Here is a 117044-nt window from a genome sequence, read left to right as displayed (position 1 = left end):
ATGATGATGATGATGATGAAATGAGACTGAAAGTACACGTGTTCGTCAGCTGTGATCGTGTGATTCCTGTTTCCACTGTGAACCAATCAATAACTGTCCTCCACCAGCCTCCAGGTCATTCTGGATCGAGTGTGTGTATGTGTGTGTTTGGTCAAAGGTCAAAGGTCAACACCACTTTACAATGAAAGTTATAAATATATTGTGGTTTGAAATATAATTTGCTATCCTCCTACTCAAGTCTGTTTTACCAGTTTACTGCTGTTAGAGGGCGCTGCTGAGCTTTCTGTTGGACAAATCCAGAGCTGCAGTGAAACATGTGGTACCTCCCAAACCAAGTATGGAAACTGTGTGTGCGTTTGGTGTGTGTGTGTGTTTGTGTATGTGTGTGTGTGTGAGAGAGAGAGAGAGAGGGGGAGCGATAGAGAGAGAGAGAGAGAGAGAGAGAGAGAGAGAGACAGGAAAAGCCTCAGGAAGCAGAGGAAGCTTTCATTGTGTCGCTCTGAGCTGAAGGGAAAATGAAGAATGAGAGAAGGAGCTGAAGCTGGACACAGGAAGCGTCTTCATCACTGCTATATATTTGACAGTAGAAGAAGAATGTGTGACATCATAGTGCTGCTCTGCTGCTGTGTGTTCTGCACGACCTGGAGCGAACGAGTCACTGTAACAAGTTTTTAAATAAAATAATTTCACATGGAGCTTGTGTGTGTGTGTGTGTGTGTGTGTTTTATGACAACTGAATGACAAAATGAAAAGTAAGAATACAAATAAAAATGTTTAAAGTGCTATATATCACTAGCGTAAAGGATGACTGGTTTATGACTTGTACTACAAGTAGCCACCAGGGGGCCGCTTGAGACAAAACTAATTTAATAAACGGTAAATTAAAGATGTCGGAGGTGAGATCCCATTGACCTCGTCCACATTTCCAGATTTTAGGAAACGTTATTGGAGGTCAAAGCGAGTAAACACTTCGATTGTGTTCATCTCTAAAGTACATGTTACTGTGTGGTCACTGCAGGGCTGCAGAGTCAAACCAGCCAGTTGATGTGTGTCTGTGTGTGTGTGTATGTGTGTGTGTGTTTGTGTGTGTTTGTCATGTGTTTGTAGAGTAAGCGATGCTGCCTTCATGATCCACTCGTACAGATTGTACAACGTTCAGGACTGTCAGTTATATGTAGACAGTGGGTCAGTAATCTCAGCTCTAGATATTTATCATTTAATGTTTGTGCAAGACTTTACCAGATCTTATTTTCTGCTGAACATAATGTGAAGGTGTTGCTCCGACCTCTGACTCTTGCAGGAAATAAGTTTCCACCAAAAAAAAGCTGACAAAGTTTGTCGTTGTACAAAGTAAAACAATAATAACTCCTGGCTCATTCTGAAATTCTCTGGAAGTTTTAAAATTACAACTTTATTCTTCTTTATTCGAGTTGCCTTTTTCTTCAATATGGCCCTAATACTGTGCCGTAGTCCAACCAGTCGGTCCCGCCCTCCTGTCTATAAAGTTAGGACTGTTTTCAACGTTCATTCTCACCCAGCTCACACAGTCCTCACATGTCCCACTGTCCGTGAACGCAGCACGGTCAGCCCGCAGTCCTATTGACTTTTATAGGAGCGAGCCAGCGAGTCCCGGTGACTAACCCGGGAACTAACACGGGAACTAACCCGGGAACTAACCCGGTAACACACTGGGGAACTAACCCGGGAGCTAACCCGGTAAGTCACCCGGTAACTTACCCGCGTCAACCGTCGTGTTTGAACGGACGCTGAACCGGAGAGAGAGGGATTTACTGCGGGGAACCGACGAGGGCGAGCAGGAGCAGAGGAGGAGAGGAGCCGCTGTCTGGGACCAGGAGGTGAGGACACGTTCGGTTTGTCTCCTGTCCGCTGGTGGTGGTCTACAGAGACACGGTGTCCCGCCAAGAGGACAAGGTCCCCGTTTGTCCGCTGTTTTGAACACACACCGAGAGCGTGTTATGTGTGTTTGACTGTCCCCACTGTCCCTCTCCCTCTATGTCCCCACTGTCCCTCTCTCTCTGTCCCCACTGTCCCTCTCCCTCTATGTCCCCACTGTCCCCCTCTCTCTGTCCCCACTGTCCCTCTCCCTCTATGTCCCCACTGTCCCTCTCTCTCTGTCCCCAATCTCCCCCTCTCTCTGTCCCCAATGTCCCCCTCTCTCTGTCCCCACTGTCCCCACTGTCCCTCTCCCACTGTCCCTCTCTCTCTGTCCCCAATGTCCCCCTCTCTCTGTCCCCACTGTCCCTCAAACTGTCACTTTAATCAAGTGTCTCTCTCACTCCTTTATTGTCTCTCTCTCTTGTACTGTCTCACTCTGTAACTATCTCTCACTGTCTCACTCTCGCTCTGTCTCTCTCTCACTCACTCAATCTGTCCACACTGTCCCACTCTCTCTCTCTGTCACTTTAATCATGTGTCTCCCTCACTCTTTCTCCACTGTCCCTCTCTCTCTTTAACTGTCTCACTCTGAAACTGTCCCACTCACTGTCTCAAATTCTCTCACTGTCCCTCTCTCTCTCTCTCCCAAACTGTCCCTGACTGTCCTGTCTCACTCCCCCCCCTCTCTCTCTTTCTCTCCTTCACTGTCCTGTCTCACTCTCTCTCTCTCTCTCTCTCTCTCTCTCTCTCTCTCTCTCTCTCTCTCTCTCTGTGTCCCCACTGTCCCTCCATCTCTTTTCATTCAACCATCCAGCAGCTTCCATCGCTTCCAAAGCTCTTCTCTTCTCTCAGCGGTTTTCAGTCTAACAAAAGAGCCTCTGCCCTCACCTGGTCCACACACACACAGATGGACACACACACAAACACACAAACACACGCACAAATATTTGAAATATTTTGTCTTTTACAAACAGTGACAAACAGACACAACAGATCAAATCTGCTTAACTGTCCTTTTTCATTTAAAATTTAAATGTTCATTTGTACTAATTCAAAATGTACCGTCTGCAGTAGTTTGTCTCCTTGCCCAGCAGGGGGCGATCACAAGTTTGACCCCTTGATCTATCAGGAGAGTAAGTTACTCATGTTTCTTTAGTTTATTGAAACTTATTGTTTGTCACGTCAAATTTGTTCAAACTTGGAAAACGTGGCACTCACTGAAGAAACAGTTATTTTGAAATTCAGTGAAGAAGTTTAGCAGAGTTCAACATTTCATACGACAACAGTGACGCTAGCCAATAAAGTCGTGATTAAAGAAGCACGGGAGCTAGCATTTATATCACATTCACACGTGATCCAGATGATACGGCTGTCATCTGTCCATCTTCATTAACAGTCCACAGATATTGTAAACATGATTATATGATTTAATTGTAAAAGACAACATTAGAGTTTGAGCATCATGACCGACAGGAGTTACACAACGTGACTGACATTGATGGAAAATGAAATGTAGGTCGAGCTGAAACGAGGGGGGGGGGGGCACAACCGGACCCGGCTGCAGAGCCACTGATCTAACTTCAGAACCAGAATCCTGATCCTGATCCTGATCCTGAACTGAAACCCAGAATTATCTTTGAGGGACAAGCAGCTCGGCAGGATTCATGGGTTTCGTCCTCGCGAGAACATTTGTGAACCAGACGCACTCCCTGGTTTCCTGTTCGTGCTGTCTCTGTGTGTGTGTGTGTGTGTGTGTGTGTGTGTGTGTGTGTGTGTGTGTGCAGTAGTGATGACAGTAACATCAGTGTGTTGGGTTGAGGAGGCGGCGGTCTGCAGGGTGGAGTCACTGCTCCACACAAGATTGTCTATAAATACAAGACCGTTGTTTTGTCGGCAGGATCTCTGGTCTCTTAGTTGTGAGGACTGGAGATCAGATGTTTGTGTGGAAGCAGCCATCATGTCCAGGATTGTGTACTCACTTAAATGCAACTTTTTAGTTTTTGTTTTTAAACAAAACTTGAAGTGAGAAATGTCCTCTTCGCTTGCCGTACCTCAGCTCAAAGCTTCCCACACACATTACTAGATTAGCTCTGACAGAAGCGTAACAAGCATCACATGTCAGACGATGGACATCACAAGGTCCGTCTGACTGGTCACAGACTGGTTCTCACCAACAGGAACATGGGGGGAACATGGGGGGAACGTGTGGGGAACATGGGGGGAACATCCAGGCGAGGATGTCTCTGCAGTTTTCAATCACTTCAACCTTAATGAGTTCACTAGTGTTGTGATCAGAAGCTTCTGACGTGGTGAGAGGATAAACACAGAGAGGCAGCTCCAGCTCCTCACGGTGGTCCTCTCAGGTCCAGCTCCTCACGGTGGTCCTCTCAGGTCCAGCTCCTCACGGTGGTCCTCTCAGGTCCAGCTCCTCACGGTGGTCCTCTCAGGTTCAGCCCCTCACGTTCAGCCCCTTGTTAAATATTAACTCAGTGTTTACTGAATGTTTCAGGTCTGAACAGTGATTGTGAAGCAACTCATGTTTGTTTTAACGGGCAGGTTTGGAGACGTTTTCTATCTACTTCTACCACTTGTTCTTTGACTAGTACTTGTTCCTCGACTACCATCTTTGTCAGCGGGGGAAACCAAGAAAGCTGAACCGAAATGATGCAAAGTCAAGTCACATGCAGCCTCTCAAGGATGCAGCCTCTCAATTGAGACTCAGCTTTCAACTACTTCTACTACTTTCTCTTCAATTACTTTGACTACTTTCTTTGACTATTTCTACTTCTTCTTCGTCCTTTACTACTTCTTGTTGTACTTGGTTTTGCTCCACTACTTCTTCTTCTTCCTTTACTACTTCTTGTTGTACTTGTTTTTGCTCCACTACTACCTCTTCCTTTACTACTTCTTGTTGTACTGGGACCTGCTCCACTACTTCTTCTTCATCAGGACTTGTTGTGGTTTGTAAGTTGGTACGTTCAGAGTCCGACACTGGATTGAATCTCATGATAAAATGCAGCAGCACGAGGTTCAGCCTGAGAAATGAGTAAATTGAATTAAGTGAGTCGATCTTCAGACTCGGAGGATGAGCTGTGACATGATGTGAGAAACGTTAATCAATCACATCTGAGACCAGACTGAAAACACACCGGCTGCTGTATTTATTATGAGGTGTGTAGATACTAGTGAGAGCTTGTGTGTCTGTGTGTAGTAGACTGAACTGTTGTCAGGGTTGAACTGGATGTATGAACTTGAGTCACTTGACTTTGAGCCAAATGTGGGTGTGGTAACGGAATTTAACGTCTTTTCACATGCGATGTGTCACATGTTGAGAGTGTGAGAGTGTGAGAGTGTGAGAGTGTGAGGGTGTGAGGGTGTGAGGGTGTGAGGGTGTGAGGGTGTGAGGGTGTGAGGGTGTGAGGGTGTGAGGGTGTGAGAGTGTGAGAGTGTGAGAGTGTGAGAGTGTGAGAGTGTGAGAGTGTGAGAGTGTGAGAGTGTGAGAGTGTGTGGACCGTCTCTGTTATGTGTGTGTGATTAATACCCGATTCTCTGACTGATCAACAAGAGTCCAGCAGATGGAACTGTGGAGTCAGATCTCCCATCATGCCACAGGGCTGGATGCGGCTCTGTTTTGTCATAAATTAATAGATCATATTTAAAGATATGTTTTTACTAGGGCTGTGAAATGATTAACATTTTTAATCAAATGAATCACAGGTTTCTATGGATTAATCATGATTAATCACATTACCGATTTTCTCGGTAAATTTTTGTTAAAACAAACAATTTATGACAAAAGACAGATATATACATTTAACATGTTTCTTTTTATATTCATAAATAAACAATTTAATTTAAGTTTAATACAGCTTAATATACTCTGATGTTTGGAATTTTCAGTATTTTCTAATCTATTATTGAATCATTAAAACTAGAAATATATTTGAAATACCTCAGTGAAATTAATGAGGCTTCTTATTTAAATCTGAGGAGACTAGAGGAAGTGATGAGGTGGTATTTCTGTTTGTGATGCTGAGTTTGAAGCAGCAGTAAACATGAGGTCGTCACGGCATCACAACAGTTTCACATCTGGATCCTCAGACGTGTTTTACAGCTTCCTGCTCGCAACACATCTGCCTCACATCTGGTGCCCATTGCTCTACACAGGACAGTCTCACAGTTGTTTTTAACTGTAAGGAGGCTAACATTTTCCCTCTGCTTCCAGTCTTTATGCTGAGGGAGGGAGAGAGAGGGGAGGGAGGGAGAGAGGGACGCAGCCTCCTCCTCAGCTGAATTGTTTCCTTCTCCGTCAGCCGTTTTCTTCTCCTCTTTTACTTTCTCTCTTTAGATGACTGAAGTCACGTCACAACCCTACTGCATGTTTGTGTGTGTTTCCACTCGGCCTCTCTCTCTGTAATTTGCTCCTAAAATAGGATCTGAACTGGGCGTGTGCAGTGCATTTTGGGAATCTGTAAACTGCTGAACGAAGACCGTTTCTCTCTCTGTCCTCTGTTTCCATGCAGCTGCAAAAACAAAGACAATGACTGATTAGATTAAAGAAATCAGACTGAATATTAAGACGATCAATATATATATCTCCTCTTTACAAGTAAACCAAAGCAGCTGTTTGTAAAAATCAACCGTTAAGCGATGGTCATTGTTGTCTTTAGAAACCTGGACGCTGAGTTGAGACTCTGAACATTTGTATAAAACCACTTAAATAAAGAGAGGAAGATGTTTTCACTAATCTGCTTTAATCAGGGAGAGTCTGAGCTTCTTAAGCCACTAACACACCTGAGCCCCCACCACACATACACATACACACAGACACACACACACCCCTCAGGCCAAGTGACCTTCACATCACCTCTGTGCTGTTTGTTTGTGCCCTCAATTAAAAGAGATTTAATGTCAGAGTCTCATCTGATCAAACTGTTCACGTTCTCTGGAACACGTTTTAAATCTTTATTAGTTACTGTTTGATGGAGTTGGCAGGTCACCACTCGTATCCATGTTGACAGACTTTCTTCCTGTGATAGAGTTTGAGTCCTTGAATTCGTGTTGTGACATGTGGACAACGAAAAATATAAACGTTTTGTTTTGCATATTTAAATGGATTAAGATAAATCTGTGCTTCTGTTGAATCAAACAGTTTGAGCAGGGGGTGTCGCCACTGAGTCTCTGTTTGTTTAATTCAATCTTTCTGATTGGATATTACACAGATGGAATTTATTCTAGATAAGGCCTTTGATTTCTTTATATGACTTCCTGGTGAATATCAGCTTATTGTAGCTCCGTCACTCTCACAGACAGAGATGGAAACAAACTAGAATGTCACACACAGACCTCAGATCTGCCAAAGCTCAACAATCCCCTCATGAAACCAACATTAAATACACAAAACACACATTCTGGGACAAAAGTGAAAAACTTTTTCACTGTTCAACGAACTGCATCAAAAACTCCCCAACAAGTGTCTCTAAACTTTCGGTTCTTCTGGATCTTTCTAAACGCCACAGAGACGATGTTCAGAGCTGTGACCTCATGTGAGTGTTTGAAGTCTCGGTCATGTGACCACCGAGCTCTGTCCTGTTGGTAGAAATGAGAGTTCCCTGCTGGGACCCGTCCTCCCTCATTAGGACGCTGGACGTGGTCAATGGACTGGACACGTCCTCTATTGTTCCAGAAACAGTCTCTGCTCTGTTTACAGTCGGTTTTCAGGGACGGGTCGCCTCTATATACAGTGAGGTCCTGATCCCACTGCAGCCACTCACGATTCACAGGCTGGGATTCGGACTGTCAGCTCCCAGCATCCCTTGCTCCGTCACATATGAAGGACAAGGTCATCAAGGTTTCCAGGACACTGAGCAACAAGGACAACTGTGAGCAGGAGAACAAGGAACAAGGAGAAACCAACATGTCTTTGAAAATCCTAAAAGGAACTCTAAAAAGCCTTTTTACAGTCTGGACCTCTGGAGACCCTGAGCTGTCATAATGATCAGTTTCAGCTCAAGCTAATCGGCAACATCCTGTTCATCGTCACTCACTGGTGTCGATTGTTGTTCAATCGACACATACCAAATTATGTGTGACTCAACATGTGTTGAGAGTCGTGGTACAGGAGTTCATGTTTCTATATTTAGAAACATTGTGGATCAATATCTTTGACACATTACTATTCAGTATTTTTATAATTTGTCACGGTATATTGACACACATCACCTTTAAGCTTATGTTGTGCAATTTTAGAGATATGAAATGACATCACAGGAAGAAAATATACCTTCATGGACACTAGAGGCAAATGTATACTGCAGAAGATATTAAGATATTAAATATTTACATAATCCATTACACTGAAGGTAAAATGATGTGGTGCAGTATTTTTTAGGGTGTAAAATAATGATCAAACTGAAAATAAATAAATAAAATAGAATTTAGTTATTAATCATGAAGTTAATGAAATAAAATGTTATTGAAGTAAATGTGAGAAGCTTCATGTACAGAGCTGGGGACCTGCTGTTACATCATCATCATCATCATCATCGTGAGGCCGCGGCCGTCTGAGTTTTATCCTGCAGCAACAACAGATGGTCCCGGGACAGGGAGGGAGGGACGGGTGGGAGAGAGAGGTGCACACAGAGGGTTTGCTCTCTCTCTCTCTCTCTCCATCAGTCACTCAGTGTGATGGAGGTGAAGATTTGACCTGTCGCAGCTTTAATCCGCTCCACTGTCACAGGATAACGGAGTCCGACCGTTTTTTACAGCTCGATGCTCGGACTGATCTGGACCTGATGCTCGTCCAATCAGGACTCAGACACAGCTCACGACTCGCTAACGGCTTTCTAACGAACTAACGAACCAAACGGAGTGAGGACAGAACTCTGCAGGATCTCTGTGGTGAAACAAACATGGAGGAGAAGTGAACGGAGGATCTGGATTTTTACTTTTCTTCTAAGTCTGGATAAAAACTTTAAAACGGTGGAACAAAAATGCAGATTTAATTCCTTTTTTTTTATTTGGTCACTTTATCTTTACAGAAACTAATCTCTGGATTCTGACGTTGTTCTGCATCTTTACATTTTCATCACAACTTGTTTGTCTTTGGAAGGCGTGTGAGCAGTTTTACTTGAAGAGAAGATTGTGTTTGAAAGTCAGATCTGTTGGGTCTGGTTGACGTTGATTTTTGATAATCTATTAAATCAGGGGATTGAAAGTTCCTGATGCCGCAGCTTCAGAGTCGAGTAGAAGGAGTTCAGACTCTTTGTGGATTGTGTCGAGTTTCACTGAGACACTGAAGCTGCCTCCTTCAGGTTCAGGTTACCTGAGAGTCACTGAGGACGTGACTGCGGCAGCGGAGAGGAGGGGACAGGGTGCGGAGGACCTTATCAGTTCTCTGGAAGTGTGACGTCCACCGTTAGAGGGCGGGTTCCAGGGTAGAGGTGAAACAGGTGAGACGGAGAGAGTGAGAGGATTATACAAACACAACGGCAGATTAAAACGGAGCTGATGAGCTCTGTTCAGCCGGGAGGACTCGTTTGGACACAGAGTTCTTCAGGAGATGTCTGGAGCTGCTCATCTGGACTTTGTCAGGATGAAGCCAAAAACTCTGAGTCTGAGCTGAGCAGCCGGCGAACTGGACCCGAGGGACAGGGGCATGTACGTCCTGTGCACTCTGGCGGTTCTGACCCTCCACAGCCTCCTCAAGAGCCTTAACAAGGCTGTGGAGCCCGACAGGACCTCAGCGGCTGCTGAGCAGATAGGTTCTATGCAGGATGGGGAAGATGCTGAGCTCTGCCGAGTGCCCAGGACTACGGGTCGAGGAGACGATGCCATGAAGAAGGTGGATAACAGAGGACAGAGGTGCTGCAGAGCTGAAGGGAAGAGGAAGAGAGGAGGAGGCATGTGTAACGTCCCTGTCAACAGGACACAAGTTCAGGTGAGGAGACAAGGTTACAAATGACAGGAGGGAAAGAGAGAAGAGTAAATCACTGAAGTAAGAACTTGTTAGTGGAAACTCCAGTGATCTGGAGTCATGTTCAGATACCAGAGCCTTTTAGAGCACATTGTTTGTTTCAGGGCTTCAGACTCTGCAGTTCAGTCTGAACCGAAACGTCGGGTGTGAAGGGTTCCTCAGACCAGAAGAGGAGATCTGGGTCTGGATCAAACGGAACCTGGTTTTGTTGGAAACACTCAGTTGATTAGTTTGGACTTTTGAACCAATCACAGAAAGATGAGACACACTCAACAATAGAAGAAGATATAATGATTAAACCATGAGGATGTTTATTTGGAGCATTTGAACTATTGTGGAGTACTTTAGCATTGTAGAGAACTGTAGTACTGTGGAATACTGCGGTACTGTATTACTGTGGAGTACTGTAGTACTGTATTACTGTGGAGTACTGTAGTACTGTGGAGTATTGCAGTACTGTATTACTGTAGAGTACTGTATTACTGTAGAGAACTGTAGTACTGTGGAATACTGTGGTACTGTATTACTGTGGAGCACTGTAGCGCTGTGTAGTACTGAGGAGTACTGCAGTACTGTATTACTGTGGAGTACTGTATTACTGTGGAGTACTGTATTACTGTAGAGAATTGTAGTACTGTGGAGTTCTGTAGTACTGTATTACTGTAGAGAACTGTAGTACTGTAGAGTAAGTGTTCATGCTGATAGAAATACCATAATGATATTACAGTGGCCACCAAATGATTAATTCTCTATTCAAACTGAAAGACTGCTACCCCCCCCCCCCCTTACTGACAACACACCGTCTACAAACCAATCAGAGTCAAGTATACGTAGACTCCACCCACGTAGCTGATGACGACAGGAAGCAAGTATGTCCGACAAAGTTCTTTAGAACCTAAATTACAACGTGAAACCAAAACTAACAGATCAAACTCAAAGCTTGGTTCAAACTTTCAGATTTGAAAAGGTTCTTGATGAAGCTGATGAAGCTGATGAGTGTGATGAGGCTCTGTGGTCGATGGCGTGGGCGGGTCTGAGCATTCTGGACGGTGTCGCGGTTCCTCCCAACATGAAGCAGGAGGTCAGAGTCAGACTGTGAAGCTGACTTCCCGAAATCAGGATCCTGAAGAGCTGAGACAAACTCCTCAGCTCTTCACTTCAGGCTCTAACATCAGTTCATTGCAGACACAGACGTGTGAAGAGTTTATCGACCAGTTTTCTTCTGAAGGTCCGAGCTCCCTCAGCAGCTCCTGGTGATGCTACGTGATGTTTCCTGACATCAGCCTCAGATCACAGGATGTAAAGTCATTACTGTCTGAATCCTGCGGGCCTCTGACTGGCTACGCGTGGACGCTGTCCTGGGTCGGTTATGTAACCACAGATTCATCTTCTGATGATGACGATAATCTGCCTGCTGAGCTGTGGTCGCTCTGACAGGACGAAGTTCACTGTCATGTTCTGCGTCCTCATAATCTCATTAAACTGTAATCGAGACCCTTTCATTGAAATCTACAAATTGGGTCATAATAAATTATATCAAAGATGATAATAATATTATAAATGTTGTGTTATATGTAGACCTTCATGTTGTCCTGGAAACAACGTCTCAGTTGTGCGGTGATGAACTTCTTCACAGATGTGGCGTCAAAGTTCAAAACACAAAGTCACTGTGACCTCACCAAACAGGTTTTGGGCCATAACTGAAAACTTCAGGCACTTATTATGAAAAATGACATGTGACACCATTTGATAAAATTCCTCCAAAGCATTTCCGACACTTGTTTTTGAATCTGTACAGATGTGGATGTAAACTGTCATGATTGGATGGTGGAGACGTAACAACACTGTAGTTCTGTCTCGTGTTTTATTGTTTAAACAAAAGAAACTAAAGACGTCATCATCGTGGACTAGTTCATTCTCTAGATGGAAATTGAGGGTAGTGTAATATAAATTTTTTTTTTTAAATATCTGATTTAGTTTTTAGTATTATTTAGTAATTGGAATTTAATATGACAGCATTAAAATTATTTTACTTTAATGATTAAACACAGAACGCTACAAGACAGCGTGAACACGGGTGATTAGAAAGTCTCAAAGTATTAGATTGTGTAGATTCAATTGGATTTGTCTCTGTCTGTTTGGGACGACACCACAAAACTTGACCTGACTGAAGATTTATTAATCTGTGAATCATCTGCACGTCTTAAAGTCATAAATTCAACTGAAGCCTCTGTAGCTGCCCTGATGACTGACACACAAAAGCAAGAGATTACATTTACAACCCAAAATTAAAACGGGATCATAACAAATCATTAAAACATTTAACTGAGCTGATTTTATATCATCACTGTTACAGCCCCGTTGTAGTCTACACACAGACACACACACACACACACACACATACTGACACACACAAACACACGGTGGGCTGTTGAATATTTCAGGCGGGGGGAGGAGCAGCTCATCGCGCTTCAGTTGAGGCTGAAATATTTAGGAGGGAGGGAGGAGGAGGAGGAGGCGGGGCCTGAGGAGGTGTGATGCTGCTGTGTTGTTGCTAGGGAAACAGAGGGAGGAAGCTGTGTGTGTCTGTGTCTCTGTGTGTGTGTGTGTGTGTGTGTGTGTGTGTGTGTGTGTGTTGAGGGGGTCGGCGGGTGGCGCTGACACTGATCCTGCTGTTGTGTGTCGGTCGGTGTGAAGCTGCAGTGGCGAGGAGGAGGAGGAGGAGGAGGAGGAAGATGCAGCGATGATGTGGAGGCCAAAGGGAGGGAGGTAAGAGCCGGGCGGTCGGAGAGAAAGATGGAGGACGGAGGACAGGGAGGATGAGAGGACATGTTGAGTAGAGACGGAGCGGTGGGGGGGTGAGACAGACGTCTGGTTGTAACCTGATGCACAGTGTTGTGTGTCTGTGGTCGGACGGCCGCGGCTCACAGCTGCGTTTTCCCTCACTTGGATTTTCCTGCGTTTGAACGTCTCCTGTGGGTTTTTATTTCTGCTCAGTGAATTTCAACACATGTCTCGATCTCAGACGCTGAAACGATTTCCTCCAGACGCAGAGGCTCTCCTCTCAGTGAAGTTATCCCAGTGCTCAGGTCATCTCCCACCAGAAGAATCCCTGGATCGTGTTTAGAGCTGAAATTATCTGCAGATATTTTACAGCTAATTCATCGTTTCAGTCGTATTTCAGACAGAATCAGTGACTCGACAATAAATCTTCAGATTTTCTTCTTCTTTGTCACAATTGTGTATATTTTGTGTTTTTTGACCTTCAGCTCCGTGAAGCTGCTTTATTGTTTATTTATTTTCATAGAATAATGAAGAAAACTTGAGTGTTCACGTCTGAGCCGGTACATTGACATGTGCAGCTGCAGGACAAAGGAAAGGTTGTGATTGGACGGCAGAGACGGGGGGGTCTCCTTCTGTCCTCTCACTGCAGGTGTGAAGTGGGCGGAGCTACACTCAGGTATTTTTAGCTGCATCAGTGTGTGTGCGTATCTGTGTGTTCTACTTTAAATCCTAACTGACTGAAACTAGTGATTATTGTTCTACGAATCACTGTCCAGTCTGATGTGTTCAAATGTCCGATATCCAGGTCGTGTGTGAGGAGGGGAAGCAGCAGACTCACAGACATGAAGGCAGAGGTTCAGTCATAGTAAAAACACTGTATGAGTGTGTCTGTGTGTGTGTGTGGGTTTGTGTGTGTGTGTGCGCAGACATGTTTGGCCTGTGAGCACATGGTGAAGAACAGGAGCTGATTTGACCTAGATTAAAGGAGGAGGAGGAGGAGGAGGGTGGATGTGTGTGTGTGATTGTAGATTGGATATTATCTTCAGTGCTTTATCAGCTTGTAGTTTAATAATAATGATTTTTATTTCACCACCATGATACAATTCATCATAGATAAAGACTTGAGTAGATAAAGTAAAACACAAATGCCTATCAGCACCATGCTGTGGCTCAGCAGGAGGAGCAGGTCGATCCCAGTGTCCCTTGGGTGGAATCTCACAACCCAATTCTATAGTTCGATTATCGATGCATCAAAGAATTCTATTTCTATACATTAATTGTATTTTCATGACTGTGTCATCTAGAGGTGTTCATCTTTTCCAGCCTCATGATCTGCTTCTCAATTCAGAAATCAACTGCAACAGTCGGCCTCTAACAGCGCTCAGTGCTCTACTCACTGATCTGAGATCTGTTCAGTTGAGACTCACGCTGGCTCCGCCCGGCAGAACTGAGGAGCATCACTGCGCTGGTCATCAAGAGATTCTGCTCTTTTTGAGTCACTGACAATTAGAGCTGATCCAGAGTCAGTGTTTTCAGATCTGTGAAGGTGTCAGACGGTAGCGTGTGGCTCTGCTGCTTTCACTGCCAGGAAACGAGAGTCGGAAAAACAGGTGTTAAAGATTCACAGCTGGAGAAAAACCAACTGAGCTGAACCTCAAAGTACACAACTGCTGACTACCACACACACACACATCATGCTGAAAGTCGTCTCAGTGTGTGTGTGTGTGTGTGTGTGTGTGTGTGTGTGTGTGTGTGTGTGTGTGTGTGTGTGTGTGTGTGTGTGTGTGTGTGTGTGTGTGTGTGTGTGTGTGTGTGTGTGTGTGTGTGTGTGTGTGTGTGTGTGTGTGTGTGTGTGTGTGTGTGTCAACAGTAGCTGTCAACATTAATAAGACTTTCATCTTTTGTGCCAGTATAGTGTGCACGTGCACTAGCATCTTAGTCCATCCTTGAAAATCTAATCCGCACTTTGCGTGTGTGCGTGCATGTGTGTGCGCGTGTTACCCTCTTATCCTGAAGTGCTGATGTGAGACTAAATCATTGTAGAGTCTCATCATCACTAAAGATTAAACACATAAAAGTCACTAGATGTTGCTAAAAAAAAACACAAGTCACGGGTTATGACCTATCCTGCAGCCAGCCACCAGGGGGCGACTGAGACACCTTGGCTTCCCTCTTGGGACCCGTCATGTCGTCCATCTTTATTTACAGTCTATGGTCCAATCAAGTTGGGGCCTGAGCTCATCAGTGAGTGATGAACGTGATCTCTGTCCTTCATGAACGTCTCAGTGTCCCCTGATCATCACCGGGAGGACACCTGTGTTGTCCGGTCAGTCGAGGGTTAAAGAGGCCATCTGCCCCGAGGATTAACAGATTACAGCCTCGCTCATCAGCAGGTCCGAGGTCAGATGGTTGTAATCCTGGTTCTGATCCACGGAGGAGACTGTAGGTAGGTTAACTGACTCCTGGTCAGTGTGTGGGCGGAGCAGGAAGCTCTGCTCAGCAGTTCCACCTGAACCCGGGCAGTCGGACTGTGTGTGAACGGGACCGGTTGAGACGTGAGGATGTGAGCGGGGGGGCGGCAGCATGCTCGGCTGGGTGGGAACTCTGATCAACAAGAGCTGGCTGGACAGGGAGCGCCACGTCCATCCCTGCGAGAGGAGACCTCGCTGTGGACGAGGACGGGTAAGAACGAAGCAGCGTAGAGGGGACGTTCGTTTAGAGGCTGGCCTCTGATTGGTCAGTTGGGACGGGTGTCGCTGTCTTACCTGTCTTTCATGCGGGGCAGGAGCAGCAGGACTGAGTGGGGGTGTAGTCGGGGTTGTGAAGGTGCCTGGAGGTGGTTTTGTATTTGATCTGCAGCAGCGGCTGTGACATCACTCGCATCAGATCAGGAGATTAAGCTTCTTCAAAACAAACGCCTCAAACATTGTCATCCTTATGATGTCATCATCTCTGATGTCATCTACAACAAACCTCCATTAATCCTCAGAGAAATCAGAGAGCAGAACCTCGTGTAGAATCTTGTAGGAAGTTTCCTTCAGCGTCCCAGTGATCCGGTGACTGTTTTCTGTTCATCACTGAGTTCACTGCAACCAGGAGCTGATCAGTCAATTCAACTGCTTTTATTTTGAAAGAACAGGAGCTGACACAGTCAAGTCAGCTGCTTTTATTTTGAAAGAACAGGAGCTGATCAGTCAATTCAGCTGCTTTTATTTTGAAAGACCAGGAGCTGATCAGTCAATTCATCTGCTTTTATTTTGAAAGACCAGGAACTGATCACAGTCAATTCAGCTGCTTTGATGTTGACAGCTTCACTGAACCTGTGTGTGTGTGTGTTTGTTTGTGTGTGTTTGTGTGTGTGTGTGTGTGTGTGTGTGTGTTTGCAGCCGGTCCAGCGGTCCAGTGCTCTGCTCTGTCCGTCGGTCATGTTCGGAACAAGAAAGACCTGGGACCTCGGCCACGCCCCCTGCCTGCAGGAGCTCTGGAAGAAAGACATCTCATTGGACGGTGAGTCTGACGTCTGCTGTAGAGGAGGAGAAAAGAAACACCAGCATGGCTGCATTTTTGTCATGACAGGAGTGTGTGTGTTTGTGTGTGAGAGATAGATAGGGGGTGTGTGTGCGTTTGTGTGTGTGTGCATGTGTGTCTCATACCTGATTGTAATGAATGGAGCTGGTCAGGCAGACAGAGCGGGGGAGCAGAGTTTGTGTGACAGTGCAGACTGTCAGAGGTGAGCTCAAACGCCACATTTCATTTATTCATGTGTTCATGTGTTCATGTGTTCATGTGTTCATGTGCCGTCTGTGTCTCTCAGCCGATCGGTTTACGTCCCGGGAGAGGACGGGTCAGCTCAACACTGCAGCTATTGTCAGAGAGAGAGTGTGTGTTTGTGTGTGTGCGTTTTTTGTTTCTGTGTTAAATAAAGTTTGTAACAATCTAAAAACTAAAGCAGTATAGAACTGAGGAAAATTAGATCTGCCATTTTTATTGATAATTTATTTAATTGGTTGAAATCGTTTGTTAAGGAAACATGTGAAACACATTTCGTGTCTTTGGTTTTGGACGCTCAGTCAAACAGGACGTAGCCTGGAAACGTACAAGCAACAACACAACACAATGTCAGTCAGCAGTAACCCTGTGCGTGTGTGTGTGTTGTGTGTAAAAAGTAAACACGCAGCATTTTCTGTGTTTGTGTCTAATCCTGTTTTCTAATCTGTCAGAGACCTGGTTTGTAACAGAGCAGGTTTCTCCTCAGTCCACGTGTGTTTGTGTTAAGTCTGTTTAATGCTCAAGATTGTTCTCACAGAGTGCAGATTGTTCTCAAGATAAGATTTGAGGCCCCGTACACTTAGGAAAATGTGTGAACACACACACACGCAAACACACACACAGTGTGTGAGCAGGTTAATGTGTCAGTGGACGTTATCAGCTGTTATCAGGTCTGACTGGTTTCTGTGGTCTTCAGGAGAAACGGAGGGACGACCTCTGATGTAAGAAAAATCTGTTAAAATCTGTTTTTTCGTCTGTAGAAAAACGTCATTAATCAGATTATAGATTAACTTCACAATGATTGGACTGTGTTAACACATGTTGAACTGGTTTCACCAACAAATACACAATCAACGTTTCTGTGCAGATTTCCTTGGGGTTCACTTGAGGCCCCTCGTGGAGTCTCAGTTTTCAGCAGCAGCTCCAGCACCTGAAAGAAACTGTTGTGACCGTTCTTCTTGTCATCACAATTGTCAAAAGCATGTTCTGTTTGTCCCTCCTGTGTTTCCGTAGCGAGCTCACTGGACTTCCTGATGAGTGATGGTGAAGACGACAACTCCTTCCTATCTCTGCCCAACGCCACCTTCTCTCAGCGCCCCTCTCTGACCGCAGAGCTGACCGAAACAAGCGCACCCAGCCAGCAGCTGCTCATCCAGGTAACACAGAGGGTGGGTGTGTCCAGTAGGGGGCGTCTCTGTCGTTGGGTGGGGGTCAGTACTGACACACAGTTTGTGTCCACTGATTCATTTGTTTAGACCTCAGAGGGACTCGACCTCTTCACAACTGGAACATCTGTTTTATTGATTGACTTCTCGGTGTTGATTTAAAAGCTGTGATCAGGAGTCAGAGCAGCTCCGTCCTCGTCTCTTTCCACCTGGTCACTGGTTCTGCTTCCTCTCATCCTGCTGTCTTCTTATGTCTCCACGCTACAGAAGGTCACCTGGTCCTGCTGGTGGACTCCGGCCCACGTAAAAATATTCACTCTGCTTTTTAGGCTGTTTTCAGACATGAACTCAAGAATATTTCTGTGACATTTTGTGTAGTTAGTGTTTCACCTGTGCAGCAGCAGCAGGTTGTCGGGTCCCGACTCCTTCACACCAACAGGGACACGTAGGGAAAGATCAGTGTTGTCAGACATTTGTTCTCACAGACCGAACCTTCAGAGCAGGAACACGTCCAGACTTCAGTTCATGTCTGAAAACAGCTCCAGTGTTTCATAGTCTCTGCTGCTGCTCCTTGGAGCCATGACTCGTCCTCCTTTCTCCTCCACGTTTCCTTTTGCTCTCTAGTCTCCGTCCTTCTCCTCAGTCTCACTGAGCTTTAGGTTAGAAGAAGCTTCCTGCTCTTAGAAACAGCTTCACATGGCTGATTGTACGACATGGCTCATTCATGTTGCTCTGTTTGTGTGTGTGTGTGTTCAGACTCTACAGGACAAAGTGTGTGAGTTTCAGTCTCGTCTTCGCTCTGAAGAAGTCACTCGTCACCTGCTCGTCCAGCAGCTGCAGCAGCAGAGCGTCCAGGAGAAGTCGTGTGGAGGAGGCGGGACTGTGGGAGGAGTCCAGGCGCCGGGGGAGGAGCGTCTGTCAGGGCCGCCAAACGGTGAGAAGCAGAGGTGATGTCACGGCTGCAGGAGGAGATGGTTTATAAACTCCAGCTGTGAAATCGGTCTGAATCGTTCACATGAGTCAAACCTCCTGCAACAGCTGTTTTATAATGAACTTGTTCTTCATGACCCTCAATTCAAATAGTCAGGTGTTTTTCAAACACAGATTAAAAGCTGTTTGTCTCCGTGCCTGTGACCCCCAGTGGCTGGAGGCTTTATGTCTATCCGTCCCATTGTTGTAACGCAGACGGAATTTCTTCAAATTTGGGGCAAATGATTTGGGTCGTTGAAGGTCGCTGTGGCCTCTTGAACATGATGCCTTGAGTCTGCCTCATGGGAATTATTGTGTGTGTGTTTGTGTGTTTGTGTAGGTGAACAACCTTCAGATTGTTTCAGCCGTCAAGAAGAGCAGCTCGTTATTCGGCTGCGCACACAGGTACGTCTAAAGGAAACGCATCAATCAAACTCAGTCAGCAGCTGATTGGACGGTGATCAGCTGTTTACAGTGATGAACAGACAACTGTCACTGGATCCCTCAGGATAGTGTTATTCTCTCACTGAGTCGTGTTTGTTTAAATCTGACGTAAGAACCTGTTTGACACTTTGACAGTTTAGTTTTATTTGTGTCAGTTCACTGACCTGCTGCTGCTCCTCAGGTTTCATTCAGTTTGTCTGATGAGCGACTTTGTGCTTCAGTGTTTCACTGTGAACAGACTGATCTGCTTTCTTCATTCTATCACACAAAGTGGAGAATTAGGTGAAAGTTAATAATCATTTGAGATGTTGGGATTTTCCATTTGTCTGACTGAAACCAGGGAACCGACCGGTGACAACCTGAATAACGAAACAAACAGTCATATGAGAAACTGTATCGTGTGAAGAGGAGTGATTTAATTCTGATGTGTTGTGGTTTGTTTGCAGGTGGAGGAGCTGGAGAAGAAGCTGTTGGATCAGACTGAGGAGGTGGAGAGACTTCGCTCAGAGCTGGTGAGACCCTGCCAGACTGCATTCCTGAGGAGCCCTGGGAAAAATAACAGTCTCACACACACACACACACACACACACACACACACACACACACACACACACACACACACACACACACACACACACACACACACTTGTCTGTCTATATTTGTTGGGAACCTCACAGCCACCTTAACACATGTGTGAAACTCTGTTTGAACAATGATGTGAACGTAAAGAACATTTTCAAAAGGAATATTTAAGACTGGTTTGTGTGGCTGTGTCCTCCGGGCCTACAGGGGGCGACAGACCTGGAGAAGCAGCTGGAGCTGCTGGAGGTGGAGAACGAGCGTCTGAAGCAGGAGCTGAAGTCATGGAGGAGCTCAGAGCTTCAGAAGCTCGACGCTGCAGCAGAGACGTGCAGCTGCAGCCACTGCCCCCACAGCCAGGTACACAAACTACACACAGGTACACACACTGCCCTTTAGAACCAGGTGTGTATACACACAGGTACACAAACTACACACAGGTACGCTGCTGTCTCTTTGTCTCCACTGACACATGCAAAGCGTCCTTGGGTCTCTTGAAAGGTGTTTTATAAACTGGATGTCGTGCAGGACGCAGACTCCCTGCGCAGGGAGGTGTCGCGCTGGGAGAACCAGGCCCGGCAGAGGGAGCGTCGTCTGGCTGAGCTGGAGCGAGAGCTGCTGGAGAAGAGCTCCAGGGTGGAGGCTCTCCACCGACAGCTGGATGACTCCACCCGGCAGCTGGAGGAGTCGAGGCAGAGGCAGGAAGAGGCTGAGCAGGAGACGGCCAGACAGGCTGCAGCGCCCTCTAGGGTCAAGGTGAGGTCACGACAGATCAGTGGGAGACATCAAACCTTATGTTCACATAGTTACCTGATAATCTAGATAATGTATGTTGTGATTTCACAATTCCTTTCTAGTTTACATGTGCAGACGGAAAACAGTTTTTTTTAAATCTTCACTTTGGAAGGCGTCTGTAAAAATCTTGCTGTGTCAAAAAGAACAAATTCCACGTCTGCAGGTTTGAGAATTTCTCAATAAAACCTGTAAACGACCTCTGACCTTCAGCAAAGAGCTACAGACTGGATGATAGAGCAGCTTCTCTCTGGTGGAGACCAAACACGGAGCTCATAGACTTCTGGACACAGACTCCAGTCCAGGGATTTAACACTGGTTCACTGATTGTGTTGTTATCTAATCGGATGTCTCGGATGTTCTTCAGTACGTGACTCAGACGGTGGAGGTGGAGTCGGCCGACTCGCAGAAGGCTCTGGTTGAGATGCAGATGAAGAACGCCGGCCTGCAGGAGCAGCTCTCTCTCCAGAGGCAGCTGCTGAGGGAGCTGGAGACGCAGCTGCACGAGTCGCAGAGGACCTGCGCTCAGCTCAGGACGCAGGTAACAGCTGTTTCCAACTTCCTGTCCAGAACCACTGATCCAGGATCACGTGTGGATTCTGCATGAAGCCACTTTGAGTCAGCGTTTCTGTGACTCCTGTAGATCCTGTGAGTTTTGATAAACAGACAACCAGCCTGGATTAGTATGAAGCAAGGGCAACTGTTAGCCTAGCTTAGCATAATGACTGAAAGAATGAGGGGGGACTGTTAGCCTAGCTTAGCATAATGACTGAAAGAATGAGGGGGGACCATTAGCCTAGCTTAGCATAAAGACAGAGTTTTGGTCATAATGAACCAATGGGATGAAGGAGGATGCAGATAAACGGAACCCCGCCCCCTGCCCCCCCCCCCCCCTCTACAGTTAACCCTGTCCTCTCTGCATGCGTCCTGCAGCTGCTCGCCGATCGAGGCCGTCTCTGCAGCCTCCTCTCCACAGCCATCGGCGGAGGAAACAGTGAGGAGGTTCGCAGGTTGTCTAAGGTTGGCCCCGCCCCCTCTCTGTGACATAACTTAGGTTCAGAGGTCACAGCGAGAGCCCCCCTCACAAATCCCCCCCCTACCTCCTTATAACCGAGAGCTCAGGTTTCAAACCAGCAAAACAAACTCAGACTGAGGAAGTAATATTTCTTATGTGAGCAATATTAGAAGTCGAGGTTCCTGTGTCTCAAGGGGTCACGACCCTCCGACCACATCACGTCTCGATTTCAAGCTCAGTAAATAAAGATGGACGACATGACGGCTCCCTAAGGTAACGTGTCCTGTTCGCCCCCTGGTGGCTGGCTGCAGTACAGGTCATGGATCCTGCTTCCTCCGTGTTCAAGTGTTTCTTTTTCTGATGAGTTTGGTTTGATAAAATATTATAGAAAAGGGCTGAGACGTCATGATTGACAGCTGGGACTGACTCCTGATTGGTTGTGTATGGGTGGGACCTTGAGCTCTCAGTCTGTGACATGAACCCTTCCCAGTGCACCCCCCACGTACCTGTGTTCACACTCCAGCTCAGGTTTAGACCAGTTCGTCCTGTAGTGTGAGTTTAGCTGAGTAGCAGAACGTAGTTTAGTGTTCGTGTTGTCATGTAAGTTTTTATCAACTGTTCAGCTTCAGGACGTATAGAATTGAAGTTTGTATATTAATTTATTGATTTTATTCAAGAGGTGTTTTACAGAATAAAATCTAATTTATGGTTTGAATCTGGATGTTCTCTGCTCGTTCCTGTATGAACATGTGACTCTGTCTGGACGGAGCTGAGCGTCAGCATCGTCCCGCCGCTGACGCTCGTCTCTGATCATCGAGTGTAAGCGTCTGCTTCCGTCGACAGATCCTGGTGTACGAGGGGGAGATGGAGCGAGCGCAGGGTCAGCTGGAGGTGGAGATGCAGAACCTGGAGGAGGAGAAGAACCGAGTGATCGAGGAGGCCTTCATCAGAGCCGAGAGCGAGATGAAGGCCGTGCACGAGAACCTGGCAGGTCAGGCTGCTTCCTGTGTGTTGCCTCTCTCACTGCTTGTGCGTGTGTGTGTTGGACTGACGGATGTGTTTGTGTTGTTGTGCGTCAGGAGTGCGTATGAACCTGCTCAGTCTGCAGCCGGCTCTCAGGACTCTCACCTGCGACTACAACTGTCTGAAGCGGCAGGTGCAGGAGTTTCCCTTCATGCTGGATAAAGCCATCACCGAGGCGAAGCAGGAGGTGGGTGGAGACGAGAGCCACTCGGGTTTACATTTCTGAGACCGACCTCCGGGTGTTGATGACATGATGGTGTGTGTGTCAGATCTGTCAGGTGATCAGCGAGGTGAGCAGCACTAACCAGGATCTGCTGCGTAAATACAAGCGGGAGATGAACCTGAGGAAGAAGTGTCACAACGAGCTGGTTCGACTCAAAGGTCAGAAAATAAACCTGTGTTGATGGTGACTGAAACGTGTGAAACGTAAATCTGATGAAGACCTTCAAAGGCTTTTTTATAAGTTGATGATCATTTTAAATCGCGAAATAATCAACTTTTTGTTTTGGTCTTAATTGTGGAACTGGAATCTTCTCCACGGTTTCTCAGGTAACATCCGTGTGTTCTGCCGCGTCCGCCCGGTGAGTCAGGAGGAGCAGGACGCCGCCGACGCCAAAACCATGCTGAGCTTCGACTCGGATGACGACGCCGTCCTCTACCTCTCCAGCAAGGGCAAGATGATGACCTTTGAACTGGACAAAGTTTTCCCTCCTCGGGCCACGCAGACTGAGGTGAGTGACGTCAGAGGAGGTGAAGAAATGAATCCGTTCAGCAGGTCCTCCTCATGTTTCTGTGTGACCAGGATCTGTGGATGGTGAAGATTGGTCTCACGTGTGTCTTCTCTCTGATTGGTCCATCAGGTGTTTCAGGAAGTGCAGTCTCTGGTCACTTCCTGTATCGACGGCTTTAACGTCTGCATCTTCGCCTACGGACAGACCGGCTCTGGGAAGACCTACACCATGGAGGTAGGAGGTTTCAGACCGTTAACACGACACTTCTTGTTTCTTCTACCAGATGATTGTCTTCGTCTCTGGAATGAACCCGGCGTCTGTTTCAGGGCGTAGTGAACGACCCCGGCATCAACCAGCGGGCGCTGCGTCTGCTCTTCTCCGAGGTGACGGAGAAAGCTCCAGACTGGGACTACAAGATCAGCGTGGGCATGGTGGAGATCTACAACGAGACGCTGCGGTGAGAGAACAGCTGATCCCCAGTCAGTTTAGATCTGAAGACCCGATGCGAAATATTTCATGTTCCCCTGAGGATGAACCATAAAAACTCTGACGTCATTAATCCAGATTAAGAGTCGACAATAATTTGCAGGTCTGTGATTCAATAGAAAGTATCATTTTATTTGAAATTATAAGGAAAGCATTCGTTTGTCAGTCACTGTAAAGAAAGGATGATGTAATTACAGCTGAGTCTGAAACATGGCCACTGTACAAAACTCTTTAGATTCCCTAAAGTCTTTTACAGGGTGCAGTGAAGATAACAGCCACACGGGGGTGCTGTGATGTTCACAGCGATGACGAGTTCTGGGTACATCTGGGTACAGCCCGTGGGAGAGAACATCTGGAGGAACTCGTATATTAATTTATTTATATATTATTAATGGATATATCTCAAAAGTAATGGTGACATTGTGATATTGATGTCAGAACCACCAGGAGGGTTGAAGCTGCTGTGGTTGGTGGAGACGAACACCGTCATGTGAGGTTATAAACAGATTAAATATTGTCTTCATGTAATCAACGTGTCTCCGTCCACCAGGGACCTGCTGGGCGAGAACCCCACGGACAAGCTGGACATCAAGATGAACCCTGACGGCAGCGGACAGCTCTACGTCCCCGGACTGACTGAGTTCCCTGTGCAGAGCCCGGAGGACATCAACCGGGTGAGAGCGTCCCCCTGAGCGTCCTCACTACCAGGTCTCACTGCTGCTGCGCCTGGCGTCCACACTGTGCAGTCCACCGGCCTCTGAACCAGAGACCTGATCAGACGCTGCCGCTCTCGTTTTAGTTTGAAAACTCTCGGGTTGTGTTTTAATCTGGACGAACAGAAACTGAGACTTTTGTAAACGACACCGCCTTTCACTTCCTGATTGGTTCTGATCAGTCACATGACTTACTGTGAGTGACAGTTCCACCTCTGAGAAGAGAGATCCCTGTCTTACTGTGTGTGTCTGTGTGTGTGTGTGTGTGTGTCTGTGTGTGTCCTCAGGTGTTTGAGTTGGGTCACATGAACCGAGCGACGGCCTGCACCAACCTGAACGAGCACAGCTCTCGCTCACACGCCTTGCTCATCATCACCGTGTGTGGGTTCAACGCCGCCACTGGAAACCGCACACAAGGTAAACACACAGGCACGCACACTCACACACACTCACACACACACTTACACACACGCAGATCACTCAACACCCTGCGTTGTGGTCCAGGTAAACTGAACCTGGTGGACCTGGCGGGCTCGGAGCGGATCGGGAAGTCGGGGGCGGAGGGCAGTCGCCTCCGAGAGGCTCAGTGCATCAACAAGTCTCTGTCGGCGCTCGGTGATGTCATCAACGCGCTGCGGTGCAGACACGCCCACGTCCCGTTCAGAAACTCCCGCCTCACCTACCTGCTGCAGGACTCCCTGAGCGGGGACAGCAAGACGCTGATGATGGTGCAGGTAAAACATGAAGGACTGTGTGTGTCTGTGTGTGTGTGTGTCTCTGTGTGTGTGTGTGTGTGTGTGTGTGTTGTCCTTCAGGAAGTGACTCTGTGTTGTGTCCAGGTCTCTCCGTTGTCTAGCAACATTAGCGAGTCGGTGTGCTCTCTGAAGTTCGCTCAGCGCGTTCGCAGCATCGAACTCTCGTCGTCCTCCAGGAGACACGAGCCCTCGTCCACCTCGTCCTCGCCCACGCACGACAGCATCGAGGTAACGACCAGCTCAACTCCACCTGATGAGGTCACCTGGTTCCTAATCTATTTTCTATGTTCTGACCTTTGACCTCTCCTCCTCAGCTCGACTCCCCCCCGATCACCCCCCTCCCTCTCCCCATCTCTCGGGCGAGCAGCGCAGGCTCCACCCTCTCCTCCGCCTCCAGAACCCCGAGCGCCTCCCGCAGGAGGTCCCAGTCCCAACTGTCCACAGGTAGAGACACACACACACACACACACACACACACACACACACACACACACACACACACACACACACACACACACACACACACACACACACACACACACACACACACACACACACACACACACACACACACATACATACACAAAAACACACACACACCTTCCATTCTTCCACCAAGCTTACTGGAAATGTGTTGAGTAGTTGTTGTGTGTACCTGCAGACAAACAAACAAACAAACAACAACTTTCCCTTTTACTGAAATTAAACCTGAGTCCATGATGATCAATAAACAAACATCAGCTGTTCTCAGATTCTCCTCCTCTTCCTCTGTGTCCTCACTCTGGGATCTGATTGGTTGGTTTCCAGACAGACAGGTAGACAGAGCCAGCCCATTGGTGGGGGACGGTGGGCAGGTAGGTAGGGGTGTATGCTGATTGGTGGACGGCTTGGCATGGAAGCGCTCAGCATGGCATGGTGCCCCCTCCCCCCTCCCCTCCCATCTAACCCCACCCCCCCCCCCACCTCTAACCTGCAGAGCCGTGGCCGGGGCGCACAGAGCCTGCGGGCCGCGCTGTTTGTGTCGCCTGTTCGAATCCGTAAGGTCACAAGGAAATGACACGTTCACTGAGTCTGTGTCACGAGTCTGACGAACCAATCATCTTCATCCTCTTGTGTGTGTGTGTGTGTGTGTGTTGACTTGTCTTTCCGTTGTGACGTCAGTGTGGGTGTTGTGAGTCAGTTGAACCCCCCCCCCCGCTCTGTGGCCTCGCTGGTCGTCCTGCTGATGAGCCGAGGATTGTGGGATTGCTAACACCATGTCTACACTGATAAATCTGAAAACACTGTCTAGATGTGCAACAGCGACACCGTGTGGACGTTAGAGCTGCGATTATACTTTTCTTCTTTTGTCACAGAATAAAAAAACATGTTTTCACATTTATTCTGACCCGTGTGGACATGTGACGTGTCATGTGGACATGTGACGTGTCATGTGACGTGTCATGTGACAGCGGACTGACGCTCTGGTTCTCTCTGCAGGACGACTGAAGCTGACGGCCTGAGCGACCCGGAGGTGGCGCTGTGGGATATTATCATCGCGTCACCGTTGGATGTGTTACCGCCCTCTACTGGTGGAAAGAGAAGGAGCAAAGGCTGATGGGAAGTTTCCATGAGCCTCTGTCAGCAGAGCACCCGGCCAAACGTTTGATTCCCCGTGTCGTCCGGCAGCGACACGCGGACGAGAAGCTGAACTGATCAACTCTTTACTCATCCTCCAGAAATCAGTATATGCTTTCTAATCACAGTATTTCCTTTATTGTTTCTTTGTAACATTGCACTTTATAAATTTAGGTTATTTTCTATCCCACAATTCCAGAAGTGGTTGATTATAATATTTGCATAAAATGGTTATATATTTATGTTTGATATGCTTTAATCCTTTTTTTTTTATTTAGACTTTTTTCTTTTTGACGGATGATGCAGGATGTGTGACATTTGAGGTCTGTCCTCAGAGTTCTTGAATCTCAGATGAATCTTGTTTAGGTGCCCCCCCCCCCCCCCCCCTCCGATCAGGGTACTCCACTGAAGCTGTCCGTCGGGACGTGAGCAATACGAGCAAATCCTCACCTGTGTTCATGATTGTTTTGATCTTCTCTTCCTGTGGATGATTTTTAGCTTAAAATAAACGTCATGTTCCTTCAGCTCATTGAAATCAAAGACTTCTTTCCTCGACTGTTTCCTCTCGGTGTGATCCTGCTGTCGTCTCCTCGTCTCTGAAGGAAACAACAGACGTGTGCTGAGTGTGACGTGATGCAGGAGAACCGTTAGTTGTAGAGAACAGGAACCGCTTAGAACCGCAATGAGCTGCTGTGTTGTTGAGCTGAAGATGAACACGACTGCTTGCTTTGTCTCCGCTGCAGAATTCTACAGTTTGGATTTTGTATTCACTTTTTAATAAACTCTTCAAAACCAACCTGCTTCAGCTCGTCACTGGGAAACATCTGGAGGAACATCTCCAGAGCTGTGATGTCATAAGACATGCATCAGAGTGTAGAACGGCAAAAAAGTACAATTGCGTAACAAATCACAATTGTATGAAATCGAATGTCAGATCCAAAACGGTTTACATAAAAACGTTTTTAAAATACTAGTATGTCAAAGCAAAAAACTTCAAGTATCTTTCAAAACACAGTATGATGTTAAACGTCATTAAAATGTCGACGTGAAATTGCATTGTCATAGTACATCATAAAAACCTAAACGTCATCGTATGCAATTAACCGGCAAAAAAAGTAGTTTGAAAAATTCCATTGTATAAAATCACGACAGAATCGTCAGTAAGAAACAACCAAGAAGCAAAAAACTGTTTTACAAACTTTATTTAAATAACTTGACAAATTACCATTAACAAAACTTATCTTAGCATAGAAACTAGCGTAAACATAGTTTGGAGCTAATGTTTCTCGTCTTTATGCTAAGACATGCTAACGATAGAAAACATTTACTGAAATGTCTAACTCCTTTTAACATTGCTGCATAAAATATTCAGTTCTGTGATTTTCAATCAGTTTATTTTCTGGGACGAGAAACATTTTGTTTGGTCCCGTGAGGTTCACCGTGTGGACTCGTCTCAGATGAACCGTGGTTTCAGTCGACTGCAGTGATCACGTCCCTCTTCTCTGATTGTGAGAAGTTGGAGATATTTCCTCTGAGTCAGTTTCAACACTTTCATTAACGCGTCTCTTCTTCCCACACTCGGCGACACGCTGCAGGATTAGTGTCGGAATCTTTTCCTCAGATTTGGTCTCCTGCTGCTGATCAGCTGGTGCTCGCTGCAGCTCGAGTGGAGCGCTCGCTGCAGCTCGAGTGGAGCGCTCGCTGCAGCTCAGAGCGAGTCGTCGAGCGGCGCCAGGAGCAGCTGCAGCTCGAGGAAGGTGCTGCCGTGCCGCCCCACCTGAGTCGCCTTGTTCTTCACGATGTTGCTGAGGTTCTTCAGCTGCTTGCAGCACGCTCGGCACTTCTGGTGTCTGCAGCAACACAAACACCATCAGGTCACTTCACATGGATCAATACTCAACAACAAACAAAGAAGTGTTAATACGATGACTTTGTCTTAAAGCTACATCCACACAAGTCCACGACAACATGTCTGTGTCCACGTTACTCTGGAGCTTTAGAGCCACTGAAACAGAAGGTTAGAAACGCTGCTGGTCGTATTTCAGTTTGAAAACTCTGGGCAGACGATGACGTAGACACAAAACCTCCTGCTGATGCTCAGCCAGAACACTCGGCTGGACAGATCGATTTAATTTGAAAAGGCTGTTTCTAAAAAGTAGTAGAATGGAAGAAGTCTGAGAAGATGCTGACTGGTTGTTGGTTAGTTTGTGCGTCATCCACAGAACACTGAGCTGCAGTGGAGACACAAGCTGATGATACATGATGTTAACACTGATCTGCTCAACCTGGTTCATCAGACATTAAGCTGCTCCAGAGACCTCAGCAGCTTGTCTCAGACTCACCGCTCCTCTCGTGTGATGTCGACTCCGATGGACGGCGTCGCCCTCAGCGTGTCCGAGATCAAACCCCAGAAGTGTTTCATGATGAGCTTCAGAGACGTGCAGCCGGTCTGTATGTAGCTGACACAGAGGATGGGGATTGGTCGGTTAGCAGCGTCAGACAGAAATCAGTCTCTGATGTGTTTTGTACAGAAATTAAACTTTTATAATTTAAAATATCGAAGATTTTTTTTTCCTGCTTGAACGTGTTGGATCATATCTTTAAAACCACTGAGGCCAGAGATGTACGTTCTTTTAACTACGTGTATTTGTCCGCATCATGGTCGCCCAGACGCTCCATAGGCAGTCTTAGTTCTGTGGTGCGCCATCTAGTGGAAGACTCCAGTAACATGCGTCGTGAGCAATTACTCAACAAAGGGCGTCTACAGCATAGATATATATATAAGGCTAGATGTCTCGTCCGTGTTTCTGGCCAGCGGTTCCAAGTCGAACGTCCGCAGATGGCGGCCATCTTGCCACAGGCGGCTCGCCCACCCATAACATTGTGTTGGTAGTGGTACATGTACTTTTTAAATAAAATTAAACAAAATAAATCTAGATGTATATTTGTAAAGGGGAATCTTGTACCTATTTAAGAACACTATTCAATTTTTTTGAAAATAAACATTATTCATAAGTAGTCAGTATCATAACTACATCTCTGTCGTTTATAACAAACCCAACTGTTTAAAAAACGGTTGAGAATTGAGCAAGTTATGGTTATTTAAAAAGTACGTACCACGACAACACAATGTTATTATTTGATGAAGAAATGTTTGGCGCCCCCTCTGGTCTTTCTGGTTTACTACACTACATGATTCAGATTTAGTGTTGAAAACTTTTCTTCTATCTAATGAGACATGAATCTGTTTCAAAATATCTCTAGACCTAAATCTACTGATTTTCCTTAATTCATGTTCAGTTATTGATCATTTTACAAACGAACAACTGAAAACATCACTTTGAGGAAAGTTCAACCCGACATGTTACAGATTAAAATGAATCTACCTGACGACAGAATCATTCTTCTCTCACCTCTCGTATTTACTCTGCAGCAGTTTGTCGACTTGAGGAAGAACTGTCGTACAAACGTCCAGTTTCCACAAAGACCTGAAAGATGAAAAGTTCAAATCGATCAAATCGATCAGAGCAGGAAACGTTCAAAGAAAGAAACGATATCACACTCAGCTCTGTGCAGCTCCTCTGAAGCCATAGCATTGACTGAGACGTTTCAGAGGTTAAATAAAAACATGATCCAAAGTAATATTGTGATGTTCTAATCGATTAGAACCTTGTTATTGATCAGTTTGTGTGACTCACGGCTGGAGGTTGAGGATGTTGAGGAGGTCCACGACGATGGACAAGTCGTTCATGGAGACCGCGGCGTCCATGGCGCTCTGCACAGACATCGAGTTGTGAAGGTTGAATATAAATATATACAGTAGTTGTTTTTAAATATACAGTCCCAGGCGGTCTGTGTGTACGTCACCTTGACGCCCTCTCGGTTCCACACGGCTAGGACCGTCGACAGGTTCATGTTGCGTCTGCTCAGCATCACACACATGGTGTCGTGACCTTTTCTCATCTGGGACAGAACCTCGTCGTCACTCAGGGCTCCAGGTCGGTTGTTGGGGGACGTCTGAGACACGTGGAGACACCTTTAGGATTCTATCTGTTACATCCTCACGAATATATGATGAATATATATATATACCTTTAATTTCATACATTCATAGTTTTGTATTTAATGTTTCATTCTACTGGAGGAGCAGTGTTTGTTTTTTGAAATGTGGGAAATTGACCCAAAGTTAAAGTTTTTCACGAACATCAGGAAATAATGAATTTTGAAGTTCAAAGTAAAAACATTGTCAGTGGATCTGGTTCCGTGGACGTGATGTTTCCTCACCAGCAGGTAGTCGTCCATGTTGAGTCCGATGGGCTCGTTCCTGGTGCTCAGGATGACTTTAGGAAGTGGTTTGGTTTTCGCTGTGGTGACGCGAGGCTGAGCTGGGGGGGGGCGGGGGGCGGCGGGGTCCCCTGCTGACGGGTGTTTGGAGCTGGAGACGACGGTGGGCTCCACCCTCTGGACGGGAGTCGAGGAAGCCAACGGAGGAGCCTTCAACACGACAAGACTTTATTTACACAACAAAAGAACGAAACTGAACACGTGTTCGGTCACGTGCACGTGTTCGGTCTCGTGCACGCGTTCGGTCTCGTGCACGCGTTCGGTCTCGTGCACGCGTTCGGTCTCGTGCACGTGTTCGGTCTCGTGCACGTCACTGACCTGCGACTTGTCAGGAAACAGAGACGTCATGTCCCTCAGCTGCCGCCCGATGGCCAAGATCGTCTCTGAGGGAAGGAACAAAACATAATTTATCACTCTGTGCTTTTACTTTGGTGAGTGGGTTGTCACAGACACCAGTTCCTCACACTGCCGGCTCTGTGAGTGAGGAAGAGGAAGATGAGGAAGAACACTCACCGTCTTCTGGAGGAGCAGGAAAAGGCTCCGACACCTTGGGGGGAGTCCGAGCTGAAGAGAGACAAGATCTTTAATGAAGGTTTTAATTTCTCAATTGAGTTTGGAATTCACGAATAATAATCAAAGTGATCAAAACTAATTATGTTGAATTTGACTGAGAACCTTAAAACATCAAAGAACTTCATATTGATGTCTTTCTATTATATTTTTGACAAATCAAAATTAAATATTAAAACTGAATTGAAACTTAAATTAGAATGGAAACGTCCAGGAACATAAAACCTGATCAGGGTTCGTTAGCGCTAGGTGTGATGCTGACACTCGACCTACAGATGGCGCTCTTGGGCTGAAAGATTTCCTTGAAGTCTTCAGCGTTGTGGATCTCAGCTGACGACACCTTCTCCTCGGCCTCGTCCTCACTGGGGCTCCGCCTCTGACCTTCAGGGCTCCGCCTCTCAGAGTCGGACCTCTGCTTCACCCTGATGACATCACGACATGTGAGTGACGTCATAACACGTGAAGTGATGTCACGACATGAGTGAGCTACAGTTTTGTTTTGTTTTTGTGAAATGTGTTATAATAAAGTCATGTCGGTTCACGTTTTGTTGAAGCTAATGGCCGTTATCACAAAATGACATTCATATATTTCAGTTTATAACAAAAATTCATAACAGAGTTAAACCTTATACTCTGTTGATATTTTCCCAAAAACAATATTTTCATAAAAATGTTTACAGCAGCAGAGTGGTGGTGACAGATGTGCGTGTGCTCACCTCTGGGAGCTGCAGGTGGTCGTGGGTCGGTCGTAGCTCTTTCGCAGAGCGGCTCCTTTGGGCTCTTTGGGCTCTGTGAGCGGCTGGTAGTCCTGGATGATTCCCTTGATCACAGAGCCGCCGCTCTTCTTCACCCTCTTGAGATCGACCACGTACGAGGACACGCTGGAGAGCTGGTGGGACACGCCGATCTGACGGAGGACGAGAAGAACGAGAGAGAAACGGGTCGTGAGTTCAGAGCCTTCAGGCTGAAGAAGGTGAGCTGTTGTTTCTATCGTGATCCTGTAGGGGGCGCTACACACCAGCTGCTGGTTGCAAACTGCCAGGTCAGAGACTTTGCCCCAGCCGACCGTCACCACATCGAGGCAGCGGTCAGGCTCCCAGCCAAAGACCCGCAGAGAGTCGGTGCCGCCGCTGAAGAGACAGGTGCCGTCCGGACTGAAACTTACACACCTGAAAACACAGGTCAGAGGTCAGGTGAGGGCTCAGGGGTCAGAGGTCATACTCCAGTAGCATGGCGTCCGCCCTGCTTCACTCACCTGACTGCAGACGTGTTTCCCTCCATCGAACCAATCATGGTAAATTTCTCCAGATCCCACAGCTTGACGGTTCTGCAACAAACACACAAACACACACACATACATACATACATACACAAATTAATGAAAACACATAAACAAACTCAAACTGATAGATCTGGATTCAACAGGATCAAAGCAACAGAGAGCTCAGGTGGAGACGTACCTGTCGGAGCTGCCTGAAGCCAGCAGGTACTCGTTGGGGTGGAACTGGAGGATGTTGACGGGGCCTGAGTGAGACTTGAACTCTGTGATGGTCTTGCCCTGGTTCAGGTCCCACAGCTGAGGACACGAGAGACGAGGACACAGATGAACAACGTGGCATCAACATGGAGGCAGGAGGGAGACAGTCTCAAACAAGGAGCGAGATGATCAGTTCAGGTCTGAGAGCAGCTGGAAGGTCCTGGATCAGTTTGTACCTTGATGGTGCAGTCGTCACTGGCTGAAGCCAACCACTTCCCATCGGGACTGAAGACCAGACTTCTGACGGCCTCAGTGTGACCCTGAGACGCAAACACAACTTGATCATTCACAGACAAGTAAAGGCTTTTATTCTGAAATCCTCATCAGCTGTGACTTCTTTCATGCAACAAAAACAAGCTGAAACTGAGACTTGTGTAAACAGAGCTGACGAAGTTTTAGTTTAGTTAAAGAAAGAACAATTGACAAGAAGCTGATTGTGACACATGTTCACACTGAGCATCACTCAGGGGATTCCTCGATGCTTCAAGAACAAACTGTCTATGAACAAACAAACAAACAAACAAACACACTTCTTACCATGTATTTGAACACATATGCTTTCCTTCGAACGTCCCACAGCTGAAAGGGATCAAATTAAACCAAAGATAAATAAAAGTGCAATGAATGTAGAACAAGAAAACAACAACACACATAGTCAAACACGTATTTTAAACACACACACAAACACACACACACCTTGATGTTTGTGTCCATGGAGCTGGAGGCGAGGAACTCTCCATACGGATGGAAGCCCAGACTGGTGATGTTTGCTTTATGTCCCATCAGAGTCCTTAAAACTGGAGGAGATGAAACAGCAGAGTGGTTCTTTTAATCAACTAAAGAACAAACTTCTATCTAAAAAAACTCTCTCACAAACACACACAGACAAACACACACACAGACAAACACACACACACAGTAACAAACTGGGCCTCACTCTTTGCAGCCTCCAGGTCCCAGACTCGTATTGATCCGGACTGGGAACCAGCAACCACCTGCTCCTCGGACATGTTGAACTGGACACACTCCACTGGGCTCTTGTGACCAGTCAAACTCTGAGAGACACACACACACACACACACACACACACACACACAGTAATGAGTATGAGTGCAGTGTGGTGCAGGTGCTGTGGCAGCTGCTGCAGTGAGGACGCTGTCTCACCATGATGCAGTTGGCTTTGCTCACAGCCCAGATGTTCACCCGGCAGTCCTCTCCCCCTGTGGCCAGCAGGCGGCCGGAGCTCTGTCCCAGAGACAGACAGGAGACGCTGCTGGAGTGAGCCTCGAACTCCTCTGCACACAACAGGAGGGACACGTTTAGTCCTGAGCTGCCGGAGGAGACGAGGACTGAGAGCAGAGAGCAGCTCAGTCCCAACGACTTGATGCTGTAGACGAGTCTTTCACATGATGATCTGTGTTCTTAATGAGGACCTGCAGTGCATCTCCTCTAGGGGGCAGACACGAGTCATGTCCTCTCTGATTGACACCAGAATATGTTCAGTTCTACACTTTATCTGTTGTTGATGCTCAGATCACGTCTCTTTCTCTGCTGCTGACTTTACTGCAGCGCCCCCCACAGGTCAGAGACTTTACTACAGCGACCCACTAAACAGAATGATGGATGAATAAAAGAAAATATGAACGAGGCTGAATTGAAAGTTAAAGTTTTTGAGAACATGTTAAATATGAGGTGAAGTGTGTTGCTGTTCAATCAAACACTTGAGTGGAAAGAAGAGAGTTCAGCTCAGTCTGAAACAAAAAGGAGGAACAAGCACTTACGCAGTCGCCATGAGATCTTGGTGGAGTTGGCAGCAGCCATACTGGTCACACTGGTTTGTTTGAGACGCTGGACACTGTCGACATTAAATCACGGATTGAGTCGAGCTTCAGATTCAGTCGTCGGGTTGTCGTTCACCTGCAGCGAAACAAACACACAAACCCACAAACACTGAAAACACACATGTGCACATCAGAGCAGCACTGATGTTCTCCGGCCCTGTCAGCAAGATACACTTTCATTTATCATCAGTTACCTTCTGTATTTAATGATTTTTTACATATTCTTGTTTATTTCATCACAGTAATTAACATATTTTAATCAACTTTATTGTATTTCTATTGAGTTGTCTTTTATTCTATTGCTTGTCTCCCTCATTCTGACCTGCTGCTGCTGTAACAGCTGAATGTCCCCAGTGTTTGGATCAATAAAGTTTCACCTCATCTCCATTAGAGAGTTATAGATGTAATGAATTAATTTGTCTTTAATCTTTAATCTGTGACCACTGACACTGGGACACTAAAGCAAACTGACAACCTGGAAGTCTTCTTCTACACAACGTGTGTGTACAGTTAAACAGTGAGACACAAACAAGTGTTTTGGAAAAGTGATGCAGCTGAAGTTAGTAAACTCAGGTGTCACGTGTCTGACAGAGGGAAACGTTTGACCTGATAACTGAAGTGTTGGAGTTAGCTTTAGCTTTCCCAGGTGTTCCTAATAAACTGGACACCGAGTCACTGTAAACAACGTGAACCGCGATAGAGACTGGAGCTCGGCTGCAGGTCACGGGATGTGCGGGGTAACCAAAACAAGTGCAACACTCCTTTATCAACACAGCTAGCTAGCTTGATGCTAAGCTACATCTCTTAAAGCCAGATTAGCGAGCAACACGCAGATTTCTCGCGGACTCGTTTCACCAGAGGCCGGGTAGCTGAGCGGGACCCCGGCGGAGGTTCTCCGGTCACGTCGCTTGTTTACCGTTAGCCGAGCGCCGTTAAACCCGGTTAGCACCGCGAGCTAGCCGGAGCTAGCTGCCACCGGAGCGATCGGTTCCTCCTCCGTGTGTCCGCGGCGGTCAAGCATCAGAACCCCGGGTCGCTGGAGCGTTGCACCGGCCGCAGATCGTCCGTCCGGCCGCCGACGACCTGTTGACAGTCCGCTGCTCCTCGGCTGTAGCTTAGCAACTGAGCAACAGCGAGACCCAGCAGCTACTTCCGCTGTCGTCACAGACAACTTTATTAACACCAACAAACGGAATCACAGAAGTTGTTTATGCACTTTAAAGTTTTTAATAATCAAGTTTGACCAGATCCTGGATCCGCATCCTTACGGAGCCTACCTGACTCCACCGTCACAACTTAATAATATTGAGTAATAAGAGAACTAAACACAAACTGACGTCTTGATTGACCTCTGTTAGTTTATCATTGATCATATTTATTGATCAATATACTTACTACTTCCAGGTGTTTACCTACCTGGCAATACATAATTTCTGATTCTGATATGTTTTCAAACTTCATTGTTTGGGGAAATGTGGTATTTGGTTTGAGGAAGATTTTTTTTTTTCATCCAGGTGTTAAAACCTTGAATATATTTAAATTCTACCGGATATTTATATGATTTATATTGTACAACAGCCCTGGATTGTATGTTTGTATGTTTCAGTATACTAGCCCGTGTAAACGTGTTTCTTCTAAATGAAAATCCAAGTAAAACACATTTTAAGAGATTTATTATTATTTATCTCCATCAAAGTTAGTTGAAAGGTTTGTTAATTAAAGTTGGTGACCTGTTTTGACACTCAGTGACCGTTGGATGGTGCTAACAATGCAGCCTGTTCAATGAAGGGGCCCCGAAGAAGAACGCGTTGTTTCCCCACCCCTATCCTGCCTCTGATTGGCTGACCTGGATGCTCCTAACCAATCATCATTATTTTTCTGACAACATAAACCAACCAGAGGCAGTCTAGGGGCGGGGGCTCCTCCAGCTCGGGTAGGTAAAAACAAACCATGAAGAAGAAGTTCCGCTGTGAAATCATAGGACGATCATTTAAAATCTTTAAATCTTCACGTTAAATCTGCGTCTTTTTTATTTACACGTTGTTTTTAATTTGACATACAAACAAACAAACAAACCTCCGGAGGGAACTGTCGCTCGAGCCTGTCCGTCCAACATGGCGGCGGTGGACGTGGAGGACGAGAGTATCCTGGCGTCGGTGTTCCGGGACAGCTTCCCGGACAGCTGGAGGGACAACCCGGACTTCACCGCCTACCTGTCCGAGCTCAGCTCCTTCGGGGTGGAGAAGCTGAGCCGGGAGCCGGAGCGGCTGGCGGAGGAGCGGGCGCAGATCCTGCAGCAGACCCGGGAGCTGGCGTTCTCCAACTACCAGACCTTCATCCGCACCGCCGACTGCACCGAGCACACCTACCGGGACTTCGGCCGCGTGGAGAGCAGCGTGTCCCGGCTGCTGGACAAGCTGCCCGGCTTCGGGGAGAAATGCAGGTCGGTGACTGTCTGATTAGAGATTATCCGCCCGGACAGGAGGCGCCTCCTCGGGGGTCCTGCCCGGGTCCCTCCCCCTGGGTCTCCGTGTCATCCACGTCTTTACACTTGGTCAGTCAGTCAGTGTCCTAGTTAGTCAGTTAGTTACTTAGTTACTAAGTCAATCAGTTAGTTACTTAGTTACTAAGTCAATCAGTTAGTTACTTAGTTACTAAGTCAGACAGTCTGCCATTTACTTAGTCAGTCAATGACCTAGTTAGTCAGTTAGTTAGTGACTTAGTCCAGAAAGAAAATAAAATAAATGCATCACAAAACACTGGATTAAAACCCAGACTGACGTTCCAGTGTTCCCAGAAACAAGTCCAGCCCCTCGTCCCAGTTCTGCTTCAGTTAAAGTGAAGTTAATGAATTAACCTGGAGACTGAACTCGTCTCAAACATGTGACGGGATCGTCTCTGAAGCTTGAGGAGCGTTCTGAAAGCATCGTGGGGCTCATTGTGGGAACTGTTGTGTTTCTCTATCGTGTAAAGGACCTTGAGATAATGTTTATGATTTACAAATTGAATTGAACCGTTATCTGTCGCCTGCATGTCTGCAGATGTTTAAGGTGACAGTCACAGCAGGATCTAAAAAGTGCTGCTTTAAGGAACATCGCCTCCCCACAGAGAGTTTGCATCCCAGCATGTTGACTGGTGCGACCAGTCTGCAGCTCATGGTCCACATCACTGAATCGTTCCTGATGATGGGACCCGGATATTTGTGCTGGTCCCGGATAAAGACTGAGGGAACATTTAACTTCTGATCCTCCCTGGTTCTAACAGTCCTGATAACTCTCATCACAGTTCAATTTACTGTCATAGTTCTCACCATGACTGGAACACACTCTGCATCGGCTGTGCAACGTTGATCCGATGGTGAATAACACTCCCCCCCCCCCCCCAATCAAGCCGGTCTCACGGTCTATAGACTTCTTAGAAAGACTAGTCATATGCAGATGGAAGAGAATGGGTCACAGAATTCTACTTTGTTGGAAGTTACCTTTCCTAACTTACATAGATGAACCGACTGAACTTCTGAACCTGTTCGTTGGATCCTTCACTGAAACGTCCAGGAGTCACAGGTCGTCTGATCCACTGAGGGAACACAGCTGCGACTGTGAGTTCGTCCTGTAGCTCAGTGCCGGTTCTTTCTTTCTCTGTTCAGGAGCTTCGTGAAGGAGGCGGAGGACATCGGAGCCAGTCGTCGGATGAACAGCCTGACGCTGAACCGACACACGGAGATTCTGGAGATCCTGGAGATCCCCCAGCTCATGGACACCTGCGTCCGAAACGGATACTACGAGGAGGCTCTGGAGCTGGCGGCGTACGTCAAGAGGCTGGAGAAGAAACACTCCTCGCTCCTGGTCATTCAGGTGAGTCTGAGAAGATTCCTCGATACAGTTTTTAAGATGCAGACCTGAAAACTCAGGAGGGTTGAAAATGACGAGAGTTCTAAAACCAAACGTCTGCAGAGCGTTTAAGGTTCTGGAAAGAGAACGACTAGATGAGGTCCCTTCATCCAGGGCGTCTCTCCTGCCAACTTCTGAGAGAACTTGTAAAACTACAATTTTGTTTTCTATTATTCAATTTTTCCATCATTGAGATGTTTAACAATAATTCATCAAAGGTCTGCTCACTGTGACGGTTAAAACAGTTTCAGGTTATTTTACCGTCGTCTTATTTTCAGGGGATCGTGCGTGAAGTGCGTCAGTCGACTCAGCTGATGCTCAACCAGCTGTTGCAGCAGCTGCGCAGCAACTCGCAGCTTCCTGTCTGCCTTCGTGTGATTGGTTACCTGCGCAGGATGGACGTGTTCACGGAGGCGGAGCTACGGGTGAAATTCCTGCAGGCCCGCAGCACCTGGCTCAACTCCATCCTCGCCGCCATCCCTGAAGACGATGCCTACTTCCACATCACCAAAACCATCGAAGCGTGCAGAGTCCACCTGTTTGACATCATCACCCAGTACCGAGCCATCTTCTCTGACGAGGAGCCGCTGGTTCCCCCCCTCGGTGGGCAGGTGGTGGTGAACGAGGGGGCCATCTTCCACGGCTGGGTGGTGCAGAAGGTGGCGGAGTTCCTGGAGACGTTAGAGAGGGACCTGCAGCGGGGCGTGGGGGGTCGCCTGGATTCCCTGCTGGGTCAGTGCATGTACTTTGGACTCTCCTTCAGTAGGGTGGGGGCGGATTTTCGCGGGCAGCTAGCGCCCATGTTCCAGCAGGTGGCGGCGGAGACGTTCAGCCGAGCCGTGCAGGAGGCCATGGACAAGTTCCAGGAGGACATGAACCTGTACACGCTGATCGCCCTGCCGTCAGTGCTGGGAGGGACCATCCCCCCCGTGGCCCCCAGCATCCAGCCCGGCACCCTGCAGCCCCCCATGTCCCTGCTGGACTTCCAGCCGTTGGCCTGCTTCCTCAACAACATTCTGACGGCCTTCAACGACCTCCGGCTCTGCTGCCCGGTCGGTCTGGCCCACGAGGTCACCAGGTGTCTGGAGGACGCTCTGCAGAAGGTGAGCAGCTGTTCCTGGTCACCTGACACACTCACCTGGAAGCTGGGTCCTGTGAGACCTCAGTTACAGTTCAGTCTTTTCTTCTTCACATTACTGACATTTGATTAATGTGGAAATAAAACATAAAAAACAAGACGTCTTTAAAATTACATTAGTCAATCTGTTGCTCTTTAATTATTACTACTAATAACAGAGTTAACAATAATCCGTCTGGTTAATCTGGTGAAGTCCACAGCCTCATGTGAACTCAGTTGTCTCCTGAGTTCAGCTGATGTCCCTCACAGACCTGATGTGGACAAACCTCTGAGCTGAGCCTGTGTCCTCAGTGCTGTTGGTCTTGTTTCCTGTCAGGTGACTCGTCACATCCTGGTGTTTCACCGGGCTGAGGAGTCGGCGTTCAGCAGCCGAGAGAAGGAGCTGTTCCTTCAGTTCTGCTGCTCGTACGCTGAAGATCTGCTGCCGTTCCTCAACCGCTGTCTGCAGCTCCTGTTTCCTCCGGCTCAAGTGGCTCTCATCCTGGGTGAGAGACACTCACATTCTCACACTGCTGCTTGGAAACGTATTTTCTCTGTTTGGGACCAAATACCTGAAGTTGAGAGAAAGGAGAGGATAGGAGTCCAGAGTGGAGGAAGTTATCAGAGGGCGGGCGTGGTTGATTCTCTGCGACAGTTTAAAAGTTCTGAACTGGTTCTTGTGTGTCTGCAGGTGTTCCTCCGACTCAGCTGCACAGGTACGACAGTCTGGGCTGCATCGACCTCACCGCAGTCCTCGAGCCTCTGGACTTCTTGCTTCCACAGAAAGAGACTCTGGCTCCGCTACCGGCGCCCGACGACGACCTCGCCACCGAGCTGAGCAGCCTGGAGTTTGAGACGCCGCTCAAAGACCCGGGGACGGATTCCGAGGAGACGCCGACGCAGTCCAGCCCCGGAGACCCAGAGTCTGAGGCGGCTCCTGAAGTGACAGAGTCGAAGTCCGAGGATGAAGAAGACGAGACGCCGCTGGACGAAGAGTTTTCTTTAGAGTAAAGTGGAAGAATCATTCTGGACTCTGGTGATGGGAACAACTTTAAAGACTAAATGATAAATTACTTTTATATTTGAGGAAAAAATTTTAACGGTCTCCCGGAAGAGAGAGATTCTGAATCAGCCGATTTATTGGTGGCGGTATCTGTTGATAAAATCTCTGAACCTAATCTGAAGTCGTGGTTGGTTCGTCATCAGCTGCTCTGACTGGATGAGATGAGATATTTAAATTGATTTCATCTAGTCAGTTAAAACACATTTTTCCAGAATAAAATCTCAGATCTACAGGAAGTAAATGACAGAATGTGAAGCTGTAAAGTTTCACATATTAAAAGATGTGTGTGTATATATATATATTTAAAATAAATCTCTCTGTGGGTCACTTCAGACTCAGTGGGAGTTTCTGTGGAGTAAAAAAAAGGCTCTTATTGTGAAAGGGAAACTTTGATAGTGTTTCTGAGAACTTTGGCCTCTCGATGTTTAGCCTAGCTTAGCATAAACACTGGAAGCAGGGGAAACCCAGCATAGCTCCATAAGAGAAAGACCTTCACCTTCCAACACATGAAATTTAAATGATTCTGGAGTAAAAGTCAAGATTATGATATAGAAACATGTTAATGAGGCGGAGTGACCAACAACAGTAAAAAAAAGCAGATCCTGGAAACAACATCTGATACTTAAGTTTATTTAGTTGTGAGTTTTGACCTTCATTTGTATTAGGAGTAATAATTATAATATAATAACATCCATGTTGTAATAAGCAGTTATTGTATTGAGATATTATTAACTTGCTGTTCAGCAGGTGAATCTTGTGTCTACCAGCAGGGGGCTCCACACGTTGACAGGGAATTTAATAATGTAACTATTGATCAATGCATTGAGTATCTGCAGCAGCATCACATGTTATTTCACACACATGCAGTGACGCCCTGTCCCATCGGCCGTCAGCTCCTCACTTCTTCTTGACAAACTTCTTGCGGGAGGTGTTGGGGTTCGCTCGACTCCGCCCGCCGCCGCACTGACCGTCTGAGATCTGCAGGTTGGCCGCTCGGCTGTAGATGTCGTTCTCACAGAAAGGCGAGGACTTGGCCACGTAGTCCGGGTTGAAGACGTCGTTCTTCTGACGAGCCTTTCGGGACAGCCTCTGCTGGGGGAAGCACTGATCCTCCACCAGATGGGGGTTGTTGCCGTGTTTCCCGCCCTGAGGCAGAGGCAGCGAGTGCTGAAACACACGACACAGGACGGTTAACGAGTCTGAAGCTAGATATGAAAACAAGGATCAAGATGGTTTTAAATGGGATCATTGATATCACAGACAAATGAGTAGAGCGGTCAAATATCGCTGTTTGAATAAAAATCATTAAAAGTTCTGCCTTCAGGAATTTCCCCTGAATCTGTGAAAGATAAAAATCACAAAATTCCAAACGTCCGCCCTAAAGATGGAACATCAGCAGGAAGTGACCAACATGTGCAGGAGGCGGAGCATCCTCTCTGAGTCCTGTTCATTTTGAATTATGAAACTTCACCAGATCAGAGTTTCTCTGTGTTAGACTTTAAAAGTGAGGTCAGTGATCACAGAGGCTCAGTGTTTCCAGGTCTGTGTCTCACCCTCAGTCCTTTCGGGTTCAGCACTTTGGGGTTTTTGGAGAAATGCATCTGGACGCTGCCGTCCTCGCTGACCGTCACCGCCAGCTTCTTCAGAGTTTTGTTTCCACAGTGAGGACAGAAGACTTTGTTCATGTTACTCGTCGTCCTGGAAATAAAACATTCAGATTAAAACAGACAGACTCGAACATGCTGAGGATGAACCGCTCTGTCCCTGGAGCTGTTCTCCAGAGGATGAACCCCTCAGAGCTCCGGTCAGTTCTCCAGAGGATGAACCCCTCAGAGCTCCGGTCAGTTCTCCAGAGGATGAACCCCTCAGAGCTCTGGTCAGTTCTGTGTTTTACTTGACTCACTTGAAGCAGGCGTGACACCTCAGGATGTAGTTCCTCGCTTGTTTGATCAGCATCCCGTTGACGGACAGGACGTGAAGTCCAATCTGAATCAGAACGTTCTGGAAAGAAAGGACATCAGAGCTCAACGATCACGGATCAGCTGTTCCACTAATTCATTATCAGCTTCTCACACGTGAACCCAAGAGTCACTGCTGCTCCAGGAGTCAGCTGACAGGCGCCCGTTACCTGCATGGCGAAGTCGGTGGTCAGACATCCGACTCTGACATCAGCAGGAGCCGTCCAATCACCCGAGTCCATCTTCACCTGTTTAATGTTACTGGGAGTGATCCAACCCCCTCCGTCATCTTCATCATCTTCCTCCTCTTCCTCAGGCTCGTTCTCTTTGTCCTCGTCGTCGGATCGGTTCTCGGCCTTCGGCGAAGTGTCCGACCGGCCGTCCGACCCCGAGACACCGTCCACTTTCTGAAAGCAAACACACGTCATCACAGTCACGACAACCAGTCAACAACACAGTGAGGAGCTGCTTCTGCTGTCAGCCAATCAGGGAGCAGGACACCTCATCAATCCAAGTCATGCTTGATGATGTCACTTATGATCGCCCCCTGCTGGATCAGGGAACTTAAGACGCTCTGATGCTCGTCTAGACTCTATATCTGACTTCAATCTGGTCCTTACAGGTCAAATTCGTTCTTATAAAAGGTTCATATTTCAAATAAACTGACTTCCAGTCTAAACTCACCAGTAACTCCAGCAGGTCCTCGTCCAGGGTCGGCAGCGGTTCTCTCCAGAACCGGAAGCTGTTGAACTCGTCACCGTCATTCGTCACAGGAGGCGTCGGCTTCTGTTTGCTGCTCAAACTCACGACCTCCACTGGATCCTGACAGATTTAAAACCAGAGCAGATGTACTGAGATACTCAGAGAGGGAAAGTGAACAAACAACATCCTGATGATTCTTCTACAGGAACACTTTTACACACGTTTCTATTTCAAATCTAAATCCATCTCTGTTTTAGCTCCATGTTATTTATAATCTGCATCAACACATCTCCTCTGTCTCTGCGCCGTCTTCTCTCCGTCTGGACGCTGAGACTTTTGTCTGAACTCACCAGTAACTCCAGCAGGTCGTCGTTGATGGATGGCAGCTGCTGTCTCCAGAACTGGAAGCTGTTAAACTGGTCACCGTCAGGCGGGTTTGAGGCGTTCGTCTCTTGTCGTGTTTGTTTCCTGCTCGATGCGTCCGCCGGCTTCTGAAGAGACAGTTTGACAAAAGGTTGTGAAGTCGATCGACCCTCAGAGAGACAACGGGTCTGGATTAGTTCAACTGGTTTTACCTTGGTGGGGAAGTGAAATCCTGCAACATTAACTGGAGTCTCCGGGTGGCGCTGTGTGCTCTGAACGTTAACCTGGAGCAGACAAAGTATCAGGAGTTACAGACGCTGAATCAGAGACGATCTGAAGTCACATGAACAGCTGAGTCATCCTGCTTAGCTTAGCTCAAAGACTGGAAGCAGAGGGAAACCGTTAGCCTGTTACCTTGACCTCCGGCTCCCTCCTCAGGTGCTGGGAGCCCACGTGCTCCAGCTCCAGCTGATAGGTCAGAGCCATGACTTTGATGTCGGTGGCTGAAAGACTCGGGTAGTCTCCAGTCTTCTTGGAGAACTCCATCACTGAAGAAGACAAACACAAGACTGTTGCTCAACCAGGTGACAACCGGGATGAGCTGCTCACATGACACAACTTGAAGCTAGCTCCTGAGAAACGCACAAACTCTATGAGTGTAGTTACCGTGTCGGACGTGTTCGGGGTGCGGCTCCTTAAAGTTGAGTTTGTACGGCAGGAAGGCCAAACCCCTCCTGGTGGGTTTGTCTCGGATCTCGTCCACAACATCTCTCAGTGTGTAGATGTTCCTGCCGATATCCTGCAAAACAACACAACTGCTTTTACATCAGGAAAAAAACTCAACACGAGTGTTTCTGCTGTGTTGACACATGAACTCACGTTTCTTTAGTTGACACATTAACGCACAACTTTTTTTTAGTTGACACAGTAACACACAACGTTTCTTTAGTTGACACATTAACACAACTTTTTTTTAGTTGACACATTAACACACAACGTTTCTTTAGTTGACACATTAACACACAACTTTTTTTTAGTTGACACATTAACACACAACGTTTCTTTAGTTGACACATTAACACACAACGTTTCTTTAGTTGACACATTAACACACAACGTTTCTTTAGTTGACACAAACACACAACCAGTTTTTGGTTGCCGCATCAACGCACGTTTTTTTGGTTGCCGCATTAACGCACGTTTTTTTAGTTGACGCATTAACGCAAAACGTGGTTTACGTGATGACGTCGTTGGGGGGTTTAATTGTTTATCAGATAAACGTGTCTGCTGCTGATTAAATCCTGTGTTCATAGATATGTTAGTTTTAGTTTGTTGTCAATGTTTAGGTCACAAACACAATCTGACGTCTCCATCACAAACAGCGTCATTCTCTACACCCTCACTGACGTCACACGTTGACGCCACACTGGTTAAAATCATTTTAATAAGGATTAAGGTGAAAACGTGTAAATCGCGTCACCTGCAGAGAAGCTTTCTTTAAAAACGCTCCAGCGTCTGCGACAACATGCTCCACCAGCTGCGCCGCCATCTTGGACTGGTGACCAACAACAGAGCCGACCAATCAGAAGGCACCGCCATGTCCCGTGACCGGAAGAATCCAAGAATGCGTCATTCGTGTCGGAAATTTGACACAAAAAAGTCCAAAAAATATAGTTATTGTTTCATATTTTGCAAATATTTCTCAACTAATTTGTATTTTCCATCTTTTTAGTTTTCAGTTTGACATTTAATGTTCTTGAACATTTTTTTAAAGACTTGTGGTCTGACTTTAACATTAAATGCGTTGTTATGGTGCAGTTGATGAATTACATCGAAAAGTAACAAAAAATAAATGTCCAATAATTACAAATGCGTTTAGAAACAATATTAAAAACAAAACTGCTTTAAATTCATAATGACGTCATGTGTTTTATATGTTTAGTGTCTGTCTTAGATATCCCCCAAAAAATGATATTCATTTGTGAGTTTTTATTGCATATTGAACTTGATTATTTTAAAATGTTCAGTAAAGTCTTAATAATGTGGATTGTTTTCGTATTATTTGATTTATCTTTTGCCGGTGGAAATTTCTGTTTATCGTTTTTAGAGATTAGTTCTTTAATTTGACATAAAACGTCAAAATTGCTGTGAACTGCATAATCAAAATTTAAGGCTTATCATCCATAAACTGTATATGTGGTATCATCTCGTTCATCAGTTTCCTTTTTTGTTTTTTCCACCAGACCGTGAACGCAGCGTGACGCGTCCCCGTGGTCACGTGACGTTGTGTTGACGGTAGCTGAAGGAGGAAGATGGCGGCTCGCTGGAGCAGTGAGAATGTGGTGGTGGAGTTTCGCGATGCTCAGGTATTTCAGCTCCGAAGCTCCGGTTCAGCAAAACGATCAAAAGGTTTAATGGCGGAAAACTTCGTGCGCAAAAGTCACGTTAAACAACGTAAAAAATCAAACTACAACTCCCAGTTTACACCGCGATTCTTCGATCAGCGGTGAACCGACTTTAATCGACTTATCAGAAGTTAAGTTACTGATGAGGTAGAAACCTGTTTATCTTGAATTAAAGTAAATGAGTTCCGACTAAATCACATTAATAATGAATCGATCAACGAATCAAAATCCAGAGTTAATAACCGTCCAAATGTTGATGAAACACTTTTACCTCCATCAAGTACAGAAGTTTAATGTTGAGAGAAAATAAACAACAACTCTCATCACTTCATTTATTAATGATTACTAACGTTAAATCGTTTTGATTAATGATTATTAATCAGTTGTTAGTTTAATCTTACAACTGGGGAAGATGCAAAAGAAAGTCCGTCACGATTTCTTTAACATTGAAGAAATTCACAGTTTGTTTTTCACTTTTCTGAAACTTTGACTCAAATGATCAACGAGTTGTTTTAATGAAGTGATTTGCAACTTCTTTATTATAATTGATTAGGTGACTGACAGAAAAGAGAGATGGATAAAAGTGTCTTCAGTATCAAAACTGATATTGAGACTAATACAAATATATCATTGAATGTCCTGTGATCTCGTGAATAAAATATAAACTATATAAATAATCTGTAAAGTTCAGATTAACCTTCTTCTTCTTCTTCTTCTTCTTCAGGCCACCGCCATGTCCGTGGACTGCCTGGGCTCTCATGCTGTGCTGTCCGGGTGAGTTCAGGCACCTGAACGCAGCACAGTTCTTCACTATGGGGACAAACAATTCTCAATTTGGTCTCTACTGTTCAAAATCCAGTTAAAGGTTTTGAGGAGCAGCATTATTCAGATTACTTCAGATTACTTCAGAATACTTCAGATTACTTCAGATTACTCAGATTTCTTCGCAGTGAAAGTTGTGTAACGACTGCAGTCGGTCTGAATCCTCCTGCTGCTCTGGGACTGGATGTGTGTAAACTGTTGTTCCTGTTTGTCAGCCGGCGGTTCCTGTACATGGTGAATCTGGAGGCTCCTTCAGAACCTCCTCGGAAGATCGGTCGACAGAGCAAGTGGGACGTGGGGACGGTCCAGTGGAACCCCCACAAGTCAGAGTCACACGTTTTTGCCGCCTCGGTGAGTTCAACAAACACTCCTGAAGAGTTCTGAAGTCAAGAATATCTGAAAATGACTAAAATACGTGTGTGTGTGTGTGTGTGTGTGTGTGTTTGTGTGTGTGCAGAGTAACCAGCGTGTGGATCTGTACTCGTGGAGGGGGGGCTGTGGAGAAGTTCACACCTCCCTGCAGGGACACACCCGGGTCATCAGGTAACAACTGTAGAATCAAACGCACCTCTCTGCAGTCTGGACTCACTGTGATGTGTTCACTGACACTGTGATGTGTCCCCCCCCCGCAGTGATCTGGACTGGTCATGGTTTGAACCGGAGTTCCTGGTCACCAGCTCCGTGGACACTTACATCTACATCTGGGACACCAGGTCAGAGCAAACTGAATTTAATAAGAGCTTTTAAATAATAAATATTAAAATATATTAGAAGCTCATAGAGTTGAGATTTGTCTGTTGGCCCCCCCGGTATCTCTGATCAGTGGACTCACCTGTAAACATGGCGTCTGTGTCTGTGCTCGACTCCACAGAGACACTCGGAAACCCACAGTGGCACTGTCTGCGGTCGGTGAGTGTTTAAAGGATCAGACCGAGTTCCACTTTCCATGAGATCAAATCCACCTGCTGAGAGAAACAGAGCTTAAAGAGTCATAAAACTGACACATCCGAGAGGCTTTGAATGCATCATTAAGAATAATAATCCAAAATAACACTTTTGTTGTTTTTCTGGATCTTTGACGACAGGGATCGGTCCTGTCACGTGACAGTTCAGATGTCGGAGTGTCCTTGAACGTGTCACTGAATGACTTCTTGAAAATCCTAGAAATAAACTGAAACAAAAAGAAAGCATTGAGTCTCTGGCCTCAAACACGAGTTGTGGTATTTTATCAAAAGTTTTCGTCCGTATTTATTAAAACATTCTTCATTTAACTGAAATTGAAACTTGACAAACTGACGAACAAAGAAAAGAAAGTAAACACAATGTTTTGTGAAGCTTCTCTTTGTTCTCGTGGTGTTTGCAGCCGGAGCGTCTCAGGTGAAGTGGAACAAGAAGAACCCGAACCTGCTGGCTTCAAGTCACGATGGAGACGTACGGATCTGGGATAGAAGAGTGAGTGAACCTGTGAGCTGTGTGTCTGTGTGTCTGTGTGTGTCTGTGTGTGTTAGTGTTATTTATCAATCGATTCCTGTGAACAGAAGCCGAACACAGCGGCCGAGTACCTGGCAGCTCACCTGTCCAAGATCCACGGCCTCGACTGGCATCCGGACAACGAGTTCGTCTTGGCCACGTCGAGTCAGGACAACTCCGTGAGGGTGAGACGAGTCACGTTGTTCACTCTGATTAGAGAGAGAGATAAGGGCCGAGCGACGCCAGGCTGAGACATCCTCACATTCAAAGACCAAGCTCTGAAACATGAGCCCTGAAGTCCTAATGTCCGTGTTGATTTTCTGTTTTTGCTCCTGTTTCGTGTGTGTGTTTAGTTCTGGGATTACCGACAGCCCAGGAAGTACCTGAACATCCTGCCGTGTCAGGTGCCGGTGTGGAAGGCCCGGTACACGGTGAGTCGGCAACACCTGAGACTAAGATGAGAGCAACGTACACTGAGCGTAACTTCACAGACACAGAGGAAAGATTTCAGTTTTCAGACATGAACTCAGCGAAATAGTGTCTGGACCTTTTCTGCTGTTTGTGTTTCTCATGTGAAGAAGCAGCAGCAGATCGTCCGTCACGTGTTAGAAACCTCGTCCACACGTCCACTCGCTCTCTGAGAAGCTTCCACACATTGTCCTGCTGGTTCCTCACATGGACTCACTCTGACATGTTACACACACTTTACCAGGAGGCTGCAGGAGAAGATCCAGAAATTGTCCAGAGACACTGACTCAGACATTTGTTCTCACATAGAGAACCTGCAGAACATGACAGGAACATGTAAGGAACATGTGAGGACCTCAGTTCATGTCTGAAAGCATCTATAAAAACATGCAGTACCCTGGAGTGTTACACTGTATCAAACCTGCACAAGTTATATTTTGAATTGATCATAATAAGCTAATAAATCTGGGAGGTTTTAAACAGTCAGTCAATTTGAACAATATCAGCTGTGGTGGATTGTTTCACCTTTAGCTATTTCATGTGTGGCTGCAACAAATTATTTTTAAAGTTGAATATTGTTTGTTCTGTGTGTGTGTGTGTTACGTGTGTGTGTGTGTGTGCTCTCAGCCGTTCTCTAACGGTCTGGTCACAGTGATGGTTCCTCAGCTGAGGAGAGAGAACAGTCTGTTACTGTGGAGCACGCTCGACCTCAACAGTCCCGTCCACGCCTTCGTGGGACACGATGATGTCGTGCTCGAGTTCCGGTGGCGGCCTCAGAAAGAAGGTGACATGTTTTTGTGCTAAGCTAGGCTAACGGTTCCATTAAAGAAAATAATAAGATTTAAAATCAAATGATAAATGTATGAATATTAAACTGTTCTCTCTAGTTTGAGGATCAGATTCATCACGTTTGTGCTGGGAAGCTGTTTCTCATGTTGTTGTTGTTGTTGTTGTTGTTGTTGGTTCAGGCTCAAAGGATTACCAGCTGGTCACATGGTCCAGAGATCAGACCCTGAGGATATGGAGGGTGGATCCTCAGCTGCAGAGGGTCAGTGTTCAGAGAGACGAGTTCCTGGACCTGTTGTCCTCACGTTGTCCTGATGATTGTTGTTGTTGTTGTTGTTGTTGTTGTTGTTGTGCAGCTGTGTGTCAGTGATGTGGTTGAGGACCAGATGGAGGACATGTCTCTGACGGTGGAGTCAGAGAAGTCTTTGTCCTCTCAGGAGCCAGAGAGTCAACACAGCGTCGCTGCTGCAGCTGGAAACCTGCAGGGTGAGACAACGAGGCGTTCACTGACACGTCGGTTTAATGAGTCTGATCAAAGTCCACTTCTTTACCGATCACACACATTTAGAGTCACAGCGCCACCATGTGTTCAACACACATCACAGAGGTTTAGATTGTTAATGTTCAAACTGTGGAAATATGATCAAACCATGAAGCCGATCATCCTCCTCACCAGAGGTAACTGAGTTTCTGTTTCCTCAGACTCGGGCGCCTCTCTGGGCTCCGGGGCTCGTCAGGACTCGGTGCTGGGTTCAGGTCTCCCTCAGACGCTGCAGCAGGAGTTCTCTCTGGTCAACCTGCAGATCAGGAACGTCAACGTGGAGGTGAGACGGCAGCATCTCACACACTTTCCTCTGTTTTTCATCAGAGGAAAGTTGTTAAATCAGTTAATTCAGAGATTTGATTCACGTCTGGGCCCTGGTGCGATCAGACATAAACCTTTATATTCTTATGTGGCAGATGGACGCGGTGAACTGCAGCTGTGTGGTGTCGGCTCACTTCGGCAGCCATCAGGTTCACCTGGTGGTGAAGTTTCCTGCCCAGTATCCCAACAACGCTGCCCCGACCTTCCAGTTCGTCTCGCCGACCACCATCCCCTCGGCCATGAGGACCAAGATCCAGAAGGTTCCTGAACACACCACAGCACACTCTGAAAACACGATAGGTTGTGATTGGTTGTTTCTGTGTTTGACAGCTCAACCTGTCTGCTGTGAGAAAGTGTAACTCAAACTTATCAATAATTATTCATCAATATTTGATCTGGATGTTTTTATTCGTCTCCAGAACAAACAGATATAATCAGAAGTTGACCTTTGACCCTGAGTTCAGACGTGTGATTGTCTCTGCTCAGATCCTGACGGACACGTCTCTTCAGAAGGTGAAGAGGAACCAGAACTGTCTGGAACCGTGTGTCCGACAGCTGGTGTCCTGCCTGGAGTCTGACATGGTGAGAGACACGCACAGACACACACAGACAAGCACACACACACACACACACACACATAATGTTTAATAACATGACAAGAGAGTCTAGGGAAAAATATTTAAATGTGTCTCCTCTCCCAGGTTTGTGGTAACGATAGGACAGATCAGCAGTTTGAACCCTTGTCTCTGTCTCCATGATGCCCCCCTCTCTCTGTGTGTCCCCTGTGTCCTCCCTCAGACGCAGGAAGACGGCCCCCCCTCCGGTCCCTTCGTCCTCTCCAACCCCGTCACTCCGGCCCTGCAGGCGTTTCCTCGAGTCACCAACACGTACGGCTCCTATCAGGTAACAGACGTCCTTGAAACATCTCAGAGACTCAACGTTGAAGATGAACTGATTCAACTAACTGATCATAAGCAAAACAAATGTCTTCAGGGATCCAGTCAGTAAATTCCCCACCAGTAGAACCACAGATACTCGTACTGGACCACAGCAGACTGAGGATCTGAGTGATGTCTTCACCACCTGGACTCTCTGTGGCCTCCTCTCCTCGTTGTGTGTTCAGGAAATGATCTTTTGTTTTCCAGGACGCCAACATCCCGTTCCCTCGGACCTCCGGCGCTCGCTTCTGTGGCACCGGCTGTCTGATGTACTTCACCCGACCAATCACCATGCACCGCTCGGCCCCGCCCACCGAGCCCACCCCCAGGTCACAATGAATAACTTAATGAATAAACAAATAAATAAAGGAACCAGTTAAGGCGATCTTCTCTCCTGTAAAGCTGGGTGCAGGTGTTTGTGTTTACATTGAACGTGTGTGTGTGTGTGTGTGTGTGTGTGTGTGTGTGTGCGTGCGTGCGTGCGTGCGTGCGTGCGTGCGTGCGTGCGTGTGCGTGTGTGTGTGTGTGTGTGTGTGTGTGCAGGTCTCTTTCAGCTCTATCGGCCTATCACAGCGGCGTGTTGACGCCGATGAAGATGCGTTCAGAGTCTCAGAGCACGCTGCGGCTGTACAGCGGCAGCCCGACTCGTTCTGATAAAGACACCGTCTCCATCTCGTCCTTTTACTATAAAGAACGGGTGAGACACGCACACACACACACACACACACACACACACGCTCTCTGTACATGTTGTCTGACAGTTTTTGATGTTTGCTGAGTGTTTGTGTCATTAACACGTACAGAAGCTCATTGAAGATGAAACCAGTGAGTGAGCACAAAACCAATCCAACCTCTGATCAGTCTGATAAACACCAAGTCAGGGATGTTTGGTGTTATTGGTTGATCTCATTTAGTTTGTCAATTAACTGATTGGTTTGTTTTGTCCTTGAAAAAGTTCTGAAAAGACGAAATGTTCCCAAACATAAGAAAAGCTCCTTCTGTTCTATTTGATTATTTCCCTGAAACAACATTTAAAAGTTAAAGTGATTGAGTTTAGACACAAATACATCCATATATGTAGAAATCAAGAAATTAACATACTTTTTTATATAAACATGAATGCATTTCACTTTGATATCTGTGAAAGACCAAATGAAGTGTTTTTTATCAGCATCGTCTTCTCTCCATCACGGCTGATTCTCTGGAGCTGAAAGACAAATAGATGTGAACAGGACGTTTGTCTTGAAGTGTCATGGACGTTCTCATCTGAAGCCTGAGACACAAACGTGTTCAGAGCTGAGACGTAGTGATTTAATAACATTGATCACAACTTGAGTTAGTTTTGTTCTCACTCTGGTATTTATCATGAAATAACTTCCGTACAGAAGCAGGTTGTGGTTTTCCGACCCAGGCATCATGTGAAGCTCTGTGTCCTTCACTCACACATTCCCAGGGTATAGCCTGAGCCGACGGGTAGTTCAGGGGGCCTGGGAATGTGGAGCGATGTCTTCAGATCCTGACACCTGCTGTTTCTGTGTGACCGTCCCGTCTCTGTCTCCCTGACGGCTTTTTTTTTATTTTCACTTTTATTTATTTTTCCTCCGACCAATCACCTGTCCCCATGCTGTTGTGGGACACTCCTACTTCTCACCCTCCTCCAATCAGAAGCTCCCAATCTCTGCCTCCCGCCGCTGGTCTGTCCAAACCCTCCACGATTGGCCGGTACTGAGCCTCTGTCCCTCCATCAAACCACCAGCTCACCCCTCTGTCCTCTCACCCCTCCTGCTCCTCTCATCACAGTGCTGGGATCTAACCTGCTGTTTGCATGTCACTGATTGGCTGACGTCCCTCTGACTAACACATGACCCAGTGAACCTATGTGTTCATCTGTGTGATGTCATAACATATGTTCTGCTGCTTAGAATCAGACTCAAACACATCAACCCTCTAAAGTCAGTAGATCTCATACCTGGATCAAAAGTCCCTGAATTCAATTAAGCTGCAACAACTCAAACACAAATCAGAGAATCGACCTGAAGCTCCTTCCTGTAGCATCTCCCCTGTTAGCTTAGCATCATCCGGGACATACTGTTGACAGCAGGTACACAAAACAAGTCGGCTCCGCCTCCTGACGTTCACTAACCTTTAACCTCTGCAGGTAAGTTTCTGTGTTTCTGTGATCGTCGCCTTTCAGTTTGTTTTAACTTCACTGTTCAAAGATAATTTGGCTCCATATTCTTCGGTTAATAAACTAAAAACTAACGTGTGTTCACACTGCGAGCGCTCAGACACTGACCGACATCACGTGTCCACAGACGGGTCGAGAGCCACCACTTGACAAACCTATCAAACAGCTGTTCTGACCAATCTCAGCATTTTGAAAGATGTGTTATTTGAGTTGAGCTCTCAGGGCCACCGTCAGTCAGTGTCTCAGTGTGAACCGTTTCTGTCAGTAATTGGTCATCACGCCACTTTTAATCAAGTGGTGCTTTGTGTTCTCTGGACCTGCCCCCCCCCCCCCCCCCTCCTCCTCCTCCTCCTCCTCCTCCCACCCGTCTCTTTGTCCGTCCATCAGAAATCCCGCCGGTTCAAGACGAAGCGCGAGGGGACGGACTACGGCAACCGTCCAATCAAACTGGCCGGGAAAGTCATCATCCAGGAGATCTCCTGTCTGCTGGCCGTCCACAAAGCTCTGGGAGAGAGCTACATGTGAGAGACACCAGAGCCATGCGTCAATCAATCAACTGACAGATCAATCATACGCTGATGATCAAACGATAAATTGATGAATTTAGGAAATGTGATGTTGTTCGGCTCAACTCTGTTCAGAGGTCTAACTTCTCTATGAAAAACTGTGAGATTAGGATTCGCGATGAGTCGACCGCTCGCTTGGTGTCTCAGCTTTCTGTGTGTTTCCTGTTTGACTCATTCTTCTCATGTCTCTTCAGTCTGAACGTGAACGACATCCAGGACACGTGTCAGAAGAACGCAGCCTCGGCGCTGGCAGTTGGACGCAGAGACGTGGCCAAGGTGAAACATTAATCTGTTTCTTAAATTCTTTTCTTTTCTTTCCTCCTGATGAAAATACAAACTTCTCAGAAATCTACAACTACAGGAACATTTCAACTGGTGGTGGGAAAGTAGCTGCACAGTTAGAAACTGACGTCTCCTCCAGTTTGAATTCTTCTGTCAGTCACGGTCTGGGTTTTGTAGGTGTGGGCTCTGGCGTCTGCAGCGACCAATCAGGACCTGAGTCCTGATTCCGACCCGGACACTGAGACTCCGTGGGCCAGACACCCGTTTGGACGCCACCTGCTGGAGACTCTGTGAGTTTGTTTATTTGAGACACGTCCGTCCTGCAGCTACAGATAATATTTACTCTGAGATATAAATGTCGTGATCATCGATGTTAAACCTGGACTCTGAGTTTCAACTCTTGTGCTCTCAGTCTGGATCACTACAGTCGGATGAGTGACGTCCAGACTCTGGCGATGCTCTGCAGCGTGTTCAGAACTCAGGCTCCGCCTCCAGACTGTTACTCTCTGTTCGGACACCAACCTTCACGCTCCGCCATGTTCCCCCCCCAGCACTCACGATACGTAAGTCTGTCGTCCATTTCATCTGTTAGATTTTAGTTTCTTCTCTCACGTTTAGCCTAGCTTAGCACAAAGAATGGAAGCAGGTAGAAACTGTTAGCCTAGCTTAGCACGAGGGGCAGTAGCAGGCCTCTACACTTTGTTCACACAGGAAGTGACGTAAAGTGTGTGTTGTCGTCACAGCCCAGCTACACCTCCGGCTCCCTCACCTCCGGCTCCTACTCCAGCACCTCGGACTCCATCACCACGACCACCTGGAACCCGGGTGAGCCTCCACAGCGCCCCCCTCAGGTCATCTGACTCCAGGAGCACACGGAGTCAGAACCATGGTTGAGTTCTCCTCCCCTGAAACACTTTATTTTCAGGTCGAGACTCGGATCACGTGAACCCCTGGGGGGAGTCCTCCCCCGATGACGGCCGCTATGGAAACCCGGGGTACACAGACCCCCGGGAACGAGAGCGAGAGCAGCACGACATGAACAAGAGGTGAGCGCCACCTCCTGGTCAGACAGCATCCATCTTCACAGAGGGCGATGGCAGCATAGATATATATAAAGGCTAGATGTCTCGTCCGCGTTGCCGGCAAACGGAGTCGAACGTCTGCACATGGCGGCCATCTTGCAACAGGCGGCTCGCCCACCCATAGCATTGTGTTGTAGTGGTACATGTACTTTTTAAATAAAATAAAATAATTCTTGATGTATATTTGTAAAGGGAAATCTTGTACCTATTTTAGAACATTATTCAATTTTTTTGAAAATAACATAATTATTCATAAGTATGCAGAGTCATAACTACATCTCTGTCGTTTATAACAAACCCAACCGTTTAAAAAATCTGTTGGAAATTTTGCATGTTATGGTTATTTAAAAAGTACGTACCACAACCAACACAATGTTGGTAGAGAGTGTGGCCTAGGGGATAGAGCGGGTGCTCTGCAACAAGAAGGTTGCCGGTTCGAATCCCACTCTATCCCATCTGCATGCCTAAGTGTCCTTGGCAAGATACTGAACCCCTAGATGGCCCCTCATAAAAAAATGAGTGTTCTAAAAATGTAAGTCGCTTTGGATAAAAGCGTCAGCTAAATGACATGTAATGTAATGTAATGTAATGTTATGGGTGAGCGAGCCGCCTGTGGCAAGATGGCCGCCATGTGCGGACGTTCGACTCCGTTGGCCGAGACATCCAGACTTTATATATATCTATGGATGCTCTGGTGTTTCACTGACAGAGCTGTGATGTCATTTCCTTTTCCTGTGCAGACTGCTGGACCCGGCCAACACACTGCAGTTTGACGACTTTAAGAAGTGTTACGGTGAAATCCTGTACCGCTGGGGTCTGCGAGAGAAACGAGCCGACGTGCTCAAGTTCGCTTCCTGTCCGCCGGAACCTCACAAAGGCATCGGTGCGTTCACGCTCTGACGCTCACGCTCAACTCTGCAGCTCCACCGGCCACTTTTTATACTTTAAACTTTTTAAACTATGGACACCTTCTCTGTCTGAAATAACTATAATAATAATATACACAGTAAATGAAATGTTCTTTTGTAAAGAAGTCTAAAAAATTATTTATTTTTCACTAAATATTCCAGATAGATGTAATTATTGGCTCCTCCCATTGGAACTCACTTTTAATATAATAAAAAAAGATCAGGAACGGGTTTGGTGTTTACATCACATGACCTGGTTTCCAGTGTTTCATTCTGATGTGAGTGGATCCTGAGAGAAGAAGTCATAATTCTGTGATCCTTATTTTTAAAGAGACACTAAACTTCAGGAGGATTAGTTTCTAAATGTGTAAACTGTAAACTCGAGTTGTTTGTGATGAATATTCAGGCTGTTCTGTCTGTGCCCCCCCCCCCCCCTGTAGAGTTCGGGGTGTACTGCTGTCACTGTCGCAGTCAGGCCCGCGGGACGCAGTGCGCCGTCTGCAAGCGTCTGACCTTCCAGTGCGCCATCTGTCACGTGGCCGTGCGAGGCTCCTCCAACTTCTGCCTGAGCTGTGGTCACGGAGGACACACCAGTCACATGATGGACTGGTTCCGCCAGCAGGACGAGTGTCCCACCGGCTGCGGCTGCCACTGTCTCCTGCAGAGCACCTTCTGACCTTCTGACCTTTTGACGCAGACCAACGAAACCAGCGCACTCCTCTAGGCATCAAGGATGAGACTGATCTGAGACACAGAGGAGGCTTCTGACTCACACACAGACACACACAAACACACACACACACACACGTAGACACACTTCAACTATTTGTCTTTATGAAGGAACATTTTCACTCTGTCAAGAAAAAGGCTCCAAGAGATCTGACAATAAAACAGCCGGAAATAAAATGAATTGATGTTTTTACTCTGAAGATGACAAACAATAAAAAAAACTGTAGCTGTTAAATGTTTAAGAAAATAACACTTCATTCTTTGTGTGAATTAGTCTGAAGACACAGCTCACACACTGGTGCTCCTCCGTAACTGACCTGGGTAGAAACAATTGGACAGATTAGTTCCTGCCATGAACTGAGTTTAACTGTAAATGACAGTCACAGTTGAACTCATCTCATTTTATGTAACACAGGCTGGTTGGACTCTCGGACAGAAGTCGACACGTCATGTCTGTAAACTTAATATTTGAACAATATTTATTTATTTGTTTGGAGAAATTATTATTTGAGAACTTATAAGATAATCATTTTTAGACACTTTAAAATCACAATCTTTGTCTGAAATGAGCTGAACGTGTTCCTGACACGTGAAACTGGAAGAACACAAACATCTCAGGATGAAGAAGAGGAGCCGGACACGTAGAAGATGAAGACGTCAACTTGGAAACACGAGGAGATTCCAGATCTTCTGGTGATGAGGGCCGACGCCGGTGTGGAGGAGCTGTAAACAACAACAATGATCTTTCCACAGCAGAGTTCATACGTCATGTCCTCCTGCTGCTCTACAGGCTCCGCCTCCTGCTGCTCTACAGGCTCCGCCCCTCACCTGGATGTTCCCCACATGTTCCTGTTTGAAAGAGTCAGAACTGACAACCTGCTGCTTCTGATACAAGTCACACACATGATGAATACTCATAAGCAGATTAACGGTTCATCAGTAACTCTGTAGAAAACTCTTCAGAGTTTCTGATTAAATGTAGTGAAACAGAATGTGAATCCTCTCCCTCTCTTGTTCTCCCACTGATTCCCTTCTTCTTTACCTTCTTCCATTCTCTCCTCCATTCCTCCGTTCTCGATGCAACGACAAAAGAGTAAAACCAAGACACATCAGAACTAGATCATATTTTTATTATTTAAAATAGGAATAAAATGAAGTGAGTGCAAACGGGGACAGGAGCTGGTCGTCCTCACAGAGGACAAACATTCTGCTTCACCTCGTCTGACGTGACTGGACGCTCTTCAGTCTGTAACCACACAGACACACACACATGAATACACACATCAAAGGAAATACAGTAAAATAATATCTATCTATATATGTATGTGTGTGAAACTAAATGACTGGAACATAAATATATGTATTAAACACAACAAATCCACACATACAAACTTTAATTTCATTAAAGTTATGCAGCGGTTTTCATAAGTTAAGTGTTTGAGAACATTGCAGCAAAACAATAATCAATAAGAAATAATAATCAAATCAAATACACACACATATATAAAATCAGATGTATATTGCTGGAAGATGTACATGTTTGTACATCAAAATGTTTTCTTGTAGACCCATGTTGTCAGCTTCATGAGGATTTAATTTGTTAAACCTCAACTTATTGTAGAAACGCTTCTTTGATGAAAAAATAAATAAATCACGAGTCATGTCCTAGGATCAGAGTCGAGCTGAAGCTTTAAACCTCCTCAGGAGTTCCCTCGCCGTGACCGATGCTGTTTGACCTCTGACCTTTTCAGCAGCTCCTCTGTGGACACCTGTCCGTCACCCTCCTCGTCTTTGTCCTCCTCGCTGCTGTCCGACTCCTCCTTCTTACTCTTCTTCTGCTTCGCTTTGTGTTTGTGCTTCTTGTGTTTCTTCTTCTGAAAAACAAAGTTTCAAACTGTGAGTTAAGAATCGTCAATCTTCGTCTTTATTGTTTGTCCTTTTTCTTATTTTCCACCTTCTTGTCTTTGTGCGGCTTCTTGTTCTTGTGTTTCTTCTCTTTGCTCGTCCTCCGAGGTTTCTCTTCTTCTCTGGGGGAGCGGATCGAGGTGGCGCCTCCTCTGACTGAACAGGAAACAACAAGTTACTCAGCTGAAGTCTACACAAACATCAACGAACATTTAACAAACTGTCGCCACGAAGGAAAAACTGAATAATGTTGAATTAAAATCATTAATATTCATGTTTTCAGAGACTCTCTCTCTTTTTTTCTGTCACTCACTGAGAGCAGCTGAACGCGGCGGCAGCTTCGGACCAAACTCCTCCTGGGACGAGCTCTGACTCAAAACCACAGCTTTCACTAGAACAGAGGAGAAACCTAGTTACACACTAACGTCAAAGAATCACGTTCACTAGTTGTCCAGATCAGGGGACATTTGTGTTCTCACGTAAAGAACATGTCAGGAACATGTCAGGAACATGTCAGGAACATGTCAGGAACATGTCAGGACTGAAAACAGTCTGATGAGAAGAATGTGAGGTTACCTGTCTGGCTGGTGGAGGTGGTGGCACAGGTAACGGAGGTGGAGGAGGCCGGGATGGAGGTCTTGACATTTGAGATGTTGAAGAGGTTCTGGGGCTGTGTGCTGATTTTCCCCTCTTCCTCCTTCGTGTCCTCCTCCTCCTCCTCCTCCTCTGCCTCTGATGAAGACGACTCCTCATCTGACGAGCCGGCGAAAATGGCCTTAAACAGATCCATAGGAGGTCTGCTCTCCTCCTCCTCTTCCTCCTCCTCACCGTCCTTCTTCTTCTTGTCTGAGCTCTGCTGATCCTCCGGCTGTGTGAAGAGAACACAGTTTACAGGTTTGTTGTTGGACGACAAACCCCAGCGTCTCGGACCGGACAGGAAGCTACCTCCGTGGTGTCTTCAGGTAGAGCAGGTTGGGTTTGCGGCTCATCCTCTTCTTCTTCCTTCATCTTCTTCTTCTGCTTTGAATCATCCCACCTCGACTTCTTCTTCGTCTCGGGAGACTTTGGAGGAGCTGCGGAGAGGAAGTGACATCACACAGAGAATAATGAGAATAACAGCGTCAACATTTTTGAGAGACAACAAGGAATTGAAAATGGATGAAACTACGAGATTAAAACATTATGCCTCTGGCCACTAGGGGTCATTGGCGCAGAGAAACAAAAAAAATTATATTTCTTTATTTTCTTTTACTTTTAAGACTAGACTATTGAAATGAGGAAACACTCTGATCTTAAACAGCCTGTTGAGGGACTGACAGAGCGCCCCCTGTCTGCAGACACCTGCAGGGAAGCTACCTGTCTCTCTGCTCTCCGTCACAGTCAGGAAGTTGAAGACCGAGAACTTGTCTCTCTTGACCTTCGGCAGACCCAACATGCTAGACCTGCGGGACCAATCACAGACAGACGCTCATTCAGGGCTGTGGAGGAAATGACATCACAGTTTTCAGGGGGAGGAGTCTCGTGTCCTACCCGGGGTACGGGTCGGGGACGTTGAACCTCTTGCAGAGCAGCTTGTCCGGGTGCCACTCAAACGATTCCCTGGTCAGTTTTCCAAACATCTTCATCTTGACAGCAGCTTGTTTGTCGTCCACGTCGCTCTGACGACCCCAAAAAACACATGTTTATTATATTTATTATTATTAATATCTGTTTATCAACACTGTAACACATCTTCAAAGAGCGTCTGTGGTGATGAAAGTTTCTGGAGGTCGTGGTCGTACCTCCTGGTCCCGGCTGACCTCCACCGTGTTGTCCTCGCTCTCCTTGTCTTTGGCTCTGGTGAAGCGGGACGAGAGGGACGAGGAGGTGGGTCGGTACAAGATGGAGGACCGGACAAACTCCTCCTTCTCCCTGCTGCGCTCCCACTCGGTCATACCCGAGTCCACACTCTGCTCCAGAGCGTCTGAGACACAAACCAGGTTCACCTGTCATTCCAGGGTTAGGTTGCCTGCAGTGCATGATGGGAGATGTGGGACAGGTGCTCCTACCTTTGTCTCCCTGTCTGAGGGAGTTCAGGTACAGCTCGTAACGGGCCTGTTTGCTCGGGTTGTTGTCAAACGGTCTGAAGGTCTGCGCCGACGACTGGACACCTCGCCACGACGCCAGAGCCTCCTGCTGCTGCTGGAGGGCGGGGGAGCAGGTGGCTGCGCTGCTCTGTGACCCCGGCAGTGACCCCGGCAGTGACCCCGGCAGTGACCCCGGCAGTGACCCACCTGAGCTGACGGCCCGATGGGAGCTGCTGGCGGTGGCGTTGGCGGAGGGCGTGGTGGAGGAGCTGCGGAGGTTGAGGAGTCGCTGTCTGTCTTCAGGCCTCAGCAGCTCCATCACTGAACTGGGACCTGATTCAAGAAGAAGAACAAACACGTCAACAACTTTAAATCATTCAAATACACAAAAGATCTAAAAACCTATTTGATCTTTGAGTTTTGCACTTTTGATCAATTCAAACAAGATATTTATAGAAATCTAACGTAATAATTAACGTGTTTTAATTTAATATTTTCAATGTAAAGAGATAAATCGTATTTTCTGAATATATTTCTCAGCTCAGAGGTTTTTATTTCACATCATCTTAAACTAGTAAAACTGTGACGTTGGTTTTCTTTCTTTCATTAAAAGGAGTAAACATGACGGCTGAATCTTCTCCTACCTTGCAGGGCATCCTCTCCCAGCAGCGCCCCCCTGTGGCTGGAGTCCATCTTGTGCCGTCCTCCTTCTTGGGGCTCCTCTTTAACCATGTGGCCCCTGGAGGTCCTCAGAGCCTCGGCCAGGGCAGGACTGACCCCCGAGAGACGAGCGATGGGGACGGACGGATGGAAGCGATGGACGGGTCTGTAGTCCCGGGGCAGAGTGGGGGGAGCGAAGATCTGCACAGAGACGAGGATGATTTTATTTAAATAAAAAAAAAAATAACGACAGATGACAGATCGAAGCCACTCACTGTTTTGTCCTCGACTGTTTTTTGAGCCAGAGTGAATCCTTCCAGAATTTTTCCAAGGTACGACGCATCTTTGTTTTTATCTAGGAATGAGAAGATAAGGAGAAGAGGAGATAAGGAGATAAGGAGATAAGGAGATAAGGAGATAAGGAGATAAGGAGATAAGGAGACACATTCTGCTCAGATTCAGGATGATCATGGTTTCATCTTCGAATGTTCAGAAAACATCACTTTTCATTGCTGCAGCTTCTCTTTTTATAAATTACAGACATTTTGATCCAAACGATTTTAAAATATAGAAATATTAACAAAACATTTCTTAATCCTTCATAAATGATTCTTTTGGGTTGAAGATATTTCCCTGCTTCTTTCTTGCCCCCACACAGAATCCACACAACTATGTCATCAAGAGTGTAAGACGTGATGAGGTAGAAGACGGATGACTTGACAACTTGAAAAAAAACAATGTTCTAAATATTATGTTTTTTTTATTTTAGATCAATTGAAACCTGAGGGTTAACTTTAACTGTGTTATTGCTTGTGTGTGAAGCACTTTGTGATCTGGATTTTGAAGAGTTCTCTATAAACGACGATAAGAATCATAATTATTACAATTATTGTTGTGGCACAGACTCTCCAGCTGCTGTTACCTCTCTTCTTGGTGTACTGCTGTGGAGCCGTCCAGCCGTACAGTCCGTCTCCGGGCTCCTCTCCTCCCAGCTCCGTGTCGTACCGGGACATGGAGTCTCTCTGGTACACGTCTTCATCATCGTCCTCCAGGGCCCCAACACCGAACGCCTGCAGGTCAAAGGTCAACAGTAACATGAAGACTGTGAGAACAATTGACATCTTGAAATGAACAGCTGTTAACAACTGAATGTAAAGCGAGTCGAGCTCCCACCTGTCCAGCCACTCCTCCTCGGCGCGAGCTTTGCTGTGCGCCTCCGAACAGTCGACTCCTCGTCTCAGAATGAGGTTTGAACAGGTTGATGTGTTCAGGGGCGCCTCGGCCCAGCAGCGCCCGACCCGGGTCCAGGCCACGGTACCCCAGACCCTGAACTCCGAGCCTGGGGGTGAAGTCCACCGGAGTCACGTCCTTCGGGGCAAAGGTCACGTTCTCTGGAGCAAAGTCGTCATCGTCGTCGTCCTGTCAGGCAGAGAACATTCCTGTTTCAGAATGTAGGACACGATGTTGTGATCTTAACCTGCTTGCTTCTGTTCGGCGATGTGAGTTAGTTCGAGAGATAAACAGGAGGTGGGTCTTATACTCCAGTCAGGAGTCGTTACAGCAGAAAGAAGAATTTCATGACGGAGACAGTTTTTAACAAGTCCTCAGACAAACTGTGGGACAAGCTGTCTTCTGTGTCACCCACCTCTGAGTCCTCTGAACCAGCAGGGGGCAGCACACAGCCGTAAGGTCTGGCTTCACCTTCAGTCAGGAGAAGAAGACAAGGTGTGTTTTCATTCACAGTTTAAACTTTACCTTGAAACTAGATCACAGGACATTTAGAGGGAGAAGGACTGAAAGAGCAGCTGTGCACGTTGGTACGAACCCGTCTGCTGTCGACGAGCTTTCCTCTTCACACGAGGCCCGACGCCCTGACCCTCCTTCCATCCCATCTTCCTCAGCAGCTCCACCCCGATGGACAACCTGGGAGACAAAACAAACACACCTCAGAACTCGCTCTGGACAGGAAACTCTGATTCTACTGCACTGAATGAAAAGACCTCAACTCCTTCTTGACTTTGTTGCAGTTTTTCACTTTTTCTGGTTTTTAAAATCAACGTTGTAGTCAGTTACGATTCACTGCAGCACACACGTATATTATAATATATTGATATATAATAACTGTGTCTGGGCATTCTCTGGAACATTGAGGTGTGTGTGTGACGTGAACAAAGGTCACATGACTCTGGTGCAGAGGTCGGACCTGGCCGGTGCGATCAGCTCCTCCAGCAGAGTGTCTCCAGGGATCAGCGCCGCCTGGGCGTTGACGGCTCTCGCCTTCTCTCTGGCCTTGTCTCTGTGGCTGGAGGAGAACTCCTGACTGGTGGTGATCTGAGCCGGAGCGATGCCGTGTTCGCTGAAGTCCTGACGCACAACCACAACAAAACAATTATCAACTTGTATTTACTCATTTGCTGCCGATCATGTTTGAATCTGTTTTAAAGAATAAAATCAGTGAAGAGTGTGTTCTCTGAGTGGGTTCACCTCCTCGTCCATGAAGTCCTCCGGCCTGACATGTTGTTTCTCAACCTTCTGCTGCCGTGATGACACAAAGGTGGACGGGCTCCAGCCTGAAGAGCAACAACACAACATTCTCACATACGTGTCTGAACCGAAAGTGACATTTTACACACAATATCAAACAAACTTAGACTCTACTGTGATGATCACTACAGAAACATATTAAATAATAAATTCTACAAACATCTTATTTGAATTTCTCTTGTTTTTCTGTCTCTGGATTTAGAATGTTCGGCTGAACTGAATATCTGTGAAGTTAAGACGAACATCTGTGTTTCTGTTTCATCAACGACTGATTCACAGGAAGAAGAACTGGAAGAGGGAAAATAGACAAACTCCAGAAAATACCTGGACACAACTTTATGGATATTTCCAGAGTTCGTGTTTGAAAACACACTGAGCGTTATTTGGACACTGATTCACATCCTGGACACCATCGTCGGGCTCTTTGCTCGCTCACCTTCCTTCGAGCCGACCGAGTTGAAGTAACCGGCTGAGAACCCCCCGGTGAACGCTCCGTGGAACCTTTGGTATCGTCCCTTCTCATCTTTCACCGTCTGCTCGTGGAGCGGGACGGGCTTCTTCGTCGGCTCGTCTGCGACACACACCAGAAAATACACACAACACCACACTAATGTAAATATTCAGTCTTTACATTTTATCATTACATTTCATTTAGCTGACGCTTTTATCCAAAGCGACTCACAATAAGTGCATCATTCTTGTTGTTCTGGTACAAACCCACAACAAGAAGAATCAAGAAAGTACAATTTCTTCCAAAAATAAAGCAAACTCCAGAAATTTAAAATATTGAATCTACTGGAGTAAAACTTCATGAATATTCGCAGCAGAATGTTTTCATTAATAAAGTGGAATCTACCTTATGATACAATTATTAATCAACAAGAAAATAAACAGATAACTTATTTTTATTAATTCAGTTTTCGGATTTTTTAAATATTGATCTGTATATTTGCTCCTTTGTCCTCATTCCTTGTCATCGTAAATTCAATATATTTCTTGGTCAATCTAAAAAAGAAAGAATGTGAGGTTTTATAATAAAGTTCTTTATATTAGATTCATGTTTAAAGTTTCTGATCATTAATCATGAAACTGGTAATAACTGGTTTACTCTTGTGTTTTTATCATCACCTTTATTTCTCACCATTTGTTAATCTTGTGATTTATATTAACACATAAAAACGTTGTGACCTCTGTCAGTGAAATATAAATATTAGAAGTTTCTTAGTCAGGAGACAGATTTAAAACCTGAAGTATTATCATATCTTCTCAAGCCGAACGCACCACCGGGTCCTGAAGGTTCATTATAGATGAGTTAGTTTAGAATGCGGCGGGTTCTGAATCAAACAGACTCGCAAAGGAACATTAAACAGACAGAATCATCAGTGGAGTCTGGTATTCGAACCAGGAGCCAAGCTAACAGTTAGCCACTTGCTAGTTAGCTTAGCATCATCTTTCAGTGACGCGGGTTTATTTGCTAATTAAACCTCGGGGCGGTGTGTGGGTGCAGTCGGGCGGACCACCGAGGGGTTCGAACACCGTACCTTCCTCCAGAGGCTCCAGCGGAGTCCCGAAACTCACGAAGTCCTCGTCGCCGTCACTGTCCGACGCCATGTTTCTGGTACAACTACGGCAACTGCACAGGGACAAACTTCCCCGCGAAGCGCTAATTAAAGATATTCAGATACCACAGCGACACCTTGTGGTGGCGACATTTAAGAACAATAAAGAATCAGTTCACTCAAACATGTTTTATAATGTTCACAATGAAACAGACAAAGAGACAAATACAAAACTGATACAGCTTTTTAAAAATGGACCAAGTGAAACGGCACCGCAAGAAATATAAAGACGTCTCCTCTTTAGGTACAACAACTTCCTGTTTCATACAAATCACTAGTTGGCGCTATGACCCTGAGTTTTTTTGGATTGCATCTACACTAAAGTCAGTAGTATTACACAATTATCAAAACCTTACACTCAAGGAGCAAAACATGGCCCAGATCTGCAACACTATAAGCACAATGTCAGCCTCACACCTTTTGCAAAACAGTACACACAGTGATCTGCAAAACATGAAACACACTTGTATACATTAGACACAAAAGTATATCAAGATGTCACTTCCTTGCAATTCCTAAGCACAGCCTGTCAAATGACCCCCCCCCCCCATGGGCCAATTGGTTTCAGAGCCGTCAGGTGCGCTAACACATGAAAGCTTAATTGTAGACACACAATCAGGTTTACAACTTTGTTTGATTGCTTAAGCACGATTTTCAAAACAGGGCCCGGTGTTTCAAACACTACACCCAACCGGCAGAGAACCTCAGATCCTTTGCTAAATGAAACACTCTTGTAAAAACAATACACTAATTTAGCAAAACCATATTTCTTTACCAAATGAAACACACAAGTAACATATGACCTAATTCTGTTTGAGCCAGTTACACACTGCTGTTGCTAACCTCAAACACTTTTAGCAATTCCAGTTCTCAGTGATTAGAGTACTCTAAGTGAAGTACTCTGAGAAAGTGTGAACATTCTGTATCCAGTACAGGTTTCAATGAGGGAACCTGAGCCTGGGGCCGGAGATCGTAAACCCTCCACCGCCATGCCAAGAAAAACTCTTTGATTGGGTTTAGAGATGGAGAGTATGGTGGGAGGTATGGTACTGTAAACTGTCGATGTGGTGAAACCAGTTCTGGACCAGAGCAGAGCGGTGGAATCACTCATTGTCCCAGATGACAATGGATTGCATCTGGTGCATGTGGTTTACTGCTGTGACTATATGTTGTGCAATAGGCACCAACATGTGAGAATGTGAGGTGTGTTGTAAGGGATCATATTGTCGTGACGGAGGAGGACCACATTCTGCTTAGTGGCAGCATAAAAGGTGATGTTACCCCCACGTTGCACTGGGACATGGATTATAGCCCCCTCGTGGCCAATGATATTTCTGTCTCTCCTTCTTGCTTTTGACAGGTTGTACTCTGCCTCATCTATGAATATGAATTCATGCGATTTCCTCATCCATCTGTAAAACTCACAGAAATACAGTGAAAAACAAGATTGTGTAGTTCAGCATATGTGTTGAATACAGTACATTTACATTATGAAAGTTATGTGTGCAGTATGCAACATCACACAAAACATCATTACTCATGCCGCAGCCACAGCCTTCTCCTCCTCCGTGGATTCCCCCTCTCACCCTCACTCTTCTTCTTTTTTGAGCACAAGCTCCATTTTGGTTGAAAACAGGTGAACTCAGCTACTGGATTTGTATAGTGCTTAAACCTGATTGTTGTGTCTAAAATTACAGTTTTTCACAATTGTTAACACACAAAAAGCGAAAACTCGGCACAATTTGCACAACCTTCACTTTGTGTACCAATCACTCGACCCAATTTGGCACTACTTCACACTCCCTTATCTGCATTAGACTCTGACTTTCCTTCTTTACACTCGGATGTCAATTACACACCACCTTGTTGTCAAAACGCTACACACAATGTTTAGTTGTTGCACACACTTCTCAAGTAAAATCTCCAAGCATCAACCTACAACACACAAATACTCAAATCTCTAAACATTCAGGTCTGTTGAGCAATTTCACCTCATTTACCCCACCCAACAGGAGACTGGAATTGTAGATATGGTTCGTGAGAACAACTCAATCACACTCAGACAAATAAAAACTAGGATCCTGGCTGACCATGCTACATTTAGAAACGTCCAGACCGTCAGCCTCTCTACATTGGAGCGTATTCTTCATAGGACTGACATGTGATGAAACAAGTGTTCAGGGTCCCATTTGAACGGAACACAGGCATGAAGGAGTTACAGTGAGAGTTTGTGATTGTAAGTACCAACATTCAGCTCTGACACATGCATGTATTGTACCTGTAATCCAATATTGTTCCTTTTCTACAGTGTGTCACTGTAGCCCACTGTGTTGACCTCTCTGTGTCCATACTGTAACTTCATTCTCATGCTGTCTGTGTCAGCGGGTCCAGGAGCATGACACAGCTCAAGTGTTGTACCAGAACATCTTTATTGATGAGGTGGGATTCAACCTGGTGAAGAGGAGGCGACAGGGCAGAAACGTCATTGGCCAGCGGGATATTGTTGAGGTCCCCGGCCAGCGTGGTGGGAACGTCACAATGTGTGCTGCAATGAATCACCATGGGATCTTGCACCGCCATGCCCACCTAGGAGCCTATAATGCTGCCCGTCTCCTCGTCTTCCTGGATGACCTGCTGGTACCAACTGGCCAGATAGATGACCCACAGCAGATCCATCACGTTGTCATCTGGGACAATGTGAGCTTCCACCGAGCTGCTCAAGTGCCTGAGTGGTTCCAGGACCACCTACATTTGTCCGTTCTATACCTTCCACCTTATTCTCCTTTCCTGAATCCCATTGAGGAATTCTTTTCAGCTTGGAGGTGGAAGGTGTATGAACGGAACCCACAGGACCGGGTCCCACTGCTCCAGGCCATGGAGGAGGCCTGTGGCGACGTGAGTGTCGAGGCCTGTCAGCATTTTGTGTGAGAGGTTTTTAGTTTTCTGTGTGCAGTTTTGAGAAAGCCGTTATTGTTTTGAAAAACGTGTGTTAACAATTGTGAAAAGCTGTAATTTTTGTCAAGGGGGGGGGGGTTTGAGCAGGCCGGTTTACTGTACTGTTCTCTGTGTGTACCGAAATAAACCTTTTTTTGCTGCATATTTGTGTGCTGCTTTATGTTTGACTATGAAAAAAGTAGGCCTACACTGAGACATTTTACAAAAGGAGAAATGTCTCATTCTCCAGAGTCATGTCATTCATATGGTGTGTTCCATTTTGATGATCGTGTTTTCAGTTTTGCACTTCAGTGTGCTGTAAATGCTTAGTTGTGTGTTCTCAATGAATGGTATGTGTGTGTCATTTGAAAATATGGCTGTGTGTACCAAATGAACACACAGTAGCAAATGATGATGATGTGTGTGTGTGTGTGTGTGTTTGTGTGTGTGTCTGTGTGTTTGTGTGTGTGTGTGTGTGTTTGTGTGTGTGTGTGTGTGTGTGTGTGTGTGTGTGTGAACCATGAGCGTCTGTAATCTGAGGTGTTGTTCCTTTGTTCCATGTTATCCTACAGGTGTGACGGTGATTTCAGCATAAAACACACAACACTTCATGTTTTCCTCCCTTAACTAAAGACGACCTGTGTTTTATTTGTCTTCTTTGCCATCAGAGACAGAACACGGTCAGCACAGCTGCGTCCTTCAGGCTCGTCCGTCCCTAATAAAATGACAGGAAACATAAAAGTCTGGTATTAATGCAGAGGTAATTGTACTTATGAACAAAGTTTGTGTCCTTATTTCCTGTGGATATTCAACTATGTATTTGAATATGGATTTGGATTGAACTGTGCACTACCCAGACAATGAATGTACAATATGGAGTTCTTCCACATTCAAAGTATTGCATATATCATTTAATACATAGTGTATTATGTGCAATACTTTGCTTTGATTGTTTGTAAGTTATGAAAACAGGTCTGTACCTGGAGTCAGTGTTGAAGTGATGACTCAGAGTTCAGTCTGGTTGGATTCCACGTCTGTCTCATGTTACATACAAATAAAAGTTTATTACTTCAAAGTTCATCAGATCATAATCACTTCACTTCATCTTAGGAAACAAGTGGACATCAGCCTCAGGTTCTCTCTGTGACTGTCTATTCTAGTAAAGTTACACTTCCTATAATTTATTTTCATGTGTCAAACAAATACATTATTCTGCACGTCCACTTATTTAACACGAGAATTCAGTAAAGTCTGCCAAAGATTAACGATGTAAAAACTGAATGTAGCCGACAAGTTTAGTTTTCACTGTAACACGTTAACATCAATACTCTGAATAAAGAGCTTGAGGAGACGTAATGATACTTTAAACAGCTGCTCTTCAAATGAACATGTGACTTTAAATACTCATGTTTCAGTTCATCACATTAAATCGGTTTCTGCAGAATAAGAATCTGTGTTTGTGGTAAAAAGATGTGCCTGCGCGCGCGCGCTTGTGTGTGTGTGTGCGTGATCCGACACCATCAGTTATTAACTTACTACATGATCGTAAGTCTGCCATCTACATCATATCCATCGCAATAAAAAAAGAACTGTGAACGTGAACCAGTTCATTGTCATGGGTATGAACACCAGTGCTGTGCAAGTTCACACCTCTCATGAACTAGTTCAAAGTTCAGTTCACACAAGTGAACATGAATAGTTCACGTTCATAGTTCACCATTTAAATCCTGAACTAGTTAATGGTTCAGTTCATTTCATAGTTTTAAGGTGGAAAGTGAGAATGAAAGACTTAACTTGATAAAGAAAACCTCATCCATCACTACCCCTTGTCTTTACTGTCGGAATCTTTATCAGACAGTGTGTAAACATCCCTCAGATAATAACAAGGAGCATCGGATGAAGTTGTGAGTCTGCGTCTCTGCTTCTCTCTCCATCTGTATATGACACCGAGAGCTGCTGTGTTGAAGGTGTGGCCTGCCCCTTTCAGGGAAGTTTGTAGTGTGTGACGTAGTGCCCCTTGGTATTGTGGGAAATCAGGCTAAAAGTGTGTGTATAACGAGAAGTGACGGAGCACCTAGAGGTGAGTGTTGCTCGTGCTGTGTATCCGAGAAATAAAGTGGCCGCAAGTGGCTGGTTAGCGGCCAGACAGCGAGCCAAGATAACCCGTGAGCTGAGCTCCAGACTGCGGTTCAGAGCCGAGACACTGGCCTGAGGAGACAGGGAATACGTTGCTTGTTTGGTCTACGTGTGTGTGCCATGAGTGCTGAATCATGGGTAGCGTAGTGCGAAGGCTACATCGCGGACATTTTACGGGCACTGAGTAAAATGTCTCTCCTGAGGAGAAAGTATTGTAACGTCCTGAGTGTCAGTGAACAGGTAGTGATGGGGCACGTGACAGTTCTAGGCCAATGGCTGTAGGGTTTTGTGGTATTGGCAGGCTCTCATTGGCTGATGAGTTGGCTTATCGAGGGTTGAATGAGGAAGGGGAGTGAAGAATACAGGAGTGTCAGAGTTACGAACAAGAAGAGTGTTGCGTTCGCTGGACTTTAAAAAAGTTAGACATAAAGAGAGAAGTGTCCTGTCGTCTATACGCGAGGACGCTACAATAGGAACGTGTTTACCTTTCAAATTCATTATTTGTCATTGAGTTGCGTTCATTTCATCGTTCTCATGAAAGTGAACGTGTTCAATGAACGCGTTCTTTTGCGTTCGTTCATGCACAACTGATGAACAGGACTTTGAACTGGTTGTTTTCAAGAGTGAACTGGTTCAACAGGGAGGAGGAGCATGAGAACAGGGAGCGGTCAGACTCCATTTCACCTGGATGAGCAGAAGCAAGAAAAGTGAGCAGGTGAGGGTGAACACAACTTTCAGTTGTCACAGGTTTTACTGTCTCACTCTCACATCTGCTGTTAACATCCGTCTGCTGATCACATGACTCTAAGTTTGTCAGTTCACACCTGGTGACAGACGTCATGTGATCGGATCCCAGAGACAGATGTGAACAGCAGCTGTGGAACAAAGATCCTTCAAAGGACGTTTTATCTTCATCTGTTCATCAAGTGTTTAATAACAAAACGTGTTTTCAGCAGTGGTCACCAACCAGTCGAGAGTCTTAACTGTGGATCCCAGTAAAGCTCTGGAAAGTTGAAGGGCTTGTGTTTGACCTTCATTTGGGCACAAAGCCATAGAACTGGGTGGAGATACAGAGTGCTGCTTCAAGCTGCTGACAGTGTTCTATCAGTGTATCTGTCTATAAAGTTCTGTAATTCATTTCCAGTCTTTATGACATTACCACAAAAGCCAGGTGTTTATGGCTTTGTAGAGAGAGAGAGAGAGAGAGAGAGAGAGAGAGAGAGAGAGAGAGAGAGAGAGAGAGAGAGAGAGAGAGAGAGAGAGAGAGAGAGAGAGAGAGAGAGAGAGAGAGAGAGAGAGAGAGAGAGAGAGAGAGAGAGAGAGAGAGAGAGAGAGAGAGAGAGAGAGAGAGAGAGAGAGAGAGAGAGAGAGAGAGAGAGAATCTAAACGTGATGAGATGAAAGCTTGTGAAATGTGTCTGTGCCTGTAAAAGTTAGCATGGATTGTATTTTAGAAACATTTCTCAGGTGATAAACACAGGATTGAACAAGCTTAGTGGTGCGATGCTCAAAACGAAGCTTTCATCAAACCAGACTCTCGGATTCTTTGCCACAGGCTTCGTGTTGTCAACGAGGGAACCAGCAGATGGCAGGATTTGTTTTTTCATGTGCTGGGACCCGATGACAAGAATCTCTGCTTTGCGTTGGTTCAGTTGAAGAAGTTAGTGAGTGAATTCAACACACCTGGGTCTGTGTGTCTTACAGGCAAGTACATTTGTGTATCGTAAAAATGAAATGAGACACCTGTGAATTATGTTCCCAAGGGGAAGCATGTTCAATCAAAATAAAATAGGCCCCAAGACTGATCCCTGCTGCACACCATACTTTAGAGTTTAGAATGAGGAGACACACCCCATCCGTCAGCCTCCAGAGTTCAGTAATGAACCTGGACCCTCACACACAGAGTAAGAGACTGTTTCCTCTAGTGTGGCCCCTGCATAAGGACACAGCTTCATTGAAGTTGGTGACTAATCTCTCAGAATCACTCAAAGAGCTCAGACCTCCACCAAGAACCAACAAGCTCCTTATGAAACCACTTTGAAATCCACTAGAGACTCATTTTGATGCACCAAATTCCACACACTGGTAAACATCAGTCTTCTGAACAAGTCTGTGAAAGAGGACCCCCCCCCCCTCCGATCTGGTTCACAGACCAAAACCTTCCACCAAGTTTACTGGTAATCTGTCGTTTTTTTAAATCCCATTAACGAACCAAGCAACACACATACATACTAGGTGAAAACAAAACCTCCTTGACAGAAGTAATGACTACCTGTGACTGTGACATGTGAGTTACCAGGAAATGTCTTCACAGGGAGAGGAAGAGGAGTCATGTTTCTGAGGAGGAGCAGTTGTCCTGCTGTGCTTCGTTTTGTTCCTTCATACATCATCAACATTTAACATCGCTAGAAAAGCACAAAGTTAAAAAGCTTTTATTTTCTGTAGTTTTTCTGAATCTGATTAAAAAAAATCAGCAGATTCTCTGTCTCTCACATTGTTTCTTGTCTTTCAGCAGATCGTGGTCTGCAGGAGGTTTCAGATGAACATAAGCTCAGTGTGAGGAGGAGATGTGAACATGTGACTGAAGGAAGTGATGAAATAGGAAGTAGAACCCTACTCAACAGGATCTACACTGAGCTCTACATCACAGAGGGACAGAGTGAAGAGGTTAATACTCAACATGAGGTGAGGCAGCTTGAGACGGCTTCCAAGATGATGAGCCTCCACGACACTCCCATCAAGTGCCACAACATCTTTAAAGCCTCCACTGACCAGCAGAGCAGCATCAGAGTCGTCCTGACCAACGGCGTCGCTGGCGTTGGAAAAACCTTCTCAGTGCAGAAGCTCACTCAGGATTGGGCAGAGGGTTTAGAGAACCAGGATGTGAGTCTGCTGACTGTGCTTTCGTTCAGGGAGCTGAACCTGGTGAAGGACCAGCAGCACAGTCTTCTCACGTTGCTCCGTGTTTTCCATCCAGCGTTACAGAAGCTCACTGCAGAGACGCTCGCTGTCTGTAAACCTTTGTTCATCTTGGATGGCCTGGATGAAAGCAGACCTTCTCTGGACTTCAACAACAGGAAGCTTGTGTCTGATGTCACACAGAGGTCATCAGTCAACGTGCTGCTGACAAACCTCATCCGGGGGAATCTGCTTCCCTCAGCTCGCATCTGGATAACCTCCAGACCTGCGGCGGCCAATCAGATCCCTCCTGCATGTGTTGACAGGGTCACAGAAGTACGAGGCTTCACTGACGCCCAGAAGGAGGAGTACTTCAGGAGGAGATTCAGTGATGAAGAGCTGTGCAGCAGAATCATCTCACACATCAAGATGTCCAGGAGCCTCCACATCATGTGTCAAATCCCAGTCTTCTGCTGGATCAGTGCTACAGTTCTGGAGCACATGTTGACCACAGACCAGAGAGGAGAGCTGCCCAAGACCCTGACTGACCTGTACTCACACTTCCTGCTGGTTCAGACAAAGAGGAAGAACAACAAGTACGTTGAGGGACATGAGAAGACTCCAAAGCAGCTGAAGAGGGCTCAAAGGGACATTGTCCTTAAGCTGGGGAGGCTAGCACTTAAACATCTGGAGGAAGGAAAGATCATGTTCTATCAAGAAGACCTGGAGCGGTATGGTCTTAATGTCCCAGAGGCCTCGGTGTACTCAGGAGTTTGTTCTGAGATCTTCAGAAGAGAGTGTGTGATCTTCCAGAAATCAGTCTACTGCTTTGTTCATCTGAGCGTTCAGGAGTTTCTGGCTGCAGTCTACATGTTCCACTGTTACACCAAGAGGAACACAGAAGAACTCAACAACTTCTTGGGAACATATGGGAACAGATGGGGTACCTTCTCCCTGGATGACCTCCTGAAGAGAACCATGGAGAAATCCCTCACCAGTACAAATGGTCATCTGGACCTGTTTGTTCGCTTCCTTCATGGCCTCAGTCTGGAGTCCAACCAGAGAGTCTTAGGAGGCCTGCTGGGTTGGACAGAGAAAAATCCAGAAATCATTGGGACAGTCATCAACAACCTGAAGGAAATGCAGAGTGATGACATTACTCCTGACAGAAGCATCAACATCTTCCACTGTCTGATTGAGATGAAGGACCACTCAGTTCATCAGCAGATGCAACAGTTCCTGACGTCAGAGAACAAATCAAGGGAGAAACTCTCTGATATCCACTGCTCAGCTCTGGCCTACATGCTGCAGTTGTCAGAGGACGTTCTGGATGAGTTTGACCTGGAGAAGTTCAACACATCAGTCCAGGGTCGACGGAGACTGATCCCAGCTGTGAGGAACTGCAGGAAGACTCGGTGAGTCCAGACATGATCAATAACATGTTCAATCAGTGGAGATGAGTCGTTCTTCAAATACACTCAGTGTTAAATGATTCTCATTGTTTTGGGGCAGCATGGTGTTGCAGTGGTCAACACTGTTAGTGCAGCCTTTCTGTGTGTGTGGAAAAGTGTGACTGACTTCCCAGGGCCCAAAAGTGTCTACGTTCTGGGGCCCTTGAAAATCCTTAATGATTTAAAATATATATATATATATATATATATTAAATAATTGTATTAATTTCATTCCTGCTTAATGAAACTGTTTTATGTTTATATGCATTTAGAAACGGTGATTAATCAGATAAATCACAGCTTCTCTGTGTTTAGGATGAGAATCACTGACTGTTCCTTTAAACTGAATAAGCAGAACTGGATATATGGTTTTTTCCTCTTTCTGGTCAAACTAGAATTACCACCCTGCGTTTGTACGCCACCACCAACCAGTGCATTGTCAGTCCTTCCAGGTTCCTGAAATGTTGCATTCACAATAATATGAGGTCACTGTAACCTTTGACCTTTGACCACTGAAATCGAATCAGTTTATCTTTGAGTCCAACTGGTCAAAATGTGACAAAATCCCCTAAAGACAGACTTGAGACATTTAATGAGTCAGTCTGAATGAACGCTTGAACCAAATCTGAAAGGATTCTCTTGAGGAGTTTTTAACATGTTCATAAGACAAAAAGGGGATTTACCAGGGTGAGGTTCACATGATCACGTTTTGTATGAATGTTGTGTGTTCTGATTTTATTGTCAGAGATTTGATATTTTCTTTAATTACAGACTCTGGGGTTGTCGACTGTCAGAGACTCACTGTGAAGTCGTGGCCTCAGCTCTGAAGTCAGACCCCTCACATCTGAGAGAACTGGATCTGAGTGACAACAAGCTGCAGGAATCAGGAGTGAAGCTGCTGTGTTCTGGACTGGAGAGTCCAAACTGTCGACTGGAGACTCTAAGGTCCTTAAATCCTTCTTCACTTTTCAGACTTTCTTTCTTATTCGGTTATTATTTAGATTTCGATTGTCTCAGTTCTGCTCTGCTCACTGTCCCTCAGTCATCTGTCACTCACCCAGCCTGTCAGTCACGTCCACCTCATCAACTCCATTCACCTGCACTCACCTGCTCCTGATCACTAAGAAAGTGTCAGTAAATAACATGTGGACTGAGGCCGAGCACTCGTCTTCCTCAGGTTTTCAAAATAAGACACGCTCTTATTGAAACACGTTGGACAGTTGATAAGTATAGAAACAAACAGGAAGTGACTGTCAGGAGCCGTCCCTACTTTAAACAGTGTTTAATTACACAAACCTGCTCAGAGACCAACACACAGAGAAGAAGCTGATGAATGAAACAATGGTCCAACATGTCTGATCTGATATTTATCTTCAGGTCACAGACTGGACTGAGGTCAGCAGCATGTTGAGAGTCTGTGTTGACATGATGACGATTCACAACAACAGGAGGACACATTCTAATATTCATATTTCTTTATCCAGGTTGTTTGGCTGCAGTCTGTCAGAGATCAGCTGTTCTTCTCTGGCTTCAGCTCTGAGGTCAAACCCCTCTCATCTGAGAGAACTGGATCTTAGCCTCAACGACCTGCAGGACTCAGGAGTGAAGGAGCTGTGTGGTTTTCTACAGAGTCCAACCTGTCAACTGGAGACACTGAGGTCAGACATCATGTTTTATTGTTGAACGTTCAGTGTGTAGAATGTAGTGACGTCTAGTGGTGAAGTGTCATGTTGCAGCTGAACACCCCTCACTCCTTTCACCTGAATCTTCCACACTGGAGCTTTAAGGTCAAGTGCAGAATATGTGTTCCTAACAGTGGAGAAGAGATATCCTACGGCCTTAGTGTCTGAAATTATCATAAAACTTTTTGGCAGACTGCGTTCTCCGGGGTGGTGGAAGTGCACACAGCCCACCGCATTCCGTAACCCCGACTGACGTCAGAGGGGGAACAACCATTATTGCAAAAATACACTACGACCAGGACAGGGAGCTGATATTGCAATTAAGTCGGGAGAGAGCAACCTTGTATTTTGATGGTGCTAGGGTTCACATTTTTCCAGATTATACATCAGAGGTGATCAATCAGCGACAAGTCTTCGGTAAAGTCATCAAGACACTTCGTGGGGCTAATGTGAAAACTGCTCTCCGCTTCCCTGGAGAAGCTGCGCGATGAGCATAATGGAAAGACTTGAACGTTTACTTCAGCAGACGATGAAGAGCGGGACCCCCATTATCCCTTCCTCCCCTAGTTTTTCTTGAATCTCTTCCCTTTGAATTTGCCTGATCACTTCACTTATTTGGGTCTATCCAGTCTTGTGAATCCTACACTCTTACTTCAGAATAGTTTTCTTTTCAGTTAGCAAAGCTGAAGAAAGATTTAGATTTTTTGGAGGACTTTGCCTCTCTCTCTTATAGGGCGTGTTAATACGCTTAAAATGGTGTCGCTCCCCAGGTTTTTGAACTTGTTTCAAAATATTCTTATCAACCTTCCGTTATCTTAAAAAAACAAAAAATGTACTCAATAATAATGCTGTTTGTCTCTGGATATGACACTGATTGTGTTGCCAAGACCCACCTACAAAACTGGGGGGTTAAAACCTTCCAGTGTTACAACATTACTATTGGGCAACTAATGCCAGAGCCCTAATATATTGGCAAGATCAGCTTCCCCAGACAAACGAGCTCCATGATGCACCCAAGTGGTTGCAATTGGAATTAAACGCCGCAAGATTCAAGCTCTGTCAGCTCTACTGGTTTCTACAAAGGATTATCCAATGCTTCTAGTTAAGGACAATTTTGGAGACAGATATAAATCTTTAAAAGGCTCTCTAGGCCACACCTTTTGGTTTTGTCCTGAGATGTTCCCTTCTTGCACGATATTTTTAAATGGTGTTCTAAGATGTATGATCTACAGATTGAACCTGACGCACTGGTTGACCTGTTAGGCTGCTCTGTAGCTTCTCCTGCACTGCAACAAACTGTACAGCACACCGTTATGTTTGCTATGCTAGTTGCAAAGGGAATAATACTCAGCGAATGGAAAGCTACCAGTGCTCCTTGTTTTTCCAGATTGTTCATGGAACTGGTTTCAGGGATGCATCTTGAGAGGCTTCATAGCATCACTCAGGGTTTTCATGAAATATTTGAGAGCACTTGGGGCCCAATTTATAGGAACCTTAACTTTCCAGAATGAAACCCCAAATTTTGCATGATACCCATTCTGGCTTTTCCTCACCATATGCTTTATAATTTTAATTTACTGAATGAATAATTAGTAGAGGCTGTAACGTTCTAGCTCATCTCTGTAAAGTCTGGCTTCTTGCTTTGTCTTTGTGAAGTTAAATATAATTTGTAAAACACAGGTTCACTGTGAATGAGTTACTGATGTCTCCAGGTGTCGTACATGTGAACGTAGTCCACTTGTTCACGTGTACGACTCCTGAACATGTCCAGCAAGATATTTAGAGACATCTAGTGGTGAAGTTACATATTACAAACAACTGAACCCAGAGGACTTTTAAGCTCTTTTCAGTCATAAATTCTGTAAAATAGTGTCTGGACATTTTCTGGAATTTGACTATCACATATGACGAACGGGGGGAGCAGCAGGAGGCCGGACATGACGTATAAATCCTGCAGTGGAAAGATCAGTGTTGTTGTTTACAGCTCATCCACACCAGCATCGGCCCTCATCACCAAAAGTTCTGGAATCTTCTTGTGTTTCCAAGTTGACGTCTTCGTCTTCTACGTGTACGGCTCCTCTTCTTCATCATGAGATATTTGGGTTCTTCCAGATTCACGTCCGTCACGTGTTTGTGTCCTCAACACATCCACTCGCTCTCTGTGAATCCTCTGGACATTCACCTGCTCTATTCTCACATGGGCTCACCCAGAAACTTCATTAGGAGGCTGCAGGAGAAGTTCCAGAAAATGTCCAGAACAACTTGACTCAGACTTCAGGTCTGAAAATTCCTTTATTTTCACACATGGACTCAGTTTAATTTACAGTTTAGTTTTAACCTTTATACTTTATACTAGTCTTCTCTAGACTGGACGACTGTAACTCTCATCTCTGGAATAAGCCAAAAGTCTCTCTCCTGCCTCCAACCAGTTCAGAACGCAGCAGCCTCTCACTGGTTTTAAACGGCAACATCACATCTCCCTGATCCTCGCTTCTCTCCATTGGCTCCCTGTCCGTTTTAGAATTGGTTTTACAGATCACTTTTAAAGCATCTGGCCCCAAACTACGTCACAGAATTATTGAGCCCGTTTTTTCCTGCACGCAGCCTCAGATCCTCAGGTGGATCTGCTGTTCCAAAGTCCAGGTTGAAAACTAAACCGTGAACAGGCTTTTACCATCAGGGCCCCTCTGCTTTGGAACGGCCCCCTGAGGAGATAAGGCAGAGTCAGTGACTTATTTTAAATCACTTCTTAAAACCCATTTTTATAGACTTGCTTTTATGTGATATTGTGTTTTACTGTGTTTTTATCATTTTTCACCTTTTATTTACTTGTTCATTTATGTCTTGTCATTTTACTGCTTTTATAGGTTCAAGTTTTTATTTACTTTTCTTGTTTTGCTGTCAAAGCACTTTGTAAACTCTGTTTATAAAAAGTACTATATCAATAAAGTGTATTATTATTATCCTTTATCCAGGTTGGAGAGCTGCAGTCTGTCAGAGATCAGTTGTTCTTCTCTGGCTTCAGCTCTGAGGTCAAACCCCTCTCATCTGAGAGAAATGGATCTGAGTGACAACAACCTGCAGGACTCAGGAGGGAAGGAGCTGTGTGGTTTTCTACAGAGTCCAACCTGTCGACTGGAGACTCTGAGGTCAGTTCACTGACTGACATTTGTAGATCTCATGTCATTAATACGGCGTTCATACACATTTGATTTCATTGATTTCAAAATTGAAATAATTCCTCTTCATGCATAACTTCAATCCATTCATTAATGAATCTGTGACATTTTAAATATTCAGCTAATTGTTAAAACACATCTGAGTTTAGTTATAGGATTTCCTAAACTGATCTGCAGGACAGAGACCGGGTCCAAAAAATCTATTTTTACTGAATCAGGACTCGTTTTTAGTCAAACATGTCTGATTTCATATTTATCTTCCATGTTATGAGTCTGTGCTGACATGCATATGTGTCTGTTATTTTCACACATGAACTCAGTTTAATTTACAGTTAAGTTTTATTATTTTTTCAGGTTGATTGACTGCAGTTTGTCAGAGATCAGCTGTTCTTCTCTGGCTTCAGCTCTGAGGTCAAACCCCTCTCATTTGAGAGAACTGGATCTGAGTAACAACGACCTGCAGGACTCAGGAGTGAAGGAGCTGCTTGATCTAAAGCAGAGTTCAACCTGTCGACTGGAGTCTCTGAGGTCAGTAGATGGTTGGAGTCAGTCCACTTAGCTTTCATCAGTATTTTACTATACACAGTCAGTATCACAGATCCAGGGTCTGTGCTATAAAGCAAGGAAATTGCCTTGGTGTGGTTGTTGCACTGTACATAAAACAACAATATAAAAACAATATAGAACGGGGCGGTGTGGCGTAGTGGTTAGAGTGATGGTTCTCCAACAAGAAGGTTGCCGGTTCAAACCCCACTCTCTCCCATCTGCATGCCGAAGTGTCCTTCGCAAGATACTGAACCCCTAAATGGCCCCTCATGAATAATAATAATAATGTAATAGAACAACAATATATACAGAAAGAGAGTTATGGGCACGTGCGGTTCTAAGGAGCAGAGATTGGTGATAGTGCCAATAATATATAGTTATAAATTATGTGCGAGGGAGGCGGGGGGGTCAGCAGAGTCAGTGTGATTCAGAGTCAATGTGATGCAGGGGGCTTGTTTGTGAGCCCCACTGCCATTGGGGAAAAAACTGTTCAGGTGGCGCGAGGCTTTAGTCCTGATGGCCCGGAACCTTTTTCCGGATGGGAGTCTCTGGAGTAGGTGGTGACCGGGATGGGAAGGATCAGCAATGATCTTGCCTACTCTCTTACTGGTTCTGGAGTGGAACAGGTCTATAAGAGCGGGCAGGTCGCAGCCAATGACCTTCTCAGCTGACCCAATGATCCGCTGCAGTCTGCCCTTGTCCTTGGCAGTTGAGGCAGCAAACCAGACGGTGATGGATGCGGTGAGGATGGACTCAATGATGGAAGATAGGTCCATCTGTTATTGAGTAGTGATGTCGGAGGTTTCCACCACAATGTGTGTCCTCAGAGACAGTGTGTGTCCTCATAGTCAGTTTGTGTCCTCATAGTCAGTGAGGAAGTATGTGTCCTCAGGGTAAGTGTGTGTCTTCATAGTGAGTGAGGAAGTGTGTGTCCTCAAAGACAATGAGATAGTGTGTGTCCTCTGAGTCAGTGAGAAAGAATGTGTCCTCAGAATCAGTGTGTGTCTTCAGAGTCAGTGTGTGTCTTCAGAGTCAGTGTGTGTCTTCAGAGTCAGTGTGTGTCATCAGAGTCAGTGTGTGTCCTCAGAGTCAGTGTCTTCAGATTTAGTGAGACAGTGTTTGTCCTCAGAGACAATGTGTGTTCTAAGAGTCAGTTTGTGTCCTCAGAGTCAGTGTGTGGCTCCGGGTCATTGTGTGTCCTCAGAGTTAGTGAAAAAGTGTGTGTCTTCAGTGCCAGTGTGTGTTCTCGAAGACAGTGAGACAGTGTGTGTCCTCAGAGTCCATGTGTGTCCTCAAAGTCAGTGTGTGTCCTCAGGGTCAGTAAGAAAGTGTGTGTCCTCAGAGTCAGTGTGTGTCCTCAGAGTCAGTGTGTGTCTTCAGAGTCAGTGTGTGTCTTCAGAGTCAGTGTGTGTCTTCAGAGTCAGTGTGTGTCTTCAGAGTCAGTGTGTGTCTTCAGAGTCAGTGTGTGTCTTCAGAGTCAGTGTGTGTCTTCAGAGACAGTGAGAAAGTGTGTGTCCTCAGTCAGTGTGTGTCTTCAGAGTCAGTGTGTGTTTTCAGAGTCAGTGTGTGTCCTCAGTCAGTGAGACAGTGTGTGTCCTCAGAGACAGTGAGACAGTGTGTGTCACATCCTGGAATTGAAATGTTTCTCATCAAGAATCTTGTTGTCTTCCACTCGTTTTTCATTAGTAAACAACAGATTCAGATCTCGTGGCCTCGAGTTATTTATCTTGTTCACACATGTTATTATATCGTGGTCACGTAATATATTTTTAGCAGATGCCACCAGGGGGCGCTGTAACTTACACGTTTGACACAATCACAGATGTTTTACCAGCTTTTCTTCCTGCATTTAGCAGCTGTAGCTGAGTTTCTTTTATTCTTGATCATGTGTTTGTTCTCCTCTGATTTTTATTAAAGAACAGTTTGATCCAGGTTGTGAAATATGAGGCTCTGCTGTCAGTCAAACTGTCCATGTCTGTGATTGGTCATAGACAGTAAACCCCGCCCCTTTTTTGTGCACATGCTCACACAGTGAAACATGTCTTCACCTGTAACAGCAGTAAATCCACCTCGCAGGTGTCCACTCTGCACTTTGAAATGCAGAGGACACACACTGAGCTCTTAGCGTGTTCATTCCAACACGTGAACATGAAGCAGAGAGGAAGCTGCTCCACCTCTGAACAGGACTGAAGTCCCTGCTGCTCTTTCTACTGGATGAGCTGCATCACTTACTCACAGCTGATGAAGTGAGACTCTGTGACACTGATGTCTTCTTCTCTCAACAGATGGAGGAGGGAGGACTAAAGGTGAGTGTGAAGAGGACAGTGTGTGTGGATGGAGGCTGAGCTGTGTCCTGAGGATCCAGAGGCTGAAGCAGCAGCAGCTTGTGTGTAGAGCGGCTCTGATTGGGCCTTGTTGCTGGGAGGCAGAGTGGAGACAGAGCTCCAGAGGAATCAGAGGGGGTGAGCTGCTCTGAGATCAGCTGTCACACAGTGTCCAGTCCACCGTCCTCCCTGTGTGTTCCTGTGGATGTGACACAGCATCATCACTGGATCTGCTGCTGCTCTGTTCTTTGACTCACAAAAGTCAAAGTTGTAAATATTTTCAAGTTATGTGCAGAAAAATGTGCAAAGTTAATGCAAATTTAAATTTCCTATGTAAAAAGTGACATTATATTTACTGGTCGGTACGTGAAGCTGTGAGCAGTCGCTGTTATAAATAAATATCTGCTGAGTTCAAGCTTCTTATATTTCAAACAGTTTCACCCTGATCCTGTTGACGTGTTAGCATGTTGTGTTGAAAACTAAAAACAGGTAAAAAATCTCAGCTTCAAATGATTTAATTCAACTGCTGCAGGAAAACCACGAAATCCAGTTTGATCATCACAGAAACGTCTCTTTCAAACCTCAGCTTGTTTTATTTACTTGTAAAATCTTGTGGCTGCTTTGTTTACATGAATCATTTCTTTATTATTACATGAAAATAAACAGTTCCCACTTCATTAAAGATTAAATAGTCTGACATCACATGACTCACTGAGGAGGCTGTGGCGGCGTCTTTTCATGAGGGCGAAGGAGCGAACACGCATTAACACGATGGATCAGACACATGGCACCGTTTGGTAAATCAGGCCCGACACTTATTGTGTAGTGTCACTGTGTCGTGTCACCACTGTTTACAACGATGTCTTTTTAATGTTCAAATGAGTTGTTCCATTCTGTCCTGAATAAAGAATCCCATTAATTCATTAATCAAAGATTCTGATACATTCTGTGTGTTTTACTTTTTTTTTATTCTGTAGCTAACATTAGATAAACCTTGGCCCCGTCACCAGATCTGACTCGATTAGCTAATTTAGCTTTTTTATCTTTGGCTCTTTGTCCTGGAAACAAGCGATAACTCAAACTAAAGAGAAACTCTATTAACGTTTATTATTAAAAAGAAAATCAGTCACTGACCAGAAGATGGAGGCTCAAACACAAAATCATGTCCCCTGTGGTTCAGACAAATGGAAATGAGGTGAAGAAGCTGATTTAACTGAACTGTGTAAACAACCTGTTTATCTCTGCACATGGACCCACTCACCTCATCTCTTAATTCCTGTCATAAAACTCCATGAAGAAGAAACAGGTCATAAGTTCTTCCTCTATCGCTGCGTCTCCTTCCCTTCTTTCCTCAACCTCTCTCCGAGTGCACCCCCTGGTGGTATAAGCACTGAAATGCATTTAATACACTTAGACACACACACCATCATGGGAGAGAAGCTGCTGGATCATGTTCTGAGAAGATCAGAAGGGCAAACATATGTAGAAGGGCGGTGTGGCCAAGGGGGTAGAGCGGGCGTTCTCCAACATGAAGGTTGCCGGTTCAAACCCCACTCTTCACCATCTGCATGCCGAAGTATCCTTGGCAAGATACTGAACCCCTAAGTGGCCCCTCATAAATGTTGAGTGTACTAAAAATGTAAGTCGCTTTGGACAAAAGCGTCAGCTAAATGACATGTAATGTAATGTAAAGCTGGTGCGAGGACTGACCACCCAATTTAGCCGCTGGCTTTTAGCTTCTGAGGTAAATTAACTGGAAGATCTTAAGGAATTGGTTCTGTTCGAGCAGTTCAAAGATATTCTTCCTGACCGAGTTACTACTTACCTAAGTGAGTATCAAGTTAGAAAGGTAAGAGAGGCTGAAGTGTTGGCTGATGAATACTCCTTAACCCATAAGATGTATGGGTGGGGGAACAGGGAAGATCTATCTAGTGGTCGTCAGGTTAAAATGAGTGGCAAGGTTTTGAGTCCAGGGTTAAAGTCCTCCTATGGCTGGAGGGATAAGGCGGATCAAAGCGGAACCTGTAATTATTGTGTGCTGGTTAAAGGAATGGGTATGCAACAGTTTTCGGTTCCTTTGCACCGTTTTTTGTTGTCTTGTGCTTCACTGAAGGCACAGGTGTCCATGGGAGTCCGGCCATCATTACCGGTTCCAGGAGTGGCGATCATCCTAGGGAATGATCTGGCTGGAAACAAAGTATGGCCTGATCTACTGCCTTCACTGGTAGTTTGTTCTACCCCAGTGGTGAGGGAACCTGTTTACCCAGAGGTATTTCCAGCCTGTGCAGTAACCCGAGCACAGACTGGTAAAGAGAAAAAAAGTTATTTCTGAAGATGTTGTGTCGCTGCCTATTGTTCCTTTGTCTGTCTCTCGTAGTGACTTCAAAAACCAGCAGCAAGAGGATCCTTCTCTATCAGAGCTTCTCTCTCTGCTTTGCCCATACAGTGAAATGTCCAGTTCAGCCCACAGGTTGGTAAGAAAATGGGTGCCTCAAGGGGAAGGGTTTCCGGTGAGGAAATATTTCAAATTGTAATACCTAGCCCTCTAAGAGCAGGTGTGTTCCAAACTGCCGTTGATGATGTTGCAGTTCACCTGGGAGCACAAAAGATGTAAAAACGAGTGCTTCGGTATTTTTATTGGCCTGGGTTAAAAAGGGATATTTCAGTGTACAGTGTTCACATATTCCTGCAGTGTCCTCCCCATATGAGTGTTAGCTGATAGACTGTGTAGGTCCTTTGCCCTATTTAAATAGGGCAAATTATTTTTTTCTTCCCCCCAAACATTTAGGATATCGTTTACCCACTCATTTAGAATCATACATTTTCCCCGTCCTTTTGCCTCCAGGAAAGGGAGGGCTGGAATTGATATATAAGTTACAGAGCTTTGTTCTATATGTGCCAATTTTGTTTCAATATCGTGCCTCATCCATGAGACTAATATTCAGAGTTGTGATGCCCAGTAGTAGCTTCTAAAATGGAACGATGCTAAGCCCCCCTTCTCTTTGTCTGAGTGAAGGACTCTTAGTCTTAATCTGGGCCTTTTATTCTGCCACATGAATTCAGAAATGAGCCTGTCCTGGAATTTAAATGTCAACACTTGGACGGTGACAGGAAGAGAGCGAAAGAGAAACAGCATCGTTGACAATACATTGATCCTGATGGTCTCCACCCTACTCACTGAATATAGGGGGGGAGCATCCCCCATCTTTCTATGTCATTTATTATCTGAGAAATGAGTTTGTAAGCTTTGTATAATGAAGAAGAGTTAGGAGTCAGAATGATCCCCAAGGACCTAAAGCCCTTTTTTGACCGTCTGAATTTCTTCTCTCCGTCTCACTATCGGTGACGGTCTCCTGTGATCATCATTGCTTCTGATTCATTTACCTCGGACCCTGAAATTTCATAATAAACAAAAGAATATCATCCACGTACAATGGTATTACGCATCATAGCTCTCCAACTATCAACCAATTATCCAACATGTATTTGCTGCTTTAGATTTTTTACTGGGGGGGGGGGGGGGGGGGGCATGTACTTATCTGCCCTGTTTGTCCTTTACTTCGCTCTGTACAACACAACTCACTGTGCGACTAATCAAAGTAGCCCCCCCTCTTTTCCTGCTATTTGGACAAAATGCATCAAACACCTGTTCAACACATTCTCTTCTTACTTTCTTGTGTTCAGACAAACTTCAGTGAGTTTCCTGTAATAGAGCTACTGAGCATTTACATTCTGTCAGCTGACCTCAAATCTTCTTCCTCTTCATGGGGTGATTAATCCTCTTAACATTATAACTAACGATCACTAGCTTAGACAAAGTAATATCATTCCAGTGCATTATTTCTATAATTATCTATTGTTGTGCAATTGATACATTAAACATGACACCTTAAAATGGTGTACCTTTCGGCATTCATAAATTTGGTTATCAGGAAAAATATTGAATATTAATATATAAAAATATTAATATTAAATTAACAATTTATTGATTGGTTATCTTTAAGTCTCATTAAAATACTAACTACAAATGTATGTGTGTTTGTCTGTGTGAGTGTGCTTTCAAAATGGCGGCTGGCCATTAAGAAAGCAATAAACCCACGACATGTGGCTGAGGTCATAGAGATGTGTGTGTGTGTGTGTGTGTTTGTGTGTGTTGGTGCCAAGTTAGATAAAGTAACTTGTTGCTTGCAAAGAAAGACTGTAAAGAACATAACTAACATTAACTTTCAAATAACCTATACAAATTTTTTTTTATATCCACCTTCTTTCATTTAGCTTTCTGTTGCCACAAGAATAAACAGAGATAATCAGGATTTTTTTGGGCAGTTAGAAACGGTGATTAATCAGATGAAGCTTCTCTATGTTGAATACCCTGTCAGCCCTAAGTTTAATATAAAGTATTTACCTATGTTGTTTTAGGTATTTAAATATAAAGTATTTAAATAAAAGGACCCATTTTAGGGTAAAGAAAACAACAATTTGTACCATTTAGGTGAAAGAAATGAAATCATCACAAGGATTATTTTATATTCACTTTCTAACAATAGATCCTTTTGCCTGAATCTTACACACTGGACTGAAGTAGCAAGTGATAATGTGTGTATGTTTTTGTGTGTGTGTGTGTGTGTGTATGTATATATGTGAATGTGTATGTGTGTGAACCATGAGCGTCTGTAATCTGAGGTGTTGCTCCTTTGTTCCATGTTGTCCTACAAATGTGACAAAGTGATTTCAGCATAAAACGTCCTTTATAGTGAGTTTGTTCTTTTCCCTACATGAAGCACTGCAGCACCTGATGTCCTCAGCCTCCACTGGGGCAGCAGCAACATGTTGGAGATCAGCAGCTTCAGGCTGATCACCATGAGGACGACCTGCACCAGCTTCATCTGCTCAACACTTCATGTTTTCCTCCCTTAACTAAAGACGACCTGTGTTTTGTTTGTCTTCTTTGCCATAAGAGACAGAACACGGTCAGCACAGCTGCGTCCTTCAGGCTCGTCCGTCCCTAATAAAATGACAGGAAACATAAAACTCTGGTATTAATGCAGAGGTAATTGTACTTATGAACAAAGTCTGTGTCCTTATTTCCTGTGGATATTCAACTATGTATTTGAATATGGGTTTGGATTGAACTGTGCACTACCAAGACAATTAATGTACAATATGGATTTTTCCACATTCAAAGTATTGCATATATCATTTAATACATCATGTATTATGTGCAATACTTTGCTTTGATTGTTTGTAAGTTATAAAAACAGGTCTGTACCTGGAGTCAGTGTTGAAGTGATGACTCAGAGTTCAGTCTGGTTGGATTCCACGTCTGTCTAATGTTATATGGTATAAATAAAAGTTTATTACTTCAAAGTTCATCAGATCATAATCACTTCACTTCATCTCAGGAAACAAGTGGACATCAGCCTCAGGTTCTCTCTGTGACTGTCTATTCTAGTTACACTTCCTATAATTTATTTTCATGTGACAAACAAACACATTATTCTGCATGTGAACTTATTTAACACAAGAATTCAGTAAAGTCTGCCAAAGATTAACGATGTAAAAACTGAATGTGGCCGACAAGTTTAGTTTTCACTGTAACACGTTAACATCAATACTCTGAATAAAGAGCTTGAGGAGATGTAATGATACTTTAAACAGCTGCTCTTCAAATGACCATGTGACTTTAAATACTCATGTTTCAGTTCATCACATGAAATCGGTTTCTGCAGATTAAACTGCAGAAACCTAAGTACTTGATCATAAGTCTGTTATCTACATCTTAACCATCCCCATAAAAATTAACTGTGAACATCAACCAGTGCCTATTCATATGTATGAACTGGACTTTGAACTGGTTGTTTTCAAGTGTCAGACTCCATTTTCACCTGGATGAGCAGAAGGAAGGAAAGTGAGCAGGTGAGTGTGAACACAACTTTATGAAAGTTTCACTGTCTCACTCTCACACCTGCTGTTAACATCTGTCTGCTGATCACACCACTCTAAGTTTGTCAGTTCACACCTGGTGACAGACGTGATTTCATGTGATCGGATCCCAGAGACAGATGTGAACAGCAGCTGTGGATCAAAGAGCCTTCAAAGGACTAATTAACAGAGTTAACTCACAGTTCCATGTTTTATCTTCATCTGTTCATCAAGTGTTTAATTACACAGCGTGTTTTCACAATCATACGTTACAGCAGTGGTCACCAACCAGTCGAGAGTCTTCACTGTGGATCCCAGTAAAGCTCTGGACTCACTGGCTGAGGAGTGAGAAACATCGACCTGCAGACACAGGTACACATATATATAAATATATAGAAACATAAATCTAGATCAGCTATACAATATAACAACACTATAAATGTAGTTTTTTAACTTTAAAATGATTTTGTGTGTTTTAAAGTAAATATAAAGTTGAAGAGCTTGTGTTTGACCTTCATTTGGGCACAAAGCCATAGAACTGGGTGGAGATACAGAGTGCTGCTTCAAGCTGCTGACAGTGTTCTATCAGTGTTACTGTCAATAAAGTTCTGTAATTCATTTCCAGCCTTTATGACGTTAACATTAGATGTTGAGTTTCCTTCTCCTAGTGGCCGGGTGTTGCAGGAAACATGAACTTCATGAGCTTGTATTAATTCACTTTAATGTCGTTGATTTATCAAAAATACTTTTGTATACAATGTTTGTTTATGGCTTTGCATATTTATTGGTGAATTTATAAATTACATAAACCAGTATTATATGAAAGGGCACTTTAGTATTGTACTTGTACAATTGTACATCTCCTACATACTCTGAGACTTTGTGATGCCTCTACTCCAACCTCGGGCTGGCACCCAAATATTTTAATATTATACATTTAGTGGCTGAAAGTGGCTGAATAAATCGAGTGGTTGACTGAAAATGTGTATCCCATAATAATGGAGGCTGTTTTGAACTTGCTGCTTTTATAAAGCACTTTGTAATTTATATATTGAGGTAAACATATATATACAAATATGTATATTTCAAAGTGCTTTATAAAAGCAGCAAGTTCAAAACAGCCTCCATTATTATGGGATACACATTTTCAGGTCATAGAACATTAGGTTTAGAAGAAAGCAGGTAAAACGAATTAGTTTTTCATGTGCTGGGACCCGATGACAAGAATCTCTGTTTTGCTTGAGTTCAGTTGAAGAAGTTAGTGATTGAACTCAACACACCTGGGTCTGTGTGTCTTACACTTTTGTATCGTCAGCATGAAAATGAAATGAGACACCTGTGAATTCCCAAAGGGAAGCATGTTCAATCAAAATAAAATAGGCCCCAAGACTGATCCCTGCGGCACACCATACTTTACAGTCAGGGCTCCAGTCTGTTTGAAGAATGCTGTGGTCCACTGTGTCAAATGCTGCACTGAGGTCCAGAAGTACCAGGACTGACCACATGCTGTCACCAGCAGCCATTAGGAGGACGTTGGTGACCCTGAGCAGGCTCAGTGCTGTGGTCCTATATTTGAAGAAACACTGAGTTTACGTACCTGGCTTCATTGTGTGTGTTTGATATCACAGTGTTTTTCCTCTCAGGCTGAAGATGAGTGGTTATGAGGAGGAAGAGGACAGAGCAGAGTCTCCAGTGTTCAGCTGTGTGTCGCTGAAGAGTGACCGGTCCATGGGACAACCTCTGTTGTTCAGTAATGAACCTGGACCCTCACACACAGAGTAAGAGACCTCCTACAAACATGTGAAGCTCCAAACTGAATCCTAAGAGAATGAACCAGTGAATGATGTGTTCTGAATAAAAACATGTTTGTGTTTGCAGAGGTCAGGACCACAGACTGAGAGCAGAGTCTCAAGGGTCCAGCTGTTTGTCTCTTAAGAGTGACTGGTCCAAAGGATTTGCTCCAGACTTCAGTAATGAACCTGGACCCTCACCCACAGAGTAAGAGACTGTTTCTACTGTGACCTGCTCTGAAGAGGATCTAGTGTCCTCTAGTGTGGCACCTGCATTAGGACACAGCTTCATTGAAGTTGGTGACTAATCTCTCAGAATCACTCAAAGAGCTCAGACCTCCACCAAGAACCAACACGCTCCTTATGAAACCACTTTGAAATCCACTAGAGACTCATTTGGATTTGGATCTGCACCAAATTCAACACACTGGTAAATGTTGTGCAATAATGCTTTAAAAGTGATACCATAGAATGGTGTGCATTTAGGCATTCAATAAATGTGGTTATCAAAATTAAATTTAAAATATTAATATTTAAAATGTTAATATTAAAAATATTAATATTCAGTCTCATTTACTCGCAGTCTAAGTCTCCGGGCTGGTCTTAAGGTTTCTGTCTTTGCGGTTCTGTTGAGCTGTTGGGCTCAGTTGCCGGTTGAAGTTCTCCTGCAGGACATCGAGTTGCTACTAGGAGTTTGTAGGGCTTGATTTGAGAAGAGGTTTCTTTGAGAAGATGAGCTGGACCTTTGCGCTCCTCTTGTAGATTTGGATGCAAAGAGAAGATTTGAATTGGAGTTTTCTCCTCTCGCCGATGCAGGAAGATAGGCCGGCAGCCTTCCTCCTGGAAGGTTGATGGAAAGAGAAAGAGTTGGGGGACACCTTGCCCTATATTGGCCCGGTGACCTCACAGGTCATGGAGCCAAAGTTACCAATAGGAGGTGAGCCTTGTGGCCTTTTACAACTCTGTGTGAAGATGTCAAAGGACCTGCGGCATTCTGGGAGACTGAGTTCCTTGGCTTCCTGATAGTTCTCCTGAACAAACTTTTCAGGCTTTGACTACACATATAGGCCGAAGAGTAGGCCTTTAGTTTCACAGAAACACTGTCCCTACATAAACATCAGTCCTTTGAACATGACTTATCAGGACATGTCTTCACAGGGAGAGGAAGAGGAGTCATGTTTCTGAGGAGGAGCAGTCGTCCTGCTGTGCTTCGTGTCAGGACGTCCTGAAGGATCCAGTCTCCACCAGCTGTGGACACTGGTTCTGCAGACAGTGCATCACCTCATACTGGGACCAGTCTGGTTCTTCAGGAGACTCCTCATGTCCCCAGTGTGGACAAAGATCCAGACCAGGAGCTGGAGGTCAGACAGCCGGTCAGAGCAGCACTGTACATGTGTCTGCTGATGTCTTCACTTCTGACAACAGCACATGTGGTTTTATTTTGTTCCTTCATACAGCATCAACATTTAACATCGTTAGAAAAGCACAAAGTTAAAAAGCTTTTATTTTCTGTAGTTTTTCTGTATCTGATGAAAACAATCAGCAGATTCTCAGATTCTCTGTCTCTCACATTGTTTCTTGTCTTTCAGCAGATCGTGGTCTGCAGGAGGTTTTAGATGAACATCAGCTCAGTGTGAGGAGGAGATGTGAACATGTGTCTGAAGGAACTGATGAAACAGGAAGTAGAACCCTCCTCAACAGGATCTTTACTGAGCTCCACATCACAGAGGGACAGAGTGAAGAGGTTAATACTCAACACGAGGTGAGGCAGCTTGAGACGGCTTCCAAGATGAAGATCCTCCAGGACACTCCCATCAAGGTCCACGACATCTTTAAAGCCTCCACTGACCAGCAGAGCAGCATCAGAGTCGTCCTGACCAACGGCGTCGCTGGCGTTGGAAAAACCTTCTCGGTGCAGAAGTTCACTCTGGACTGGGCAGAGGGTTTAGAGAACCAGGATGTGGGTCTGCTGGCTGTGCTTTCGTTCAGGGAGCTGAACCTGGTGAAGGACCAGCAGCACAGTCTTCTCACGCTGCTCCGTGTTTTCCATCCAGCGTTACAGAAGCTCACAGCAGAGACGCTCACTGTCTGTAAACCTTTGTTCATCTTTGACGGCCTGGATGAAAGCAGACCTTCTCTGGACTTCAACTACAGGCAGCTTGTGTCTGAGGTCACACAGAGGTCATCAGTCAACGTGCTGCTGACAAACCTCATCCGGGGGAATCTGCTTCCCTCGGCTCTTGTCTGGATAACCTCCAGACCTGCGGCGGCCAATCAGATCCCTCCTTCATGTGTTGACAGGGTCACAGAAGTACGAGGCTTCACTGACGCCCAGAAGGAGGAGTACTTCAGGATGAGATTCAGTGATGAAGAGCTGTGCAGCAGAATCATCTCACACATCAAGACGTCCAGGAGCCTCCACATCATGTGTCAAATCCCAGTCTTCTGCTGGATCAGTGCTACAGTTCTGGAGCACATGTTGACCACAGACCAGAGAGGAGAGCTGCCCAAGACCCTGACTGACCTGTACTCACACTTCCTGCTGGTTCAGACAAAGAGGAAGAACAACAAGTACGGTGAGAAGAAGGCTGACAGGGACGTTCTCCTGAAGCTGGGGAGGCTGGCGCTCAAACAACTGAGGAAAAGAAACATCATGTTCTACCAAGAAGACCTGGAGCAGTGTGGTCTTAATGTCACAGAGGCCTCAGTGTACTCAGGAGTTTGTACTGAGATCTTCAGAAGAGAGTGTGTGATCTTCCAGAAATCAGTCTACTGCTTTGTTCATCTGAGCGTTCAGGAGTTTCTGGCTGCAGTCTACATGTTCCACTGTTACACCAAGAGGAACATAGAAGAACTCAACAACTTCTTGGGAACATATGGGAGCAGAGACATTACCTTCTCCCTGGATGACCTCCTGAAAAGAACCATGGAGAAATCCCTCACCAGTACAAATGGTCATCTGGACCTGTTTGTTCGATTCCTTCACGGCCTCAGTCTGGAGTCCAACCAGAGAGTCTTAGGAGGCCTGCTGGGTCGGACCGAGAACAATCCAAATATCATCCAGAGAGTCTTAGGAGGCCTGCTGGGTCGGAAAGAAAATAATCCAAAGATCATCCAGAGAGTCATCAACAACCTGAAGAAGATGCAGAGTGATGACATTTCTCCTGACAGAAGCATCAACATCTTCCACTGTCTGACTGAGATGAACGACCACTCAGTTCATCAGCAGATGAAACAGTTCCTGACGTCAGAGAACAGATCAAAGGAGAAACTCTCTGTCATCCACTGCTCAGCTCTGGCCTACATGCTGCAGATGTCAGAGGAGGTTCTAGATGAGTTGGACCTGGAGAAGTTCAACACATCAGTCCAGGGTCGACAGAGACTGATCCCAGCTGTGAGGAACTGCAGGAAGGCTCGGTGAGTCCAGACATGATCAATAACATGTTCAATCAGTGGAGATGAGTCGTTCTTCAAATACACTCAGTGTTGAATGATTCTCATTGTTTTGGGCAGCATGGTGTTGCAGAGGTCAACACTGTTAGTGTAGCCTTTTTGTGAGGAGGAGGTTCTCCTGGTGTCTGCAGGGTTTTCTCTGGGTTCTCCAGCTTCCTCCACAAACCCAAAAACATGTAGATCTGAGTTAGGTTGATGTGTGTGTATGATGTTCAATAAATATATGTATTCATAATTATCGTTTTATTGGCTCACAGCAGCTGACAAACATTAACAAAATAATTAAAACAAGGTTGTGTTAAATCAAATGATAAACATACAAAACAGATCAAAAAATAAACCAAATACAAACCAATATAAACAACAATATGAATGGGATTAAATTTCATTAAAAGTTAGGCGTCTGTCCGTCCACGTTTCAACTCAACTGAGTGTGGAGAGCGACCGTGAAAGAGATACGACTTTTTTTTAAACGCTCACTTCCTTCAGGGCCAGGACAGTCTTTAACAGTCAGAACAATTCCATAAAAGCCAGAGCAGCAGGGATGTCTAAAGCGTGGTAGCCAAAGACAGCCGACGAAGGAGGAATGCCTCTAGAAAGGCCAATAAACTAATTTAGCAATTAAAATGACAAACACAGAATTTCATGTACGTACCGCGCCGTCAAGCTACCCCCGTTACGTACCAAGCAGACCCTGCGGCCCGAAGGTCCCTGGCTTAGCAATCCCACGCCAACGGTCAGTCTGTGATGTTTTAGTGGTGCGCTGGCTGTTGCGCCAAACGCCACGGCAACGAAACAACTTTGTTACGCCAACCTAAAGACGAGGGCAATGAGCACGGTCGCTTCCTTAAAGTGCACATCCGGCTATATATATATATATATAAAGGTGTGAGGGTCACATGATCATGCTTTGTATGAATGTTGTGTTCTCCCATTATATTCTAACAGATATTTTCTTTAATCACAGACTCTGTGGTTGTGAACTCTCAGAGACTCACTGTGAAGTTGTGGCCTCAGCTCTGAAGTCAGACCCCTCACATCTGAGAGAACTGGATCTGAGTCACAACGAGCTGCAGGACTCAGGAGTGAAGCTGCTGTGTTCTGGACTGGAGAGTCCAAACTGTCGACTGGAGACTCTAAGGTCCTTAAATCCTTCTTCACTTTTCAGACTTTCTTTCTCATTGGGTCATTATTTATTTAAATTGTCTCAGTTCTGCTCTGCTCACTGTCCCTCAGTCATCTGTCACTCACCCAGCCTGTCAGTCACGTCCACCTCATCAACTCCATTCACCTGCACTCACCTGCTCCTGATCACTAAGAAAGTGTCAGTAAATAACATGTGGACTGAGGCCGAGCACTCGTCCTCCTCAGGTTTTCAAAATAAGACACATTCTTATTGAAACACGTTGGACAGTTGATAAGTATAGAAACAAACAGCAAGTGACTGTCAGGAGCCATCCCTACTTTAAACAGTGTTTAATTACACAAACCTGCTCAGTGACCAACACACAGAGAAGAAGCTGATGAATGAAACAATGGTCCAACATGTCTCATCTGATATTTATCTTCAGTTCATAGACTGGACTGAGTTCAGCAGCATGTTGAGAGTCTGTGTTCACATGATGACGATCCACAACAACAGGAGGACACATTCTAATATTCATATTTCTTTATCCAGGATGTATCAGTGCAGTCTGTCAGAGATCAGCTGTTCTTCTCTGGCTTCAGCTCTGAGGTCAAACCCCTCTCATCTGAGAGAACTGGATTTGACTAACAACAAGCTGCAGGACTCAGGAGTGAAGGAGCTGTGTGGTTTTCTACAGAGTCCAATCTGTCGACTGGAGACTCTGAGGTCAGTTCACTGACTGACTTTTGTACATCTCATATCTATAAAACAGCATTTATACACAATTTATCTAATTTAATTATAATTTAAAATAATTCCTCTTCATATATAATTTTAATCCATTCATTAATTAATCTGTGACATTTTAAATATTCCGATACTTGTTAAAACACTGAGTTTAGTTATGGATGTCCTAAACTGATCTGCAGGACAGAGACCGGGTCCAAATAATCTATTTGTACTGAATCAGGACTCGTTTTTATTCCAACATGTTGATTTCATATTTATATTCCATGTTATGAGTCTGTGCTGACATGAATATGGGTCTTTTATTTTCACACATGAACTCAGTTTAATTTACAGTTAAGTTTTATTCTTTATCCAGGTTGTATCACTGCAGTCTGTCAGAGATCAGCTGTTCTTCTCTGGCTTCAGCTCTGAGGTCAAACCCCTCTCATCTGAGAGAACTGGATCTTAGAGACAACAACCTGCAGGACTCAGGAGTGAAGGAGCTGCTTGATCTAAAGCAGAGTCCAACCTGTCGACTGGAGACTGTGAGGTCAGTAGATGGTTGGAGTCAGTCCACGCTGCTTTCATCAGTATGTTACTAAACACAGTCAGTATCACAGATCCAGGGTCTGTGCTATCAAGCAGGATTTCTGGTTATCAGGTTAACTTCAGGTTTAGTTTTTTCAGTCCTACGAAGCTCGTCCACTCCTTAACGAGGTAAATCACCATGATAACTTCTGATGAACGGCTAACCTGCTCCAGGTTAAGTTTGATATCAACCCGTATAAATGCTCCGCCCACTGACCACAGTGACTCTACACTGTTGTGTGGTGCACACTCTCCTTAAAGGGAAGGATAAGGGAAGTTTAAATCAACGTCTGGTTGTCCTAATTGACAGTGTGTGTCCTGAGAGTCAGTGTGTGTCTGCTGTAAGTCAAACTGTCCATGTCTGTGATTGGTCATACACAGTAAACCCCGCCCCTTTTATGTGCACGTGCTCACACAGTGAAACATGTCTTCACCTGTAACAGCAGTAAATCCACCTCGCAGGTGTCCACTCTACACTTTAACATGCAGAGGACACACACTGAGCTCTTAGCGTGTTCATTCCAACATGTGAACATGAAGCAGAGAGGAAGCTGTTCCACCTCTGAACAGGACTGAAGTCCCTGCTGCTCTTTCTACTGGATGAGCTGCATCAGTGACTCACAGCTGATGAAGTGAGTCTCTGTTACACTGATGTCTTCTTCTCTCAACAGGTGGAGGTGGACTTAGTGAAGGTGAGTGTCCAGTCCACCATCCTCCCTGGGTGTTCCTGTGGATGTGACACAGCATCATCAGTGGATCTGCTGCTGCTCTGTTCTTTGACTCACAAAAGTTTAAGTCGTAAATATTTCCAAGTTATGTGACGAAAAATGTTCAAATTTAATGCAAATTTTACTTTCATATGTAAAAAGTGACATTATATTTACTGGTCAGGACGTGAAGCTGTGAGCAGTCGCTGTTATAGATAAATATCTGCTAAGTTCAGACAAGCTTTTTATATTTTAAACAGTTTCACCCTGATCCTGCTGACGGCAGTGTGTTATCATGTTGTGTTGAAAACTAAAGACATCAGGTGAAAACCATGAGCACTGCAGGGAATCAGAAAGTGTAAAGTTGTGTTATCTGAACACAGACAATTGTGACCAGGCTGTAAATAAGATGCTCAGTACATTGAAGTATAAAGTCAACAGTGATTTCTAAGAGTCGATGTAAATAAAGAAGAAAAGAAAATGACGAGGTGAAGAACTTTATCAGATTGAAAAAAATACTAAAATATTTTCACCCAATGAGAAGCTGAGGTTGTTTTTCTGTTCAAAGTTAATTTAATAATGTTATTTGTCAAATAGTGAAGTTTGACATGAACATAGTTTAATAACCTGCTTCACCTCATGACTCTGATGTAAAGTGGTGTGAGTCTGTGGGTGAAGACGTTTAGAAACACAGAGATAATTGGTTTGGAGCCGGGAGCCTGCGGCTCTGCTTCACTGAGAAGATGAAAACGTCTGGACTCATCAGATCTAATCAGTTCAATGACTTCATGAAAAACATGTGAACTCACATTTTGATGATTTTCAATCTCTCTGGATTCTCCACACATGTTTTCATAACTGATCTGCATGTTCCTGCTCATGTACAAAGAGATAGAACATTTTATACAAGTGGACTTTCTTTCATGTATAGCGTTTATACAACATCGGACAATAAGATCACACTCATCAACATTTATTCACAAATGTACATAAAATAAAAGGAAACGAGGGAATATCCCTTAAAGTGACATGTTTCAATCCACAACGTGATCGACTGCAGAAGAATCATTTTTATTCAGTCTCTGATCGTACTTCACTCACAGACCTCACTACGTCCAGGACGTGATGTCATCACTTGTAACATGTTGTGTAAACTCCGACAGGACGTTATCATGTTTTATCAATGATTGTTGATTATTCTGAGTATGATCTCATTCAGGTTAAGTTCATCAGAACAAATTATTTATACGTCAGTGTCTTATTCAGATTATTGTCTTAATCTGGTTGATAGCAGAATAATGTATCCATCGAAACGTCAAGCGGTGATTGGTTGGTGAGCGACATGTCGGCCGTCACGTTTCACACAGAAAGAATATGTGATTCAATAATCAGCTAATCAGGCTCATGGAGGAGGCGGGGTTTATGACATATACTGCATCCAGTCACCAGGGGGCACTGCAGATCATTTGGCTTCATCTTAATTTACAGTCTGAATTTTAATGATATTATTTCATGGTGTTTTACTGAATGACGTCAGATAAGTAAGTAAAAAGTAAAATAAACAGTTTCCACTTCACACATGTGTGTTTGTGTGCGTGTATGTCTTTCTCTGTGGAACAATAAAGTTAACTAACCATAAAACAAAGACTCATTGGAGCTGTGGTCCAAGACGCCAACAAATAACAAAATAATCCTTGAAAGGATAGATAGATAGATAGATAGATAGATAGATAGATAGATAGATAGATAGATAGATAGATATATAGATAGATAGATAGATAGATAGATAGATAGATCGATAGATAGATAGATAGATAGATAGATCGATAGATAGATAGATAGATAGATAGATAGATAGATAGATAGGTCGATAGATAGATAGAGAGATGGATGGATAGATAGATAGATAGATAGATAGATAGATAGATAGATAGATAGATAGATAGATAGATAGATAGATAGATAGATAGATAGATAGATAGATAGATAGATAGATAGATCGATAGATAGATAGATAGATAGATAGATCGATAGATAGATAGATAGATAGATAGATAGATAGATAGATAGATCGATAGATAGATAGAGAGATGGATGGATAGATAGATAGATAGATAGATAGATAGATAGATAGATAGATAGATAGATAGATAGATAGATAGATAGATAGATAGATAGATAGATAGATAGATAGATAGATACAGTTTGGTTGTATTTTTGTGTGCAGCCTCAGTGGAGCTGAGGTGTCAGTTATCAAATGTTTGTCCAAACCTTGCAAATGTCATTTGTTTTCTTTGAGCCTGAAATCATTGACACCCCCTCAGTGACCGATAAAAACTCAGTGCTTGGCTCCAAGGCCCCATAAAGATCCTAATCTGAGACCCCCTCGAAACACACAGCCTCCCTGCTCCCTGAAACACGAGTGAGCTGCAAAGCTTCAGGGGGTTTAAACCAGCTGAGCTCAGGGAGGGAGGGGGGACGACTCAGGACAGATCCAGGACAGAGCCAGGACAGAGACAGGGTAGAGTCAGGACAACACTGAGACAAACACAGAGCAGGAACCAAGTAAGACTAGATCAGAACCAGAACACCAGCACTGCAGGAGAGAACCGGGTCTCAACCGAAACAGAGCCAGGACAGAGCCTGACTGTTTTTATGGAGAGGGGGGGCGGGGGGGGGGGGCGTGTTAATTGCCTCCTGATGTAACTTCAGTAAATCATCATGACATCAGCAGGGTGCAGTTTCCATGGAGACAAACTCAAAGAGCTTCACCAACATGATGAAAACATAATAATGAATATTAGAAAAATTACAGATTTTCATTGTTCAAACTGAACCAGGAACTAAAACTGATCCAATGACAACAAAGTGATGAATAAAGTATAATAACACACACGGACTGCTCCTGTCCACGACCACCAGGTGTCACTGTGTGCACACAGTTAGAGGGAGGTTCCTCCCTGCAGCTGGAGTCACAGGTGACATTCAACATGAAGAAAACCAATCCTGTCCACTTAATGGAATATTTAATAAACCATTTCAATTTAGAACAATCATAATTAGTGAGATTATATATATTTAGATGTGTTTAATGTTTTTGATAACAGATTCATCCGTTTCCTCTGTTTCTTCAGTTTCTGTAAGATTTCAGAAGTCGTGCACAAATATGGACAAAATGAAAGAGTGTGATCAGAAGGCTTCGTCCATTTCTGTGTCCGACGGTGTGGACCCTGATCTGTGGTCAGGTGTTCATCAGCCTCGGCTTCAAAACTCACTTTCTCCCCTGGACTCAGGTCAGAGGTCAAACTCATCACGGTGGAAGTTTTCACTTTTTCCTGTAAAGAGCATCTCTCCTACACATCCCTGTTTTCCACAGATCTGTTCAATCTGCCTGTGTTTCTGTGGTTTCTGATTGCACCTTGATCTCATGTGAAACCCGATGTGATGTTTGATGAGCTCTCATATTGGACCATGATGCATCAGTGACAACATCAGAGAAGTCAGGTCTGACCTCGTCTCTATAAACAGACTCTTCATATGATCATGGAGAATCTGGATGTGAGGAACCAGATCCTAGAGACGGAAGCTTCTGGTTTCTGTTTCTAATTTGACTGAAAACTTTGGAGCAGCTTTGGTTGCCCACAGGCAGTGGAGAGAGAAAGAGAAACACATTGCATCATAAATCATACAAATGCATCAGCTGTTATATTTATCTTTAAATAGTAAATAGCGATGAGCCAAAATGTCGTCTCCTGAATGGAAGTGGAGTCTTTGCCTCTCCTGTCCACATCAGATCCACAAAATGTTGACTGTTGAGACCAGAGGCTGATCAGCGTCGGAGAAATGCCATGTGACTTGGTTCAGTCACGTGACCTTCAGTGACGACCCTGGCCCTCGGAATCGAACTCGGTCACTGGCTGCATTTGAGGTCATAAACCTGCCTCCTCCATGTTAGCAGATGGGACATGGACATGGTTAGTTCTGCCTGATAGGTTCAGATGTTAGATGAGAGCAGGCTAACATGCTATGATTGACAGCTGAGCCTGACTTGTGATTGGTTCAGAGCGGGATCTGTCATGTCGTCTATCTTTATTTACAGACTTGATGATTTGTTGTGAGAGTATGGATTCTGAAAGTTTTGGTGGTTCAATGATTCCGTGTCGCTCAGTGAAATGTGACTCGTCTGTAACTTCCCCTGAAATGACTGAGCTCACGTCCAGGATGTGAGTTTGTCTTCTTCTTCTCTGGCTGGTGGTGTCCTCGGGTCATGTTGGAGCGGCGTTACACCTCCTCAGCTCGGAATGTCATCATGGTGCGATAACGTCGAGCCGCCTGAAATATTAAAGAGACCGACGTTCAAGCTGCTGCACAGAAACTCATGACTAAAGCATTAAGAGCTGCTTGTGATCTGCCTCTGCAGGTCTGCTGCATGAGGCAACACACTGCAACCAGTGTGTGTGTGTGTGTGTGTGTGTGTGTGTGTGTGTGTGTGTGTGTGTGTGTGTGTGTGTGTGTGTGTGTGAGTATGTGTGTGTGTTTGCGGAAAAGAGGACGAAAAGTTACATTAAAAAAGGATGAACAGAAGCAAAACGCCAAAAGATGGAGAACACAGAAATTGAGAAGAAAAAAAAGTGAGGATGTAAGGATGAAGTAAAGGAAGTGAGGCATCATAGAGGAAAGGTAGGAGATATTGAAGGATGGGAGGAAGTATGGAGGAAATAAGGAAAGGGGGAGGTCAAGAGGGAGGAAGAAAAGTGAGTAGCGACTAAAAAAGTTAAAATAAGTTCAGAAAAGGAAGTAGCAAGGGATTGAAGGAGGCAGGGAAAAAGGAAAGGGAATGGATGTAACGTTGGAAAGACAGAAAGAGAGGGAAGAATGGGAAAAAGTTAAATGGATGAAGTTGGAGAGGTAATGATCAAAGAAGATGTGGAGGAAGGGAGTTGAAAGAGAAGAGGAGAGAGGGAAAGGAGGAGAGAGGGAGAGGAGGAGAGCGGGAGAGTGTGTTGAATGTTTGAAGGAAAGGAGAGATGGAGAATGTGGAAGCAGAAGAAGGACAGAAGGAGGGAAAGTAGGAAGGGAGAGAAAAGATGAAGGAGGTAGAGAAGGAAGGTGTGTGTGTGTATCTGGAAAATTAACAGTGAGTGAGAGGATGTGTTAATGGGGTTTCTAACACTTGAGAGAGAGAGAGAGAGAGAGAGAGAGAGAGAGAGAGAGAGAGAGAGAGAGAGGGGTAAATACAAACTCTACCATGTGAATGTCCTGAGGCCGAGGTTCTGTTGGACAGTTTGAGATGTTAACAGACACACACATACACACATACGCACACACACACACACACACACACACACAGACACACACACACACACAGAGTCAGAACAGCATCACTATTTCTCATGTTGTTTCCTCTCCCTCCTCCAGAGCAGATAGAGCCGCGGCTGTTCATCATCAGAACCTTTCAAGAGTAAATAACATTCAACACAAGGATGTGTGTGTGTGTGTGTGTTAGCGTGCGTGTTTGTGTTAGTGTGTGTATGTGTGTGTGGGGGGGGTGGATATAAAAACCTGGAGCAGAGGCAGGACGTTCCCCACGGCGCTGGGAGCTGCCAGCTCTGATCTGCGGGGGAGAAGGAGGGTTTCTTTTTTTTGGAGGATCTCAGAGGCATTCTGGACAGTGAGGGGTGGTGTGTGTGAGTGTGTGTGAGTGTGTGTGTGAGTGTGTGTGTGTGTGTGTGTGTGTGTGTGTGTGTGAGAGAGGTGGGGGGAGCTTGGAGTTACAGATTAAGTTTTATTCTGATCCATCTAAAGACCCTGAGGCCGGACAGACGTGAAGCTGCTGCTTGGTTCAGGCTCTGGTCTGTAGATCACGTCTGTTGTTCTGTTGCAGGGAAACGTCGACGAGCACGATGGAGCGAACGTGAAGCTGATGATCAATCGACAGCACGAAGAGAAAAACCTGCGTCAACTTTCACGTCATCCTTCGTTTGAAAGAGATCAAAGCCACGAATGGAAGTTAGGTTTCTGACCTGCAGCAGATACCCAAACATACAACACATGTGATTCCAGGAATCTCTGTTTGTTTGTGCTTTTCATTTCTCGAGTTCGTCTGATCAGCTTCACTCTTCACATGTGTCTTGTTCAGGGCTCAGTAATGTGCAGGGATTCATTTGGTGAAAGTTTAGCCACGTGAAACGTTCAACTATAACTTTTAACACCTTTGATCTGTGCCCCTCTCTATGCTAAGTCTTCAATGCTAAGCTAAGCTAACCATCCTTCCCACTTTCAAAAAAATTGAAAGAGAAAGAAATCTGATATTTCCTTCACTCTGTACAAGCAGTGAAGTTATGTATTTTGTAATTTTTGCAAGCTGTAACATGCAGTAATATTTCCAAACTGCCCAATGAAAACTAAAGTACATTTTGTAATGGTGGCCCTTCACTGTCTGTTGCAAAGTGTGAGAGTCTACAAAGGAAACTTCTAACCCACTGAAGCCTGAGGATCAGTATTGATGCAAAACCTGCAGCTGCATCAGAAGTTAAATAACAGTTTGACCATTTGTAGGTGAACCAGATCTGCAGCAGCACAAGAGTTTATTTATTACCCACTGCTCCTCCGGAATGGATCTAAGTAACATGCCTGGAATTAGCTGTGTGGACCTGAAGGGACTCTAACACCTGAACCCTCGCTGACCTGTGGTCGACCTCTGTATGACCTGTTATTGACCTCTGACCTCTGCATTTGGTGAGAAAGCAGGTCAAGGTAAAGCCAGCAGATTACTTCTTCATCTCACACCATTCGCCTTTGCGGTGCTTGTTATCCGCTCATATTAGCCAGCTAGCATGAGCTTACACACCCGCAGATCCCAAACCAGTTGACCCCCATGTGCCCCCGGCCCCTGAGTCCAGGTTAAAGTAGGGTTTTCTTAGAAATCACTAACTGTGTGCTGCCTTTAAGCTGACTCCAGTAGTCATATGCTGGACTGGAGCTGTGAAAATGCCACCTACACAAACACGCCACTGTGGGCTTCCCATCAGCCCCGGCAATCACATGCTCATTTCCCTCACTTTTACTGCAGATTAAGATGGCGGAGGGGATAATCGCAGATCAGGCCGCTCTCTGTTGGAGCGGCTGCGTATGGGAGAACGTACACACCGCAGCAGGAGAGTAAATCTGTTGAGGAATGGCAGCGCTCACACAGTCTGAACACCAGGTATCATGACCGAGTCTCTGACCTTGTGCCCTTGGGCCAAGGCAGCATCAGGCCCCGCTGACACCCTGCTCCATCGCTCCATTAAAGGGTGAGAAGAAGTTTTCTGTTTGAAAACAACGTGGATATCAGTGGTTTTCAGTTTATAAAGACATCCACTGTAGATTCACTGTTTGAAGGAACAGGGACGGAGGCAGAGGGAAGAAGAAAGATCTGCTGCTCTCAAGCTGAACAGCAGTTTGGACCTGGGACAGAGACAGAGGACTCCTTTGGAGACGTTCCGCTTCGCAGTACATCGTTTGTCCTGTAGTGTCCAAATCTTATAGTTTATATCTACACTAAAACTCTCTGATTAGTTTCTGCAATAACTGAGAATTTATATCATTTTCTTTTTTGCACATATGCTATTCATAGTCATTTTTTACTGCACATCTCATAGTCATATGTATTTATTCTATTGATGTTACAAAAAGTTGTAACGCTTGTCTCTTTTGTCGTCTTTTGAATTTAGCCCTTTTCTTTGCTCTTATCTTTCTATCTTTGACAAAGTAGGAAACATTTGCATCTTCACTGAACCTGCGTTGGAGTTTTATTTATTACTTTAAATCCAACGCTGGATGATTCAAGTTATTTGTCCTCGTGGTTTGTCCATCATGTGATGCATCCACATCTTCTTCTTGTTCTTCTGCTAAACATCATTCACTACATCCCGCCAGCAAAAACCCAGAGGAAGGAAGGATGAAGAAGGGAAGAGATGATTAGGAAGAAGAGAAGAAGGCTCAGTTTCTCTCTCTCTCTCTCTCCTTCTCTCTCTCTCTCTCTCTCTCTCTCTCTCTCTCTCTCTCTCTCTCTCTCTCTCTCTCTCTGAAGTGCCTCCATATCTTGATAGAGTTTGTACTTTAACTGATGTTAATGGTCAGAGCGTCCGTTCGCCAGTGAGTCAGACAAAGACTCGATTGTGTCTTCAGGTCAGATAAGAGATAAAATATTTAATGTGTCATTGAAGCTCAGTGCGACCCCATAAAATGCTGAAAACACACACACACACACGCACACACACACACACACACACACACACACAGACACACACACACGTTGAGTTGACGCTTTAAACTTTATTAAACCCAGATGCTGATGTGACCTGTCAATGGATCTGTTTGATCTTTATTGATAAGATTCAAACACAAGAGGACAAGTCGAGAGAGAGAGAGACAGAGAGACAGAGAGAGAGCGAGAGAGAGAAAGAGAGAGAGAGATGTTACTGTTAACAGAGGGAGGTGATCACATGCTATAACTTTCCAGCCAATCACAGAACAGCGGGATATGTCCTGTTGTTGGTTCTGTCAGAGAAGGAGTCAGAGAAAGAAAGTAGAGAAAGGAAAGACGACGAGATGTTGAAAGTAGAAACTTCCTCGTGATCGTTCACATCGGCTCAATCAACATTTTTCTATTGTTTTTTGCTTTTGTAAAAACCTTAAGGACAAACGAGGCCGACGACCTCGAGCTGATGGACCAGAGACTCCACCGCCAGACAACAGGAAGTCAACAAACACTGGACAAAAGCATGAGGGAGACCTGAGAGTTTAATTCCTCTGTTTGATAAACTGTGTGTTAAACTGCAGGCTGTTGAACCCACTGTGTGTGCGTGTGTGTGTGTGTGTGTGTGTGTGTGTGTGTGTGTGTGTGTGTGTGTGTGTCTGTGTCTGTGTGTGTGTGTGTGTTTATTGTTCTGGACATAAAGCAGCTGGAACAAAAGACTCAGACCAGGTTTCCTCTTTGTCTTATAAATTAAATAAAGTTCAATATCCATTTATGATCTAAACTGCAGCCAGCCACCAGGGGGCGATGGAGGCTCTTTGGCTTCACTTCTGGAAGACGCCACGGATCTTTAAATAGAGTCCGTCATCTGACAAAGTTTGTTGACTGCTGATCAAAGTCAATCAATGTAGTGTAGCTTATTATAGTAATCAAGTACTTTAAATCAAGTACTGCACTTAACTACAGCTTTGACATATTTGTCTTTTACTCGAATTTACACCACATCTCACAGACACAAATTTTTACTGCATTACTTTTAATTAAAACCTTTGATTTCTTTAAATTCAAACTATAGAAACCACAATAAATTGATATATTTAATGTTATATGAACCCGCTCAGCTGGACATAAAGTGGTTAACAGTATTTAATCTATTTCTCATACATTAATATGTGTCTGTAGTAAACAATACAAGTCTTAGATGTGTCACTTTGCACAAAAAGTACTTTTACTTTATCGTAATTTGTAGATTTATGTTAGCTTTTCCAAATAGAATAATTTGAGTGAAACGATCTCACCGGTGCGTTTGCATTTTTCTCTAATAACAACAGTCGGTTATTTCTGGAGCGTAACTGTTTAGTGATGGAAACCGTGGAGTCGCCGTGAATCAGCACAAAAGCTCAAACTCTGAAGAAGCAGGAAGTGGTTTCTCTGACTTCCTCTTTCAGGTCGACCAACAGAAGAGACAAACGATGGACGGCGCGGAGGACGAAAGACGCCTGAAGACCAGGAAATTACCAAAAGCTGCAGAGCGGTGTTTGTCAGACGCTGAATCCTCTTAAGGAGCATGTGGCTGCTCGTCATCGTCACAAACACAATAACACAAAGGACCTGAGCCGAGAACAGTCGCAGTTATATAAGTGTCCATGTAATCTGAGAGGCAGCGAACACAAGGGGCTGTAAGGAGCTTAAAAAGCCTCCAGTCAGCATGAAACCCTTCAGAGGCCTGAAGGTCACAGGTCACCACAGACCCCTCCCACAGACTGACCCCCTGATGTCAGCAACCAATCAGGTCGCACTTCACCTCCACGTCAGCCCAGACACATGTGACGTACGAGGTGAAGACGTGACAGGTTTTTAAAAACGTTTGTTCAAATAAGTTTAATAAAGAGGCCACAGCCGAGGACGACACCTGATCAAACTTTGTTCTGCGTTGAGATTATTGTGTTAACGAGTAAAAACACCTGTCTGGTCGCAGATTGATAACCCCCCCATTTGCTTGTTAGTTAGTTAGTTTGTTAGTTTGTTAGTTTGTAAGCTAGTTTGTTAGTTTGTTAGTTTGTTAGTTAGTTTGTTAGTTTGTTTGTTTGTTTGTTTGTTTGTTAGTTAGTTTGTTAGTTAGTTTGTTAGTTTGTTAGTTTGTTAGCTGGTTAGTTTGTTTGTTAGTTAATTTGTAAGTTTGTTAGTTTGTTAGTTTGTTTGTTAGTTTGTTAGTTAGTTTGTTTGTTAGTTCGTTTGTTTGTTTGTTAGTTTGTAAGCTAATTTGTAAGTTTGTTAGATTGTTAGTTAGTTAGTTAGTTAGTTTGTTTGTTTGTTAGTTAGTTTGTTAGTTTGTTAGTTTGTTAGTTTGTTAGTTTGTTAGTTTGTTTGTTTGTTAGTTAGTTTGTAAGTTAATTTGTAAGTTTGTTAGTTAGTTAGTTAGTTTGTTAGTTTGTTTGTTTGTTAGTTAGTTAGTTAGTTAGTTAGTTTGTTTGTTTGTTAGTTTGTTAGTTTGTTAGTTTGTTTGTTTGTTAGTTAGTTTGTTAGTTAGTTTGTTTGTTAGTTTGTTAGTTAGTTAGTTAGATTGTAAGCACTATAACGCAAACACTCCTGGACGGATTTCCATGAAACGTGAGGGAATGTTGTGCTGGAGTCGGGGAAGAACTCCTTCAATTGGATCCATTGGATCTGAGGACAAGCGCTTTTTCTTCATCTTCTTTAACATCGTGAGATGTTTTTTTACATTTTTACTGCATATTAATTCACATATATTTTTGGACGATTGATATTTATGAGTGTGAATTCAAGGGACAGTTGTGTCCTGGTTGAGGTCCATCTCCCTGGAGTCAGGAAGTTTCAAGCTGGGTTCTTAGAAATGTCTTCATCTTGTCTGATGATCGTCTTCCTTGCTCCAAATCCCCCTCACGATTTCTGGTGACACTGCTTCATTTTATTAGTTTATTTTGTATCTGTCAGATTTCAGAAGACTCACACAAATACAGACAAACTTCATGCCGAGCAGGGACTGAATGCTCCGTCCGTTTTGTATATCTAACGTTAAAGCTGCTTTCAGACCTTCACTGAACTCTGCTGAGACGCTCCTCAGTGTGAAGGACTTCCTCCCCCTGGCCTCCTGTGAACGTTTCCTCTGGTCTCAAATCTTTTTTGCTGTATCTCCTGAGAATTTTGCTGAGCGTCCACATTTCTCACTTAATGCTCAGAGCCGGCAGCTTTAGTGTCTCCTCCTAAACGTACAGCTCAGATAAGGATGAACATTAAATGCTTGTTGCTTAGTTTCTGTAAAATCTGTTATGGTGACCTCTGACCTCAGAACGTCTCTGTGCGGTGTGTTAATGCCTGGAGGAGACTGATGCAGACTCATACATCGAGGCGATAGCGGCCACAGCGATGAGGTCCACAGGGTTCACTTCCTCTGAGAGAAAAATGAGCCAGGGAGAGGTTTGCTCCTCGGTGAAGGATCTGAGGGATTAGAGCCGAGGTTCCTCCCTGCAGACAAACACTTCTAACTTTTCTTCTCCTGAGAACTGAAACCATAACAGGACAGAGACAGTGGTGTCCTCTGGGTAATGTCCTCCATCTCCTCTCTACTGTCTCATCCTGTCGTCCTCTAATCTGTCGTCTTCTGTCTTTTCTCATCACTTAAAACCTTCATGAACCTTTGTTCCAGTTTCAATTTGGTTTTAGTTCATCTTCCTTGTGGTTTTTTACTAGTTTCAGTTTAAGTCTTTTCTTGGTCCCAGTTCTTCTTCTGCTGCTTCTGTGGCAAAAAAAAAATATCTAATTTCAAATGAACACGTTTCAATATGTTGATTAATTCCAACTGACTGGGATGTGAGATGGTTTTCAGAACAAACAAAGATTTTAAAACAATTGAAAGTGTTTTAGATGAGTTGTTACAAAAGATCAAAGCTGAAGTTAAATTTGAAATGAAACCAAATAGATATAAATCATCCTTCTGCATATCTGTTACTGACAGCAGCAGGTCCGTTACACAGGAAACACTCGGACGTGCACAAGGGGGATTTTTGTTTATGGATTAATTAAAATAGGATAAAAAATTTAACATTTGACATAATAGAGACATGACATCATCTACATGGAATGTAAATAAAGGAAGGAAACATAACAGCTGCCAAAAGTGTCAGACAGTCAAAACAGTTCAAACAAAAACAGTTTATTATTTATTAGGTTTTCAAATTTCAGTATCGTCCAGCTTGTGTTTTTAATAACTGTGGTCTGTTGTTGTCATGTGGTAAATGTCAGTGTAGCCACAGGTTCATTTAAAAAGCAGGAACTCAGTTACCACAGTAATGTAACTCTGGAAAGAGGAACCGAGCTGCTGCTCACAAACATTTGTCAGTTTTATTTTTACGGCCCGTCAATGATTCTCAGTGAAGATTCAGTAGAAGATGTTTCTGGTCGTCACTGGAGAAGGATCACAAACACACACACATACAAACTTAACACACAATGCAGGACAAGAGAAGAGAAATCAGTAGAAGAGGATGTAAACACGATGAATCCTCCGATCTGGAGCTGAACTGTGACCTAACTGCAGGTAGAATATATGAGTCCATCAACTGGTGACGTTCTGGTCTCGAGGTGACGATCCCTCAGAGACCCGACTTCACAGCTCAGAGGAGATTCAGCCTCTTGCTTTGGGTTCGGTGACACATGTTCTGTCTAGTTTGGTGTTTTGGGATTTAAAGCTGTTTCTGTAAACAGCCTCTGTCAGTTAGCGGCTGAGGAGCAGGATGTTTCCCTCGGGAGGTGGTGGAGACCAAACTCAGAGATGAAACAGAGAGAAGACCAGACTCCACATGAGGAAACGCCGTCACTGGCCCACGTGGCAAAATAGTTTTGGCCCAGATCCACGGTCATCCAGCTCAGGTACGTGTGGAGTGATGACACTTGGACAGGCCGCTCCTGTTTGCCAGATCTGAGCCTGTAAACCACCGCAGTACCGTCTGTCCACCAAAGGGGGCCTGAATTAGTTTTGTGCTATTTGGGCCGTGTTCACTATTTACCTCATGGGCCACTTAATGCTCAGAACCATTATCTCCAGGCCACAAGAACCCAGAAGAGTCACATCCCTAACTGAAGTGACGCGGAGATGAGTGAGTTCACTACTTCACTTAGTTCAGCTTCCTGCTGGTGCACGTTTTATTTTGGTGGGGAAAAACAACAACAACAACAACAATATGATAACTATGAGAGCTTCTGCAGCATCAGCTGATGGATCGTCATGGAATCATTTCTTCATGATTCCACACGGAGCCTGAATCTTCAACTGTTTAAATTAAAAAATGAAAATCAAATGAGTGGAAACTGTTACGATGGAAGTCAGGTTCGGACCCCGAAGCAGACACAGACGGGTAAATAGCTGAATGAAGAACAAAGTTTATTCATGTGAACGCAGGAGCAGGTTTGAGCGGCCGGGTGCTGGCTGGCTGGATGATCCGGGATGAGAACAAGAAGTGTTGTAGAGTGGAGAGTCACCAGGAGATTCTGAGTAGGAGTGAAACACAGGTTAGAAGATATCCAGAGGCAGTGAAGGTTAGAGTCTCTGCAGCGCACACGATACCGTAGAGTAGTGAATACTCCAGCACTGAGGTGGTGGAAAGACCAGGCCTTTAAGGGGTGGATGATGAGTAGGGATTGATTGCAGGTGTGTCTCGTCTGTAGCACCCAGAGCCAGCCACGCCCCCTGCCACAACCAACCTGCACAGGGAGGAGACGGGAAAAAGGAGACAACAACAAAACTACCACAATACACACAGTCCTCACAGGAAACATCTCAAAGTCACGAATCAGGAAATTAAAGCTGAAGACGAAGCAACAGATATAAAACAAAACACAAAGAAGTCCCCCCCCCCCCCCGTCAGTGTGTGTGTCTGCCCCCCCCCCCCCCCACACCAGGTAGACTGTTGTTGGATTACATCGTCTGTGCTGTGACACCAGACAATTAACAGACTGAGCCCATAATGACACCACATTAATCTGCAGCCCCTCCCTCTCACCTGAGCCGGCAGCACGCCGCTCCGCCTCCTCGCTGTGACATCACGCCGCCCACGCGTCCAGTGGCAGGTCAGAACGTGCGAACCCCGCCCTCCCCCCTCCCACAGCCCCCTCCTAATTGGCTGCCGGCCCGGCCCCTAATTAAAGTGCGGTAAGAGCAGCATTAGTGGAGCATCCATGAAAAGATCCAGTGTTATGACAAGATAATGACTGACTGAGAGTTTTATTGATTCATCAGGCAGCAGATTACAGAGCGTTCACAGAGGAGCGGCCCGGCTGTTTTCACACATTGTTCCTGAACCACAGTCGCAGCCGGAGGAGAACTCGGGTGGTGCAGCCGGACGGCGGTGAACCACAGAGCAGCAGATCCAGAGGACGACAGGAGAAGCTAAACACTGAGAGCAGCTGAGAGGAGGCAAGAGGGCGACAAGAGGAAAACTGAAAATCCTCCTGGCTCTCACACCTCCTCCGCTATTGTTTCAGAGCTTTTACTATTTAAAGGCTCTAAAGTGTGTGTGTGTCTGTGTGTGTGTGTGTGTGTGTGTGTGTGTGTGAGTGTGTGTGTGTCACAGACTGGCAGTCAGCAGCAGAGGATTTACAGAGTTTCTAATTCCTTGCCCACGCTCGCTGGGATTAATGACGACAGAGCACATGCACACCTCCTGTTGGGGGGGGGGGGGGGGGATATTTGTAAAAGGAATAAAGATGTTTTAAGACTTGAGTTTGAATCCCTTTGTGTTTATTAATAAACTCAGCATTATGAGTTGTTTCATTGTTTTATTAACATCATTAACATTTCTAAAGTGAAGTTAATCGGTGCTGTTTATAACTTTTAATTATCCTGTGTTAAACTAAAAGTCTATTTTGTTAAATAAATCTGAAGTTTAGCCTCATTTAAAATAAATGAAACCCTCCACAGTGAGAAAAAGAAAAGTTACTAATGTTGTTTATTATTATTAATCATTGAATCATTCTCAGATATCTGTCGCTCCTCCTCGTATCTTTGAACCTGAATCTGTTATTTGTCATATTGTGATGAAAAACTTGAAGCATCTTAAGAACATGTAAAATGTTCAAAGTGTTTACGTCTCTGAACCCGATGTTGACACATAAACAAGAAGTTAATTTACAACTTGTTCAGGCGCGTCCCTGCAGGAATATGAAAATATATCAGCAGCAGCTGTGGCTCATCACAACATTATTATCTGATCAGTATCAACACGCACACGCACAAAGACATATACACAAAGACACTCACAAAGACAAAGAGACACACACAGACACCCAGTGCTACAGTCAACACACATTACTGTGGTTTTATGTGTGAGCAAGTTTAACTTTAACTTTGGAAAACGTAGTCGCTGCGTGAGTCTGTAGGTTTATACAAATGAAACCAACTCATCTCCTCACGTCTCTGTTAGAGCTTTGTTAGCAAGAACCACGACCAGCAGCTGCCAGCAGGGGGCACTACAGAGGTGACAGCAGAACCCTCACCGCCATCAACTGGACCTGGACTGGTGATAAATACAATTGGGGGGGTAGTAGTCTCCAGTAGTCTCTTCAAATGAGTTTGATCCAGACCCAGGACACATTTAAATCTGTGACACACTCAAACGCTTTGGTTTCTTTATCAGCTCCATCCACAGACCACAGTAAAGGTCAGAGGTCAGAGGTCAGAGGTCTGCTACTGACCCTGATCTGACGGAGCCTGTTTCACCTGCAGCTGCTGGACGTGTGGAAACTGTGGCTTGTTGCTTCAGCGCTGCAGATGTTGAAACGTGCAGCGGAGATGAAGACAGTTGTTCGTTATTGTGTCCTGTGGTCAGGTAGTTCTGCAAAGCACACACTCCGTTGACGGGAGGAGGCCGAGGCCGTTTGCCAACAACACACCAAACAGGAAGTTGCGGGAATTTTGAGCAGCGTTCGTTGAACACAACCTTCGTCCACGATGGAGCATCTTCACCTCCGCCTGTGTCTTCACCTCCGCCTGTGTCTTCACCTCCGCCTGCGTCTTCACCTCCGCCTGCGTCTTCACCTCCGCCTGCGTCTTCACCTCCGCCTGCGTCTTCAGCTCCGCCTGCGCCCCCACTGAGCAGGATCGTCTCCCAGCAGCTGCGATGGGAGGACGGCAGCCAGGTGGATCGTTCAGATTCTTTACAGGTTTTATTTTTCACTAACACAAAGCACTGGAGCGTTACGTCATTAATGCATCAAACAATGGCCAAAGATCTTAATGCTCTTAGGAGCACTGCTCAGTACCCAGTGCCAGCCAACCAGTGAAACCAGTTCAACTCCATTCAAGGCCAGTCAAGGCCGGCTGAGGCCGCGGACGGCTGCCATGTTGTGAGGTCGGCAACGGGAATTTAAACTCCAAGACTCCAAAGTCCAAAACGCTCGGCTCGGCAAACCAAACTAAACCAAACTAAACTAAACTAAACCAAACCAAACTAAACCAAACTAAACCAAACTAAACTAAACAAAACCAAACTAAACTAAACTAAACTAAACTAAACCAAACTAAACCAAACTAAACTAAACCAAACCAAACTAAACTAAACTAAACTAAACCAAACCAAACTAAACCAAACTAAACTAAACTAAACCAAACTAAACCAAACTAAACCAAACTAAACCATCTAAACCAAACTAAACTAAACCAAACCAAACTAAACCAAACTAAAGTAAACTAAACCAAACCAAACTAAACCAAACTAAACTAAACTAAACCAAACTAAACCAAACTAAACAAAACTAAACTAAACCAAACTAAACTAAACTAAACCAAACTAAACTAAACTAAACTAAACCAAACCAAACTAAACCAAACTAAAGTAAACTAAACCAAACCAAACTAAACCAAACCAAACCAAACTAAACCAAACTAAACCAAACTAAACTAAACTAAACTAAACCAAACTAAACCAAACTAAACTAAACCAAACCAAACTAAACTAAACTAAACTAAACCAAACCAAACTAAACCAAACTAAACTAAACTAAACCAAACTAAACCAAACTAAACCAAACTAAACCATCTAAACCAAACTAAACTAAACCAAACCAAACTAAACCAAACTAAAGTAAACTAAACCAAACCAAACTAAACCAAACTAAACTAAACTAAACCAAACTAAACCAAACTAAACAAAACTAAACTAAACCAAACTAAACTAAACTAAACCAAACTAAACTAAACTAAACTAAACCAAACCAAACTAAACCAAACTAAAGTAAACTAAACCAAACCAAACTAAACCAAACCAAACCAAACTAAACCAAACTAAACCAAACTAAACTAAACTAAACTAAACCAAACTAAACTAAACTAAACCAAACCAAACCAAACTAAACCAAACTAAACCAAACTAAACAAAACTAAACTAAACCAAACTAAACTAAACTAAACCAAACTAAACTAAACTAAACTAAACCAAACCAAACTAAACCAAACTAAAGTAAACTAAACCAAACCAAACTAAACCAAACCAAACCAAACTAAACCAAACTAAACCAAACTAAACTAAACTAAACCAAACCAAACTAAACTAAACTAAACCAAACCAAACCAAACTAAACCAAACCAAACCAAACTAAACCAAACCAAACTAAACCAAACCAAACCAAACCAAACCAAACCAAACCAAACTAAACCAAACCAAACTAAACCAAACTAAACCAAACTAAACCAAACCAAACCAAACTAAACCAAACTAAACAAAACTAAACTAAACCAAACTAAACCAAACCAAACTAAACCAAACTAAACCAAACTAAACCAAACCAAACCAAACTAAACCAAACTAAACAAAACTAAACTAAACCAAACTAAACCAAACCAAACTAAACCAAACTAAACCAAACTAAACCAAACCAAACCAAACCAAACTAAACCAAACTAAACCAAACTAAACCAAACCAAACCAAACTAAACCAAACTAAACAAAACTAAACTAAACCAAACTAAACCAAACCAAACTAAACCAAACTAAACCAAACTAAACCAAACCAAACCAAACCAAACCAAACCAAACCAAACTAAACCAAACTAAACAAAACTAAACTAAACCAAACTAAACCAAACCAAACTAAACCAAACCAAACCAAACTAAACCAAACCAAACTAAACCAAACTAAACCAAACTAAACCAAACTAAACCAAACTAAACTAAACCAAACCAAACTAAACCAAACCAAACCAAACTAAACCAAACTAAACCAAACTAAACTAAACCAAACTAAACCAAACTAAACTAAACCAAACCAAACTAAACTAAACTAAACCAAACTAAACCAACCTTAAACCTTTACTTAACCTTAGAACTTGTCTTTACCTTAAATGTTATGCTTCATGTTATGAGGACAATACTTTTTGTCTCCATGCAGTAAACAGATTTTGGTCCCCAAAACATTTGCTATACCTGCACAACACACACACATACACACACAAACATATGCACACAAAAAAACACGCAAACGCACACATACTCTTACACAAGTTCAATAATCAAGTATAACTCCAGCTTTCATCATCAATCTTTATCCACTGATCAATATATCTGATATTTAATAAAGAGATGAATGTGTTTGTTTGAACTTAATAACCTTTATCATCCTGGAGACACACACACACACACACACACAAACACACACACACACACCCGTGCACCCCCCATGATGACTCGTCCCATGATTTACATGACAGATGGTGTTGATTGATGACTCGGCGTGCTGGAGGTTCATTCGCCTCATTCCTCCAAAACCACAGAGCACAATAACACCCCCCCCTGCCAAACCCGCAAGACCGGGCGAGAGACACCCTGTGTAGGTGAGAGACAGAGAGAGAGAGGGGGGGGGGGGGTAGAAGGTGTGGTCCAATGAGAGCGATTCTGAACCTGTGAGCTGAAACATTTACGACCAC

General features: G+C 44.7%; 8 protein-coding genes across 21 annotated transcripts; 5 read left to right on the top strand and 3 right to left on the bottom strand.

Annotated features, from left to right (window-relative positions):
• Window positions 1-1550: 1550 nt before the first annotated feature.
• On the top strand, window positions 1551-27510 carry kifc3 (kinesin family member C3). 8 transcript variants are annotated; one of them, XM_062391794.1, is made up of 24 exons: window positions 1551-1856; window positions 16042-16162; window positions 17438-17580; window positions 17857-17892; window positions 18346-18523; window positions 18899-18963; window positions 19449-19514; window positions 19793-19942; window positions 20111-20338; window positions 20742-20915; window positions 21308-21394; window positions 22233-22380; window positions 22469-22599; window positions 22682-22793; window positions 22962-23143; window positions 23273-23377; window positions 23470-23600; window positions 24180-24303; window positions 24630-24759; window positions 24847-25076; window positions 25182-25325; window positions 25412-25541; window positions 25905-25951; window positions 26577-27510. In XM_062391794.1, exons 2-24 carry the CDS (start codon window positions 16081-16083, stop codon window positions 26583-26585), a joined length of 2832 nt encoding a protein of 943 aa, XP_062247778.1. In that variant the 5' UTR covers window positions 1551-1856; window positions 16042-16080; the 3' UTR covers window positions 26586-27510. The 8 variants fall into 8 exon arrangements, with proteins under 8 accessions (XP_062247778.1, XP_062247726.1, XP_062247741.1 ...); XM_062391742.1 differs by lacking the exon at window positions 1551-1856 and adding an exon at window positions 8992-9835; XM_062391802.1 differs by lacking the exon at window positions 1551-1856 and adding an exon at window positions 12553-12640.
• A 389-nt stretch (window positions 27511-27899) lies between these two features.
• Window positions 27900-37196, bottom strand: katnb1 (katanin p80 (WD repeat containing) subunit B 1). 3 transcript variants are annotated; one of them, XM_062392024.1, is made up of 20 exons: window positions 37083-37196; window positions 34947-35082; window positions 34330-34460; window positions 34103-34220; window positions 33862-33962; window positions 33703-33744; window positions 33342-33425; window positions 33089-33204; window positions 32884-32955; window positions 32647-32797; window positions 32345-32535; window positions 31902-32050; window positions 31572-31622; window positions 31377-31441; window positions 30999-31208; window positions 30582-30731; window positions 30413-30489; window positions 30128-30202; window positions 29057-29173; window positions 27900-28564 (listed from the first exon to the last, which is right to left on the bottom strand). In XM_062392024.1, exons 2-20 carry the CDS (start codon window positions 34984-34986, stop codon window positions 28423-28425), a joined length of 2082 nt encoding a protein of 693 aa, XP_062248008.1. In that variant the 5' UTR covers window positions 34987-35082; window positions 37083-37196; the 3' UTR covers window positions 27900-28422. The 3 variants fall into 3 exon arrangements, with proteins under 3 accessions (XP_062248008.1, XP_062248001.1, XP_062247993.1); XM_062392017.1 differs by lacking the exon at window positions 37083-37196 and adding an exon at window positions 35923-36160 and having other exon boundaries at window positions 34947-35115; XM_062392009.1 differs by lacking the exon at window positions 37083-37196 and adding an exon at window positions 35923-36160.
• Window positions 37121-41408, top strand: cog8 (component of oligomeric golgi complex 8). Its single transcript, XM_062392088.1, has 5 exons — window positions 37121-37449; window positions 38653-38860; window positions 39175-39999; window positions 40351-40519; window positions 40705-41408. The coding sequence occupies exons 1-5, from the start codon at window positions 37121-37123 to the stop codon at window positions 41022-41024; spliced, it is 1851 nt and encodes a 616-aa protein (XP_062248072.1). The 3' UTR covers window positions 41025-41408.
• Window positions 41409-41690: 282 nt separating this feature from the next.
• nob1 (NIN1 (RPN12) binding protein 1 homolog) lies at window positions 41691-45704 on the bottom strand. Of its 2 annotated transcripts, none has more exons than XM_062392122.1 (10): window positions 45580-45704; window positions 44766-44898; window positions 44514-44647; window positions 44312-44383; window positions 44087-44227; window positions 43719-43856; window positions 43205-43441; window positions 42980-43077; window positions 42630-42774; window positions 41691-42243 (listed from the first exon to the last, which is right to left on the bottom strand). In XM_062392122.1, exons 1-10 carry the CDS (start codon window positions 45646-45648, stop codon window positions 41974-41976), a joined length of 1437 nt encoding a protein of 478 aa, XP_062248106.1. In that variant the 5' UTR covers window positions 45649-45704; the 3' UTR covers window positions 41691-41973. The 2 variants fall into 2 exon arrangements, with proteins under 2 accessions (XP_062248106.1, XP_062248114.1); XM_062392130.1 differs by having other exon boundaries at window positions 44087-44224.
• A 646-nt stretch (window positions 45705-46350) lies between these two features.
• wdr59 (WD repeat domain 59) lies at window positions 46351-57843 on the top strand. Of its 3 annotated transcripts, none has more exons than XM_062391836.1 (27): window positions 46351-46465; window positions 47229-47278; window positions 47542-47677; window positions 47784-47869; window positions 47959-48039; window positions 48198-48235; window positions 48690-48778; window positions 48865-48981; window positions 49150-49227; window positions 49892-50048; window positions 50233-50312; window positions 50407-50536; window positions 50753-50874; window positions 51011-51175; window positions 51402-51497; window positions 51714-51818; window positions 52061-52182; window positions 52397-52550; window positions 53522-53575; window positions 54429-54562; window positions 54802-54883; window positions 55067-55179; window positions 55302-55452; window positions 55633-55714; window positions 55815-55935; window positions 56712-56854; window positions 57320-57843. In XM_062391836.1, exons 1-27 carry the CDS (start codon window positions 46412-46414, stop codon window positions 57553-57555), a joined length of 2976 nt encoding a protein of 991 aa, XP_062247820.1. In that variant the 5' UTR covers window positions 46351-46411; the 3' UTR covers window positions 57556-57843. The 3 variants fall into 3 exon arrangements, with proteins under 3 accessions (XP_062247820.1, XP_062247810.1, XP_062247831.1); XM_062391826.1 differs by having other exon boundaries at window positions 53519-53575; XM_062391847.1 differs by lacking the exon at window positions 53522-53575.
• Window positions 57844-58717: 874 nt separating this feature from the next.
• On the bottom strand, window positions 58718-66411 carry gpatch1 (G patch domain containing 1). The gene is made up of 20 exons (XM_062391880.1): window positions 66325-66411; window positions 65220-65354; window positions 64724-64809; window positions 64443-64603; window positions 64065-64162; window positions 63885-63940; window positions 63413-63658; window positions 63162-63309; window positions 62515-62594; window positions 62224-62440; window positions 61562-61912; window positions 61295-61476; window positions 61044-61171; window positions 60870-60955; window positions 60459-60586; window positions 60090-60381; window positions 59827-59904; window positions 59563-59669; window positions 59352-59482; window positions 58718-58854 (listed from the first exon to the last, which is right to left on the bottom strand). The coding sequence occupies exons 1-20, from the start codon at window positions 66392-66394 to the stop codon at window positions 58821-58823; spliced, it is 2814 nt and encodes a 937-aa protein (XP_062247864.1). The 5' UTR covers window positions 66395-66411; the 3' UTR covers window positions 58718-58820.
• Window positions 66412-70951: 4540 nt separating this feature from the next.
• On the top strand, window positions 70952-84472 carry LOC133957303 (NLR family CARD domain-containing protein 3-like). The gene is made up of 8 exons (XM_062392815.1): window positions 70952-70955; window positions 71324-71416; window positions 73984-75784; window positions 76592-76765; window positions 77305-77478; window positions 80478-80651; window positions 81036-81209; window positions 83513-84472. Exons 1-8 carry the CDS (start codon window positions 70952-70954, stop codon window positions 83529-83531), a joined length of 2613 nt encoding a protein of 870 aa, XP_062248799.1. The 3' UTR covers window positions 83532-84472.
• A 4951-nt stretch (window positions 84473-89423) lies between these two features.
• Window positions 89424-99442, top strand: LOC133956634 (NACHT, LRR and PYD domains-containing protein 3-like). 2 transcript variants are annotated; one of them, XM_062391860.1, is made up of 10 exons: window positions 89424-89467; window positions 89749-89845; window positions 91117-91251; window positions 91352-91471; window positions 92422-92624; window positions 92856-94680; window positions 95684-95857; window positions 96395-96568; window positions 96948-97121; window positions 97259-99442. In XM_062391860.1, the coding sequence occupies exons 3-10, from the start codon at window positions 91124-91126 to the stop codon at window positions 97290-97292; spliced, it is 2832 nt and encodes a 943-aa protein (XP_062247844.1). In that variant the 5' UTR covers window positions 89424-89467; window positions 89749-89845; window positions 91117-91123; the 3' UTR covers window positions 97293-99442. The 2 variants fall into 2 exon arrangements, with proteins under 2 accessions (XP_062247844.1, XP_062247852.1); XM_062391868.1 differs by lacking the exon at window positions 89424-89467 and having other exon boundaries at window positions 89485-89845; window positions 97831-99442.
• The last annotated feature ends 17602 nt before the right edge of the window (window positions 99443-117044 follow it).

The sequence above is a fragment of the Platichthys flesus genome, chromosome 1 (assembly GCF_949316205.1).
Source record: "Platichthys flesus chromosome 1, fPlaFle2.1, whole genome shotgun sequence".
Classification (NCBI taxonomy): domain Eukaryota; kingdom Metazoa; phylum Chordata; class Actinopteri; order Pleuronectiformes; family Pleuronectidae; genus Platichthys; species Platichthys flesus.
The sequence above is the reverse complement of the archived record's forward strand: the minus strand, read 5'-3'. Positions and strand labels throughout refer to the sequence as shown.

What these genes read in the sequence shown, in the direction of transcription:
- wdr59 (XM_062391826.1), top strand. Translation starts at nt 46,412, where the DNA reads ATGGCGGCTCGCTGGAGCAGTGAGAATGTGGTGGTGGAGTTTCGCGAT. An exon ending in GTCAGGACAACTCCGTGAGG is followed by an intron (nt 48,982 to 49,149) that starts GTGAGACGAGTC and finishes GTGTGTGTTTAG; the next exon opens with TTCTGGGATTACCGACAGCC. An exon ending in CGCCACCTGCTGGAGACTCT is followed by an intron (nt 55,180 to 55,301) that starts GTGAGTTTGTTT and finishes TTGTGCTCTCAG; the next exon opens with TCTGGATCACTACAGTCGGA.
- gpatch1 (XM_062391880.1), bottom strand. Translation starts at nt 66,394, where the DNA reads ATGGCGTCGGACAGTGACGGCGACGAGGACTTCGTGAGTTTCGGGACT. An exon ending in CTCGGTCGGCTCGAAGGAAG is followed by an intron (nt 64,810 to 65,219) that starts GTGAGCGAGCAA and finishes GTTGCTCTTCAG; the next exon opens with GCTGGAGCCCGTCCACCTTT. An exon ending in GCCGCGTTCAGCTGCTCTCA is followed by an intron (nt 59,670 to 59,826) that starts GTGAGTGACAGA and finishes TTTCCTGTTCAG; the next exon opens with TCAGAGGAGGCGCCACCTCG.
- katnb1 (XM_062392024.1), bottom strand. Translation starts at nt 34,986, where the DNA reads ATGGCTGCTGCCAACTCCACCAAGATCTCATGGCGACTGC. An exon ending in GGACCTGGAGGCTGCAAAGA is followed by an intron (nt 33,963 to 34,102) that starts GTGAGGCCCAGT and finishes CATCTCCTCCAG; the next exon opens with TTTTAAGGACTCTGATGGGA. An exon ending in ACCACCTGCAGCTCCCAGAG is followed by an intron (nt 32,051 to 32,344) that starts GTGAGCACACGC and finishes TGATGTCATCAG; the next exon opens with GGTGAAGCAGAGGTCCGACT.
- LOC133956634 (XM_062391860.1), top strand. Translation starts at nt 91,124, where the DNA reads ATGAGTGGTTATGAGGAGGAAGAGGACAGAGCAGAGTCTCCAGTGTTC. An exon ending in TGTCGACTGGAGACTCTGAG is followed by an intron (nt 96,569 to 96,947) that starts GTCAGTTCACTG and finishes TTCTTTATCCAG; the next exon opens with GTTGTATCACTGCAGTCTGT. An exon ending in TGTCGACTGGAGACTGTGAG is followed by an intron (nt 97,122 to 97,258) that starts GTCAGTAGATGG and finishes TAGTTTTTTCAG; the next exon opens with TCCTACGAAGCTCGTCCACT.
- kifc3 (XM_062391742.1), top strand. Translation starts at nt 9,554, where the DNA reads ATGTACGTCCTGTGCACTCTGGCGGTTCTGACCCTCCACAGCCTCCTC. An exon ending in TCAACAGGACACAAGTTCAG is followed by an intron (nt 9,836 to 16,041) that starts GTGAGGAGACAA and finishes GTGTGTTTGCAG; the next exon opens with CCGGTCCAGCGGTCCAGTGC. An exon ending in TCTGTCAGGGCCGCCAAACG is followed by an intron (nt 18,524 to 18,898) that starts GTGAGAAGCAGA and finishes GTGTTTGTGTAG; the next exon opens with GTGAACAACCTTCAGATTGT.
- nob1 (XM_062392122.1), bottom strand. Translation starts at nt 45,648, where the DNA reads ATGGCGGCGCAGCTGGTGGAGCATGTTGTCGCAGACGCTGGAGCGTTT. An exon ending in CCACCGACTTCGCCATGCAG is followed by an intron (nt 43,078 to 43,204) that starts GTAACGGGCGCC and finishes CTTTCTTTCCAG; the next exon opens with AACGTTCTGATTCAGATTGG. An exon ending in AGGTGTCACGCCTGCTTCAA is followed by an intron (nt 42,775 to 42,979) that starts GTGAGTCAAGTA and finishes TTTTATTTCCAG; the next exon opens with GACGACGAGTAACATGAACA.
- cog8 (XM_062392088.1), top strand. Translation starts at nt 37,121, where the DNA reads ATGGCGGCGGTGGACGTGGAGGACGAGAGTATCCTGGCGTCGGTGTTC. An exon ending in GGCTTCGGGGAGAAATGCAG is followed by an intron (nt 37,450 to 38,652) that starts GTCGGTGACTGT and finishes TTCTCTGTTCAG; the next exon opens with GAGCTTCGTGAAGGAGGCGG. An exon ending in TCAAGTGGCTCTCATCCTGG is followed by an intron (nt 40,520 to 40,704) that starts GTGAGAGACACT and finishes GTGTGTCTGCAG; the next exon opens with GTGTTCCTCCGACTCAGCTG.
- LOC133957303 (XM_062392815.1), top strand. An exon ending in AGGAACTGCAGGAAGACTCG is followed by an intron (nt 75,785 to 76,591) that starts GTGAGTCCAGAC and finishes CTTTAATTACAG; the next exon opens with ACTCTGGGGTTGTCGACTGT. An exon ending in TGTCAACTGGAGACACTGAG is followed by an intron (nt 77,479 to 80,477) that starts GTCAGACATCAT and finishes TCCTTTATCCAG; the next exon opens with GTTGGAGAGCTGCAGTCTGT.